This window comes from Osmia lignaria, chromosome 1 (genome assembly GCF_051020975.1).
Source record: "Osmia lignaria lignaria isolate PbOS001 chromosome 1, iyOsmLign1, whole genome shotgun sequence".
NCBI classification, from domain to species: Eukaryota; Metazoa; Arthropoda; class Insecta; order Hymenoptera; family Megachilidae; genus Osmia; species Osmia lignaria.
This window is the reverse complement of record NC_135032.1, coordinates 1,156,607-1,300,785: the sequence shown is the minus strand read 5'-3', so window position 1 is coordinate 1,300,785 and position 144,179 is coordinate 1,156,607.

Here is a 144,179-nt window from a genome sequence, read left to right as displayed (position 1 = left end):
AAACGAAGCGAGCTATGGCAAAATGTTAAGAGACCTTTTTTGTAGAGAATTAAGTTTCCTACTTTTTATGTTCGATGATATTTTTTGATCAGATGCGTAGTTCTCGAGATATATCAAGATATTTAAAAGTTCCGAAGCCGCACCAACATAATAGAGATACAGAAACACCGTGGCCCCTTTCTTTGAGATAACTCTGCACTAGTGCGAGCCGCAAATGCCACTTCCAGCTTAGCTGTGCAGAAGAAGAACAACAAGAAGAAGAAATATCTCGAAATATGTCCGTCAGGCCCCTTCCCTTGAGATAAATCTGCACATATCTCGGAAACGAAGCGAGCTATGGCAAAATGTTAAGAGACGTTTTTTGTAGAGAATTATGTTTCCTACAATCTATGTTCTATGATATTTTTTGATCAGAAGCGTAGTTTTCGAGATATATCGAGATATTTAAAAGTTCCGAAGCCGCACCAACATAATAGAGATACAGAAACACCGTGGCCCCTTTCTTTGAGATAACTCTGCACTATTGCGAGCTGCAAATGCCACTTCCAGCTTAGCTGTGCAGAGGAAGAACAACAAGAAGAAGAAATATCTCGAAATATGTCCGTCAGGCCAGTTCCTTTGAGTTGAATCTGCAAATATCTCGGAAACGAAGCGAGCTATGGCAAAATGTTAAGAGACGTTTTTTGTAGAGAATTATGTTTCCTACAATTTATGTTCTATGATATTTTTTGATCAGAAGCGTAGTTTTCGAGATATATCGAGATATTTAAAAGTTCCGAAGCCGCACCAACATAATAGGGATACAGAAACACCGTGGCCCCTTTCTTTGAGATAACTCTGCACTATTGCGAGCTGCAAATGCCTTTCCAGCTTAGCTGTGCAGAAGAAGGACAACAAGAAGAAGAAATATCTCGAAATATGTCCGTCAGGCCCCTTCCCTTGAGATAAATCTGCAAATATCTCGGAAACGAAGAGAGCTATGGCAAAATGTTAAGCGACCTTTTTTGTAGAGAATTAAGTTTCCTACTTTTTATGTTCGATGATATTTTTTGATCAGATGCGTGGTTCTCGAGATATATCAAGATATTTAAAAGTTCCGAAGCTGCACCAACTTAATAGAGATACAGAAACACCGTGGCCCCTTTCTTTGAGATAACTCTGCACTAGTGCGAGCCGCAAATGCCACTTCCAGCTTAGCTGTGCAGAAGAAGAACAACAAGAAGAAGAAATATCTGGAAATATGTCCGTTAGGCCCCTTCCCTTGAGATAAATCTGCAAATATCTCGGAAACGAAGCGAGCTATGGCAAAATGTTAAGAGACCTTTTTTGTAGAGAATTATGTTTCCTACTTTTTATGTTCTATGATATTTTTTGATCAGACGCGTAGTTCTCGAGATATATCAAGATATTTAAAAGTTCCGAAGCCGCACCAACATAATAGAGATACAGAAACACCGTGGCCCCTTTCTTTGAGATATCTCTGCACTATTGCGAGCTGCAAATGCCACTTCCAGCTTAGCTGCGCAGAAGAAGAACAACAAGAAGAAGAAATATCTCGAAATATGTCCGTCAGGCCCCTTCCCTTGAGATAAATCTGCAAATATCTCGGAAACGAAGCGAGCTATGGCAAAATGTTAAGAGAACTTTTTTGTAGAGAATTATGTTTCCTACTTTTTATGTTCTATGATATTTTTTGATCCGACGCGTAGTTCTCGAGATATATCAAGATATTTAAAAGTTCCGAAGCCGCACCAACATAATAGAGATACAGAAACACCGTGGCCCCTTTCTTTGAGATAACTCTGCACTATTGCGAGCTGCAAATGCCACTTCCAGCTTAGCTGTGCAGAAGAAGGACAAGAAGAAGAAGAAATATCTCGAAATATGTCCGTCAGGCCCCTTCCCTTGAGATAAATCTGCAAATATCTCGGAAACGAAGAGGGCTATGGCAAAATGTTAAGCGACCTTTTTTGTAGAGAATTAAGTTTCCTACTTTTTATGTTCTATGATATTTTTTGATCAGATGCGTAGTTCTCGAGATATATCAAGATATTTAAAAGTTCCGAAGCCGCACCAACATAATAGAGATACAGAAACACCGTGGCCCCTTTCTTTGAGATAACTCTGCACTATTGCGAGCTGGAAATGCCACTTCCAGTTTAGCTGTGCACAAGAAGAACAACAAGAAGAAGAAATATCTCGAAATATGTCCGTTAGGCCCCTTCCCTTGAGATAAATCTGCAAATATCTCGGAAACGAAGCGAGCTATGGCAAAATGTTAAGAGACCTTTTTTGTAGAGAATTAAGTTTCCTACTTTTTATGTTCTATGATATTTTTTGATCAGATGCGTAGTTCTCGAGATATATCAAGATATTTAAAAGTTCCGAAGCCGCACCAACATAATAGAGATACAGAAACACCGTGGCCCCTTTCTTTGAGATAACTCTGCACTATTGCGAGCTGCAAATGCCACTTCCAGCTTAGCTGTGCAGAGGAAGAACAACAAGAAGAAGAAATATCTCGAAATATGTCCGTCAGGCCAGTTCCTTTGAGCTGAATCTGCAAATATCTCGGAAACGAAGCGAGCTATGGCAAAATGTTAAGAGACGTTTTTTGTAGAGAGTTATGTTTCCTACAATTTATGTTCTACGATATTTTTTGATCAGAAGCGTAGTTTTCGAGATATATCGAGATATTTAAAAGTTCCGAAGCCGCAGCAACATAATAGAGATACAGAAACACCGTGGCCCCTTTCTTTGAGATAACTCTGCACTAGTGCGAGCCGCAAATGCCACTTCCAGCTTAGCTGTGCAGAAGAAGAACAACAAGAAGAAGAAATATCTCGAAATATGTCCGTCAGGCCCCTTCCCTTGAGATAAATCTGCACATATCTCGGAAACGAAGCGAGCTATGGCAAAATGTTAAGAGACGTTTTTTGTAGAGAATTATGTTTCCTACAATCTATGTTCTATGATATTTTTTGATCAGAAGCGTAGTTTTCGAGATATATCGAGATATTTAAAAGTTCCGAAGCCGCACCAACATAATAGAGATACAGAAACACCGTGGCCCCTTTCTTTGAGATAACTCTGCACTAGTGCGAGCCGCAAATGCCACTTCCAGCTTAGCTGTGCAGAAGAAGAACAACAAGAAGAAGAAATATCTCGAAATATGTCCGTCAGGCCCCTTCCCTTGAAATATATCTGCAAATATCTCGGAAACGAAGCGAGCTATGGCAAAATGTTAAGAAACCGTTTTTGTAGAGAATTAAGTTTCCTACTTTTTATGTTCTATGATATTTTTTGATCGGACGCGTAGTTCTCGAGATATATCAAGATATTTAAAAGTTCCGAAGCCGCACCAACATAATAGAGATACAGAAACACCGTGGCCCCTCTCTTTGAGATAACTCTGCACTATTGCGAGCTGCAAATGCCACTTCCAGCTTAGCTGTGCAGAAGAAGAACAACAAGAAGAAGAAACATCTCGAAATATGTCCGTCAGGCCCCTTCCCTTGAGATAAATCTGCAAATATCTCGGAAACGAAGCGAGCTATGGCAAAATGTTTAGAGACCTTTCGTGTAGAGAATTAAGTTTCCTACTTTTTATGTAGTATGATATTTTTTGATCAGATGCGTAGTTCTCGAGATATATCAAGATATTTAAAAGTTCCGAAGCCGCACCAACATAATAGAGATACAGAAACACCGTGGCCCCTTTCTTTGAGATAATTCTGCACTAGTGCGAGCCGCAAATGCCACTTCCAGCTTAGCTGTGCAGAAGAAGAACAACAAGAAGAAGAAATATCTCGAAATATGCCCGTCAGGCCCCTTCCCTTGAAATATATCTGCAAATATCTCGGAAACGAAGCGAGCTATGGCAAAATGTTAAGAGACCGTTTTTGTAGAGAATTAAGTTTCCTACTTTTTATGTTCTATGATATTTTTTGATCAGACGCGTAGTTCTCGAGATATATCAAGATATTTAAAAGTTCCGAAGCCGCACCAACATAATAGAGATACAGAAACACCGTGGCCCCTTTCGTTGAGATAACTCTGCACTAGTGCGAGCCGCAAATGCCACTTCCAGCTTAGCTGTGCAGAAGAAGAACAACAAGAAGAAGAAATATCTCGAAATATGTCCGTCAGGCCCCTTCCCTTGAGATAAATCTGCAAATATCTCGGAAACGAAGCGAGCTATGGCAAAATGTTAAGAGACCTTTTTTGTAGAGAATTATGTTTTCTACAATTTATGTTCTATGATATTTTTTGATCAGAAGCGTAGTTTTCGAGATATGTCGAGATATTTAAAAGTTCCGAAGCCGCACCAACATAATAGAGATACAGAAACACCGTGGCCCCTTTCTTTGGGATAACTCTGCACTATTGCGAGCTGCAAATGCCACTTCCAGCTTAGCTGTGCAGAAGAAGAACAACAAGAAGAAGAAATATCTCGAAATATGTCCGTCAGACCCCTTCCCTTGAGATGAATCTGCAAATATCTCGGAAACGAAGCGAGCTATGGCAAAATGTTAAGAGACCTTTTTTGTAGAGAATTAAGTTTCCTACTTTTTATGTTCGAAGATATTTTTTGATCAGATGCGTAGTTCTCGAGATATATCAAGATATTTAAAAGTTCCGAAGCTGCACCAACATAATAGAGGTACAGAAACACCGTGGCCTCTTTCTTTGAGATAACTCTGCACTATTGCGAGCTGCAAATGCCACTTCGAGCTTAGCTGTGCAGAAGAAGAACAACAAGAAGAAGAAATATCTCGAAATATGTCCGTCAGACCCCTTCCCTTGAGATGAATCTGCAAATATCTCGGAAACGAAGCGAGCTATGGCAAAATGTTAAGAGACCTTTTTTGTAGAGAATAATGTTTCCTATAATTTACGTTCTATGATATTTTTTGATCAGAAGCGTAGTTTTCGAGATATATCGAGATATTTAAAAGTTCCGAAGACGCACCAACATAATAGAGATACAGAAACACCGTGGCCCCTTTCTTTGAGATAACTGTGCGCTAGTGCGAGCCGCAAATGCCACTTCCAGCTTAGCTGTGCAGAAGAAGAACAACAAGAAGAAGAAATATCTCGAAATATGTCCGTCAGGCCCCTTCCCTTGAGATATATCTGCAAATATCTCGGAAACGAAGTGAGCTATGGCAAAATGTTAAGAGACCGTTTTTGTAGAGAATTAAGTTTCCTACTTTTTATGTTCTATGACATTTTTTGATCAGACGCGTAGTTCTCGAGATATATCAAGATATTTAAAAGTTCCGAAGCCGCACCAACATAATAGAGATACAGAAACACCGTGGCCCCTTTCTTTGAGATAACTCTGCACTATTGCGAGCTGCAAATGCCACTTCCAGCTTAGCTGTGCAGAAGAAGAACAACAAGAAGAAGAAATATCTCGAAATATGTCCGTCAGACCCCTTCCCTTGAGATGAATCTGCAAATATCTCGGAAACGAAGCGAGCTATGGCAAAATGTTAAGAGACCTTTTTTGTAGAGAATTAAGTTTCCTACTTTTTATGTTCGATGATATTTTTTGATCAGATGCGTAGTTCTCGAGATATATCAAGATATTTAAAAGTTCCGAAGCTGCACCAACATAATAGAGGTACAGAAACACCGTGGCCTCTTTCTTTGAGATAACTCTGCACTATTGCGAGCTGCAAATGCCACTTCGAGCTTAGCTGTGCAGAAGAAGAACAACAAGAAGAAGAAATATCTCGAAATATGTCCGTCAGACCCCTTCCCTTGAGATGAATCTGCAAATATCTCGGAAACGAAGCGAGCTATGGCAAAATGTTAAGAGACCTTTTTTGTAGAGAATTAAGTTTCCTACTTTTTATGTAGTATGATATTTTTTGATCAGATGCGTAGTTCTCGAAATATATCAAGATATTTAAAAGTTCCGAAGCCGCACCAACATAATAGAGATACAGAAACACCGTGGCCCCTTTCTTTGAGATAACTCTGAACTATTGCGAGCTGCAAATGCCACTTCCAGCTTAGCTGTGCAGAAGAAGAACAACAAGAAGAAGAAATATCTCGAAATATGTCCGTCAGGCCCCTTCCCTTGAGATATATCTGCAAATATCTCGGAAACGAAGTGAGCTATGGCAAAATGTTAAGAGACCGTTTTTGTAGAGAATTAAGTTTCCTACTTTTTATGTTCTATGACATTTTTTGATCAGACGCGTAGTTCTCGAGATATATCAAGATATTTAAAAGTTCCGAAGCCGCACCAACATAATAGAGATACAGAAACACCGTGGCCCCTTTCGTTGAGATAACTCTGCACTAGTGCGAGCCGCAAATGCCACTTCCAGCTTAGCTGTGCAGAAGAAGAACAACAAGAAGAAGAAATATCTCGAAATATGTCCGTCAGGCCCCTTCCCTTGAGATAAATCTGCAAATATCTCGGAAACGAAGAGAGCTATGGCAAAAGGTTAAGAGACCTGTTTTGTAGAGAATTAAGTTTCCTACTTTTCATGTTCTATGATATTTTTTGATCAGATGCGTAGTTCTCGAGATATATCAAGATATTTAAAAGTTCCGAAGCCGCACCAACATAATAGAGATACAGAAACACCGTGGCCCCTTTCTTTGAGATAACTCTGCACTGTTGCGAGCTGTAAATGCCACTTCCAGCTTAGCTGTGCAGAAGAAGAACAACAAGAAGAAGAAATATCTCGAAATATGTCCGTCAGGCCCCTTCCCTTGAGATATATCTGCAAATATCTCGGAAACGAAGCGAGCTATGGGAAAATGTTAAGAGACCTTTTTTGTAGAGAATTATGCTTCCTACAATTTACGTTCTATGATATTTTTTGATCAGAAGCGTAGTTTTCGAGATACATCGAGATATTTAAAAGTTCCGAAGCCGCACCAACATAATAGAGATACAGAAACACCGTGGCCCCTTTCTTTGAGATAACTGTGCACTAGTGCGAGCCGCAAATGCCACTTCCAGCTTAGCTGTGCAGAAGAAGAACAACAAGAAGAAGAAATATCTCGAAATATGTCCGTCAGGCCCCTTCCCTTGAGATAAATCTGCACATATCTCGGAAACGAAGCGAGCTATGGCAAAATGTTAAGAGACGTTTTTTGTAGAGAATTATGTTTCCTACAATCTATGTTCTATGATATTTTTTGATCAGAAGCGTAGTTTTCGAGATATATCGAGATATTTAAAAGTTCCGAAGCCGCACCAACATAATAGAGATACAGAAACACCGTGGCCCCTTTCTTTGAGATAACTCTGCACTAGTGCGAGCCGCAAATGCCACTTCCAGCTTAGCTGTGCAGAAGAAGAACAACAAGAAGAAGAAATATCTCGAAATATGTCCGTCAGGCCCCTTCCCTTGAAATATATCTGCAAATATCTCGGAAACGAAGCGAGCTATGGCAAAATGTTAAGAAACCGTTTTTGTAGAGAATTAAGTTTCCTACTTTTTATGTTCTATGATATTTTTTGATCGGACGCGTAGTTCTCGAGATATATCAAGATATTTAAAAGTTCCGAAGCCGCACCAACATAATAGAGATACAGAAACACCGTGGCCCCTCTCTTTGAGATAACTCTGCACTATTGCGAGCTGCAAATGCCACTTCCAGCTTAGCTGTGCAGAAGAAGAACAACAAGAAGAAGAAACATCTCGAAATATGTCCGTCAGGCCCCTTCCCTTGAGATAAATCTGCAAATATCTCGGAAACGGAGCGAGCTATGGCAAAATGTTTAGAGACCTTTCGTGTAGAGAATTAAGTTTCCTACTTTTTATGTAGTATGATATTTTTTGATCAGATGCGTAGTTCTCGAGATATATCAAGATATTTAAAAGTTCCGAAGCCGCACCAACATAATAGAGATACAGAAACACCGTGGCCCCTTTCTTTGAGATAATTCTGCACTAGTGCGAGCCGCAAATGCCACTTCCAGCTTAGCTGTGCAGAAGAAGAACAACAAGAAGAAGAAATATCTCGAAATATGCCCGTCAGGCCCCTTCCCTTGAAATATATCTGCAAATATCTCGGAAACGAAGCGAGCTATGGCAAAATGTTAAGAGACCGTTTTTGTAGAGAATTAAGTTTCCTACTTTTTATGTTCTATGATATTTTTTGATCAGACGCGTAGTTCTCGAGATATATCAAGATATTTAAAAGTTCCGAAGCCGCACCAACATAATAGAGATACAGAAACACCGTGGCCCCTTTCGTTGAGATAACTCTGCACTAGTGCGAGCCGCAAATGCCACTTCCAGCTTAGCTGTGCAGAAGAAGAACAACAAGAAGAAGAAATATCTCGAAATATGTCCGTTAGGCCCCTTCCCTTGAGATAAATCTGCAAATATCTCGGAAACGAAGAGAGCTATGGCAAAATGTTAAGAGACCTTTTTTGTAGAGAATTAAGTTTCCTACTTTTCATGTTCTATGATCTTTTTTGATCAGATGCGTAGTTCTCGAGATATATCAAGATATTTAAAAGTTCCGAAGCCGCACCAACATAATAGAGATACAGAAACACCGTGGCCCCTTTCTTTGAGATAACTCTGCACTATGGCGAGCTGCAAATGCCACTTCCAGCTTAGCTGTGCAGAGGAAGAACAACAAGAAGAAGAAATATCTCGAAATATGTCCGTCAGGCCAGTTCCTTTGAGCTGAATCTGCAAATATCTCGGAAACGAAGCGAGCTATGGCAAAATGTTAAGAGACCTTTTTTGTAGAGAATTAAGTTTCCTACTTTTTATCTTCTATGATATTTTTTGATCAGAAGCGTAGTTTTCGAGATATATCGAGATATTTAAAAGTTCCGAAGCCGCACCAACATGATAGAGATACAGAAACACCGTGGCCCCTTTCTTTGAGATAACTCTGCACTAGTGCGAGCCGCAAATGCCACTTCCAGCTTAGCTGTGCAGAAGAAGAACAACAAGAAGAAGAAATATCTCGAAATATGTCCGTCAGGCCCCTTCCCTTGAGATAAATCTGCAAATATCTCGGAAACGAAGCGAGCTATGGCAAAATGTTAAGAGACCTTTTTTGTAGAGAATTATGTTTTCTACAATTTATGTTCTATGATATTTTTTGATCAGAAGCGTAGTTTTCGAGATATGTCGAGATATTTAAAAGTTCCGAAGCCGCACCAACATAATAGAGATACAGAAACACCGTGGCCCCTTTCTTTGGGATAACTCTGCACTATTGCGAGCTGCAAATGCCACTTCCAGCTTAGCTGTGCAGAAGAAGAACAACAAGAAGAAGAAATATCTCGAAATATGTCCGTCAGACCCCTTCCCTTGAGATGAATCTGCAAATATCTCGGAAACGAAGCGAGCTATGGCAAAATGTTAAGAGACCTTTTTTGTAGAGAATTAAGTTTCCTACTTTTTATGTTCGATGATATTTTTTGATCAGATGCGTAGTTCTCGAGATATATCAAGATATTTAAAAGTTCCGAAGCTGCACCAACATAATAGAGGTACAGAAACACCGTGGCCTCTTTCTTTGAGATAACTCTGCACTATTGCGAGCTGCAAATGCCACTTCGAGCTTAGCTGTGCAGAAGAAGAACAACAAGAAGAAGAAATATCTCGAAATATGTCCGTCAGACCCCTTCCCTTGAGATGAATCTGCAAATATCTCGGAAACGAAGTGAGCTATGGCAAAATGTTAAGAGACCGTTTTTGTAGAGAATTAAGTTTCCTACTTTTTATGTTCTATGACATTTTTTGATCAGACGCGTAGTTCTCGAGATATATCAAGATATTTAAAAGTTCCGAAGCCGCACCAACATAATAGAGATACAGAAACACCGTGGCCCCTTTCGTTGAGATAACTCTGCACTAGTGCGAGCCGCAAATGCCACTTCCAGCTTAGCTGTGCAGAAGAAGAACAACAAGAAGAAGAAATATCTCGAAATATGTCCGTCAGGCCCCTTCCCTTGAGATAAATCTGCAAATATCTCGGAAACGAAGAGAGCTATGGCAAAAGGTTAAGAGACCTGTTTTGTAGAGAATTAAGTTTCCTACTTTTCATGTTCTATGATATTTTTTGATCAGATGCGTAGTTCTCGAGATATATCAAGATATTTAAAAGTTCCGAAGCCGCACCAACATAATAGAGATACAGAAACACCGTGGCCCCTTTCTTTGAGATAACTCTGCACTGTTGCGAGCTGTAAATGCCACTTCCAGCTTAGCTGTGCAGAAGAAGAACAACAAGAAGAATAAATATCTCGAAATATGTCCGTCAGGCCCCTTCCCTTGAGATATATCTGCAAATATCTCGGAAACGAAGCGAGCTATGGGAAAATGTTAAGAGACCTTTTTTGTAGAGAATTATGCTTCCTACAATTTATGTTCTATGATATTTTTTGATCAGAAGCGTAGTTTTCGAGATACATCGAGATATTTAAAAGTTCCGAAGCCGCACCAACATAATAGAGATACAGAAACACCGTGGCCCCTTTCTTTGAGATAACTGTGCACTAGTGCGAGCCGCAAATGCCACTTCCAGCTTAGCTGTGCAGAAGAAGAACAACAAGAAGAAGAAATATCTCGAAATATGCCCGTCAGGCCCCTTCCCTTGAAATATATCTGCAAATATCTCGGAAACGAAGCGAGCTATGGCAAAATGTTAAGAGACCGTTTTTGTAGAGAATTAAGTTTCCTACTTTTTATGTTCTATGATATTTTTTGATCAGACGCGTAGTTCTCGAGATATATCAAGATATTTAAAAGTTCCGAAGCCGCACCAACATAATAGAGATACAGAAACACCGTGGCCCCTTTCGTTGAGATAACTCTGCACTAGTGCGAGCCGCAAATGCCACTTCCAGCTTAGCTGTGCAGAAGAAGAACAACAAGAAGAAGAAATATCTCGCAATATGTCCGTCAGGCCCCTTCCCTTGAGATAAATCTGCAAATATCTCGGAAACGAAGAGAGCTATGGCAAAAGGTTAAGAGACCTGTTTTGTAGAGAATTAAGTTTCCTACTTTTCATGTTCTATGATATTTTTTGATCAGATGCGTAGTTCTCGAGATATATCAAGATATTTAAAAGTTCCGAAGCCGCACCAACATAATAGAGATACAGAAACACCGTGGCCCCTTTCTTTGAGATAACTGTGCACTAGTGCGAGCCGCAAATGCCACTTCCAGCTTAGCTGTGCAGAAGAAGAACAACAAGAAGAAGAAATATCTCGAAATATGCCCGTCAGGCCCCTTCCCTTGAAATATATCTGCAAATATCTCGGAAACGAAGCGAGCTATGGCAAAATGTTAAGAGACCGTTTTTGTAGAGAATTAAGTTTCCTACTTTTTATGTTCTATGATATTTTTTGATCAGACGCGTAGTTCTCGAGATATATCAAGATATTTAAAAGTTCCGAAGCCGCACCAACATAATAGAGATACAGAAACACCGTGGCCCCTTTCGTTGAGATAACTCTGCACTAGTGCGAGGGGCAAATGCCACTTGCAGCTTAGCTGTGCAGAAGAAGAACAACAAGAAGAAGAAATATCTCGAAATATGTCCGTCAGGCCCCTTCCCTTGAGATAAATCTGCAAATATCTCGGAAACGAAGCGAGCTATGGCAAAATGTTAAGAGACCTTTTTTGTAGAGAATTAAGTTTCCTACTTTTTATGTTCTATGATATTTTTTGATCAGATGCGTAGTTCTCGAGATATATCAAGATATTTAAAAGTTCCGAAGCCGCACCAACATAATAGAGATACAGAAACACCGTGGCCCCTTTCTTTGAGATAACTCTGCACTATGGCGAGCTGCAAATGCCACTTCCAGCTTAGCTGTGCAGAAGAAGAACAACAAGAAGAAGAAATATCTCGAAATATGTCCATCAGGACCCTTCCCTTGAGATAAATCTGCAAATATCTCGGAAACGAAGCGAGCTATGGCAAAATGTTAAGAGAGCTTTTTTGTAAAGAATTATGTTTCCTACAATTTATGTTCTATGACATTTTTTGATCAGAAGCGTAGTTTTCGAGATATATCGAGATATTTAAAAGTTCCGAAGCCGCACCAACATAATAGAGATACAGAAACACCGTGGCCCCTTTCTTTGGGATAACTCTGCACTATTGCGAGCTGCAAATGCCACTTCCAGCTTAGCTGTGCAGAAGAAGAACAACAAGAAGAAGAAATATCTCGAAATATGTCCGTCAGGCCCCTTCCCTTGAGATATATCTGCACATATCTCGGAAACGAAGTGAGCTATGGCAAAATGTTAAGAGACCGTTTTTGTAGAGAATTAAGTTTCCTACTTTTTATGTTCTATGACATTTTTTGATCAGACGCGTAGTTCTCGAGATATATCAAGATATTTAAAAGTTCCGAAGCCGCACCAACATAATAGAGATACAGAAACACCGTGGCCCCTTTCGTTGAGATAACTCTGCACTAGTGCGAGCCGCAAATGCCACTTCCAGCTTAGCTGTGCAGAAGAAGAACAACAAGAAGAAGAAATATCTCGAAATATGTCCGTCAGGCCCCTTCCCTTGAGATAAATCTGCACATATCTCGGAAACGAAGAGAGCTATGGCAAAAGGTTAAGAGACCTGTTTTGTAGAGAATTAAGTTTCCTACTTTTCATGTTCTATGATATTTTTTGATCAGATGCGTAGTTCTCGAGATATATCAAGATATTTAAAAGTTCCGAAGCCGCACCAACATAATAGAGATACAGAAACACCGTGGCCCCTTTCTTTGAGATAACTGTGCACTAGTGCGAGCCGCAAATGCCACTTCCAGCTTAGCTGTGCAGAAGAAGAACAACAAGAAGAAGAAATATCTCGAAATATGCCCGTCAGGCCCCTTCCCTTGAAATATATCTGCAAATATCTCGGAAACGAAGCGAGCTATGGCAAAATGTTAAGAGACCGTTTTTGTAGAGAATTAAGTTTCCTACTTTTTATGTTCTATGATATTTTTTGATCAGACGCGTAGTTCTCGAGATATATCAAGATATTTAAAAGTTCCGAAGCCGCACCAACATAATAGAGATACAGAAACACCGTGGCCCCTTTCGTTGAGATAACTCTGCACTAGTGCGAGCCGCAAATGCCACTTCCAGCTTAGCTGTGCAGAAGAAGAACAACAAGAAGAAGAAATATCTCGAAATATGTCCGTCAGGCCCCTTCCCTTGAGATAAATCTGCAAATATCTCGGAAACGAAGAGAGCTATGGCAAAAGGTTAAGAGACCTGTTTTGTAGAGAATTAAGTTTCCTACTTTTCATGTTCTATGATATTTTTTGATCAGATGCGTAGTTCTCGAGATATATCAAGATATTTAAAAGTTCCGAAGCCGCACCAACATAATAGAGATACAGAAACACCGTGGCCCCTTTCTTTGAGATAACTCTGCACTGTTGCGAGCTGTAAATGCCACTTCCAGCTTAGCTGTGCAGAAGAAGAACAACAAGAAGAAGAAATATCTCGAAATATGTCCGTCAGGCCCCTTCCCTTGAGATATATCTGCAAATATCTCGGAAACGAAGCGAGCTATGGCAAAATGTTAAGAGACCTTTTTTGTAGAGAATTATGCTTCCTACAATTTATGTTCTATGATATTTTTTGATCAGAAGCGTAGTTTTCGAGATACATCGAGATATTTGAAAGTTCCGAAGCCGCACCAACATAATAGAGATACAGAAACACCGTGGCCCCTTTCGTTGAGATAACTCTGCACTAGTGCGAGGGGCAAATGCCACTTGCAGCTTAGCTGTGCAGAAGAAGAACAACAAGAAGAAGAAATATCTCGAAATATGTCCGTCAGGCCCCTTCCCTTGAGATAAATCTGCAAATATCTCGGAAACGAAGCGAGCTATGGCAAAATGTTAAGAGACCTTTTTTGTAGAGAATTAAGTTTCCTACTTTTTATGTTCTATGACATTTTTTGATCAGACGCGTAGTTCTCGAGATATATCAAGATATTTAAAAGTTCCGAAGCCGCACCAACATAATAGAGATACAGAAACACCGTGGCCCCTTTCTTTGAGATAACTCTGCACTATTGCGAGCTGCAAATGCCACTTCCAGCTTAGCTGTGCAGAAGAAGAACAACAAGAAGAAGAAATATCTCGAAATATGTCCGTCAGGCCAGTTCCTTTGAGCTGAATCTGCAAATATCTCGGAAACGAAGCGAGCTATGGCAAAATGTTAAGAGACGTTTTTTGTAGAGAATTATGTTTCCTACAATTTATGTTCTATGATATTTTTTGATCAGAAGCGTAGTTTTCGAGATATATCGAGATATTTAAAAGTTCCGAAGACGCACCAACATAATAGAGATACAGAAACACCGTGGCCCCTTTCTTTGAGATAACTGTGCACTAGTGCGAGCCGCAAATGCCACTTCCAGCTTAGCTGTGCAGAAGAAGAACAACAAGAAGAAGAAATATCTCGAAATATGTCCGCCAGGCCCCTTCCCTTGAGATAAATCTGCAAATATCTCGGAAACGAAGAGAGCTATGGCAAAATGTTAAGAGACCTGATTTGTAGAGAATTAAGTTTCCTACTTTTCATGTTCTATGATATTTTTTGATCAGATGCGTAGTTCTCGAGATATATCAAGATATTTAAAAGTTCCGAAGCCGCACCAACATAATAGAGATACAGAAACACCGTGGCCCCTTTCTTTGAGATAACTCTGCACTGTTGCGAGCTGTAAATGCCACTTCCAGCTTAGCTGTGCAGAAGAAGAACAACAAGAAGAAGAAATATCTCGAAATATGTCCGTCAGGCCCCTTCCCTTGAGATATATCTGCAAATATCTCGGAAACGAAGCGAGCTATGGCAAAATGTTAAGAGACCTTTTTTGTAGAGAATTATGCTTCCTACAATTTATGTTCTATGATATTTTTTGATCAGAAGCGTAGTTTTCGAGATATATCGAGATATTTAAAAGTTCCGAAGCCGCACCAACATAATAGAGATACAGAAACACCGTGGCCCCTTTCGTTGAGATAACTCTGCACTATTGTGTCACGTAGACAGACCGTTTTATCAAACGTGTCTCCTTTCAAATAAGCTTAAACATCTGGAAAGGAAAACTCTCGGGCAAACCGACCATTTACTCTCGTAATAAACAGAAGGCCCACCGATAGCAGAACCAAACACTTGGGAAAGCAATGGGTCCGCCGTAATCAAATAGCAGATGCAACCACTCTAAACTGTCGCAGAGGCAGGTGGACCCAGCCTGATCACTCGAATAGTAACCAGACCACCCTTCTTAATTAGTATATAAACCCGTTCGTACCAACGATCGGGGGCAGTACCAGAGTTCATCTCGTGTCGAGCACGTCGTGTACGGTAGTGAGTTGGTTACTATTAGTGAGATCGGGTTGAAGTCCCCTTCGAGCAACATTCACCTTATAGAATCCGCGAGTCGTGTTTCTATTTGGCATTACAATTAACCACACACAACACCCCCGCATTGCCAGTGCGTGAACACCGAGCATAGTGGAAATAGGTAATATATCACATTATACACCTATATTCGCGACAACAACATCTGTAATAGACCAAGATTGTAGAATATATACATTGCTGTGTCAAACCCACATTAGCATTCTCCTTTAAACCCAGTGAAACCTTGTGACAGTTCCTACCACAATACAATCTTACCGCTCGGGTTGTATTGATAATAAAATAAGTTACGCGGCCGCCAATCAGAAAGCCTCTGATAGCCACGCGCGCTGCCAAGCCGTCGGCCACGTAACAATTGCGAGCTGCAAATGCCACTTCCAGCTTAGCTGTGCAGAAGAACAACAAGAAGAAGAAATATCTCGAAATATGTCCGTCAGGCCAGTTCCTTTGAGCTGAATCTGCAAATATCTCGGAAACGAAGCGAGCTATGGCAAAATGTTAAGAGACGTTTTTTGTAGAGAATTATGTTTCCTACAATTTATGTTCTATGATATTTTTTGATCAGAAGCGTAGTTTTCGAGATATATCGAGATATTTAAAAGTTCCGAAGACGCACCAACATAATAGAGATACAGAAACACCGTGGCCCCTTTCTTTGAGATAACTGTGCACTAGTGCGAGCCGCAAATGCCACTTCCAGCTTAGCTGTGCAGAAGAAGAACAACAAGAAGAAGAAATATCTCGAAATATGCCCGTCAGGCCCCTTCCCTTGAAATATATCTGCAAATATCTCGGAAACGAAGCGAGCTATGGCAAAATGTTAAGAGACCGTTTTTGTAGAGAATTAAGTTTCCTACTTTTTATGTTCTATGATATTTTTTGATCAGACGCGTAGTTCTCGAGATATATCAAGATATTTAAAAGTTCCGAAGCCGCACCAACATAATAGAGATACAGAAACACCGTGGCCCCTTTCGTTGAGATAACTCTGCACTAGTGCGAGCCGCAAATGCCACTTCCAGCTTAGCTGTGCAGAAGAAGAACAACAAGAAGAAGAAATATCTCGAAATATGTCCGTCAGGCCCCTTCCCTTGAGATAAATCTGCAAATATCTCGGAAACGAAGAGAGCTATGGCAAAAGGTTAAGAGACCTGTTTTGTAGAGAATTAAGTTTCCTACTTTTCATGTTCTATGATATTTTTTGATCAGATGCGTAGTTCTCGAGATATATCAAGATATTTAAAAGTTCCGAAGCCGCACCAACATAATAGAGATACAGAAACACCGTGGCCCCTTTCTTTGAGATAACTCTGCACTGTTGCGAGCTGTAAATGCCACCTCCAGCTTAGCTGTGCAGAAGAAGAACAACAAGAAGAAGAAATATCTCGAAATATGTCCGTCAGGCCCCTTCCCTTGAGATATATCTGCAAATATCTCGGAAACGAAGCGAGCTATGGGAAAATGTTAAGAGACCTTTTTTGTAGAGAATTATGCTTCCTACAATTTATGTTCTATGATATTTTTTGATCAGAAGCGTAGTTTTCGAGATACATCGAGATATTTAAAAGTTCCGAAGCCGCACCAACATAATAGAGATACAGAAACACCGTGGCCCCTTTCTTTGAGATAACTGTGCACTAGTGCGAGCCGCAAATGCCACTTCCAGCTTAGCTGTGCAGAAGAAGAACAACAAGAAGAAGAAATATCTCGAAATATGCCCGTCAGGCCCCTTCCCTTGAAATATATCTGCAAATATCTCGGAAACGAAGCGAGCTATGGCAAAATGTTAAGAGACCGTTTTTGTAGAGAATTAAGTTTCCTACTTTTTATGTTCTATGATATTTTTTGATCAGACGCGTAGTTCTCGAGATATATCAAGATATTTAAAAGTTCCGAAGCCGCACCAACATAATAGAGATACAGAAACACCGTGGCCCCTTTCGTTGAGATAACTCTGCACTAGTGCGAGCCGCAAATGCCACTTCCAGCTTAGCTGTGCAGAAGAAGAACAACAAGAAGAAGAAATATCTCGAAATATGTCCGTCAGGCCCCTTCCCTTGAGATAAATCTGCAAATATCTCGGAAACGAAGAGAGCTATGGCAAAAGGTTAAGAGACCTGTTTTGTAGAGAATTAAGTTTCCTACCTTTCATGTTCTATGATATTTTTTGATCAGATGCGTAGTTCTCGAGATATATCAAGATATTTAAAAGTTCCGAAGCCGCACCAACATAATAGAGATACAGAAACACCGTGGCCCCTTTCTTTGAGATAACTCTGCACTGTTGCGAGCTGTAAATGCCACTTCCAGCTTAGCTGTGCAGAAGAAGAACAACAAGAAGAAGAAATATCTCGAAATATGTCCGCCAGGCCCCTTCCCTTGAGATATATCTGCAAATATCTCGGAAACGAAGCGAGCTATGGGAAAATGTTAAGAGACCTTTTTTGTAGAGAATTCTGCTTCCTACAATTTATGTTCTATGATATTTTTTGATCAGAAGCGTAGTTTTCGAGATACATCGAGATATTTAAAAGTTCCGAAGCCGCACCAAGATAATAGAGATACAGAAACACCGTGGCCCCTTTCTTTGAGATAACTGTGCACTAGGGTTGTATTGATAATAAAATAAGTTACGCGGCCGCCAATCAGAAAGCCTCTGATAGCCACGCGCGCTGCCAAGCCGTCGGCCACGTAACAGAACTGGTGACAGCGGTGGGATACAGTCACATAGATCATTTTCACTGGCATAATTACTTTCGTGGAATTTGACACACGGCTATTACTTTGTTGAACAACGATTGTATACTAGTTTTCCTAGTCAATCGGGTAACAAGAGGTATATACTAGTTTTCCTAGTTACATTCTTTAACCAACAAATTCATTCAACATGGCGAATGAACAAGCCAATATTTCTTCAGCCGATCTTATGAACTTAACAGTTTCGATCGCAAATTCTATGACACTTTTGACACAAAGATCCTGCATACAAAATGTTGCGTTAACAATACCAACATTTGATGGTGAGAATCCACCTTTATCACGTTTTGCACAACTGGTAGAAGATGGATTGACCTTGATTCCTGAGGGAACAGAAAGGGAATACCTTACAATTATTTTAACTAAACTCACCGGTCCGGCGCGAAGAAGTACTTTAGAACATCAATTCACTTCGGTATCCGCGTTGATCAAGCATTTGAAGAGAAGATTTGGACCAGGAAAGAGCTTATCGCAATTTCAAACAGAAATTGCCAGGCTTCAAATTAGGGAATACGAAAGTTTGAGAAACTACATCGATAGAACAAGCCATCTTGTTTATTGTACAAGAGGAGCGATTAAAGAGAAATATCCTAGACATTCAGAGGAAAATATTAAACAAATGGAAATGGATATTTTAGAAAATTTCCTAGATGGATTACCAGACCGCATCTCTTTTAAGGTATCAGCACAAAATAGAGACATTAAAAACTTAGAGGAAGCTTTTGACGCTGTGCTAGAGGTAGACAGGAAATTAAGAAGTCGTCGTGATTTGGCACGAAACACATCACCAGGAGGCTGGAACAACAGGGATCACCACAGCAACGAACGTCGAAATGAAATTTCATACCCTCAATCTCCAACACGACACGATGGATATAGAGATCGACAGAGGAGACCATCTAACTCTGAAGACGAGAGAGAAGGACGACCACGTACATCAGCATGGACTGTGCGATCCAGGAATCAATCGAATTCACCTTCTTATCGTTCAAATTCACCACGCACAGATCAAGATGAAAAACGGTTTACAGTTTTAAAACGCAGTGAAAAGGATGATACTTCGCAGCTATATTGTTGGCGATGTGATACCCAAGGACACGATGAAAAACGTTGTAGGAGGAATTCGCAAAATTTCAGACAGCGATCATACTCTCGAAATTCTTCAGTCGAATCAAACAAGTCTTTAAACTCAGAAAACGCTCAACGGAAAGGCGAGGCGGTGAGCGATCTGCAAAGACCTCGCCAAAAGATAGTCAGATTCACGGGAGAATCCTCATCAAGGAAACCCCAGCACCAAGAATAAAAATCAAAGTTCCGGAATTAGAATTAGAAACAGCTGAATTTTTAATTGACGGTGGCGCGGCAGTTAACTTAATAGTGCGCGATGTTCTCGGAGATCAAGCCAAACGTATCACTAAAGAAGTTATTGAAATCACAGGACTTACAAAATCACCTATTTATAGCATAGGAACCACAATTCTTCACATTCACGGTAAGCCTGCATTATTTTACGTAGTAGAGAACCTTGCGATAGAAGCCGATGGAATTATAGGCAGCCCATTTTTATTACAAGAAGAAGCAGAAATTTCATATTATCATGGAACACTAGTATTGAAAGATAAACCTATTCGACCACTTCGTTTTTCAAATTACCGAGATTTAGCTCAACAGAAAAATCCGAAATCGACTAAACACCGTATCGAAGCTCGAACAACAAAACAAATTGCAATTCACATAGCTAATCCAAATATTAAAGAGGGATACTTACCGCGACTCGAAACATCAGAAAATATATACATTGGCGAAGCAGCAGTATATAATCGTGACGGCATTTGTTACGCGTTAGCAACGAATACCGGAGAAGACGATGTAGACATCGAAATTGAACCTCAATACATTCATCCTTACGATATTTACGACTCGTCGGACGACGACCCAATTTCTTCATATATGACCGAAAACACACCAGAAAATAGAGCAACACGAATTAGAAATCTTTTAAGAACCGATCATCTCAATGCAGAAGAACGTAAACATGTATTCAACATCGTCGACGAATTTTCAGACAGATTTTACTTGCCTGGAGACAAACTAGGAGAAGTACCGAATTTTTACCATTCAATTCATACAACAGATGACGTACCGATTAATACAAGACAATACCGATATCCACCAGTACACCAAGACGAAATACAACGTCAAGTAAAGGCTCTGTTATTACAAGGAGTCATACAGCCATCTAGTTCACCATATAATTCTCCGTTATGGATTGTACCAAAGAAACCAGACGCTAAGGGCAATAAGCGTTGGCGTATGGTAATCGATTTCCGAGCCTTAAACGAAAAGACTTTGAGTGATAAATTTCCTTTGCCGAATATCACCGAAATTCTAGATAAATTGGGAGGAGCAAAATATTTCACAATTTTTGATATAGCAAATGGATTTCATCAAGTTCAAATGGATCCTAAGGATTGTCCGAAAACAGCATTCACAACACCGGATGGGCATTTTGAATTTGTACGCATGCCATTTGGTTTAAAAAATGCACCACCGACATTTCAACGCTTAATGAATCAAGTTATATCTGGTCTAGAGAACGCTCATGTATTCATAGACGATATGGTTGTTTTCTCTTCATCACTACGAGAACATGAAATAAAAGTAAAAAAATTACTCAATCGGCTCAGAGAATTTGGACTTACACTGCAGATTGATAAATGCGAATTCTTACGTAAGGAGGTTACTTATTTAGGACACATTTTAACAGAAAATGGTGTTAAGCCAGATCCTCGTAAATTACAAGCTGTAAAAGAATTTCCCATTCCTAAAACACAGAAAAATGTCCAGCAGTTCTTGGGACTGACAGGATATTATCGCCGTTTCATAAAAGATTATTCTATTAAATCAAAACCATTAGTTCAATTATTAGGTAAAGGAATTCGTTTTAAGTGGACCGAAGACCAGCAAAAAAGTTTTGAAAATTTACGCGACGAACTCTGTACACAACCAATTTTACAATATCCGGATTTTAATCGACCGTTCATTGTTACCACTGACGCATCAGATTACGCAATTGGAGCTGTACTTAGTCAAGGAGAAATAGGAAACGATCTACCAATTGCCTACGCATCTCGTACCTTAAATAAAGCCGAAAGGAATTATTCTGCTACAGAAAAGGAATGTCTTGCAATGGTTTACGCAGTACAATATTTCAGACCGTATCTTTATGGAACAAAATTCACACTCGTCACAGATCACCGACCGTTAGTCTGGTTACACTCTGTCAAGGATCCGACATCACGACTTATGAAGTGGAGACTCAGACTCTTAGAGTACGAATATCAGGTTATCCATAAAGCAGGAAAGACGAACAAGAACGCAGACGCATTATCACGTAACCCAGTACCATCTTGCTTACCACTTATACCCCGAGATCCTCAAGACCCCGATTACAAGCACATAGGACAGAAACCAGAAATCGACACGGATTCCATAGGATTTCGTGTGCGGCAACTACAAAGGGACAGGGAAAGGAGACCGAAATATCAAGAGGAAAACACTAGCTCTGATGAAGAACCAGCCCGTGGGAAGGTTCAACATTCTCCAATAGCAGATAGACCGAGAGTCTTACCTAACTTATCGCACGAGATAAGCATGCCAGATGAACACATGGAAACAATAAACTTTCATCCGCAAGCAAATTCTACTAAAATCACATCGACAGAAGAAGACGTAAACTTGATTTCATTCGAAGAACCATCAGAAAATACCATTACGGAAAACACGATAATCGCAAACCCGCAACAGGATTTACTTAACCATACACCATTATCACTTGTAACAAATGAGGGAATTTTACAACCACAACCTGTTAACGAAACAATAGGAACGGCAATCCAGCAACCACAGGAAAACTTTGACCGTACCGTTGACCCTTATCCGTTCACACTTCTTGACACAGACACTCTTTCCACGGAGGGAGATGACCTGCGAAGAAAAGTGCAACCTTCACAGACACTTGAGGTTATTATCTCTCCAAACACCCTGACCACCGAGGAAGGTCATTACGCACATTTCATACCTGCGGACTGTAAATTGGTAACCCCCATTGGAAAACTGTTACTGGACACAGAAGCAATAGATTTACAACAGCTCATGTCAAAGAAACCGCAGAAAGGAGACGTAATAGAATCAGCAAATGGCTCATACAAAGTTTACAGTATAATAATATCAGATAATTTTTACGACACCATTAAAAGTGAAGATATACTAAACGGACTACAAACACTGAAACAGCATTTAGATCAAAATCCAATTAAATCATTTAGAATATCAGCAGTCGGAGATTTTCATAAATTACCAACCAATGAATTAACTAAATTAATAAAGGACGTTTTCAACGGTACAACACAGAAAATCATCATATGCAATTGTTCAACGATTACACCATCAGAAGAAGATCGATTACAAATAATTCGCGAAGCTCACGACAGTTTGATAGGAGGACATAAAGGAGTCACAAAAACATATAAACGCATCAGAGCGAAATATCAATGGCCAGAAATGCACAACGAAATACGAAATTATATCAGGAAATGTCCAAGCTGTCAAGAAGAGAAATTAGTTAGAGCAAAAACTCGTCAACCAATGTTAATTACCGATACCCCGATAGAACCATTTGATAAAGTTGCTTTAGACACCGTAGGACCTTTACCTTTAACGCCTAGCGGAAATAAATACATTCTCACAATGCAAGATTGTTTAACGAAATATTGTATAGCAGTAGCAATACCAAACATTAGAGCAGCTACAATAGCAGACGCTTTCGCGAGACATTTTATTGCCATATATGGAACACCACGAGCAATATTAACAGACAAGGGAACTAGTTTTATCGGAAGCTTAATGAAAAATCTTTCAGAAATATTCAAAATCAAACAAATCACAACTTCTGGATACAGACCACAAACTAATGGATCACTAGAACGAAGTCATATAGTACTAACAGAATATCTTAAACATTACATGGATAATTATGAAGATTGGGACCTATTAATACCATTTGCCATGTTTTCTTATAATACTTCCGTACATGAAGCAACAAATTTCTCTCCATATGAATTAATATTTGGAAAACCAGCCCGTGAACCAAGTTCGTTCCCAACTGGCGAAAGGTTAAAATCATATGGCGACTATTTAACAGAATTAATAACTCATACTATAAAAATCCGCAACATAGCAGCCGATAATTTGATTGCTTCCAAGCACCGTTCGAAGAAGTACTATGATAAACATTCCCGACCGGTAGAATTCAATGTAGGCGATTATGCTTATGTATTGCTAGAACCACGAATTAGTAAATTTGATCCACATTATGTAGGGCCATATGAGATCATTAATGTAACAGATATGAACAACATTGTATTGCGAACACCTGACAAAACGATAACAAAACACCAAGATAAATTAAAACACGCTTATTTTCCATCCACAACGGAAAAAACGGAAATAACGGGAAATCATGATTCCGGCACAACTACTTCTGATACCTCTGGCTCTGGTTATGAGTCAGACAGCGATTAAAGGCGGTTCAAAGGTGTTACCACTGGCGCAATCAACGGGTTTGTTTTACGATAAATTGTCAGACATACGGACATAGCAATCGCAATGGCGATTGGTCACGTCATTGGATGTTGATAAATACCTTGCACATGCACCACCAGTAGAACAGATAATTCTGGCCATGAACCAACTATAGCAAACATTTACAATACTGGAATTTTCAACCTCGAACCGGGATGTAGAGCCACAGTAAATGCGATGCAATTAAAAGCAATGGACACAATAGTAACCATGGAAAATATTATACATTACCCATCCGCGTCATACAATTTATCAATAATCATTCCGAAAATAACAGAACATCACCTATCAGTTTTAGAAACCAATTACACTAATACAGATCAAGTAATCACAAATTGGAAGAACCTTCCGACAGCACCAAACCTAGAGGAATTGGAGCATCGGGCGAAAGAATTGGAACTTCAAGAAATTTCCACAAATCGTATAAAAATATCAACATTTTCCTCGTTTGGAGTAGTATCTTTGATCCTACTATTAATAATTGGGACAATAATAAAAAGTAATATACACAAAATCATTAATAAACTAAAACCTTTGGACAAACCGAACGAAATTGAATTGCAACTGGAAGAAATACCTAAAAACTCAGAAGAATCAAATTCAAATAATATAAATCTACCAAGGGAAAAATCTTCAGCACCTAGACCAAGTGCCACAATATTCTAAGGGGCCGTAGCCACTCCTACACATCCCTCCTCTAAGAGTCGAAATAAGAGTGGGGTAAGATAAGGGTTTTCAGACTATATAAGCAGTTCTCGGCACCATAGTCTCATCAGTAGACATCCTCAAGAAAATGAACACCATCAAAAATATAGTTTTGAGCAGTTCTGTTCGGATCGGAATTGTCCACGTGGACAATCCGGTAGAATTCTGGGCGCAGGTGGACGACGGTCGGGAAGAAGCTAGGCGACTGTACCGGGACCTGTATCGGTACATGAGCGACCGCGGCCACCTCCACTTTCCAAACCAGGGAAGACTGACCACTGGACGTCTGGTGGCGTACAGAAGTAAAGAAGGTACTTGGGTCCGAGGAGAAGTTCAACACCTGGTGGACGGCCAGTTCGAGGTGGCTCTTCGTGACCACGGCAAGGTGGTAAGGGCACCGGTCGACCAACTTCGGACCTTGCCGCCACGCTTTCAAAATCTACCGTGGCAGGCCTTCAAGGTACGAGTACGGGGTATCCGCCCTGTATGCAGGACCTGGAAGTTAGAGCAGGCCAAGAGGGTGTTGGAAGGAAGGAGGGGTCTGCTAACCAACATCAGAGGCGAGGGTGAGGTCGTGGCAGATGTAGCCCTCGATCGTCTACCAGGACAACCACCATTCAACGTGGCGGAGGCGTGGTTGGGCATGAGATACGCGGTTCCAGGCCGGGTATAAAAGCAGACCACAACACCATTCTTCCAAAACACTTATCTGAGCGGACCGAAATGTGCTACATCAGGGAACAACCAACTGAGAGGGACACCAGTCGCATCGAGCTGCTGATGAACTTGACGGCCCGCCTGTGCATGCGCAGCACTTGCTACAGATTAGACGTTGGCATTGTCTGTATGCAGTGTGCTCTCGAAGCAGCCCTTGGAGCAGCAAGGATCTATGACATGGTGGAGGTACACTATCCACTACCAACGGCATATCCGCCTGGGGCCTGCGATATTTGCAGCGCGCCCCTGATGGAGTTGCAGGCCGCCTACCACTGCGAGGAGTGTATTGCCGCCATCATCATGGAAATGGAATACCAAAGAGCAAACCAACCCATACCACCGCCTGCAATAGTACCAACCTGGTACACCGAGAGACAAATCCGATCGAGGCAGCCTGGACCCAGACGTACGCTTCGACTTCATACCGCGTTTAGCAGCATCACCAACCATCACACGTAGCGATAAGTACACACACATCACACATAACACCCGACATATTGCATTACAACACCAAAACTTCAACACATTCTAGTGAGTGTTTTCCTTTCCAATTGAAAGCATCACGATTACCGCGATGTTTCATCTAAGGGGGGAGGTGTCACGTAGACAGACCGTTTTACCAAACGTGTCTCCTTTCAAATAAGCTTAAACATCTGGAAAGGAAAACTCTCGGGCAAACCGACCATTTACTCTCGTAATAAACAGAAGGCCCACCGATAGCAGAACCAAACACTTGGGAAAGCAATGGGTCCGCCGTAATCAAATAGCAGATGCAACCACTCTAAACTGTCGCAGAGGCAGGTGGACCCAGCCTGATCACTCGAATAGTAACCAGACCACCCTTCTTAATTAGTATATAAACCCGTTCGTACCAACGATCGGGGGCAGTACCAGAGTTCATCTCGTGTCGAGCACGTCGTGTACGGTAGTGAGTTGGTTACTATTAGTGAGATCGGGTTGAAGTCCCCTTCGAGCAACATTCACCTTATAGAATCCGCGAGTCGTGTTTCTATTTGGCATTACAATTAACCACACACAACACCCCCGCATTGCCAGTGCGTGAACACCGAGCATAGTGGAAATAGGTAATATATCACATTATACACCTATATTCGCGACAACAACATCTGTAATAGACCAAGATTGTAGAATATATACATTGCTGTGTCAAACCCACATTAGCATTCTCCTTTAAACCCAGTGAAACCTTGTGACAGTTCCTACCACAATACAATCTTACCGCTCGGGTTGTATTGATAATAAAATAAGTTACGCGGCCGCCAATCAGAAAGCCTCTGATAGCCACGCGCGCTGCCAAGCCGTCGGCCACGTAACAGAACTGGTGACAGCGGTGGGATACAGTCACATAGATCATTTTCACTGGCATAATTACTTTCGTGGAATTTGACACACGGCTATTACTTTGTTGAACAACGATTGTATACTAGTTTTCCTAGTCAATCGGGTAACAAGAGGTATATACTAGTTTTCCTAGTTACATTCTTTAACCAACAAATTCATTCAACATGGCGAATGAACAAGCCAATATTTCTTCAGCCGATCTTATGAACTTAACAGTTTCGATCGCAAATTCTATGACACTTTTGACACAAAGATCCTGCATACAAAATGTTGCGTTAACAATACCAACATTTGATGGTGAGAATCCACCTTTATCACGTTTTGCACAACTGGTAGAAGATGGATTGACCTTGATTCCTGAGGGAACAGAAAGGGAATACCTTACAATTATTTTAACTAAACTCACCGGTCCGGCGCGAAGAAGTACTTTAGAACATCAATTCACTTCGGTATCCGCGTTGATCAAGCATTTGAAGAGAAGATTTGGACCAGGAAAGAGCTTATCGCAATTTCAAACAGAAATTGCCAGGCTTCAAATTAGGGAATACGAAAGTTTGAGAAACTACATCGATAGAACAAGCCATCTTGTTTATTGTACAAGAGGAGCGATTAAAGAGAAATATCCTAGACATTCAGAGGAAAATATTAAACAAATGGAAATGGATATTTTAGAAAATTTCCTAGATGGATTACCAGACCGCATCTCTTTTAAGGTATCAGCACAAAATAGAGACATTAAAAACTTAGAGGAAGCTTTTGACGCTGTGCTAGAGGTAGACAGGAAATTAAGAAGTCGTCGTGATTTGGCACGAAACACATCACCAGGAGGCTGGAACAACAGGGATCACCACAGCAACGAACGTCGAAATGAAATTTCATACCCTCAATCTCCAACACGACACGATGGATATAGAGATCGACAGAGGAGACCATCTAACTCTGAAGACGAGAGAGAAGGACGACCACGTACATCAGCATGGACTGTGCGATCCAGGAATCAATCGAATTCACCTTCTTATCGTTCAAATTCACCACGCACAGATCAAGATGAAAAACGGTTTACAGTTTTAAAACGCAGTGAAAAGGATGATACTTCGCAGCTATATTGTTGGCGATGTGATACCCAAGGACACGATGAAAAACGTTGTAGGAGGAATTCGCAAAATTTCAGACAGCGATCATACTCTCGAAATTCTTCAGTCGAATCAAACAAGTCTTTAAACTCAGAAAACGCTCAACGGAAAGGCGAGGCGGTGAGCGATCTGCAAAGACCTCGCCAAAAGATAGTCAGATTCACGGGAGAATCCTCATCAAGGAAACCCCAGCACCAAGAATAAAAATCAAAGTTCCGGAATTAGAATTAGAAACAGCTGAATTTTTAATTGACGGTGGCGCGGCAGTTAACTTAATAGTGCGCGATGTTCTCGGAGATCAAGCCAAACGTATCACTAAAGAAGTTATTGAAATCACAGGACTTACAAAATCACCTATTTATAGCATAGGAACCACAATTCTTCACATTCACGGTAAGCCTGCATTATTTTACGTAGTAGAGAACCTTGCGATAGAAGCCGATGGAATTATAGGCAGCCCATTTTTATTACAAGAAGAAGCAGAAATTTCATATTATCATGGAACACTAGTATTGAAAGATAAACCTATTCGACCACTTCGTTTTTCAAATTACCGAGATTTAGCTCAACAGAAAAATCCGAAATCGACTAAACACCGTATCGAAGCTCGAACAACAAAACAAATTGCAATTCACATAGCTAATCCAAATATTAAAGAGGGATACTTACCGCGACTCGAAACATCAGAAAATATATACATTGGCGAAGCAGCAGTATATAATCGTGACGGCATTTGTTACGCGTTAGCAACGAATACCGGAGAAGACGATGTAGACATCGAAATTGAACCTCAATACATTCATCCTTACGATATTTACGACTCGTCGGACGACGACCCAATTTCTTCATATATGACCGAAAACACACCAGAAAATAGAGCAACACGAATTAGAAATCTTTTAAGAACCGATCATCTCAATGCAGAAGAACGTAAACATGTATTCAACATCGTCGACGAATTTTCAGACAGATTTTACTTGCCTGGAGACAAACTAGGAGAAGTACCGAATTTTTACCATTCAATTCATACAACAGATGACGTACCGATTAATACAAGACAATACCGATATCCACCAGTACACCAAGACGAAATACAACGTCAAGTAAAGGCTCTGTTATTACAAGGAGTCATACAGCCATCTAGTTCACCATATAATTCTCCGTTATGGATTGTACCAAAGAAACCAGACGCTAAGGGCAATAAGCGTTGGCGTATGGTAATCGATTTCCGAGCCTTAAACGAAAAGACTTTGAGTGATAAATTTCCTTTGCCGAATATCACCGAAATTCTAGATAAATTGGGAGGAGCAAAATATTTCACAATTTTTGATATAGCAAATGGATTTCATCAAGTTCAAATGGATCCTAAGGATTGTCCGAAAACAGCATTCACAACACCGGATGGGCATTTTGAATTTGTACGCATGCCATTTGGTTTAAAAAATGCACCACCGACATTTCAACGCTTAATGAATCAAGTTATATCTGGTCTAGAGAACGCTCATGTATTCATAGACGATATGGTTGTTTTCTCTTCATCACTACGAGAACATGAAATAAAAGTAAAAAAATTACTCAATCGGCTCAGAGAATTTGGACTTACACTGCAGATTGATAAATGCGAATTCTTACGTAAGGAGGTTACTTATTTAGGACACATTTTAACAGAAAATGGTGTTAAGCCAGATCCTCGTAAATTACAAGCTGTAAAAGAATTTCCCATTCCTAAAACACAGAAAAATGTCCAGCAGTTCTTGGGACTGACAGGATATTATCGCCGTTTCATAAAAGATTATTCTATTAAATCAAAACCATTAGTTCAATTATTAGGTAAAGGAATTCGTTTTAAGTGGACCGAAGACCAGCAAAAAAGTTTTGAAAATTTACGCGACGAACTCTGTACACAACCAATTTTACAATATCCGGATTTTAATCGACCGTTCATTGTTACCACTGACGCATCAGATTACGCAATTGGAGCTGTACTTAGTCAAGGAGAAATAGGAAACGATCTACCAATTGCCTACGCATCTCGTACCTTAAATAAAGCCGAAAGGAATTATTCTGCTACAGAAAAGGAATGTCTTGCAATGGTTTACGCAGTACAATATTTCAGACCGTATCTTTATGGAACAAAATTCACACTCGTCACAGATCACCGACCGTTAGTCTGGTTACACTCTGTCAAGGATCCGACATCACGACTTATGAAGTGGAGACTCAGACTCTTAGAGTACGAATATCAGGTTATCCATAAAGCAGGAAAGACGAACAAGAACGCAGACGCATTATCACGTAACCCAGTACCATCTTGCTTACCACTTATACCCCGAGATCCTCAAGACCCCGATTACAAGCACATAGGACAGAAACCAGAAATCGACACGGATTCCATAGGATTTCGTGTGCGGCAACTACAAAGGGACAGGGAAAGGAGACCGAAATATCAAGAGGAAAACACTAGCTCTGATGAAGAACCAGCCCGTGGGAAGGTTCAACATTCTCCAATAGCAGATAGACCGAGAGTCTTACCTAACTTATCGCACGAGATAAGCATGCCAGATGAACACATGGAAACAATAAACTTTCATCCGCAAGCAAATTCTACTAAAATCACATCGACAGAAGAAGACGTAAACTTGATTTCATTCGAAGAACCATCAGAAAATACCATTACGGAAAACACGATAATCGCAAACCCGCAACAGGATTTACTTAACCATACACCATTATCACTTGTAACAAATGAGGGAATTTTACAACCACAACCTGTTAACGAAACAATAGGAACGGCAATCCAGCAACCACAGGAAAACTTTGACCGTACCGTTGACCCTTATCCGTTCACACTTCTTGACACAGACACTCTTTCCACGGAGGGAGATGACCTGCGAAGAAAAGTGCAACCTTCACAGACACTTGAGGTTATTATCTCTCCAAACACCCTGACCACCGAGGAAGGTCATTACGCACATTTCATACCTGCGGACTGTAAATTGGTAACCCCCATTGGAAAACTGTTACTGGACACAGAAGCAATAGATTTACAACAGCTCATGTCAAAGAAACCGCAGAAAGGAGACGTAATAGAATCAGCAAATGGCTCATACAAAGTTTACAGTATAATAATATCAGATAATTTTTACGACACCATTAAAAGTGAAGATATACTAAACGGACTACAAACACTGAAACAGCATTTAGATCAAAATCCAATTAAATCATTTAGAATATCAGCAGTCGGAGATTTTCATAAATTACCAACCAATGAATTAACTAAATTAATAAAGGACGTTTTCAACGGTACAACACAGAAAATCATCATATGCAATTGTTCAACGATTACACCATCAGAAGAAGATCGATTACAAATAATTCGCGAAGCTCACGACAGTTTGATAGGAGGACATAAAGGAGTCACAAAAACATATAAACGCATCAGAGCGAAATATCAATGGCCAGAAATGCACAACGAAATACGAAATTATATCAGGAAATGTCCAAGCTGTCAAGAAGAGAAATTAGTTAGAGCAAAAACTCGTCAACCAATGTTAATTACCGATACCCCGATAGAACCATTTGATAAAGTTGCTTTAGACACCGTAGGACCTTTACCTTTAACGCCTAGCGGAAATAAATACATTCTCACAATGCAAGATTGTTTAACGAAATATTGTATAGCAGTAGCAATACCAAACATTAGAGCAGCTACAATAGCAGACGCTTTCGCGAGACATTTTATTGCCATATATGGAACACCACGAGCAATATTAACAGACAAGGGAACTAGTTTTATCGGAAGCTTAATGAAAAATCTTTCAGAAATATTCAAAATCAAACAAATCACAACTTCTGGATACAGACCACAAACTAATGGATCACTAGAACGAAGTCATATAGTACTAACAGAATATCTTAAACATTACATGGATAATTATGAAGATTGGGACCTATTAATACCATTTGCCATGTTTTCTTATAATACTTCCGTACATGAAGCAACAAATTTCTCTCCATATGAATTAATATTTGGAAAACCAGCCCGTGAACCAAGTTCGTTCCCAACTGGCGAAAGGTTAAAATCATATGGCGACTATTTAACAGAATTAATAACTCATACTATAAAAATCCGCAACATAGCAGCCGATAATTTGATTGCTTCCAAGCACCGTTCGAAGAAGTACTATGATAAACATTCCCGACCGGTAGAATTCAATGTAGGCGATTATGCTTATGTATTGCTAGAACCACGAATTAGTAAATTTGATCCACATTATGTAGGGCCATATGAGATCATTAATGTAACAGATATGAACAACATTGTATTGCGAACACCTGACAAAACGATAACAAAACACCAAGATAAATTAAAACACGCTTATTTTCCATCCACAACGGAAAAAACGGAAATAACGGGAAATCATGATTCCGGCACAACTACTTCTGATACCTCTGGCTCTGGTTATGAGTCAGACAGCGATTAAAGGCGGTTCAAAGGTGTTACCACTGGCGCAATCAACGGGTTTGTTTTACGATAAATTGTCAGACATACGGACATAGCAATCGCAATGGCGATTGGTCACGTCATTGGATGTTGATAAATACCTTGCACATGCACCACCAGTAGAACAGATAATTCTGGCCATGAACCAACTATAGCAAACATTTACAATACTGGAATTTTCAACCTCGAACCGGGATGTAGAGCCACAGTAAATGCGATGCAATTAAAAGCAATGGACACAATAGTAACCATGGAAAATATTATACATTACCCATCCGCGTCATACAATTTATCAATAATCATTCCGAAAATAACAGAACATCACCTATCAGTTTTAGAAACCAATTACACTAATACAGATCAAGTAATCACAAATTGGAAGAACCTTCCGACAGCACCAAACCTAGAGGAATTGGAGCATCGGGCGAAAGAATTGGAACTTCAAGAAATTTCCACAAATCGTATAAAAATATCAACATTTTCCTCGTTTGGAGTAGTATCTTTGATCCTACTATTAATAATTGGGACAATAATAAAAAGTAATATACACAAAATCATTAATAAACTAAAACCTTTGGACAAACCGAACGAAATTGAATTGCAACTGGAAGAAATACCTAAAAACTCAGAAGAATCAAATTCAAATAATATAAATCTACCAAGGGAAAAATCTTCAGCACCTAGACCAAGTGCCACAATATTCTAAGGGGCCGTAGCCACTCCTACACATCCCTCCTCTAAGAGTCGAAATAAGAGTGGGGTAAGATAAGGGTTTTCAGACTATATAAGCAGTTCTCGGCACCATAGTCTCATCAGTAGACATCCTCAAGAAAATGAACACCATCAAAAATATAGTTTTGAGCAGTTCTGTTCGGATCGGAATTGTCCACGTGGACAATCCGGTAGAATTCTGGGCGCAGGTGGACGACGGTCGGGAAGAAGCTAGGCGACTGTACCGGGACCTGTATCGGTACATGAGCGACCGCGGCCACCTCCACTTTCCAAACCAGGGAAGACTGACCACTGGACGTCTGGTGGCGTACAGAAGTAAAGAAGGTACTTGGGTCCGAGGAGAAGTTCAACACCTGGTGGACGGCCAGTTCGAGGTGGCTCTTCGTGACCACGGCAAGGTGGTAAGGGCACCGGTCGACCAACTTCGGACCTTGCCGCCACGCTTTCAAAATCTACCGTGGCAGGCCTTCAAGGTACGAGTACGGGGTATCCGCCCTGTATGCAGGACCTGGAAGTTAGAGCAGGCCAAGAGGGTGTTGGAAGGAAGGAGGGGTCTGCTAACCAACATCAGAGGCGAGGGTGAGGTCGTGGCAGATGTAGCCCTCGATCGTCTACCAGGACAACCACCATTCAACGTGGCGGAGGCGTGGTTGGGCATGAGATACGCGGTTCCAGGCCGGGTATAAAAGCAGACCACAACACCATTCTTCCAAAACACTTATCTGAGCGGACCGAAATGTGCTACATCAGGGAACAACCAACTGAGAGGGACACCAGTCGCATCGAGCTGCTGATGAACTTGACGGCCCGCCTGTGCATGCGCAGCACTTGCTACAGATTAGACGTTGGCATTGTCTGTATGCAGTGTGCTCTCGAAGCAGCCCTTGGAGCAGCAAGGATCTATGACATGGTGGAGGTACACTATCCACTACCAACGGCATATCCGCCTGGGGCCTGCGATATTTGCAGCGCGCCCCTGATGGAGTTGCAGGCCGCCTACCACTGCGAGGAGTGTATTGCCGCCATCATCATGGAAATGGAATACCAAAGAGCAAACCAACCCATACCACCGCCTGCAATAGTACCAACCTGGTACACCGAGAGACAAATCCGATCGAGGCAGCCTGGACCCAGACGTACGCTTCGACTTCATACCGCGTTTAGCAGCATCACCAACCATCACACGTAGCGATAAGTACACACACATCACACATAACACCCGACATATTGCATTACAACACCAAAACTTCAACACATTCTAGTGAGTGTTTTCCTTTCCAATTGAAAGCATCACGATTACCGCGATGTTTCATCTAAGGGGGGAGGTGTCACGTAGACAGACCGTTTTATCAAACGTGTCTCCTTTCAAATAAGCTTAAACATCTGGAAAGGAAAACTCTCGGGCAAACCGACCATTTACTCTCGTAATAAACAGAAGGCCCACCGATAGCAGAACCAAACACTTGGGAAAGCAATGGGTCCGCCGTAATCAAATAGCAGATGCAACCACTCTAAACTGTCGCAGAGGCAGGTGGACCCAGCCTGATCACTCGAATAGTAACCAGACCACCCTTCTTAATTAGTATATAAACCCGTTCGTACCAACGATCGGGGGCAGTACCAGAGTTCATCTCGTGTCGAGCACGTCGTGTACGGTAGTGAGTTGGTTACTATTAGTGAGATCGGGTTGAAGTCCCCTTCGAGCAACATTCACCTTATAGAATCCGCGAGTCGTGTTTCTATTTGGCATTACAATTAACCACACACAACACCCCCGCATTGCCAGTGCGTGAACACCGAGCATAGTGGAAATAGGTAATATATCACATTATACACCTATATTCGCGACAACAACATCTGTAATAGACCAAGATTGTAGAATATATACATTGCTGTGTCAAACCCACATTAGCATTCTCCTTTAAACCCAGTGAAACCTTGTGACAGTTCCTACCACAATACAATCTTACCGCTCGGGTTGTATTGATAATAAAATAAGTTACGCGGCCGCCAATCAGAAAGCCTCTGATAGCCACGCGCGCTGCCAAGCCGTCGGCCACGTAACAATTGCGAGCTGCAAATGCCACTTCCAGCTTAGCTGTGCAGAGGAAGAACAACAAGAAGAAGAAATATCTCGAAATATGTCCGTCAGGCCAGTTCCTTTGAGCTGAATCTGCAAATATCTCGGAAACGAAGCGAGCTATGGCAAAATGTTAAGAGACGTTTTTTGTAGAGAATTATGTTTCCTACAATTTATGTTCTATGATATTTTTTGATCAGAAGCGTAGTTTTCGAGATATATCGAGATATTTAAAAGTTCCGAAGCCGCACCAACATAATAGGGATACAGAAACACCGTGGCCCCTTTCTTTGAGATAACTCTGCACTAGTGCGAGCCGCAAATGCCACTTCCAGCTTAGCTGTGCAGAAGAAGAACAACAAGAAGAAGAACAACAAGAAGAAGAAATATCTCGAAATATGTCCGTCAGGCCCCTTCCCTTGAGATAAATCTGCAAATATCTCGGAAACGAAGCGAGCTATGGCAAAATGTTAAGAGACCTTTTTTGTAGAGAATTATGTTTTCTACAATTTATGTTCTATGATATTTTTTGATCAGAAGCGTAGTTTTCGAGATATATCGAGATATTTAAAAGTTCCGAAGCCGCACCAACATAATAGAGATACAGAAACACCGTGGCCCCTTTCTTTGAGATAACTCTGCACTAGTGCGAGCTGCAAATGCCACTTCCAGCTTAGCTGTGCAGAAGAAGAACAACAAGAAGAAGAAATATCTCGAAATATGTCCGTCAGGCCCCTTCCCTTGAGATAAATCTGCAAATATCTCGGAAACGAAGCGAGCTATGGCAAAATGTTAAGAGACCTTTTTTGTAGAGAATTAAGTTTCCTACCTTTTATGTTCTATGATATTTTTTGATCAGATGCGTAGTTCTCGAGATATATCAAGATATTTAAAAGTTCCGAAGCCGCACCAACATAATAGAGATACAGAAACACCGTGGCCCCTTTCTTTGAGATAACTCTGCACTATTGCGAGCTGCAAATGCCACTTCCAGCTTAGCTGTGCAGAGGAAGAACAACAAGAAGAAGAAATATCTCGAAATATGTCCGTCAGGCCCCTTCCCTTGAGATATATCTGCAAATATCTCGGAAACGAAGCGAGCTATGGCAAAATGTTAAGAGACCTTTTTTGTAGAGAATTATGTTTCCTACAATTTATGTTCTATGATATTTTTTGATCAGAAGCGTAGTTTTCGAGGTATATCGAGATATTTAAAAGTTCCGAAGCCGCACCAACATAATAGAGATACAGAAACACCGTGGCCCCTTTCTTTGAGATAACTCTGCACTAGTGCGAGCTGCAAATGCCACTTCCAGCTTAGCTGTGCAGAAGAAGAACAACAAGAAGAAGAAATATCTCGAAATATGTCCGTCAGGCCCCTTCCCTTGAGATAAATCTGCAAATATCTCGGAAACGAAGCGAGCTATGGCAAAATGTTAAGAGACCTTTTTTGTAGAGAATTAAGTTTCCTACCTTTTATGTTCTATGATATTTTTTGATCAGATGCGTAGTTCTCGAGATATATCAAGATATTTAAAAGTTCCGAAGCCGCACCAACATAATAGAGATACAGAAACACCGTGGCCCCTTTCTTTGAGATAACTCTGCACTATTGCGAGCTGCAAATGCCACTTCCAGCTTAGCTGTGCAGAGGAAGAACAACAAGAAGAAGAAATATCTCGAAATATGTCCGTCAGGCCCCTTCCCTTGAGATATATCTGCAAATATCTCGGAAACGAAGCGAGCTATGGCAAAATGTTAAGAGACCTTTTTTGTAGAGAATTATGTTTCCTACAATTTATGTTCTATGATATTTTTTGATCAGAAGCGTAGTTTTCGAGGTATATCGAGATATTTAAAAGTTCCGAAGCCGCACCAACATAATAGAGATACAGAAACACCGTGGCCCCTTTCTTTGAGATAACTCTGCACTAGTGCGAGCCGCAAATGCCACTTCCAGCTTAGCTGTGCAGAAGAAGAACAACAAGAAGAAGAAATATCTCGAAATATGTCCGTCAGGCCCCTTCCCTTGAGATAAATATGCAAATATCTCGGAAACGAAGCGAGCTATGGCAAAATGTTAAGAGACCTTTTTTGTAGAGAATTAAGTTTCCTACTTTTTATGTTCTATGATATTTTTTGATCAGATGCGTAGTTCTCGAGATATATCAAGATATTTAAAAGTTCCGAAGCCGCACCAACATAATAGAGATACAGAAACACCGTGGCCCCTTTCTTTGAGATAACTCTGCACTATTGCGAGCTGCAAATGCCACTTCCAGCTTAGCTGTGCAGAGGTAGAACAACAAGAAGAAGAAATATCTCGAAATATGTCCTTCAGGCCAGTTCCTTTGAGCTGAATCTGCAAATATCTCGGAAACGAAGCGAGCTATGGTAAAATGTTAAGAGACGTTTTTTGTAGAGAATTATGTTTCCTACAATTTATGTTCTATGATATTTTTTGATCAGAAGCGTAGTTTTCGAGATATATCGAGATATTTAAAAGTTCCGAAGCCGCACCAACATAATAGGGATACAGAAACACCGTGGCCCCTTTCTTTGAGATAACTCTGCACTATTGCGAGCTGGAAATGCCACTTCCAGTTTAGCTGTGCAGAAGAAGAACAACAAGAAGAAGAAATATCTCGAAATATGTCCGTTAGGCCCCTTCCCTTGAGATAAATCTGCAAATATCTCGGAAACGAAGCGAGCTATGGCAAAATGTTAAGAGACCTTTTTTGTAGAGAATTAAGTTTCCTACTTTTTATGTTCTATGATATTTTTTGATCAGAAGCGTAGTTTTCGAGATATATCGAGATATTTAAAAGTTCCGAAGCCGCACCAACATAATAGAGATACAGAAACACCGTGGCCCCTTTCTTTGAGATAACTCTGCACTAGTGCGAGCCGCAAATGCCACTTCCAGCTTAGCTGTGCAGAAGAAGAACAACAAGAAGAAGAAATATCTCGAAATATGTCCGTCAGGCCCCTTCCCTTGAGATATATCTGCAAATATCTCGGAAACGAAGCTAGCTATGGCAAAATGTTAAGAGACCTTTTTTGTAGAGAATTATGTTTCCTACAATTTATGTTCTATGATATTTTTTGATCAGAAGCGTAGTTTTCGAGGTATATCGAGATATTTAAAAGTTCCGAAGCCGCACCAACATAATAGAGATACAGAAACACCGTGGCCCCTTTCTTTGAGATAACTGTGCACTAGTGCGAGCCGCAAATGCCACTTCCAGCTTAGCTGTGCAGAAGAAGAACAACAAGAAGAAGAAATATCTCGAAATATGCCCGTCAGGCCCCTTCCCTTGAAATATATCTGCAAATATCTCGGAAACGAAGCGAGCTATGGCAAAATGTTAAGAGACCGTTTTTGTAGAGAATTAAGTTTCCTACTTTTTATGTTCTATGATATTTTTTGATCAGACGCGTAGTTCTCGAGATATATCAAGATATTTAAAAGTTCCGAAGCCGCACCAACATAATAGAGATACAGAAACACCGTGGCCCCTTTCGTTGAGATAACTCTGCACTAGTGCGAGCCGCAAATGCCACTTCCAGCTTAGCTGTGCAGAAGAAGAACAACAAGAAGAAGAAATATCTCGAAATATGTCCGTCCGGCCCCTTCCCTTGAGATAAATCTGCAAATATCTCGGAAACGAAGAGAGCTATGGCAAAATGTTAAGAGACCTTTTTTGTAGAGAATTATGCTTCCTACAATTTATGTTCTATGATATTTTTTGATCAGAAGCGTAGTTTTCGAGATACATCGAGATATTTAAAAGTTCCGAAGCCGCACCAACATAATAGAGATACAGAAACACCGTGGCCCCTTTCGTTGAGATAACTCTGCACTAGTGCGAGGGGCAAACGCCACTTCCAGCTTAGCTGTGCAGAAGAAGAACAACAAGAAGAAGAAATATCTCGAAATATGTCCGTCAGGCCCCTTCCCTTGAGATAAATCTGCAAATATCTCGGAAACGAAGCGAGCTATGGCAAAATGTTAAGAGACCTTTTTTGTAGAGAATTAAGTTTCCTACTTTTTATGTGCTATGATATTTTTTGATCAGATGCGTAGTTCTCGAGATATATCAAGATATTTAAAAGTTCCGAAGCCGCACCAACATAATAGAGATACAGAAACACCGTGGCCCCTTTCTTTGAGATAACTCTGCACTAGTGCGAGCCGCAAATGCCACTTCCAGCTTAGCTGTGCAGAAGAAGAACAACAAGAAGAAGAAATATCTCGAAATATGTCCGTCAGGCCCCTTCCCTTGAGATAAATATGCAAATATCTCGGAAACGAAGCGAGCTATGGCAAAATGTTAAGAGACCTTTTTTGTAGAGAATTAAGTTTCCTACTTTTTATGTTCTATGATATTTTTTGATCAGATGCGTAGTTCTCGAGATATATCAAGATATTTAAAAGTTCCGAAGCCGCACCAACATAATAGAGATACAGAAACACCGTGGCCCCTTTCTTTGAGATAACTCTGCACTATTGCGAGCTGCAAATGCCACTTCCAGCTTAGCTGTGCAGAGGTAGAACAACAAGAAGAAGAAATATCTCGAAATATGTCCTTCAGGCCAGTTCCTTTGAGCTGAATCTGCAAATATCTCGGAAACGAAGCGAGCTATGGTAAAATGTTAAGAGACGTTTTTTGTAGAGAATTATGTTTCCTACAATTTATGTTCTATGATATTTTTTGATCAGAAGCGTAGTTTTCGAGATATATCGAGATATTTAAAAGTTCCGAAGCCGCACCAACATAATAGGGATACAGAAACACCGTGGCCCCTTTCTTTGAGATAACTCTGCACTATTGCGAGCTGGAAATGCCACTTCCAGTTTAGCTGTGCAGAAGAAGAACAACAAGAAGAAGAAATATCTCGAAATATGTCCGTTAGGCCCCTTCCCTTGAGATAAATCTGCAAATATCTCGGAAACGAAGCGAGCTATGGCAAAATGTTAAGAGACCTTTTTTGTAGAGAATTAAGTTTCCTACTTTTTATGTTCTATGATATTTTTTGATCAGAAGCGTAGTTTTCGAGATATATCGAGATATTTAAAAGTTCCGAAGCCGCACCAACATAATAGAGATACAGAAACACCGTGGCCCCTTTCTTTGAGATAACTCTGCACTAGTGCGAGCCGCAAATGCCACTTCCAGCTTAGCTGTGCAGAAGAAGAACAACAAGAAGAAGAAATATCTCGAAATATGTCCGTCAGGCCCCTTCCCTTGAGATATATCTGCAAATATCTCGGAAACGAAGCTAGCTATGGCAAAATGTTAAGAGACCTTTTTTGTAGAGAATTATGTTTCCTACAATTTATGTTCTATGATATTTTTTGATCAGAAGCGTAGTTTTCGAGGTATATCGAGATATTTAAAAGTTCCGAAGCCGCACCAACATAATAGAGATACAGAAACACCGTGGCCCCTTTCTTTGAGATAACTCTGCACTAGTGCGAGCTGCAAATGCCACTTCCAGCTTAGCTGTGCAGAAGAAGAACAACAAGAAGAAGAAATATCTCGAAATATGTCCGTCAGGCCCCTTCCCTTGAGATAAATCTGCAAATATCTCGGAAACGAAGCGAGCTATGGCAAAATGTTAAGAGACCTTTTTTGTAGAGAATTAAGTTTCCTACTTTTTATGTTCTATGATATTTTTTGATCAGATGCGTAGTTCTCGAGATATATCAAGATATTTAAAAGTTCCGAAGCCGCACCAACATAATAGAGATACAGAAACACCGTGGCCCCTTTCTTTGAGATAACTCTGCACTATTGCGAGCTGCAAATGCCACTTCCAGCTTAGCTGTGCAGAGGTAGAACAACAAGAAGAAGAAATATCTCGAAATATGTCCTTCAGGCCAGTTCCTTTGAGCTGAATCTGCAAATATCTCGGAAACGAAGCGAGCTATGGTAAAATGTTAAGAGACGTTTTTTGTAGAGAATTATGTTTCCTACAATTTATGTTCTATGATATTTTTTGATCAGAAGCGTAGTTTTCGAGATATATCGAGATATTTAAAAGTTCCGAAGCCGCACCAACATAATAGGGATACAGAAACACCGTGGCCCCTTTCTTTGAGATAACTCTGCACTATTGCGAGCTGGAAATGCCACTTCCAGTTTAGCTGTGCAGAAGAAGAACAACAAGAAGAAGAAATATCTCGAAATATGTCCGTTAGGCCCCTTCCCTTGAGATAAATCTGCAAATATCTCGGAAACGAAGCGAGCTATGGCAAAATGTTAAGAGACCTTTTTTGTAGAGAATTAAGTTTCCTACTTTTTATGTTCTATGATATTTTTTGATCAGAAGCGTAGTTTTCGAGATATATCGAGATATTTAAAAGTTCCGAAGCCGCACCAACATAATAGAGATACAGAAACACCGTGGCCCCTTTCTTTGAGATAACTCTGCACTAGTGCGAGCCGCAAATGCCACTTCCAGCTTAGCTGTGCAGAAGAAGAACAACAAGAAGAAGAAATATCTCGAAATATGTCCGTCAGGCCCCTTCCCTTGAGATATATCTGCAAATATCTCGGAAACGAAGCTAGCTATGGCAAAATGTTAAGAGACCTTTTTTGTAGAGAATTATGTTTCCTACAATTTATGTTCTATGATATTTTTTGATCAGAAGCGTAGTTTTCGAGGTATATCGAGATATTTAAAAGTTCCGAAGCCGCACCAACATAATAGAGATACAGAAACACCGTGGCCCCTTTCTTTGAGATAACTCTGCACTAGTGCGAGCTGCAAATGCCACTTCCAGCTTAGCTGTGCAGAAGAAGAACAACAAGAAGAAGAAATATCTCGAAATATGTCCGTCAGGCCCCTTCCCTTGAGATAAATCTGCAAATATCTCGGAAACGAAGCGAGCTATGGCAAAATGTTAAGAGACCTTTTTTGTAGAGAATTAAGTTTCCTACCTTTTATGTTCTATGATATTTTTTGATCAGATGCGTAGTTCTCGAGATATATCAAGATATTTAAAAGTTCCGAAGCCGCACCAACATAATAGAGATACAGAAACACCGTGGCCCCTTTCTTTGAGATAACTCTGCACTATTGCGAGCTGCAAATGCCACTTCCAGCTTAGCTGTGCAGAGGAAGAACAACAAGAAGAAGAAATATCTCGAAATATGTCCGTCAGGCCCCTTCCCTTGAGATATATCTGCAAATATCTCGGAAACGAAGCGAGCTATGGCAAAATGTTAAGAGACCTTTTTTGTAGAGAATTATGTTTCCTACAATTTATGTTCTATGATATTTTTTGATCAGAAGCGTAGTTTTCGAGGTATATCGAGATATTTAAAAGTTCCGAAGCCGCACCAACATAATAGAGATACAGAAACACCGTGGCCCCTTTCTTTGAGATAACTCTGCACTAGTGCGAGCTGCAAATGCCACTTCCAGCTTAGCTGTGCAGAAGAAGAACAACAAGAAGAAGAAATATCTCGAAATATGTCCGTCAGGCCCCTTCCCTTGAGATAAATCTGCAAATATCTCGGAAACGAAGCGAGCTATGGCAAAATGTTAAGAGACCTTTTTTGTAGAGAATTAAGTTTCCTACCTTTTATGTTCTATGATATTTTTTGATCAGATGCGTAGTTCTCGAGATATATCAAGATATTTAAAAGTTCCGAAGCCGCACCAACATAATAGAGATACAGAAACACCGTGGCCCCTTTCTTTGAGATAACTCTGCACTATTGCGAGCTGCAAATGCCACTTCCAGCTTAGCTGTGCAGAGGAAGAACAACAAGAAGAAGAAATATCTCGAAATATGTCCGTCAGGCCCCTTCCCTTGAGATATATCTGCAAATATCTCGGAAACGAAGCGAGCTATGGCAAAATGTTAAGAGACCTTTTTTGTAGAGAATTATGTTTCCTACAATTTATGTTCTATGATATTTTTTGATCAGAAGCGTAGTTTTCGAGGTATATCGAGATATTTAAAAGTTCCGAAGCCGCACCAACATAATAGAGATACAGAAACACCGTGGCCCCTTTCTTTGAGATAACTCTGCACTAGTGCGAGCCGCAAATGCCACTTCCAGCTTAGCTGTGCAGAAGAAGAACAACAAGAAGAAGAAATATCTCGAAATATGTCCGTCAGGCCCCTTCCCTTGAGATAAATATGCAAATATCTCGGAAACGAAGCGAGCTATGGCAAAATGTTAAGAGACCTTTTTTGTAGAGAATTAAGTTTCCTACTTTTTATGTTCTATGATATTTTTTGATCAGATGCGTAGTTCTCGAGATATATCAAGATATTTAAAAGTTCCGAAGCCGCACCAACATAATAGAGATACAGAAACACCGTGGCCCCTTTCTTTGAGATAACTCTGCACTATTGCGAGCTGCAAATGCCACTTCCAGCTTAGCTGTGCAGAGGAAGAACAACAAGAAGAAGAAATATCTCGAAATATGTCCTTCAGGCCAGTTCCTTTGAGCTGAATCTGCAAATATCTCGGAAACGAAGCGAGCTATGGCAAAATGTTAAGAGACGTTTTTTGTAGAGAATTATGTTTCCTACAATTTATGTTCTATGATATTTTTTGATCAGAAGCGTAGTTTTCGAGATATATCGAGATATTTAAAAGTTCCGAAGCCGCACCAACATAATAGGGATACAGAAACACCGTGGCCCCTTTCTTTGAGATAACTCTGCACTATTGCGAGCTGGAAATGCCACTTCCAGTTTAGCTGTGCAGAAGAAGAACAACAAGAAGAAGAAATATCTCGAAATATGTCCGTTAGGCCCCTTCCCTTGAGATAAATCTGCAAATATCTCGGAAACGAAGCGAGCTATGGCAAAATGTTAAGAGACCTTTTTTGTAGAGAATTAAGTTTCCTACTTTTTATGTTCTATGATATTTTTTGATCAGAAGCGTAGTTTTCGAGATATATCGAGATATTTAAAAGTTCCGAAGCCGCACCAACATAATAGAGATACAGAAACACCGTGGCCCCTTTCTTTGAGATAACTCTGCACTAGTGCGAGCCGCAAATGCCACTTCCAGCTTAGCTGTGCAGAAGAAGAACAACAAGAAGAAGAAATATCTCGAAATATGTCCGTTAGGCCCCTTCCCTTGAGATAAATCTGCAAATATCTCGGAAACGAAGCGAGCTATGGCAAAATGTTTAGAGACCTTTTTTGTAGAGAATTAAGTTTCCTACTTTTTATGTTCTATGATATTTTTTGATCAGAAGCGTACTTTTCGAGATATATCGAGATATTTAAAAGTTCCGAAGCCGCACCAACATAATAGAGATACAGAAACACCGTGGCCCCTTTCTTTGAGATAACTCTGCACTAGTGCGAGCCGCAAATGCCACTTCCAGCTTAGCTGTGCAGAAGAAGAACAACAAGAAGAAGAAATATCTCGAAATATGTCCGTCAGGCCCCTTCCCTTGAGATATATCTGCAAATATCTCGGAAACGAAGCGAGCTATGGCAAAATGTTAAGAGACCTTTTTTGTAGAGAATTATGTTTCCTACAATTTATGTTGTATGATATTTTTTGATCAGAAGCGTAGTTTTCGAGATATATCGAGATATTTAAAAGTTCCGAAGCCGCACCAACATAATAGAGATACAGAAACACCGTGGCCCCTTTCTTTGAGATAACTCTGCACTAGTGCGAGCCGCAAATGCCACTTCCAGCTTAGCTGTGCAGAAGAAGAACAACAAGAAGAAGAAATATCTCGAAATATGTCCGTCAGGCCCCTTCCCTTGAGATAAATATGCAAATATCTCGGAAACGAAGCGAGCTATGGCAAAATGTTAAGAGACCTTTTTTGTAGAGAATTAAGTTTCCTACTTTTTATGTTCTATGATATTTTTTGATCAGGTGCGTAGTTCTCGAGATATATCAAGATATTTAAAAGTTCCGAAGCCGCACCAACATAATAGAGATACAGAAACACCGTGGCCCCTTTCTTTGAGATAACTCTGCACTAGTGCGAGCCGCAAATGCCACTTCCAGCTTAGCTGTGCAGAAGAAGAACAACAAGAAGAAGAAATATCTCGAAATATGTCCGTCAGGCCCCTTCCCTTGAGATATATCTGCAAATATCTCGGAAACGAAGCGAGCTATGGCAAAATGTTAAGAGACCTTTTTTGTAGAGAATTATGTTTCCTACAATTTATGTTCTATGATATTTTTTGATCAGAAGCGTAGTTTTCGAGATATATCGAGATATTTAAAAGTTCCGAAGCCGCACCAACATAATAGAGATACAGAAACACCGTGGCCCCTTTCTTTGAGATAACTCTGCACTAGTGCGAGCCGCAAATGCCACTTCCAGCTTAGCTGTGCAGAAGAAGAACAACAAGAAGAAGAAATATCTCGAAATATGTCCGTCAGGCCCCTTCCCTTGAGATAAATATGCAAATATCTCGGAAACGAAGCGAGCTATGGCAAAATGTTAAGAGACCTTTTTTGTAGAGAATTAAGTTTCCTACTTTTTATGTTCTATGATATTTTTTGATCAGATGCGTAGTTCTCGAGATATATCAAGATATTTAAAAGTTCCGAAGCCGCACCAACATAATAGAGATACAGAAACACCGTGGCCCCTTTCTTTGAGATAACTCTGCACTATTGCGAGCCGCAAATGCCACTTCCAGTTTAGCTGTGCAGAAGAAGAACAACAAGAAGAAGAAATATCTCGAAATATGTCCGTTAGGCCCCTTCCCTTGAGATAAATCTGCAAATATCTCGGAAACGAAGCGAGCTATGGCAAAATGTTTAGAGACCTTTTTTGTAGAGAATTAAGTTTCCTACTTTTTATGTTCTATGATATTTTTTGATCAGAAGCGTAGTTTTCGAGATATATCGAGATATTTAAAAGTTCCGAAGCCGCACCAACATAATAGAGATACAGAAACACCGTGGCCCCTTTCTTTGAGATAACTCTGCACTAGTGCGAGCCGCAAATGCCACTTCCAGCTTAGCTGTGCAGAAGAAGAACAACAAGAAGAAGAAATATCTCGAAATATGTCCGTCAGGCCCCTTCCCTTGAGACAAATATGCAAATATCTCGGAAACAAAGCGAGCTATGGCAAAATGTTAAGAGACCTTTTTTGTAGAGAATTAAGTTTCCTACTTTTTATGTTCTATGATATTTTTTTATCAGATGCGTAGTTCTCGAGATATATCAAGATATTTAAAAGTTCCGAAGCCGCACCAACATAATAGAGATACAGAAACACCGTGGCCCCTTTCTTTGAGATAACTCTGCACTGTTGCGAGCTGCAAATGCCACTTCCAGCTTAGCTGTGCAGAGGAAGAACAACAAGAAGAAGAAATATCTCGAAATATGTCCGTCAGGCCCCTTCCCTTGAGATATATCTGCAAATATCTCGGAAACGAAGCGAGCTATGGCAAAATGTTAAGAGACCTTTTTTGTAGAGAATTATGTTTCCTACAATTTATGTTCTATGATATTTTTTGATCAGAAGCGTAGCTTTCGAGATATATCGAGATATTTAAAAGTTCCGAAGCCGCACCAACATAATAGAGATACAGAAACACCGTGGCCCCTTTCTTTGAGATAACTCTGCACTAGTGCGAGCCGCAAATGCCACTTCCAGCTTAGCTGTGCAGAAGAAGAACAACAAGAAGAAGAAATATCTCGAAATATGTCCGTCAGGCCCCTTCCCTTGAGATAAATATGCAAATATCTCGGAAACGAAGCGAGCTATGGCAAAATGTTAAGAGACCTTTTTTGTAGAGAATTAAGTTTCCTACTTTTTATGTTCTATGATATTTTTTGATCAGGTGCGTAGTTCTCGAGATATATCAAGATATTTAAAAGTTCCGAAGCCGCACCAACATAATAGAGATACAGAAACACCGTGGCCCCTTTCTTTGAGATAACTCTGCACTAGTGCGAGCCGCAAATGCCACTTCCAGCTTAGCTGTGCAGAAGAAGAACAACAAGAAGAAGAAATATCTCGAAATATGTCCGTCAGGCCACTTCCCTTGAGATATATCTGCAAATATCTCGGAAACGAAGCGAGCTTTCGCAAAATGTTAAGAGACCTTTTTTGTAGAGAATTATGTTTCCTACAATTTATGTTCTATGATATTTTTTGATCAGAAGCGTAGTTTTCGAGATATATCGAGATATTTAAAAGTTCCGAAGCCGCACCAACATAATAGAGATACAGAAACACCGTGGCCCCTTTCTTTGAGATAACTCTGCACTAGTGCGAGCCGCAAATGCCACTTCCAGCTTAGCTGTGCAGAAGAAGAACAACAAGAAGAAGAAATATCTCGAAATATGTCCGTCAGGCCCCTTCCCTTGAGATAAATATGCAAATATCTCGGAAACGAAGCGAGCTATGGCAAAATCTTAAGAGACCTTTTTTGTAGAGAATTAAGTTTCCTACTTTTTATGTTCTATGATATTTTTTGATCAGGTGCGTAGTTCTCGAGATATATCAAGATATTTAAAAGTTCCGAAGCCGCACCAACATAATAGAGATACAGAAACACCGTGGCCCCTTTCTTTGAGATAACTCTGCACTAGTGCGAGCCGCAAATGCCACTTCCAGCTTAGCTGTGCAGAAGAAGAACAACAAGAAGAAGAAATATCTCGAAATATGTCCGTCAGGCCCCTTCCCTTGAGATATATCTGCAAATATCTCGGAAACGAAGCGAGCTATGGCAAAATGTTAAGAGACCTTTTTTGTAGAGAATTATGTTTCCTACAATTTATGTTCTATGATATTTTTTGATCAGAAGCGTAGTTTTCGAGATATATCGAGATATTTAAAAGTTCCGAAGCCGCACCAACATAATAGAGATACAGAAACACCGTGGCCCCTTTCTTTGAGATAACTCTGCACTAGTGCGAGCCGCAAATGCCACTTCCAGCTTAGCTGTGCAGAAGAAGAACAACAAGAAGAAGAAATATCTCGAAATATGTCCGTCAGGCCCCTTCCCTTGAGATAAATATGCAAATATCTCGGAAACGAAGCGAGCTATGGCAAAATGTTAAGAGACCTTTTTTGTAGAGAATTAAGTTTCCTACTTTTTATGTTCTATGATATTTTTTGATCAGGTGCGTAGTTCTCGAGATATATCAAGATATTTAAAAGTTCCGAAGCCGCACCAACATAATAGAGATACAGAAACACCGTGGCCCCTTTCTTTGAGATAACTCTGCACTAGTGCGAGCCGCAAATGCCACTTCCAGCTTAGCTGTGCAGAAGAAGAACAACAAGAAGAAGAAATATCTCGAAATATGTCCGTCAGGCCCCTTCCCTTGAGATATATCTGCAAATATCTCGGAAACGAAGCGAGCTATGGCAAAATGTTAAGAGACCTTTTTTGTAGAGAATTATGTTTCCTACAATTTATGTTCTATGATATTTTTTGATCAGAAGCGTAGTTTTCGAGATATATCGAGATATTTAAAAGTTCCGAAGCCGCACCAACATAATAGAGATACAGAAACACCGTGGCCCCTTTCTTTGAGATAACTCTGCACTAGTGCGAGCCGCAAATGCCACTTCCAGCTTAGCTGTGCAGAAGAAGAACAACAAGAAGAAGAAATATCTCGAAATATGTCCGTCAGGCCCCTTCCCTTGAGATATATCTGCAAATATCTCGGAAACGAAGCGAGCTATGGCAAAATGTTAAGAGACCTTTTTTGTAGAGAATTATGTTTCCTACAATTTATGTTGTATGATATTTTTTGATCAGAAGCGTAGTTTTCGAGATATATCGAGATATTTAAAAGTTCCGAAGCCGCACCAACATAATAGAGATACAGAAACACCGTGGCCCCTTTCTTTGAGATAACTCTGCACTAGTGCGAGCCGCAAATGCCACTTCCAGCTTAGCTGTGCAGAAGAAGAACAACAAGAAGAAGAAATATCTCGAAATATGTCCGTCAGGCCCCTTCCCTTGAGATAAATATGCAAATATCTCGGAAACGAAGCGAGCTATGGCAAAATGTTAAGAGACCTTTTTTGTAGAGAATTAAGTTTCCTACTTTTTATGTTCTATGATATTTTTTGATCAGGTGCGTAGTTCTCGAGATATATCAAGATATTTAAAAGTTCCGAAGCCGCACCAACATAATAGAGATACAGAAACACCGTGGCCCCTTTCTTTGAGATAACTCTGCACTAGTGCGAGCCGCAAATGCCACTTCCAGCTTAGCTGTGCAGAAGAAGAACAACAAGAAGAAGAAATATCTCGAAATATGTCCGTCAGGCCCCTTCCCTTGAGACAAATATGCAAATATCTCGGAAACGAAGCGAGCTATGGCAAAATGTTAAGAGACCTTTTTTGTAGAGAATTAAGTTTCCTACTTTTTATGTTCTATGATATTTTTTGATCAGATGCGTAGTTCTCGAGATATATCAAGATATTTAAAAGTTCCGAAGCCGCACCAACATAATAGAGATACAGAAACACCGTGGCCGCTTTCTTTGAGATAACTCTGCACTATTGCGAGCTGCAAATGCCACTTCCAGCTTAGCTGTGCAGAGGAAGAACAACAAGAAGAAGAAATATCTCGAAATATGTCCGTCAGGCCCCTTCCCTTGAGATATATCTGCAAATATCTCGGAAACGAAGCGAGCTATGGCAAAATGTTAAGAGACCTTTTTTGTAGAGAATTATGTTTCCTACAATTTATGTTCTATGATATTTTTTGATCAGAAGCGTAGTTTTCGAGATATATCGAGATATTTAAAAGTTCCGAAGCCGCACCAACATAATAGAGATACAGAAACACCGTGGCCCCTTTCTTTGAGATAACTCTGCACTAGTGCGAGCCGCAAATGCCACTTCCAGCTTAGCTGTGCAGAAGAAGAACAACAAGAAGAAGAAATATCTCGAAATATGTCCGTCAGGCCCCTTCCCTTGAGATAAATATGCAAATATCTCGGAAACGAAGCGAGCTATGGCAAAATGTTAAGAGACCTTTTTTGTAGAGAATTAAGTTTCCTACTTTTTATGTTCTATGATATTTTTTGATCAGATGCGTAGTTCTCGAGATATATCAAGATATTTAAAAGTTCCGAAGCCGCACCAACATAATAGAGATACAGAAACACCGTGGCCCCTTTCTTTGAGATAACTCTGCACTAGTGCGAGCCGCAAATGCCACTTCCAGCTTAGCTGTGCAGAAGAAGAACAACAAGAAGAAGAAATATCTCGAAATATGTCCGTCAGGCCCCTTCCCTTGAGATAAATATGCAAATATCTCGGAAACGAAGCGAGCTATGGCAAAATGTTAAGAGACCTTTTTTGTAGAGAATTAAGTTTCCTACTTTTTATGTTCTATGATATTTTTTGATCAGAAGCGTAGTTTTCGAGATATATCGAGATATTTAAAAGTTCCGAAGCCGCACCAACATAATAGAGATACAGAAACACCGTGGCCCCTTTCTTTGAGATAACTCTGCACTAGTGCGAGCCGCAAATGCCACTTCCAGCTTAGCTGTGCAGAAGAAGAACAACAAGAAGAAGAAATATCTCGAAATATGTCCGTCAGGCCCCTTCCCTTGAGATATATCTGCAAATATCTCGGAAACGAAGCGAGCTATGGCAAAATGTTAAGAGACCTTTTTTCTAGAGAATTAAGTTTCCTACTTTTTATGTTCTATGATATTTTTTGATCAGAAGCGTAGTTTTCGAGATATATCGAGATATTTAAAAGTTCCGAAGCCGCACCAACATAATAGAGATACAGAAACACCGTGGCCCCTTTCTTTGAGATAACTCTGCACTAGTGCGAGCCGCAAATGCCACTTCCAGCTTAGCTGTGCAGAAGAAGAACAACAAGAAGAAGAAATATCTCGAAATATGTCCGTCAGGCCCCTTCCCTTGAGATATATCTGCAAATATCTCGGAAACGAAGCGAGCTATGGCAAAATGTTAAGAGACCTTTTTTGTAGAGAATTATGTTTCCTACAATTTATGTTCTATGATATTTTTTGATCAGAAGCGTAGTTTTCGAGATATATCGAGATATTTAAAAGTTCCGAAGCCGCACCAACATAATAGAGATACAGAAAAACCGTGGCCCCTTTCTTTCAGATAACTCTGCACTATTGCGAGCTGGAAATGCCACTTCCTGTTTAGCTGTGCAGAAGAAGAACAACAAGAAGAAGAAATATCCCGAAATATGTCCGTCAGGCCCCTTCCCTTGAGATAAATCTGCATATATCTCGGAAACGAAGCGAGCTATGGCAAAATGTTAAGAGACCTTTTTGGTAGAGAATGAAGTTTCCTACTTTTTATGTTCTATGATATTTTTTGATCAGATGCGTAGTTCTCGAGATATATCAAGATATTTAAAAGTTCCGAAGCCGCACCAACATAATAGAGATACAGAAACACCGTGGCCCCTTTCTTTGAGATAACTCTGCACTATTGCGAGCTGTAAATGCCACGTCCAGCTTAGCTGTGTAGGAGAAGAACAACAAGAAGGAGAAATATCTCGAAATATGTCCGTCAGGCCCCTTCCCTCGAGATAAATCTGCAAATATCTCGGAAACGAAGCGAGCTATGGCAAAATGTTAAGAGACCTTTTTTGTAGAGAATTAAGTTTCCTACTTTTTATGTTCTATGATATTTTTTGATCGGATGCGTAGTTCTCGAGATATATCAAGATATTTAAAAGTTCCGAAGCCGCACCAACATAATAGAGATACAGAAACATCGTGGCCCCTTTCTTTGAGATAACTCTGCACTATTGCGAGCTGCAAATGCCACTTCCAGCTTAGCTGTGCAGAAGAAGAACAACAAGAAGAAGAAATATCTCGAAATATGTCCGTCAGACCCCTTCCCTTGAGATAAATCTGCAAATATCTCGGAAACGAAGCGAGCTATGGCAAAATGTTAAGAGACCTTTTTTGTATAGAATTAAGTTTCCCACAATTTAGGCTCCATGATATTTTTTGATCAGAAGCGTAGTTTTCGAGATATATCGAGATATTTAAAAGATCCGAAGCCGCACCAACATAATAGAGATACAGAAACACCGTGGCCCCTTTCTTTGAGATAACTCTGCACCATTGCGAGCTGCACATGCCACTTCCAGCTTAGCTGTGCAGAAGAAGAACAACAAGAAGAAGAAATATCTCGAAATATGTCCGTCAGACCCCTTCCCTTGAGATAAATCTGCAAATATCTCGGAAACGAAGCGAGCTATGGCAAAATGTTAAGAGACCTTTTTTGTAGAGAATTAAGTTTCCCACAATTTAGGCTCTATGATATTTTTTGATCAGAAGCGTAGTTTTCGAGATATATCGAGATATTTAAAAGATCCGAAGCCGCACCAACATAATAGAGATACAGAAACACCGTGGCCCCTTTCTTTGAGATAACTCTGCACCATTGCGAGCTGCACATGCCACTTCCAGCTTAGCTGTGCAGAAGAAGACCAACAAGAAGAAGAAATATCTCGAAATATGTCCGTCAGGCCCCTTCCCTTGAGATAAATCTGCAAATATCTCGGAAACGAAGCGAGCTATGGCAAAATGTTAAGAGACCTTATTTGTAGAGAATTAAGTTTCCTACTTTTTATGTTCTATGATATTATTTGATCAGATGCGTAGTTCTCGAGATATATCAAGATATTTAAAAGTTCCGAAGCCGCACCAACATAATAGAGATACAGAAACACCGTGGCCCCTTTCTTTGAGATAACTCTGCACCATTGCGAGCTGCACATGCCACTTCCAGCTTAGCTGTGCAGAAGAAGACCAACAAGAAGAAGAAATATCTCGAAATATGTCCGTCAGGCCCCTTCCCTTGAGATAAATCTGCAAATATCTCGGAAACGAAGCGAGCTATGGCAAAATGTTAAGAGACCTTATTTGTAGAGAATTAAGTTTCCTACTTTTTATGTTCTATGATATTATTTGATCAGATGCGTAGTTCTCGAGATATATCAAGATATTTAAAAGTTCCGAAGCCGCACCAACATAATAGAGATACAGAAACACCGTGGCCCCTTTCTTTCAGATAACTCTGCACTATTGCGAGCTGGAAATGCCACTTCCTGTTTAGCTGTGCAGAAGAAGAACAACAAGAAGAAGAAATATCCCGAAATATGTCCGTCAGGCCCCTTCCCTTGAGATAAATCTGCATATATCTCGGAAACGAAGCGAGCTATGGCAAAATGTTAAGAGACCTTTTTGGTAGAGAATGAAGTTTCCTACTTTTTATGTTCCACGATATTTTTTGATCAGATGCGTAGTTCTCGAGATATATCAAGATATTTAAAAGTTCCGAAGCCGCACCAACATAATAGAGATACAGAAACACCGTGGCCCCTTTCTTTGAGATAACTCTGCACTATTGCGAGCTGCAAATGCCACTTCCAGCTTAGCTGTGCAGAAGAAGACCAACAAGAAGAAGAAATATCTCGAAATATGTCCGTCAGGCCCCTTCCCTTGAGATAAATCTGCAAATATCTCGGAAACGAAGCGAGCTGTGGCAAAATGTTAAGAGACCTTATTTGTAGAGAATTAAGTTTCCTACTTTTTATGTTCTATGATATTATTTGATCAGATGCGTAGTTCTCGAGATATATCAAGATATTTAAAAGTTCCGAAGCCGCACCAACATAATAGAGATACAGAAACACCGTGGCCCCTTTCTTTCAGATAACTCTGCACTATTGCGAGCTGGAAATGCCACTTCCTGTTTAGCTGTGCAGAAGAAGAACAACAAGAAGAAGAAATATCCCGAAATATGTCCGTCAGGCCCCTTCCCTTGAGATAAATCTGCAAATATCTCGGAAACGAAGCGAGCTATGGCAAAATGTTAAGAGACCTTTTTGGTAGAGAATGAAGTTTCCTACTTTTTATGTTCTATAATATTTTTTGATCAGATGCGTAGTTCTCGAGATATATCAAGATATTTAAAAGTTCCGAAGCCGCACCAACATAATAGAGATACAGAAACACCGTGGCCCCTTTCTTTGAGATAACTCTGCACTATTGCGAGCTGCAAATGCCACTTCCAGCTTAGCTGTGCAGAAGAAGAACAACAAGAAGAAGAAATATCTCGAAATATGTCCGTCAGGCCCCTTCCCTTGAGATAAATCTGCAAATATCTCGGAAACGAAGCGAGCTATGGCAAAATGTTAAGCGACTTTATTTGTAGAGAATTAAGTTTCCTACTTTTTACGTTCTATGATATTTTTTGATCAGATGCGTAGTTCTCGAGATATATCAAGATATTTTAAAGTTCCGAAGCCGCACCAACATAATAGAGATACAGAAACACCGTGGCCCCTTTCCTTGAGATAACTCTGCACTACTGCGAGCTGGAAATGCCACTTCCAGTTTAGCTGTGCAGAAGAAGAACAACAAGAAGAAGAAATATCTCGAAATATGTCCGTCAGGCCCCTTCCCTTGAGATAAATCTGCAAATATCTCGGAAACGAAGCGAGCTATGGCAAAATGTTAAGAGACCTTTTTTGTTGAGAATTAAGTTTCCTACTTTTTATGTTCCATGATATTTTTTGATCAGATGCGTAGTTCTCGAGATATATCAAGATATTTAAAAGTTCCGAAGCCGCACCAACATAATAGAGATACAGAAACACCGTGGCCCCTTTCTTTGAGATAACTCTGCACTATTGCGAGCTGCAAATGCCACTTCCAGCTTAGCTGTGCAGAAGAAGAACAACAAGAAGAAGAAATATCTCGAAATATGTCCGTCAGACCCCTTCCCTTGAGATAAATCTGCAAATATCTCGGAAACGAAGCGAGCTATGGCAAAATGTTAAGAGACCTTTTTTGTATAGAATTAAGTTTCCCACAATTTAGGCTCTATGATATTTTTTGATCAGAAGCGTAGTTTTCGAGATATATCGAGATATTTAAAAGATCCGAAGCCGCACCAACATAATAGAGATACAGAAACACCGTGGCCCCTTTCTTTGAGATAACTCTGCACCATTGCGAGCTGCACATGCCACTTCCAGCTTAGCTGTGCAGAAGAAGACCAACAAGAAGAAGAAATATCTCGAAACATGTCCGTCAGGCCCCTTCCCTTGAGATAAATCTGCAAATATCTCGGAAACGAAGCGAGCTATGGCAAAATGTTAAGAGACCTTATTTGTAGAGAATTAAGTTTCCTACTTTTTATGTTCTATGATATTATTTGATCAGATGCGTAGTTCTCGAGATATATCAAGATATTTAAAAGTTCCGAAGCCGCACCAACATAATAGAGATACAGAAACACCGTGGCCCCTTTCTTTCAGATAACTCTGCACTATTGCGAGCTGTAAATGCCACGTCCAGCTTAGCTGTGCAGAAGAAGAACAACAAGAAGAAGAAATATCTCGAAATATGTCCGTCAGGCCCCTTCCCTCGAGATAAATCTGCAAATATCTCGGAAACGAAGCGAGCTATGGCAAAATGTTAAGAGACCTTTTTTGTAGAGAATTAAGTTTCCTACTTTTGATGTTCTATGATATTTTTTGATCGGATGCGTAGCTCTCGAGATATATCAAGATATTTAAAAGTTCCGAAGCCGCACCAACATAATAGAGATACAGAAACACCGTGGCCCCTTTCTTTGAGATAACTCTGCACAATTGCGAGCTGCAAATGCCACTTCCAGCTTAGCTGTGCAGAAGAAGACCAACAAGAAGAAGAAATATCTCGAAATATGTCCGTCAGGCCCCTTCCCTTGAGATAAATCTGCAAATATCTCGGAAACGAAGCGAGCTATGGCAAAATGTTAAGAGACCTTATTTGTGGAGAATTAAGTTTCCTACTTTTTATGTTCTATGATATTATTTGATCAGATGCGTAGTTCTCGAGATATATCAAGATATTTAAAAGTTCCGAAGCCGCACCAACATAATAGAGATACAGAAACACCGTGGCCCCTTTCTTTGAGATAACTCTGCACTATTGCGAGCTGCAAATGCCACTTCCAGCTTAGCTGTGCAGAAGAAGAACAACAAGAAGAAGAAATATCTCGAAATATGTCCGTCAGACCCCTTCCCTTGAGATAAATCTGCAAATATCTCGGAAACGAAGCGAGCTATGGCAAAATGTTAAGAGACCTTTTTTGTAGAGAATTATGTTTCCCACAATTTACGTTCTATGATATTTTTTGATCAGAAGCGTAGTTTTCGAGATATATCGAGATATTTAAAAGATCCGAAGCCGCACCAACATAATAGAGATACAGAAACACCGTGGCCCCTTTCTTCGAGATAACTCTGCACTATTGCGAGCTGCAAATGCCACTTCCAGCTTAGCTGTGCAGAAGAAGACCAACAAGAAGAAGAAATATCTCGAAATATGTCCGTCAGGCCCCTTCCCTTGAGATAAATCTGCAAATATCTCGGAAACGAAGCGAGCTATGGCAAAATGTTAAGAGACCTTTTTTGTAGAGAATTATGTTTCCCACAATTTACGTTCTATGATATTTTTTGATCAGAAGCGTAGTTTTCGAGATATATCGAGATATTTAAAAGATCCGAAGCCGCACCAACATAATAGAGATACAGAAACACCGTGGCCCCTTTCTTCGAGATAACTCTGCACTATTGCGAGCTGCAAATGCCACTTCCAGCTTAGCTGTGCAGAAGAAGACCAACAAGAAGAAGAAATATCTCGAAATATGTCCGTCAGGCCCCTTCCCTTGAGATAAATCTGCAAATATCTCGGAAACGAAGCGAGCTATGGCAAAATGTTAAGAGACCTTATTTGTGGAGAATTAAGTTTCCTACTTTTTATGTTCTATGATATTATTTGATCAGATGCGTAGTTCTCGAGATATATCAAGATATTTAAAAGTTCCGAAGCCGCACCAACATAATAGAGATACAGAAACACCGTGGCCCCTTTCTTCGAGATAACTCTGCACTATTGCGAGCTGCAAATGCCACTTCCAGCTTAGCTGTGCAGAAGAAGACCAACAAGAAGAAGAAATATCTCGAAATATGTCCGTCAGGCCCCTTCCCTTGAGATAAATCTGCAAATATCTCGGAAACGAAGCGAGCTATGGCAAAATGTTAAGAGACCTTATTTGTGGAGAATTAAGTTTCCTACTTTTTATGTTCTATGATATTATTTGATCAGATGCGTAGTTCTCGAGATATATCAAGATATTTAAAAGTTCCGAAGCCGCACCAACATAATAGAGATACAGAAACACCGTGGCCCCTTTCTTTGAGATAACTCTGCACTATTGCGAGCTGTAAATGCCACGTCCAGCTTAGCTGTGCAGAAGAAGAACAACAAGAAGAAGAAATATCTCGAAATATGTCCGTCAGGCCCCTTCCCTCGAGATAAATCTGCAAATATCTCGGAAACGAAGCGAGCTATGGCAAAATGTTAAGAGACCTTTTTTGTAGAGAATTAAGTTTCCTACTTTTTATGTTCTATGATATTTTTTGATCGGATGCGTAGCTCTCGAGATATATCAAGATATTTAAAAGTTCCGAAGCCGCACCAACATAATAGAGATACAGAAACACCGTGGCCCCTTTCTTTGAGATAACTCTGCACTATTGCGAGCTGCAAATGCCACTTCCAGCTTAGCTGTGCAGAAGAAGAACAACAAGAAGAAGAAATATCTCGAAAAAAGTCCGTCAGGCCCCTTCCCTTGAGATAAATCTGCAAATATCTCGGAAACGAAGCGAGCTATGGCAAAATGTTAAGAGACCTTATTTGTAGAGAATTAAGTTTCCTACTTTTTATGTTCTATGATATTTTTTGATCAGATGCGTAGTTCTCGAGATATATCAAGATATTTAAAAGTTCCGAAGCCGCACCAACATAATAGAGATACAGAAACACCGTGGCCCCTTTCTTTGAGATAACTCTGCACTATTGCGAGCTGTAAATGCCACGTCCAGCTTAGCTGTGCAGAAGAAGAACAACAAGAAGAAGAAATATCTCGAAATATGTCCGTCAGGCCCCTTCCCTCGAGATAAATCTGCAAATATCTCGGAAACGAAGCGAGCTATGGCAAAATGTTAAGAGACCTTTTTTGTAGAGAATTAAGTTTCCTACTTTTTATGTTCTATGATATTTTTTGATCGGATGCGTAGCTCTCGAGATATATCAAGATATTTAAAAGTTCCGAAGCCGCACCAACATAATAGAGATACAGAAACACCGTGGCCCCTTTCTTTGAGATAACTCTGCACTATTGCGAGCTGCAAATGCCACTTCCAGCTTAGCTGTGCAGAAGAAGAACAACAAGAAGAAGAAATATCTCGAAAAAAGTCCGTCAGGCCCCTTCCCTTGAGATAAATCTGCAAATATCTCGGAAACGAAGCGAGCTATGGCAAAATGTTAAGAGACCTTATTTGTAGAGAATTAAGTTTCCTACTTTTTATGTTCTATGATATTTTTTGATCAGATGCGTAGTTCTCGAGATATATCAAGATATTTAAAAGTTCCGAAGCCGCACCAACATAATAGAGATACAGAAACACCGTGGCCCCTTTCTTTGAGATAACTCTGCACTATTGCGAGCTGTAAATGCCACGTCCAGCTTAGCTGTGCAGAAGAAGAACAACAAGAAGAAGAAATATCTCGAAATATGTCCGTCAGGCCCCTTCCCTCGAGATAAATCTGCAAATATCTCGGAAACGAAGCGAGCTATGGCAAAATGTTAAGAGACCTTTTTTGTAGAGAATTAAGTTTCCTACTTTTGATGTTCTATGATATTTTTTGATCGGATGCGTAGCTCTCGAGATATATCAAGATATTTAAAAGTTCCGAAGCCGCACCAACATAATAGAGATACAGAAACACCGTGGCCCCTTTCTTTGAGATAACTCTGCACAATTGCGAGCTGCAAATGCCACTTCCAGCTTAGCTGTGCAGAAGAAGACCAACAAGAAGAAGAAATATCTCGAAATATGTCCGTCAGGCCCCTTCCCTTGAGATAAATCTGCAAATATCTCGGAAACGAAGCGAGCTATGGCAAAATGTTAAGAGACCTTATTTGTGGAGAATTAAGTTTCCTACTTTTTATGTTCTATGATATTATTTGATCAGATGCGTAGTTCTCGAGATATATCAAGATATTTAAAAGTTCCGAAGCCGCACCAACATAATAGAGATACAGAAACACCGTGGCCCCTTTCTTTGAGATAACTCTGCACTATTGCGAGCTGCAAATGCCACTTCCAGCTTAGCTGTGCAGAAGAAGAACAACAAAAAGAAGAAATATCTCGAAATATGTCCGTCAGGCCCCTTCCCTTGAGATAAATCTGCAAATATCTCGGAAACGAAGCAAGCTATGGCAAAATGTTAAGAGACCTCTTTTGTAGAGAATTAAGTTTCCTACTTTTTATGTTCTATGATATTTTTTGATCAGATGCGTAGTTCTCGAGATATATCAAGATATTTAAAAGTTCCGAAGCCGCACCAACATAATAGAGATACAGAAACACCGTGGCCCCTTTCTTTGAGATAACTCTGCACTATTGCGAGCTGTAAATGCCACGTCCAGCTTAGCTGTGCAGAAGAAGAACAACAAGAAGAAGAAATATCTCGAAATATGTCCGTCAGGCCCCTTCCCTTGAGATAAATCTGCAAGTATCTTGGAAACGAAGCGAGCTATGGCAAAATGTTAAGAGACCTTTTTTGTAGAGAATTAAGTTTCCTACTTTTTACGTTCTATGATATTTTTTAATCAGATGCGTAGTTCTCGAGATATATAAAGATATTTTGAAGATCCGAAGCCGCACCACCATAATAGAGATACAGAAACACCGTGGCCCCTTTCTTCGCGATAACTCTGCACTATTGCGAGCTGCAAATGCCACTTCCAGCTTAGCTGTGCAGAAGAAGAACAACAAGAAGAAGAAATATCTCGAAAAATGTCCGTCAGGCCCCTTCCCTTGAGATAAATCTGCAAATATCTCGGAAACGAAGCGAGCTATGGCAAAATGTTAAGAGACCTTATTTGTAGAGAATTAAGTTTCCTACTTTTTATGTTCTATGATATTTTTTGATCAGATGCGTAGTTCTCGAGATATATCAAGATATTTAAAAGTTCCGAAGCCGCACCAACATAATAGAGATACAGAAACACCGTGGCCCCTTTCTTTGAGATAACTCTGCACTATTGCGAGCTGTAAATGCCACGTCCAGCTTAGCTGTGCAGAAGAAGAACAACAAGAAGAAGAAATATCTCGAAATATGTCCGTCAGGCCCCTTCCCTCGAGATAAATCTGCAAATATCTCGGAAACGAAGCGAGCTATGGCAAAATGTTAAGAGACCTTTTTTGTAGAGAATTAAGTTTCCTACTTTTTATGTTCTATGATATTTTTTGATCGGATGCGTAGCTCTCGAGATATATCAAGATATTTAAAAGTTCCGAAGCCGCACCAACATAATAGAGATACAGAAACACCGTGGCCCCTTTCTTTGAGATAACTCTGCACTATTGCGAGCTGCAAATGCCACTTCCAGCTTAGCTGTGCAGAAGAAGAACAACAAGAAGAAGAAATATCTCGAAATATGTCCGTCAGGCCCCTTCCCTTGAGATAGATCTGCATATATCTCGGAAACGAAGCGAGCTATGGCAAAATGTTGAGAGACCTTTTTTGTAGAGAATTAAGTTTTCTACTTTTTATGTTCTATGATATTTTTTGATCATATGCGTAGTTCTCGAGATATATCAAGATATTTAAAAGTTCCGAAGCCGCATCAACATAATAGAGATACAGAAACACCGTGGCCCCTTTCTTTGAGATAACTCGGCACTACTGCGAGCTGGAAATGCCACTTCCAGTTTAGCTGTGCAGAAGAAGAACAACAAGAAGAAGAAATATCTCGAAATATGTCCGTCAGGCCCCTTCCCTTGAGATAAATCTGCAAGTATCTTGGAAACGAAGCGAGCTATGGCAAAATGTTAAGAGACCTTTTTTGTAGAGAATTAAGTTTCCTACTTTTTATGTTCTATGATATTTTTTGATCAGATGCGTAGTTCTCGAGATATATCAAGATATTTAAAAGTTCCGAAGCCGCACCAACATAATAGAGATACAGAAACACCGTGGCCCCTTTCTTTGAGATAACTCTGCACTATTGCGAGCTGTAAATGCCACGTCCAGCTTAGCTGTGCAGAAGAAGAACAACAAGAAGAAGAAATATCTCGAAATATGTCCGTCAGGCCCCTTCCCTCGAGATAAATCTGCAAATATCTCGGAAACGAAGCGAGCTATGGCAAAATGTTAAGAGACCTTTTTTGTAGAGAATTAAGTTTCCTACTTTTTATGTTCTATGATATTTTTTGATCGGATGCGTAGCTCTCGAGATATATCAAGATATTTAAAAGTTCCGAAGCCGCACCAACATAATAGAGATACAGAAACACCGTGGCCCCTTTCTTTGAGATAACTCGGCACTACTGCGAGCTGGAAATGCCACTTCCAGTTTAGCTGTGCAGAAGAAGAACAACAAGAAGAAGAAATATCTCGAAATATGTCCGTCAGGCCCCTTCCCTTGAGATAAATCTGCATATATCTCGGAAACGAAGCGAGCTATGGCAAAATGTTGAGAGACCTTTTTTGTAGAGAATTAAGTTTTCTACTTTTTATGTTCTATGATATTTTTTGATCATATGCGTAGTTCTCGAGATATATCAAGATATTTAAAAGTTCCGAAGCCGCATCAACATAATAGAGATACAGAAACACCGTGGCCCCTTTCTTTGAGATAACTCGGCACTACTGCGAGCTGGAAATGCCACATCCAGTTTAGCTGTGCAGAAGAAGAACAACAAGAATAAGAAATATCTCGAAATATGTCCGTCAGGCCCCTTCCCTTGAGATAAATCTGCATATATCTCGGAAACGAAGCGAGCTATGGCAAAATGTTGAGAGACCTTTTTTGTAGAGAATTAAGTTTTCTACTTTTTATGTTCTATGATATTTTTTGATCATATGCGTAGTTCTCGAGATATATCAAGATATTTAAAAGTTCCGAAGCCGCATCAACATAATAGAGATACAGAAACACCGTGGCCCCTTTCTTTGAGATAACTCTGCACTATTGCGAGCTGCAAATGCCACTTCCAGCTTAGCTGTGCAGAAGAAGAACAACAAGAAGAAGAAATATCTCGAAATATGTCCGTCAGACCCCTTCCCTTGAGATAAATCTGCAAATATCTCGGAAACGAAGCGAGCTATGGCAAAATGTTAAGAGACGTTTTTTGTAGAGAATTATGTTTCCTACAATTTATGTTCTATGATATTTTTCGATCAGATGCGTAGTTCTCGAGATATATCAAGATATTTAAAAGTTCCGAAGCCGCACCAACATAATAGAGATACAGACACACCGTGGCCCCTTTCTTTGAGATAACTCTGCACTATTGCGAGCTGCAAATGCCACTTCCAGCTTAGCTGTGCAGAAGAAGAACAACAAGAAGAAGAAATATCTCGAAATATGTCCGTCAGGCCCCTTCCCTTGAGATAAATCTGCAAATATCTCGGAAACGAAGCGAGCTATGGCAAAATGTTAAGAGACCTGTTTTGTAGAGAATTAAGTTTCCTACTTTTTATGTTCTATGATATTTTTCGATCAGATGCGTAGTTCTCGAGATATATCAAGATATTTAAAAGTTCCGAAGCCGCACCAACATAATAGAGATACAGAAACACCGTGGCCCCTTTCTTTGAGATAACTCTGCACTATTGCGTGCTGCAAATGCCACTTCCAGCTTAGCTGTGCAGAACAAGAACAACAAGAAGAAGAAATATCTCGAAATATGTCCGTCAGACCCCTTCCCTTGAGATAAATCTGCAAATATCTCGGAAACGAAGCGAGCTACGGCAAAATGTTAAGAGACCTTTTTTGTAGAAAATTAGGTTTCCTACTTTTTATGTTCTATGATATTTTTTGATCAGATGCGTAGTTCTCGAGATATATCAAGATATTTAAAAGTTCCGAAGCCGTACCAACATAATAGAGATACAGAAACACCGTGGCCCCTTTCTTTGCGATAACTCTGCACTATTGCGAGCTGCAAATGCCACTTCCAGCTTAGCTGTGCAGAAGAAGAACAACAAGAAGAAGAAATATCTCGAAATATGTCCGTCAGGCCCCTTCCCTTGAGATAAATCTGCAAATATCTCGGAAACGAAGCGAGCTATGGCAAAATGTTAAGAGACCTTTTTTGTAGAGAATTAGGTTTCCTACTTTTTATGGTGTATGATATTTTTTGATCAGATGCGTAGTTCTCGAGATATATCAAGATATTTAAAAGTTCCGAAGCCGCACCAACATAATAGAGATACAGAAACACCGTGGCCCCTTTCTTTGAGATAACTCGGCACTACTGCGAGCTGGAAATGCCACTTCCAGTTTAGCTGTGCAGAAGAAGAACAACAAGAAGAAGAAATATCTCGAAATATGTCCGTCAGGCCCCTTCCCTTGAGATAAATCTGCATATATCTCGGAAACGAAGCGAGCTATGGCAAAATGTTGAGAGACCTTTTTTGTAGAGAATTAAGTTTTCTACTTTTTATGTTCTATGATATTTTTTGATCAGATGCGTAGTTCTCGAGATATATCAAGATATTTAAAAGTTCCGAAGCCGCATCAACATAATAGAGATACAGAAACACCGTGGCCCGTCTCTCTGAGATAACTCTGCACTATTGCGAGCTGGAAATGCCACTTCCAGTTTAGCTGTGCAGAAGAAGAACAACAAGAAGAAGAAATATCTCGAAATATGTCCGTTAGGCCCCTTCCCTTGAGATAAATCTGCAAATATCTCGGAAACGAAGCGAGCTATGGCAAAATGTTAAGAGACCTTTTTTGTAGAGAATTATGTTTCCTACAATTTATGTTCTATGATAGTTTTTGATCAGAAGCGTAGTTTTCGAGATATATCGAGATATTTAAAAGTTCCGAAGCCGCACCAACATAATAGAGATACAGAAACACCGTGGCCCCTTTCTTTCAGATAACTCTGTACTATTGCGAGCTGGAAATGCCACTTCCAGTTTAGCTGTGCAGAAGAAGAACAACAAGAAGAAGAAATATCTCGAAATATGTCCGTTAGGCCCCTTCCCTTGAGATAAATCTGCAAATATCTCGGAAACGAAGCGAGCTATTGCAAAATGTTAAGAGACCTTTTTTGTAGAGAATTGAGTTTCCTACTTTTTATGTTCTATGATATTTTTTGATCAGATGCGTAGTTCTCGAGATATATCAACATATTTAAAAGTTCCGAAGCCGCATCAACATAATAGAGATACAGAAACACCGTGGCCCGTCTCTCTGAGATAACTCTGCACTATTGCGAGCTGGAAATGCCACTTCCAGTTTAGCTGTGCAGAAGAAGAACAACAAGAAGAAGAAATATCTCGAAATATGTCCGTTAGGCCCCTTCCCTTGAGATAAATCTGCAAATATCTCGGAAACGAAGCGAGCTATGGCAAAATGTTAAGAGACCTTTTTTGTAGAGAATTATGTTTCCTACAATTTATGTTCTATGATAGTTTTTGATCAGAAGCGTAGTTTTCGAGATATATCGAGATATTTAAAAGTTCCGAAGCCGCACCAACATAATAGAGATACAGAAACACCGTGGCCCCTTTCTTTCAGATAACTCTGTACTATTGCGAGCTGGAAATGCCACTTCCAGTTTAGCTGTGCAGAAGAAGAACAACAAGAAGAAGAAATATCTCGAAATATGTCCGTTAGGCCCCTTCCCTTGAGATAAATCTGCAAATATCTCGGAAACGAAGCGAGCTATTGCAAAATGTTAAGAGACCTTTTTTGTAGAGAATTGAGTTTCCTACTTTTTATGTTCTATGATATTTTTTGATCAGATGCGTAGTTCTCGAGATATATCAAGATATTTAAAAGTTCCGAAGCCGCACCAACATAATAGAGATACAGAAACACCGTGGCCCCTTTCTTTCAGATAACTATGCACTATTGCGAGGTGTAAATGCCACTTCCAGCTTAGCTGTGCAGAAGAAGAACAACAAGAAGAAGAAATATCTCGAAATATGTCCGTCAGGCCCCTTACCTTGAGATACATCTGCAAATATCTCGGAAACGAAGCGAGCTATGGCAAAATCTTACGAGACTTTTTTGTAGAGAATTAAGTTTCCTACTTTTTATGTTCTATGATATTTTTTGATCAGATGCGTAGTTCTCGAGATATATCAAGATATTTAAAAGTTCCGAAGCCGCACCAACATAATAGAGATACAGAAACACCGTGGCCCCTTTCTTTGAGATAACTCTGTACTATTGCGAGCTGGAAATGCCACTTCCAGTTTAGCTGTGCAGAAGAAGAACAACAAGAAGAAGAAATATCTCGAAATATGTCCGTTAGGCCCCTTCCCTTGAGATGAATCTGCAAATATCTCGGAAACGAAGCGAGCTATGGCAAAATGTTAAGAGACGTTTTTTGTAGAGAATTATGTTTCCTACAATTTATGTTCTATGATATTTTTTGATCAGAAGCGTAGTTTTCGAGATATATCGAGATATTTAAAAGTTCCGAAGCAGCACCAACATAATAGAGATACAGAAACACCGTGGCCCCTTTCTTTGAGATAACTCTGCACTATTGCGAGCTGCAAATGCCACTTCCAGCTTAGCTGTGCAGAAGAAGAACAACAAGAAGAAGAAATATCTCGAAATGTGTCCGTCAGGCCCCTTCCCTTGAGATAAATCTGCAAATATCTCGGAAACGAAGAGAGCTATGGCAAAATCTTAAGAGACCTTTTTTGTAGAGAATTAAGTTTCCTACTTTTTATGTTCTATGATATTTTTTGATCAGACGCGTAGTTCTCGAGATATATCAAGATATTTAAAAGTTCCGAAGCCGCACCAACATAATAGAGATACAGAAACACCGTGGCCCCTTTCTTTGAGATAACTCTGTACTATTGCGAGCTGGAAATGCCACTTCCAGTTTAGCTGTGCAGAAGAAGAACAACAAGAAGAAGAAATATCTCGAAATATGTCCGTTAGGCCCCTTCCCTTGAGATAAATCTGCAAATATCTCGGAAACGAAGCGAGCTATGGCAAAATGTTAAGAGACGTTTTTTGTAGAGAATTACGTTTCCTACAATTTATGTTCTATGATATTTTTTGATCAGAAGCGTAGTTTTCGAGATATATCGAGATATTTAAAAGTTCCGAAGCAGCACCAACATAATAGAGATACAGAAACACCGTGGCCCCTTTCTTTGAGATAACTCTGCACTAGTGCGAGCCGCAAATGCCACTTCCAGCTTAGCTGTGCAGAAGAAGAACAACAAGAAGAAGAAATATCTCGAAATATGTCCGTCAGGCCCCTTCCCTTGAGATAAATCTGCAAATATCTCGGAAACGAAGCGAGCTATTGCAAAATGTTAAGAGACCTTTTTTGTAGAGAATTGAGTTTCCTACTTTTTATGTTCTATGATATTTTTTGATCAGATGCGTAGTTCTCGAGATATATCAAGATATTTAAAAGTTCCGAAGCCGCACCAACATAATAGAGATACAGAAACACCGTGGCCCCTTTCTTTCAGATAACTATGCACTATTGCGAGCTGTAAATGCCACTTCCAGCTTAGCTGTGCAGAAGAAGAACAACAAGAAGAAGAAATATCTCGAAATATGTCCGTCAGGCCCCTTACCTTGAGATAAATCTGCAAATATCTCGGAAACGAAGCGAGCTATGGCAAAATGTTAAGAGACGTTTTTTGTAGAGAATTAAGTTTCCTACTTTTTATCTTCTATGATATTTTCTGATCAGATGCGTAGTTCTCGAGATATATCAAGATATTTAAAAGTTCCGAAGCCGCACCAACATAATAGAGATACAGAAACACCGTGGCCCCTTTCTTTGAGATAACTCTGCACTAGTGCGAGCCGCAAATGCCACTTCCAGCTTAGCTGTGCAGAAGAAGAACAACAAGAAGAAGAAATATCTCGAAATATGTCCGTCAGGCCACTTCCCTTGAGATAAATCTGCAAATATCTCGGAAACGAAGCGAGCTATGGCAAAATGTTAAGAGACCTTTTTTGTAGAGAATTATGTTTCCTACTTTTTATGTTCTATGATATTTTTTGATCAGACGCGTAGCTCTCGAGATATATCAAGATATTTAAAAGTTCCGAAGCCGCACCAACATAATAGAGATACAGAAACACCGTGGCCCCTCTCTTTGAGATAACTCTGCACTATTGCGAGCTGGAAATGCCACTTCCAGTTTAGCTGTGCAGAAGAAGAACAACAAGAAGAAGAAATATCTCGAAACATGTCCGTTAGGCCCCTTCCCTTGAGATAAATCTGCAAATATCTCGGAAACGAAGCGAGCTATGGCAAAATGTTAAGAGACCTTTTTTGTAGAGAATTATGTTTCCTACAATTTATGCTCTATGATATTTTTTGATCAGAAGCGTAGTTTTCGAGATATATCGAGATATTTAAAAGTTCCGAAGCCGCACCAACATAATAGAGATACAGAAACACCGTGGCCCCTTTCTTTGAGATAACTCTGCACTATTGCGAGCTGCAAATGCCACTTCCAGCTTAGCTGTGCAGAGGAAGAACAACAAGAAGAAGAAATATCTCGAAATATGTCCGTCAGGCCAGTTCCTTTGAGCTGAATCTGCAAATATCTCGGAAACGAAGCGAGCTATGGTAAAATGTTAAGAGACCTTTTTTGTAGAGAATTAAGTTTCCTACTTTTTATCTTCTATGATATTTTCTGATCAGATGCGTAGTTCTCGAGATATATCAAGATATTTAAAAGTTCCGAAGCCGCACCAACATAATAGAGATACAGAAACACCGTGGCCCCTTTCTTTGAGATGACTCTGCACTAGTGCGAGCCGCAAATGCCACTTCCAGCTTAGCTGTGCAGCAGAAGAACAACAAGAAGAAGAAATATCTCGAAATATGTCCGTCAGGCCACTTCCCTTGAGATAAATCTGCAAATATCTCGGAAACGAAGCGAGCTATGGCAAAATGTTAAGATACCTTTTTTGTAGAGAACTATGTTTCCTACTTTTTGTGTTCTATGATATTTTTTGATCAGACGCGTAGCTCTCGAGATATATCAAGATATTTAAAAGTTCCGAAGCCGCACCAACATAATAGGGATACAGAAACACCGTGGCCCCTTTCTTTGAGATAACTCTGCACTAGTGCGAGCCGCAAATGCCACTTCCAGCTTAGCTGTGCAGAAGAAGTACAACAAGAAGAAGAAATATCTCGAAATATGTCCGTCAGGCCCCTTCCCTTGAGATAAATCTGCAAATATCTCGGAAACGAAGCGAGCTATGGCAAAATGTTAAGAGACCTTTTTTGTACAGAATTATGTTTCCTACTTTTTATGTTCTATGATATTTTTTGATCAGACGCGTAGCTCTCGAGATATATCAAGATATTTAAAAGTTCCGAAGCCGCACCAACATAATAGAGATACAGAAACACCGTGGCCCCTTTCTTTCAGATAACTATGCACTATTGCGAGCTGCAAATGCCACTTCCAGCTTAGCTGTGCAGAAGAAGAACAACAAGAAGAAGAAATATCTCGAAATATGTCCGTCAGACCCCTTCCCTTGAGATAAATCTGCAAATATCTCGGAAACAAAGCGAGCTATGGCAAAATGTTAAGAGACGTTTTTTGTAGAGAATTATGTTTCCTACAATTTATGTTCTATGATATTTTTTGATCAGAAGCGTAGTTTTCGAGGTATATCGAGATATTTAAAAGTTCCGAAGCAGCACCAACATAATAGAGATACAGAAACACCGTGGCCCCTTTCTTTGAGATAACTCTGCACTATTGTGAGCTGCAAATGCCACTTCCAGCTTAGCTGTGCAGAAGAAGAACAACAAAAAGAAGAAATATCTCGAAATATGTCCGTCAGGCCCCTTCCCTTGAGATAAATCTGCAAATATCTCGGAAACGAAGCGAGCTATGGCAAAATGTTAAGAGACCTCTTTTGTAGAGAATTAAGTTTCCTACTTTTTATGTTCTATGATATTTTTCGATCAGATGCGTAGTTCTCGAGATATATCAAGATATTTAAAAGTTCCGAAGCCGTACCAACATAATAGAGATACAGAAACACCGTGGCCCCTTTCTTTGCGATAACTCTGCACTATTGCGAGCTGCAAATGCCACTTCCAGCTTAGGTGTGCAGAAGAAGAACAACAAGAAGAAGAAATATCTCGAAATATGTCCGTCAGGCCCCTTCCCTTGAGATAAATCTGCAAATATCTCGGAAACGAAGCGAGCTATGGCAAAATGTTAAGAGACCTTTTTTGTAGAGAATGAAGTTTCCTACTTTTTATGTTCTATGATATTTTTTGATCAGATGCGTAGTTCTCGAGATATATCAAGATATTTAAAAGTTCCGAAGCCGCACCAACATAATAGAGATACAGAAACACCGTGGCCCCTTTCTTTGAGATAACTCGGCACTACTGCGAGCTGGAAATGCCACTTCCAGTTTAGCTGTGCAGAAGAAGAACAACAAGAAGAAGAAATATCTCGAAATATGTCCGTCAGGCCCCTTCCCTTGAGATAAATCTGCAAATATCTTGGAAACGAAGCGAGCTATGGCAAAATGTTAAGAGACCTTTTTTGTAGAGAATTAAGTTTCCTACTTTTTATGTTCTATGATATTTTTTGATCGGATGCGTAGCTCTCGAGATATATCAAGATATTTAAAAGTTCCGAAGCCGCACCAACATAATAGAGATACAGAAACACCGTGGCCCCTTTCTTTGAGATAACTCTGCACTATTGCGAGCTGCAAATGCCACTTCCAGCTTAGCTGTGCAGAAGAAGAACAACAAGAAGAAGAAATATCTCGAAATATGTCCGTCAGACCCCTTCCCTTGAGATAAATCTGCAAATATCTCGGAAACGAAGCGAGCTATGGCAAAATGTTAAGAGACGTTTTTTGTAGAGAATTTTGTTTCCTACAATTTATGTTCTATGATATTTTTTGATCAGAAGCGTAGTTTTCGAGATATATCGAGATATTTAAAAGTTCCGAAGCAGCACCAACATAATAGAGATACAGAAACACCGTGGCCCCTTTCTTTGAGATAACTCGGCACTACTGCGAGCTGGAAATGCCACTTCCAGTTTAGCTGTGCAGAAGAAGAACAACAAGAAGAAGAAATATCTCGAAATATGTCCGTCAGGCCCCTTCCCTTGAGATAAATCTGCAAATATCTCGGAAACGAAGCGAGCTATGGCAAAATGTTAAGAGACCTTTTTTGTAGAGAATTAAGTTTCCTACTTTTTATGTTCTATGATATTTTTTGATCGGATGCGTAGCTCTCGAGATATATCAAGATATTTAAAAGTTCCGAAGCCGCACCAACATAATAGAGATACAGAAACACCGTGGCCCCTTTCTTTGAGATAACTCTGCACTATTGCGAGCTGCAAATGCCACTTCCAGCTTAGCTGTGCAGAAGAAGAACAACAAGAAGAAGAAATATCTCGAAATATGTCCGTCAGACCCCTTCCCTTGAGATAAATCTGCAAATATCTCGGAAACGAAGCGAGCTATGGCAAAATGTTAAGAGACGTTTTTTGTAGAGAATTTTGTTTCCTACAATTTATGTTCTATGATATTTTTTGATCAGAAGCGTAGTTTTCGAGATATATCGAGATATTTAAAAGTTCCGAAGCAGCACCAACATAATAGAGATACAGAAACACCGTGGCCCCTTTCTTTGAGATAACTCTGCACTAGTGCGAGCCGCAAATGCCACTTCCAGCTTAGCTGTGCAGAAGAAGAACAACAAGAAGAAGAAATATCTCGAAATATGTCCGTCAGGCCCCTTCCCTTGAGATAAATCTGCAAATATCTCGGAAACGAAGCGAGCCATTGCAAAATGTTAAGAGACCTTTTTTGTAGAGAATTGAGTTTCCTACTTTTTATGTTCTATGATATTTTTTGATCAGATGCGTAGTTCTCGAGATATATCAAGATATTTAAAAGTTCCGAAGCCGCACCAACATAATAGAGATACAGAAACACCGTGGCCCCTTTCTTTCAGATAACTATGCACTATTGCGAGGTGTAAATGCCACTTCCAGCTTAGCTGTGCAGAAGAAGAACAACAAGAAGAAGAAATATCTCGAAATATGTCCGTCAGGCCCCTTACCTTGAGATACATCTGCAAATATCTCGGAAACGAAGCGAGCTATGGCAAAATCTTACGAGACTTTTTTGTAGAGAATTAAGTTTCCTACTTTTTATGTTCTATGATATTTTTTGATCAGATGCGTAGTTCTCGAGATATATCAAGATATTTAAAAGTTCCGAAGCCGCACCAACATAATAGAGATACAGAAACACCGTGGCCCCTTTCTTTGAGATAACTCTGTACTATTGCGAGCTGGAAATGCCACTTCCAGTTTAGCTGTGCAGAAGAAGAACAACAAGAAGAAGAAATATCTCGAAATATGTCCGTTAGGCCCCTTCCCTTGAGATGAATCTGCAAATATCTCGGAAACGAAGCGAGCTATGGCAAAATGTTAAGAGATGTTTTTTGTAGAGAATTATGTTTCCTACAATTTAGGTTCTATGATATTTTTTGATCAGAAGCGTAGTTTTCGAGATATATCAAGATATTTAAAAGTTCCGAAGCCGCACCAACATAATAGAGATACAGAAACACCGTGGCCCGTCTCTTTGAGATAACTCTGCACTATTGCGAGCTGGAAATGCCACTTCCAGTTTAGCTGTGCAGAAGAAGAACAACAAGAAGAAGAAATATCTCGAAATATGTCCGTTAGGCCCCTTCCCTTGAGATAAATCTGCAAATATCTCGGAAACGAAGCGAGCTATGGCAAAATGTTAAGAGACCTTTTTTGTAGAGAATTATGTTTCCTACAATTTATGTTCTATGATAGTTTTTGATCAGAAGCGTAGTTTTCGAGATATATCGAGATATTTAAAAGTTCCGAAGCCGCACCAACATAATAGAGATACAGAAACACCGTGGCCCGTCTCTTTGAGATAACTCTGCACTATTGCGAGCTGGAAATGCCACTTCCAGTTTAGCTGTGCAGAAGAAGAACAACAAGAAGAAGAAATATCTCGAAATATGTCCGTTAGGCCCCTTCCCTTGAGATAAATCTGCAAATATCTCGGAAACGAAGCGAGCTATGGCAAAATGTTAAGAGACCTTTTTTGTAGAGAATTATGTTTCCTACAATTTATGTTCTATGATAGTTTTTGATCAGAAGCGTAGTTTTCGAGATATATCGAGATATTTAAAAGTTCCGAAGCCGCACCAACATAATAGAGATACAGAAACACCGTGGCCCCTTTCTTTCAGATAACTCTGTACTATTGCGAGCTGGAAATGCCACTTCCAGTTTAGCTGTGCAGAAGAAGAACAACAAGAAGAAGAAATATCTCGAAATATGTCCGTTAGGCCCCTTCCCTTGAGATAAATCTGCAAATATCTCGGAAACGAAGCGAGCTATTGCAAAATGTTAAGAGACCTTTTTTGTAGAGAATTGAGTTTCCTACTTTTTATGTTCTATGATATTTTTTGATCAGATGCGTAGTTCTCGAGATATATCAAGATATTTAAAAGTTCCGAAGCCGCACCAACATAATAGAGATACAGAAACACCGTGGCCCCTTTCTTTCAGATAACTATGCACTATTGCGAGCTGTAAATGCCACTTCCAGCTTAGCTGTGCAGAAGAAGAACAACAAGAAGAAGAAATATCTCGAAATATGTCCGTCAGGCCCCTTACCTTCAGATAAATCTGCAAATATCTCGGAAACGAAGCGAGCTATGGCAAAATCTTACGAGACTTTTTTGTAGAGAATTAAGTTTCCTACTTTTTATGTTCTATGATATTTTTTGATCAGATGCGTAGTTCTCGAGGTATATCAAGATATTTAAAAGTTCCGAAGCCGCACCAACATAATAGAGATACAGAAACACCGTGGCCCCTTTCTTTGAGATAACTCTGTACTATTGCGAGCTGGAAATGCCACTTCCAGTTTAGCTGTGCAGAAGAAGAACAACAAGAAGAAGAAATATCTCGAAATATGTCCGTTAGGCCCCTTCCCTTGAGATGAATCTGCAAATATCTCGGAAACGAAGCGAGCTATGGCAAAATGTTAAGAGACGTTTTTTGTAGAGAATTATGTTTCCTACAATTTATGTTCTATGATATTTTTTGATCAGATGCGTAGTTTTCGAGATATATCGAGATATTTAAAAGTTCCGAAGCAGCACCAACATAATAGAGATACAGAAACACCGTGGCCCCTTTCTTTGAGATAACTCTGCACTATTGCGAGCTGCAAATGCCACTTCCAGCTTAGCTGTGCAGAAGAAGAACAACAAGAAGAAGAAATATCTCGAAATGTGTCCGTCAGGCCCCTTCCCTTGAGATAAATCTGCAAATATCTCGGAAACGAAGAGAGCTATGGCAAAATGTTAAGAGACCTTTTTTGTAGGGAATTAAGTTTCCTACTTTCTATGTTCTATGATATTTTTTGATCAGACGCGTAGTTCTCGAGATATATCAAGATATTTAAAAGTTCCGAAGCCGCACCAACATAATAGAGATACAGAAACACCGTGGCCCCTTTCTTTGAGATAACTCTGTACTATTGCGAGCTGGAAATGCCACTTCCAGTTTAGCTGTGCAGAAGAAGAACAACAAGAAGAAGAAATATCTCGAAATATGTCCGTTAGGCCCCTTCCCTTGAGATAAATCTGCAAATATCTCGGAAACGAAGCGAGCTATGGCAAAATGTTAAGAGACGTTTTTTGTAGAGAATTACGTTTCCTACAATTTATGTTCTATGATATTTTTTGATCAGAAGCGTAGTTTTCGAGATATATCGAGATATTTAAAAGTTCCGAAGCAGCACCAACATAATAGAGATACAGAAACACCGTGGCCCCTTTCTTTGAGATAACTCTGCACTAGTGCGAGCCGCAAATGCCACTTCCAGCTTAGCTGTGCAGAAGAAGAACAACAAGAAGAAGAAATATCTCGAAATATGTCCGTCAGGCCCCTTCCCTTGAGATAAATCTGCAAATATCTCGGAAACGAAGCGAGCTATGGCAAAATGTTAAGAGACGTTTTTTGTAGAGAATTAAGTTTCCTACTTTTTATCTTCTATGATATTTTCTGATCAGATGCGTAGTTCTCGAGATATATCAAGATATTTAAAAGTTCCGAAGCCGCACCAACATAATAGAGATACAGAAACACCGTGGCCCCTTTCTTTGAGATAACTCTGCACTAGTGCCAGCCGCAAATGCCACTTCCAGCTTAGCTGTGCAGAAGAAGAACAACAAGAAGAAGAAATATCTCGAAATATGTCCGTCAGGCCCCTTCCCTTGAGATAAATCTGCAAATATCTCGGAAACGAAGCGAGCTATGGCAAAATGTTAAGAGACCTTTTTTGTAGAGAATTAAGTTTCCTACTTTTTATGTTCTATGATATTTTTTGATCAGATGCGTAGTTCTCGAAATATATCAAGATATTTAAAAGTTCCGAACCCGCACCAACATAATAGAGATACAGAAACACCGTGGCCCCTTTCTTTGAGATAACTCTGCACTATTGCGAGCTGCAAATGCCACTTCCAGCTTAGCTGTGCAGAGGAAGAACAACAAGAAGAAGGAATATCTCGAAATATGTCCGTCAGGCCAGTTCCTTTGAGCTGAATCTGCAAATATCTCGGAAACGAAGCGAGCTATGGCAAAATGTTAAGAGACGTTTTTTATAGAGAATTATGTTTCCTACAATTTATGTTCTATGATATTTTTTGATCAGAAGCGTAGTTTTCGAGATATATCGAGATATTTAAAAGTTCCGAAGCCGCACCAACATAATAGAGATACAGAAACACCGTGGCCCCTTTCTTTGAGATAACTCTGCACTAGTGCGAGCCGCAAATGCCACTTCCAGCTTAGCTGTGCAGAAGAAGAACAACAAGAAGAAGAAATATCTCGAAATATGTCCGTCAGGCCCCTTCCCTTGAGATATATCTGCAAATATCTCGGAAACGAAGCGAGCTATGGCAAAATGTTAAGAGACGTTTTTTATAGAGAATTATGTTTCCTACAATTTATGTTCTATGATATTTTTTGATCAGAAGCGTAGTTTTCGAGATATATCGAGATATTTAAAAGTTCCGAAGCCGCACCAACATAATAGGGATACAGAAACACCGTGGCCCCTTTCTTTGAGATAACTCTGCACTAGTGCGAGCCGCAAATGCCACTTCCAGCTTAGCTGTGCAGAAGAAGAACAACAAGAAGAAGAAATATCTCGAAATATGTCCGTCAGGCCCCTTCCCTTGAGATAAATCTGCAAATATCTCGGAAACGAAGCGAGCTATGGCAAAATGTTAAGAGACCTTTTTTGTAGATAATTAAGTTTCCTACTTTTTATGTTCTATGATATTTTTTGATCAGAAGCGTAGTTTTCGAGATATATCGAGATATTTAAAAGTTCCGAAGCCGCACCAAAATAATAGAGATACAGAAACACCGTGGCCCCTTTCTTTGAGATAACTCTGCACTAGTGCGAGCCGCAAATGCCACTTCCAGCTTAGCTGTGCAGAAGAAGAACAACAAGAAGAAGAAATATCTCGAAATATGTCCGTCAGGCCCCTTCCCTTGAGATAAATCTGCAAATACCTCGGAAACGAAGCGAGCTATGGCAAAATGTTAAGAGACCTTTTTTGTAGATAATTAAGTTTCCTACTTTTTATGTTCTATGATATTTTTTGATCAGAAGCGTAGTTTTCGAGATATATCGAGATATTTAAAAGTTCCGAAGCCGCACCAACATAATAGAGATACAGAAACACCGTGGCCCCTTTCTTTGAGATAACTCTGCACTAGTGCCAGCCGCAAATGCCACTTCCAGCTTAGCTGTGCAGAAGAAGAACAACAAGAAGAAGAAATATCTCGAAATATGTCCGTCAGGCCCCTTCCCTTGAGCTAAATCTGCAAATATCTCGGAAACGAAGCGAGCTATGGCAAAATGTTAAGAGACGTTTTTTATAGAGAATTATGTTTCCTACAATTTATGTTCTATGATATTTTTTGATCAGAAGCGTAGTTTTCGAGATATATCGAGATATTTAAAAGTTCCGAAGCCGCACCAACATAATAGAGATACAGAAACACCGTGGCCCCTTTCTTTGAGATAACTCTGCACTAGTGCGAGCCGCAAATGCCACTTCCAGCTTAGCTGTGCAGAAGAAGAACAACAAGAAGAAGAAATATCTCGAAATATGTCCGTCAGGCCCCTTCCCTTGAGATAAATCTGCAAATATCTCGGAAACGAAGCGAGTTATGGCAAAATGTTAAGAGACCTTTTTTGTAGAGAATTAAGTTTCCTACTTTTTATGTTCTATCATATTTTTTGATCAGATGCGTAGTTCTCGAGATATATCAAGATATTTAAAAGTTCCGAACCCGCACCAACATAATAGAGATACAGAAACACCGTGGCCCCTTTCTTTGAGATAACTCTGCACTATTGCGAGCTGCAAATGCCACTTCCAGCTTAGCTGTGCAGAGGAAGAACAACAAGAAGAAGAAATATCTCGAAATATGTCCGTCAGGCCAGTTCCTTTGAGCTGAATCTGCAAATATCTCGGAAACGAAGCGAGCTATGGCAAAATGTTAAGAGACGTTTTTTGTAGAGAATTATGTTTCCTACAATTTATGTTCTATGATATTTTTTGATCAGAAGCGTAGTTTTCGAGATATATCGAGATATTTAAAAGTTCCGAAGCCGCACCAACATAATAGAGATACAGAAACACCGTGGCCCCTTTCTTTGAGATAACTCTGCACTAGTGCGAGCCGCAAATGCCACTTCCAGCTTAGCTGTGCAGAAGAAGAACAACAAGAAGAAGAAATATCTCGAAATATGTCCGTCAGGCCCCTTCCCTTGAGATAAATCTGCAAATATCTCGGAAACGAAGCGAGCTATGGCAAAATGTTAAGAGACCTTTTTTGTAGAGAATTAAGTTTCCTACTTTTTATGTTCTATGATATTTTTTGTTCAGATGCGTAGTTCTCGAGATATATCAAGATATTTAAAAGTTCCGAAGCCGCACCAACATAATAGAGATACAAAAACACCGTGGCCCCTTTCTTTGAGATAACTCTGCACTATTGCGAGCTGCAAATGCCACTTCCAGCTTAGCTGTGCAGAAGAAGAACAACAAGAAGAAGAAATATCTCGAAATATGTCCGTCAGGCCCCTTCCCTTGAGATAAATCTGCAAATATCTCGGAAACGAAGAGAGCTATGGCAAAATGTTAAGAGACCTTTTTTGTAGAGAATTAAGTTTCCTACAATTTATGTTCTACGATATTTTTTGATCAGAAGCGTAGTTTTCGAGATATATCGAGATATTTAAAAGTTCCGAAGCCGCACCAACATAATAGGGATACAGAAACACCGTGGCCCCTTTCTTTGAGATAACTCTGCACTAGTGCGAGCCGCAAATGCCACTTCCAGCTTAGCTGTGCAGAAGAAGAACAACAAGAAGAAGAAATATCTCGAAATATGTCCGTCAGGCCCCTTCCCTTGAGATAAATCTGCAAATATCTCGGAAACGAAGCGAGCTATGGCAAAATGTTAAGAGACCTTTTTTGTAGAGAATTAAGTTTCCTACTTTTTATGTTCTATGATATTTTTTGATCAGAAGCGTAGTTTTCGAGATATATCGAGATATTTAAAAGTTCCGAAGCCGCACCAACATAATAGGGATACAGAAACACCGTGGCCCCTTTCTTTGAGATAACTCTGCACTAGTGCGAGCCGCAAATGCCACTTCCAGCTTAGCTGTGCAGAAGAAGAACAACAAGAAGAAGAAATATCTCGAAATATGTCCGTCAGGCCCCTTCCCTTGAGATATATCTGCAAATATCTCGGAAACGAAGCGAGCTATGGCAAAATGTTAAGAGACCTTTTTTGTAGAGAATTCTGTTTACTACAATTTATGTTCTATGATATTTTTTGATCAGAAGCGTAGTTTTCGAGATATATCGAGATATTTAAAAGTTCCGAAGCCGCACCAACATAATAGAGATACAGAAACACCGTGGCCCCTTTCTTTGAGATAACTCTGCACTAGTGCGAGCCGCAAATGCCACTTCCAGCTTAGCTGTGCAGAAGAAGAACAACAAGAAGAAGAAATATCTCGAAATATGTCCGTCAGGCCCCTTCCCTTGAGATAAATCTGCAAATATCTCGGAAACGAAGCGAGTTATGGCAAAATGTTAAGAGACCTTTTTTGTAGAGAATTAAGTTTCCTACTTTTTATGTTCTATGATATTTTTTGATCAGATGCGTAGTTCTCGAGATATATCAAGATATTTAAAAGTTCCGAACCCGCACCAACATAATAGAGATACAGAAACACCGTGGCCCCTTTCTTTGAGATAACTCTGCACTATTGCGAGCTGCAAATGCCACTTCCAGCTTAGCTGTGCAGAGGAAGAACAACAAGAAGAAGAAATATCTCGAAATATGTCCGTCAGGCCAGTTCCTTTGAGCTGAATCTGCAAATATCTCGGAAACGAAGCGAGCTATGGCAAAATGTTAAGAGACGTTTTTTGTAGAGAATTATGTTTCCTACAATTTATGTTCTATGATATTTTTTGATCAGAAGCGTAGTTTTCGAGATATATCGAGATATTTAAAAGTTCCGAAGCCGCACCAACATAATAGAGATACAGAAACACCGTGGCCCCTTTCTTTGAGATAACTCTGCACTATTGCGAGCTGCAAATGCCACTTCCAGCTTAGCTGTGCAGAAGAAGAACAACAAGAAGAAGAAATATCTCGAAATATGTCCGTCAGGCCAGTTCCTTTGAGCTGAATCTGCAAATATCTCGGAAACGAAGCGAGCTATGGCAAAATGTTAAGAGACCTTTTTTGTAGAGAATTATGTTTCCTACAATTTATGTTCTATGATATTTTTTGATCAGAAGCCTAGTTTTCGAGATATATCGAGATATTTAAAAGTTCCGAAGCCGCACCAACATAATAGAGATACAGAAACACCGTGGCCCCTTTCTTTGAGATAACTCTGCACTAGTGCGAGCCGCAAATGCCACTTCCAGCTTAGCTGTGCAGAAGAAGAACAACAAGAAGAAGAAATATCTCGAAATATGTCCGTCAGGCCCCTTCCCTTGAGATAAATCTGCAAATATCTCGGAAACGAAGCGAGCTATAGCAAAATGTTAAGAGAACTTTTTTGTAGAGAATTAAGTTTCCTACTTTTTATGTTCTATGATATTTTTTGTTCAGATGCGTAGTTCTCGAGATATATCAAGATATTTAAAAGTTCCGAGGCCGCACCAACATAATAGAGATACAGAAACACCGTGGCCCCTTTCTTTGAGATAACTCTGCACTATTGCGAGCTGCAAATGCCACTTCCAGCTTAGCTGTGCAGAAGAAGAACAACAAGAAGAAGAAATATCTCGAAATATGTCCGTCAGGCCCCTTCCCTTGAGATAAATCTGCAAATATCTCGGAAACGAAGAGAGCTATGGCAAAATGTTAAGAGACCTTTTTTGTAGAGAATTAAGTTTCCTACAATTTATGTTCTACGATATTTTTTGATCAGAAGCGTAGTTTTCGAGATATATCGAGATATTTAAAAGTTCCGAAGCCGCACCAACATAATAGGGATACAGAAACACCGTGGCCCCTTTCTTTGAGATAACTCTGCACTAGTGCGAGCCGCAAATGCCACTTCCAGCTTAGCTGTGCAGAAGAAGAACAACAAGAAGAAGAAATATCTCGAAATATGTCCGCCAGGCCCCTTCCCTTGAGATAAATCTGCAAATATCTCGGAAACGAAGCGAGCTATGGCAAAATGTTAAGAGACCTTTTTTGTAGAGAATTAAGTTTCCTACTTTTTATGTTCTATGATATTTTTTGATCAGATGCGTAGTTCTCGAGATATATCAAGATATTTAAAAGTTCCGAAGCCGCACCAACATAATAGAGATACAGAAACACCGTGGCCCCTTTCTTTGAGATAACTCTGCACTATTGCGAGCTGCAAATGCCACTTCCAGCTTAGCTGTGCAGAAGAAGAACAACAAGAAGAAGAAATATCTCGAAATATGTCCGTCAGGCCCCTTCCCTTGAGATAAATCTGCAAATATCTCGGAAACGAAGAGAGCTATGGCAAAATGTTAAGAGACCTTTTTTGTAGAGAATTAAGTTTCCTACAATTTATGTTCTATGATATTTTTTGATCAGAAGCGTAGTTTTCGAGATATATCGAGATATTTAAAAGTTCCGAAGCCGCACCAACATAATAGGGATACAGAAACACCGTGGCCCCTTTCTTTGAGATAACTCTGCACTAGTGCGAGCCGCAAATGCCACTTCCAGCTTAGCTGTGCAGAAGAAGAACAACAAGAAGAAGAAATATCTCGAAATATGTCCGTCAGGCCCCTTCCCTTGAGATATATCTGCAAATATCTCGGAAACGAAGCGAGCTATGGCAAAATGTTAAGAGACCTTTTTTGTAGAGAATTATGTTTCCTACAATTTATGTTCTATGAAATTTTTTGATCAGAAGCGTAGTTTTCGAGATATATCGAGATATTTAAAAGTTCCCAAGCCGCACCAACATAATAGAGATACAGAAACACCGTGGCCCCTTTCTTTGAGATAACTCTGCACTATTGCGAGCTGCAAATGCCACTTCCAGCTTAGCTGTGCAGAAGAAGAACAACAAGAAGAAGAAATATCTCGAAATATGTCCGTCAGGCCCCTTCCCTTGAGATAAATCTGCAAATATCTCGGAAACGAAGAGAGCTATGGCAAAATGTTAAGAGACCTTTTTTGTAGAGAATTAAGTTTCCTACAATTTATGTTCTATGATATTTTTTGATCAGAAGCGTAGTTTTCGAGATATATCGAGATATTTAAAAGTTCCGAAGCCGCACCAACATAATAGGGATACAGAAACACCGTGGCCCCTTTCTTTGAGATAACTCTGCACTAGTGCGAGCCGCAAATGCCACTTCCAGCTTAGCTGTGCAGAAGAAGAACAACAAGAAGAAGAAATATCTCGAAATATGTCCGTCAGGCCCCTTCCCTTGAGATATATCTGCAAATATCTCGGAAACGAAGCGAGCTATGGCAAAATGTTAAGAGACCTTTTTTGTAGAGAATTAAGTTTCCTACTTTTTATGTTCTATGATATTTTTTGATCAGAAGCGTAGTTTTCGAGATATATCGAGATATTTAAAAGTTCCGAAGCCGCACCAACATAATAGGGATACAGAAACACCGTGGCCCCTTTCTTTGAGATAACTCTGCACTAGTGCGAGCCGCAAATGCCACTTCCAGCTTAGCTGTGCAGAAGAAGAACAACAAGAAGAAGAAATATCTCGAAATATGTCCGTCAGGCCCCTTCCCTTGAGATATATCTGCAAATATCTCGGAAACGAAGCGAGCTATGGCAAAATGTTAAGAGACCTTTTTTGTAGAGAATTATGTTTCCTACAATTTATGTTCTACGATATTTTTTGATCAGAAGCGTAGTTTTCGAGATATATCGAGATATTTAAAAGTTCCGAAGCCGCACCAACATAATAGAGATACAGAAACACCGTGGCCCCTTTCTTTGAGATAACTCTGCACTAGTGCGAGCCGCAAATGCCACTTCCAGCTTAGCTGTGCAGAAGAAGAACAACAAGAAGAAGAAATATCTCGAAATATGTCCGTCAGGCCCCTTCCCTTGAGATAAATCTGCAAATATCTCGGAAACGAAGAGAGCTATGGCAAAATGTTAGGAGACCTTTTTTGTAGAGAATTAAGTTTCCTACTTTTTATGTTCTATTATATTTTTTGATCAGATGCGTAGTTCTCGAGATATATCAAGATATTTAAAAGTTCCGAAGCCGCACCAACATAATAGAGATACAGAAACACCGTGGCCCCTTTCTTTGAGATAACGCTGCACTATTGCGAGCTGCAAATGCCACTTCCAGCTTAGCTGTGCAGAAGAAGAACAACAAGAAGAAGAAATATCTCGAAATATGTCCGTCAGGCCCCTTCCCTTGAGATATATCTGCAAATATCTCGGAAACGAAGCGAGCTATGGCAAAATGCTAAGAGACCTTTTTTGTAGAGAATTATGTTTCCTACAATTTAGGTTGTATGATATTTTTTGATCAGAAGCGTAGTTTTCGAGATGTATCGAGATATTTAAAAGTTCCGAAGCCGCACCAACATAATAGAGATACAGAAACACCGTGGCCCCTTTCTTTGAGATAACTCTGCACTAGTGCGAGCCGCAAATGCCACTTCCAGCTTAGCTGTGCAGAAGAAGAACAACAAGAAGAAGAAATATCTCGAAATATGTCCGTCAGGCCCCTTCCCTTGAGATATAGCTGCAAATATCTCGGAAACGAAGCGAGCTATGGCAAAATGTTAAGAGACCTTTTTTGTAGAGAATTCTGTTTCCTACAATTTATGTTCTATGATATTTTTTGATCAGAAGCGTAGTTTTCGAGATATATCGAGATATTTAAAAGTTCCGAAGCCGCACCAACATAATAGAGATACAGAAACACCGTGGCCCCTTTCTTTGAGATAACTCTGCACTAGTGCGAGCCGCAAATGCCACTTCCAGCTTAGCTGTGCAGAGGAAGAACAACAAGAAGAAGAAATATCTCGAAATATGTCCGTCAGGCCAGTTCCCTTGAGATAAATCTGCAAATATCTCGGAAACGAAGCGAGCTATGGCAAAATCTTTAGAGACCTTTCTTGTAGAGAATTAAGTTTCCTACTTTTTATGTAGTATGATATTTTTTGATCAGATGCGTAGTTCTCGAGATATATCAAGATATTTAAAAGTTCCGAAGCCGCACCAACATAATAGAGATACAGAAACACCGTGGCCCCTTTCTTTGAGATAACTCTGCACTATTGCGCGCTGCAAATGCCACTTCCAGCTTAGCTGTGCAGAAGAAGAACAACAAGAAGAAGAAATATCTCGAAATATGTCCGTCAGGCCCCTTCCCTTGAGATAAATCTGCAAATATCTCGGAAACGAAGCGAGCTATGGCAAAATGTTAAGAGACCTTTTTTGTAGAGAATAATGTTTCCTACAATTTACGTTCTATGATATTTTTTGATCAGAAGCGTAGTTTTCGAGATATATCGAGATTTTTAAAAGTTCCGAAGCCGCACAAACATAATAGAGATACAGAAACACCGTGGCCCCTTTCTTTGAGATAACTCTGCACTATTGCGACCTGCAAATGCCACTTCCAGCTCAGCTGTGCAGAAGAAGAACAACAAGAAGAAGAAATATCTCGAAATATGTCCGTCAGGCCCCTTCCCTTGAGATAAATCTGCAAATATCTCGGAAACGAAGCGAGCTATGGCAAAATGTTAAGAGACCTTTTTTGTAGAGAATTAAGTTTCCTACTTTTCATGTTCTATGATATTTTTTGATCAGATGCGTAGTTCTCGAGATATATCAAGATATTTAAAAGTTCCGAAGCCGCACCAACATAATAGAGATACAGAAACACCGTGGCCCCTTTCTTTGAGATAACTCTGCACTATTGCGAGCTGCAAATGCCACCTCCAGCTTAGCTGTGCAGAAGAAGAACAACAAGAAGAAGAAATATCTCGAAATATGTCCGTCAGGCCCCTTCCCTTGAGATATATCTGCAAATATCTCGGAAACGAAGCGAGCTATGGCAAAATGTTTAGAGACCTTTCTTGTAGAGAATTAAGTTTCCTACTTTTTATGTAGTATGATATTTTTTGATCAGATGCGTAGTTCTCGAGATATATCAAGATATTTAAAAGTTCCGAAGCCGCACCAATATAATAGAGATACAGAAACACCGTGGCCCCTTTCTTTGAGATAACTCTGCACTATTGCGCGCTGCAAATGCCACTTCCAGCTTAGCTGTGCAGAAGAAGAACAACAAGAAGAAGAAATATCTCGAAATATGTCCGTCAGGCCCCTTCCCTTGAGATAAATCTGCAAATATCTCGGAAACGAAGCGAGCTATGGGAAAATGTAAAGAGACCTTTTTTGTAGAGAATTAAGTTTCCTACTTTTTATGTAGTATGATATTTTTTGATCAGATGCGTAGTTTTCGAGATATATCGAGATATTTAAAAGTTCCGAAGCCGCACCAACATAATAGAGATACAGAAACACCGTGGCCCCTTTCTTTGAGATAACTCTGCACTAGTGCGGGCCGCAAATGCCACTTCCAGCTTAGCTGTGCAGAAGAAGAACAACAAGAAGAAGAAATATCTCGAAATATGTCCGTCAGGCCAGTTCCTTTGAGCTGAATCTGCAAATATCTCGGAAACGAAGCGAGCTATGGCAAAATGTTAAGAGACGTTTTTTGTAGAGAATTATGTTTCCTACAATTTATGTTCTATGATATTTTTTGATCCGAAGCGTAGTTTTCGAGATATATCGAGATATTTAAAAGTTCCGAAGCCGCACCAACATAATAGGGATACAGAAACACCGTGGCCCCTTTCTTTGAGATAACTCGGCACTACTGCGAGCTGGAAATGCCACTTCCAGTTTAGCTGTGCAGAAGAAGAACAACAAGAAGAAGAAATATCTCGAAATATGTCCGTTAGGCCCCTTCCCTTGAGATAAATCTGCAAATATCTCGGAAACGAAGCAAGCTATGGCAAAATGTTAGGAGACCTTTTTTGTAGAGAATTAAGTTTCCTACTTTTTATGTTCTATGATATTTTTTGATGAGATGCGTAGTTCTCGAGATATATCAAGATATTTAAAAGTTCCGAAGCCGCACCAACATAATAGAGATACAGAAACACCGTGGCCCCTTTCTTTGAGATAACTGTGCACCAGTGCGAGCCGCAAATGCCACTTCCAGCTTAGCTGTGCAGAAGAAGAACAACAAGAAGAAGAAATATCTCGAAATATGTCCGTCAGGCCCCTTCCCTTGAGATATATCTGCAAATATCTCGGAAACGAAGCGAGCTATGGCAAAATGCTAAGAGACCTTTTTTGTAGAGAATTATGTTTCCTACAATTTAGGTTGTATGATATTTTTTGATCAGAAGCGTAGTTTTCGAGATGTATCGAGATATTTAAAAGTTCCGAAGCCGCACCAACATAATAGAGATACAGAAACACCGTGGCCCCTTTCTTTGAGATAACTCTGCACTAGTGCGAGCCGCAAATGCCACTTCCAGCTTAGCTGTGCAGAAGAAGAACAACAAAAAGAAGAAATATCTCGAAATATGTCCGTCAGGCCCCTTCCCTTGAGATATATCTGCAAATATCTCGGAAACGAAGCGAGCTATGGCAAAATGTTAAGAGACCTTTTTTGTAGAGAATTCTGTTTCCTACAATTTATGTTCTATGATATTTTTTGATCAGAAGCGTAGTTTTCGAGATATATCGAGATATTTAAAAGTTCCGAAGCCGCACCAACATAATAGAGATACAGAAACACCGTGGCCCCTTTCTTTGAGATAACTCTGCACTATTGCGAGCCGCAAATGCCACTTCCAGCTTAGCTGTGCAGAGGAAGAACAACAAGAAGAAGAAATATCTCGAAATATGTCCGTCAGGCCAGTTCCTTTGAGCTGAATCTGCAAATATCTCGGAAACGAAGCGAGCTATGGCAAAATGTTAAGAGACGTTTTTTATAGAGAATTATGTTTCCTACAATTTATGTTGTATGATATTTTTTGATCAGAAGCGTAGTTTTTGAGATATATCGAGATATTTAAAAGTTCCGAAGCCGCACCAACATAATAGAGATACAGAAACACCGTGGCCCCTTTCTTTGAGATAACTCTGCACTAGTGCGAGCCGCAAATGCCACGTCCAGCTTAGCTGTGCAGAAGAAGAACAACAAGAAGAAGAAATATCTCGAAATATGTCCGTCAGGCCCCTTCCCTTGAGATATATCTGCAAATATCTCGGAAACGAAGCGAGCTATGGCAAAATGCTAAGAGACCTTTTTTGTAGAGAATTATGTTTCCTACAATTTAGGTTGTATGATATTTTTTGATCAGAAGCGTAGTTTTCGAGATGTATCGAGATATTTAAAAGTTCCGAAGCCGCACCAACATAATAGAGATACAGAAACACCGTGGCCCCTTTCTTTGAGATAACTCTGCACTAGTGCGAGCCGCAAATGCCACTTCCAGCTTAGCTGTGCAGAAGAAGAACAACAAAAAGAAGAAATATCTCGAAATATGTCCGTCAGGCCCCTTCCCTTGAGATATATCTGCAAATATCTCGGAAACGAAGCGAGCTATGGCAAAATGTTAAGAGACCTTTTTTGTAGAGAATTCTGTTTCCTACAATTTATGTTCTATGATATTTTTTGATCAGAAGCGTAGTTTTCGAGATATATCGAGATATTTAAAAGTTCCGAAGCCGCACCAACATAATAGAGATACAGAAACACCGTGGCCCCTTTCTTTGAGATAACTCTGCACTATTGCGAGCCGCAAATGCCACTTCCAGCTTAGCTGTGCAGAGGAAGAACAACAAGAAGAAGAAATATCTCGAAATATGTCCGTCAGGCCAGTTCCTTTGAGCTGAATCTGCAAATATCTCGGAAACGAAGCGAGCTATGGCAAAATGTTAAGAGACGTTTTTTATAGAGAATTATGTTTCCTACAATTTATGTTGTATGATATTTTTTGATCAGAAGCGTAGTTTTCGAGATATATCGAGATATTTAAAAGTTCCGAAGCCGCACCAACATAATAGAGATACAGAAACACCGTGGCCCCTTTCTTTGAGATAACTCTGCACTAGTGCGAGCCGCAAATGCCACGTCCAGCTTAGCTGTGCAGAAGAAGAACAACAAGAAGAAGAAATATCTCGAAATATGTCCGTCAGGCCCCTTCCCTTGAGATAAATCTGCAAATATCTCGGAAACGAAGCGAGCTATGGCAAAATGTTAAGAGACCTTTTTTGTAGAGAATTAAGTTTCCTACTTTTTATGTTCTATGATATTTTTTGATCAGATGCGTAGTTCTCGAGATATATCAAGATATTTAAAAGTTCCGAAGCCGCACCAACATAATAGAGATACAGAAACACAGTGGCCCCTTTCTTTGAGATAACTCTGCACTATTGCGAGCTGCAAATGCCACTTCCAGCTTAGCTGTGCAGAAGAAGAACAACAAGAAGAAGAAATATCTCGAAATATGTCCTTCAGGCCCCTTCCCTTGAGATAAATCTGCAAATATCTCGGAAACGAAGAGAGCTATGGTAAAATGTTAAGAGACGTTTTTTGTAGAGAATTATGTTTCCTACAATTTATGTTCTATGATATTTTTTGATCCGAAGCGTAGTTTTCGAGATATATCGAGATATTTAAAAGTTCCGAAGCCGCACCAACATAATAGGGATACAGAAACACCGTGGCCCCTTTCTTTGAGATAACTCTGCACTAGTGCGAGCCGCAAATGCCACTTCCAGCTTAGCTGTGCAGAAGAAGAACAACAAGAAGAAGAAATATCTCGAAATATGTCCGTCAGGCCCCTTCCCTTGAGATAAATCTGCAAATATCTCGGAAACGAAGCGAGCTATGGCAAAATGTTAAGAGACCATTTTTGTAGAGCATTAAGTATCCTACTTTTTATCTTCTATCATATTTTTTGATCAGAAGCGTAGTTTTCGAGATATATCGAGATATTTAAAAGTTCCGAAGCCGCACCAACATAATAGAGATACAGAAACACCGTGGCCCCTTTCTTTGAGATAACTCTGCACTATTGCGAGCTGCAAATGCCACTTCCAGCTTAGCTGTGCAGAGGAAGAACAACAAGAAGAAGAAATATCTCGAAATATGTCCGTCAGGCCAGTTCCTTTGAGCTGAATCTGCAAATATCTCGGAAACGAAGCGAGCTATGGCAAAATGTTAAGAGACGTTTTTTGTAGAGAATTATGTTTCCTACAATTTATGTTCTATGATATTTTTTGATCAGAAGCTTAGTTTTCGAGATATATCGAGATATTTAAAAGTTCCGAAGCCGCACCAACATAATAGAGATACAGAAACACCGTGGCCCCTTTCTTTGAGATAACTCTGCACTATTGCGCGCTGCAAATGCTACTTCCAGCTTAGCTGTGCAGAAGAAGAACAACAAGAAGAAGAAATATCTCGAAATATGTCCGTCAGGCCCCTTCCCTTGAGATAAATCTGCAAATATCTCGGAAACGAAGCGAGCTATGGCAAAATGTTAAGAGACCTTTTTTGTAGAGAATAATGTTTCCTACAATTTACGTTCTATGATATTTTTTGATCAGAAGCGTAGTTTTCGAGATATATCGAGATATTTAAAAGTTCCGAAGCCGCACCAACATAATAGAGATACAGAAACACCGTGGCCCCTTTCTTTGAGATAACTCTGCACTATTGCGACCTGCAAATGCCACTTCCAGCTCAGCTGTGCAGAAGAAGAACAACAAGAAAAAGAAATATCTCGAAATATGTCCGTCAGGCCCCTTCCCTTGAGATAAATCTGCAAATATCTCGGAAACGAAGCGAGCTATGGCAAAATGTTAAGAGACCTTTTTTGTAGAGAATTAAGTTTCCTACTTTTTATGTTCTATCATATTTTTTGATCAGATGCGTAGTTCTCGAGATATATCAAGATATTTAAAAGTTCCGAAGCCGCACCAACATAATAGAGATACAGAAACACCGTGGCCCCTTTCTTTGAGATAACTCTGCACTATTGCGAGCTGCAAATGCCACTTCCAGCTTAGCTGTGCAGAGGAAGAACAACAAGAAGAAGAAATATCTCGAAATATGTCCGTCAGGCCAGTTCCTTTGAGCTGAATCTGCAAATATCTCGGAAACGAAGCGAGCTATGGCAAAATGTTAAGAGACGTTTTTTGTAGAGAATTATGTTTCCTACAATTTATGTTCTATGATATTTTTTGATCAGAAGCGTAGTTTTCGAGATATATCGAGATATTTAAAAGTTCCGAAGCCGCACCAACATAATAGAGATACAGAAACACCGTGGCCCCTTTCTTTGAGATAACTCTGCACTAGTGCGAGCCGCAAATGCCACTTCCAGCTTAGCTGTGCAGAAGAAGAACAACAAGAAGAAGAAATATCTCGAAATATGTCCGTCAGGCCCCTTCCCTTGAGATAAATCTGCAAATATCTCGGAAACGAAGCGAGCTATGGCAAAATGTTAAGAGACCTTTTTTGTAGAGAATTAAGTTTCCTACTTTTTATGTTCTATGATATTTTTCGATCAGAAGCGTAGTTTTCGAGATATATCGAGATATTTAAAAGTTCCGAAGCCGCACCAACATAATAGAGATACAGAAACATCGTGGCCCCTTTCTTTGGGATAACTCTGCACTATTGCGAGCTGGAAATGCCACTTCCAGTTTAGCTGTGCAGAAGAAGAACAACAAGAAGAAGAAATATCTCGAAATATGTCCGTCAGGACCCTTCCCTTGAGATAAATCTGCAAATATCTCGGAAACGAAGCGAGCTATTGCAAAACGTTAAGAGACCTTTTTTGTAGAGAATTAAGTTTCCTCCTTTTTATGTTCGATGATATTTTTTGATCAGATGCGTAGTTCTCGAGATATATCAAGATATTTAAAAGTTCCGAAGCTGCACCAACATAATAGAGGTACAGAAACACCGTGGCCTCTTTCTTTGAGATAACTCTGCACTATTGCGAGCTGCAAATGCCACTTCGAGCTTAGCTGTGCAGAAGAAGAACAACAAGAAGAAGAAATATCTCGAAATACGTCCGTCAGACCCCTTCCCTTGAGATGAATCTGCAAATATCTCGGAAACGAAGCGAGCTATGGCAAAATGTTAAGAGACCTTTTTTGTAGAGAATTAAGTTTCCTACTTTTTATGTTCGATGATATTTTTTGATCAGATGCGTAGTTCTCGAGATATATCAAGATATTTAAAAGTTCCGAAGCTGCACCAACATAATAGAGGTACAGAAACACCGTGGCCCCTTTCTTTGAGATAACTGTGCACCAGTGCGAGCCGCAAATGCCACTTCCAGCTTAGCTGTGCAGAAGAAGAACAACAAGAAGAAGAAACATCTCGAAATATGTCCGTCAGGCCCCTTCCCTTGAGATATAACTGCAAATATCTCGGAAACGAAGCGAGCTATGGCAAAATGTTAAGAGACCGTTTTTGTAGAGAATTATGTTTCCTACTTTTTATGTTCTATGATATTTTATGATCAGACGCGTAGTTCTCGAGATATATCAAGATATTTAAAAGTTCCGAAGCCGCACCAACATAATAGAGATACAGAAACACCGTGGCCCCTTTCTTTGAGATAACTCTGCACTATTGCGAGCTGCAAATGCCACTTCCAGCTTAGCTGTGCAGAAGAAGAACAACAAGAAGAAGAAATATCTCGAAATATGTCCGTTAGGCCCCTTCCCTTGAGATAAATCTGCAAATATCTCGGAAACGAAGAGAGCTATGGCAAAATGTTAAGAGACCTTTTTTGTAGAGAATTAAGTTTCCTACTTTTCATGTTCTATGGTATTTTTTGATCAGAAGCGTAGTTTTCGAGATATATCGAGATATTTAAAAGTTCCGAAGACGCACCAACATAATAGAGATACAGAAACACCGTGGCCCCTTTCTTTGAGATAACTCTGCACTATTGCGCGCTGCAAATGCCACTTCCAGCTTAGCTGTGCAGAAGAAGAACAACAAGAAGAAGAAATATCTCGAAATATGTCCGTCAGGCCCCTTCCCTTGAGATAAATATGCAAATATCTCGGAAACGAAGCGAGCTATGGCAAAATGTTAAGAGACCTTTTTTGTAGAGAACTAAGTTTCCTACTTTTTATGTTCTATGATATTTTTTGATCAGATGCGTAGTTCTCGAGATATATCAAGATATTTAAAAGTTCCGAAGCCGCACCAACATAATAGAGATACAGAAACACCGTGGCCCCTTTCTTTGAGATAACTCTGCACTATTGCGAGCTGCAAATGCCACTTCCAGCTTAGCTGTGCAGAGGAAGAACAACAAGAAGAAGAAATATCTCGAAATATGTCCGTCAGGCCAGTTCCTTTGAGCTGAATCTGCAAATATCTCGGAAACGAAGCGAGCTATGGCAAAATGTTAAGAGACCGTTTTTGTAGAGAATTATGTTTCCTACTTTTTATGTTCCATGATATTTTTTGATCAGACGCGTAGTTCTCGAGATATATCAAGATATTTAAAAGTTCCGAAGCCGCACCAACATAATAGAGATACAGAAACACCGTGGCCCCTTTCTTTGAGATAACTCTGCACTAGTGCGAGCCGCAAATGCCACTTCCAGCTTAGCTGTGCAGAAGAAGAACAACAAGAAGAAGAAATATCTCGAAATATGTCCGTCAGGCCCCTTCCCTTGAGATAAATCTGCAAATATCTCGGAAACGAAGCGAGCTATGGCAAAATGTTTAGAGACCTTTCTTGTAGAGAATTAAGTTTCCTACTTTTTATGTTCTATGATATTTTTCGATCAGAAGCGTAGTTTTCGAGATATATCGAGATATTTAAAAGTTCCGAAGCCGCACCAACATAATAGAGATACAGAAACATCGTGGCCCCTTTCTTTGGGATAACTCTGCACTATTGCGAGCTGGAAATGCCACTTCCAGTTTAGCTGTGCAGAAGAAGAACAACAAGAAGAAGAAATATCTCGAAATATGTCCGTCAGGACCCTTCCCTTGAGATAAATCTGCAAATATCTCGGAAACGAAGCGAGCTATGGCAAAATGTTAAGAGACCTTTTTTGTAGCGAATTAAGTTTCCTACTTTTTATGTTCTATGATATTTTTTGATCAGATGCGTAGTTCTCGAGATATATCAAGATATTTAAAAGTTCCGAAGCCGCACCAACATAATAGAGGTACAGAAACACCGTGGCCTCTTTCTTTGAGATAACTCTGCACTATTGCTAGCTGCAAATGCCACTTCGAGCTTAGCTGTGCAGAAGAAGAACAACAAGAAGAAGAAATATCTCGAAATATGTCCGTCAGACCCCTTCCCTTGAGATGAATCTGCAAATATCTCGGAAACGAAGCGAGCTATGGCAAAATGTTAAGAGACCTTTTTTGTTGAGAATTAAGTTTCCTACTTTTTATGTTCGATGATATTTTTTGATCAGATGCGTAGTTCTCGAGATATATCAAGATATTTAAAAGTTCCGAAGCTGCACCAACATAATAGAGGTACAGAAACACCGTGGCCTCTTTCTTTGCGATAACTCTGCACTATTGCGAGCTGCAAATGCCACTTCGAGCTTAGCTGTGCAGAAGAAGAACAACAAGAAGAAGAAATATCTCGAAATATGTCCGTCAGACCCCTTCCCTTGAGATGAATCTGCAAATATCTCGGAAACGAAGCGAGCTATGGCAAAATGTTAAGAGACCTTTTTTGTAGAGAATTAAGTTTCCTACTTTTTATGTTCTATGATGTTTTTTGATCAGATGCGTAGTTCTCGAGATATATCAAGATATTTAAAAGTTCCGAAGCCGCACCAACATAATAGAGATACAGAAACACCGTGGCCCCTTTCTTTGAGATAACTCTGCACTATTGCGAGCTGCAAATGCCACTTCCAGCTTAGCTGTGCAGAAGAAGAACAACAAGATGAAGAAATATCTCGAAATATGTCCGTCAGGCCCCTTCCCTTGAGATAAATCTGCAAATATCTCGGAAACGAAGCGAGCTATGGCAAAATGTCAAGAGACCTTTTTTGTAGAGAATTATGTTTCCTACAATTTACGTTCTATGATATTTTTTGATCAGATGCGTAGTTCTCGAGATATATCAAGATATTTAAAAGTTCCGAAGCCGCACCAACATAATAGGGATACAGAAACACCGTGGCCCCTTTCTTTGAGATAACTGTGCACTAGTGCGAGCCGCAAATGCCACTTCCAGCTTAGCTGTGCAGAAGAAGAACAACAAGAAGAAGAAATATCTCGAAATATGTCCGTCAGGCCCCTTCCCTTGAGATAAATCTGCAAATATCTCGGAAACAAAGCGAGCTATCGCAAAATGTTAAGAGACCTTTTTTGTAGAGAATTATGTTTCCTACAATTCATGTTCTATGATATTTTTTGATCAGAAGCGTAGTTTTCGAGATATATCGAGATATTTAAAAGTTCCGAAGCCGCACCAACATAATAGGGATACAGAAACACCGTGGCCCCTTTCTTTGAGATAACTGTGCACTAGTGCGAGCCGCAAATGCCACTTCCAGCTTAGCTGTGCAGAAGAAGAACAACAAGAAGAAGAAATATCTCGAAATATGTCCGTCAGGCCCCTTCCCTTGAAATAAATCTGCAAATATCTCGGAAACGAAGCGAGCTATCGCAAAATGTTAAGAGACCTTTTTTGTAGAGAATTATGTTTCCTACAATTTATGTTCTATGATATTTTTTGATCAGAAGCGTAGTTTTCGAGATATATCGAGATATTTAAAAGTTCCGAAGCCGCACCAACATAATAGAGATACAGAAACACCGTGGCCCCTTTCTTTGAGATAACTCTGCACTATTGCGAGCTGCAAATGCCACTTCCAGCTTAGCTGTGCAGAGGAAGAACAACAAGAAGAAGAAATATCTCGAAATATGTCCGTCAGGCCAGTTCCTTTGAGCTGAATCTGCAAATATCTCGGAAACGAAGCGAGCTATGGCAAAATGTTAAGAGACGTTTTTTGTAGAGAATTATGTTTCCTACAATTTATGTTCTATGATATTTTTTGATCAGAAGCGTAGTTTTCGAGATACATCGAGATATTTAATAGTTCCGAAGACGCACCAACATAATAGAGATACAGAAACACCGTGGCCCCTTTCTTTGAGATAACTGTGCACTAGTGCGAGCCGCAAATGCCACTTCCAGCTTAGCTGTGCAGAAGAAGAACAACAAGAAGAAGAAATATCTCGAAATATGTCCGTCAGGCCCCTTCCCTTGAGATATATCTGCAAATATCTCGGAAACGAAGCGAGCTATGGCGAAATGTTAAGAGACCTTTTTTGTAGAGAATTAAGTTTCCTACTTTTTGTCTTCTATGATATTTTTTTATCAGATGCGTAGTTCTCGAGATATATCAAGATAATTAAAAGTTCCGAAGCCGCACCAACATAATAGAGGTACAGAAACACCGTGGCCCCTCTCTTTGAGATAACTCTGCACTATTGCGAGCTGCAAATGCCACTTCCAGCTTAGCTGTGCAGAAGAAGAACAACAAGAAGAAGAAATATCTCGAAATATGTCCGTCAGGCCCCTTCCCTGGAGATAAATCTGCAAATTTCTCGGAAACGAAGCGAGCTATGGCAAAATGTTAAGAGACCTTTTTTGTAGAGAATAATGTTTCCTACAATTTACGTTCTATGATATTTTTTGATCAGAAGCGTAGTTTTCGAGATATATCGAGATATTTAAAAGTTCCGAAGCCGCACCAACATAATAGAGATACAGAAACACCGTGGCCCCTTTCTTTGAGATAACTCTGCACTATTACGACCTGCAAATGCCACTTCCAGCTCAGCTGTGCAGAAGAAGAACAACAAGAAGAAGAAATATCTCGAAATACGTCCGTCAGGCCCCTTCCCTTGAGATGAATCTGCAAATATCTCGGAAACGAAGCGAGCTATGGCAAAATGTTAAGAGACCTTTTTTGTAGAGAATTAAGTTTCCTACTTTTTATGCTCTATGATATTTTTTGATCAGATGCGTAGTTCTCGAGATATATCAAGATATTTAAAAGTTCCGAAACCGCACCAACATAATAGAGATACAGAAACACCGTGGCCCCTTTCTTTGAGATAACTCTGCACTATTGCGAGCTGGAAATGCCACTTCCAGTTTAGCTGTGCAGAAGAAGAACAACAAGAAGAAGAAATATCTCGAAATATGTCCGTTAGGCCCCTTCCCTTGAGATAAATCTGCAAATATCTCGGAAACGAAGCGAGCTATGGCAAAATGTTAAGAGACCTTTTTTGTAGAGAATTAAGTTTCCTACTTTTTATGTTCTATGATATTTTTTGATCAGAAGCGTAGTTTTCGAGATATATCGAGATATTTAAAAGTTCCGAAGCCGCACCAACATAATAGAGATACAGAAACACCGTGGCCCCTTTCTTTGAGATAACTCTGCACTAGTGCGAGCCGCAAATGCCACTTCCAGCTTAGCTGTGCAGAAGAAGAACAACAAGAAGAAGAAATATCTCGAAATATGTCCGTCAGGCCCCTTCCCTTGAGATAAATATGCAAATTTCTCGGAAACGAAGCGAGCTATGGCAAAATGTTAAGAGACCTTTTTTGTAGAGAATAATGTTTCCTACAATTTACGTTCTATGATATTTTTTGATCAGAAGCGTAGTTTTCGAGATATATCGAGATATTTAAAAGTTCCGAAGCCGCACCAACATAATAGAGATACAGAAACACCGTGGCCCCTTTCTTTGAGATAACTCTGCACTATTACGACCTGCAAATGCCACTTCCAGCTCAGCTGTGCAGAAGAAGAACAACAAGAAGAAGAAATATCTCGAAATACGTCCGTCAGGCCCCTTCCCTTGAGATGAATCTGCAAATATCTCGGAAACGAAGCGAGCTATGGCAAAATGTTAAGAGACCTTTTTTGTAGAGAATTAAGTTTCCTACTTTTTATGCTCTATGATATTTTTTGATCAGATGCGTAGTTCTCGAGATATATCAAGATATTTAAAAGTTCCGAAACCGCACCAACATAATAGAGATACAGAAACACCGTGGCCCCTTTCTTTGAGATAACTCTGCACTATTGCGAGCTGGAAATGCCACTTCCAGTTTAGCTGTGCAGAAGAAGAACAACAAGAAGAAGAAATATCTCGAAATATGTCCGTTAGGCCCCTTCCCTTGAGATAAATCTGCAAATATCTCGGAAACGAAGCGAGCTATGGCAAAATGTTAAGAGACCTTTTTTGTAGAGAATTAAGTTTCCTACTTTTTATGTTCTATGATATTTTTTGATCAGAAGCGTAGTTTTCGAGATATATCGAGATATTTAAAAGTTCCGAAGCCGCACCAACATAATAGAGATACAGAAACACCGTGGCCCCTTTCTTTGAGATAACTCTGCACTAGTGCGAGCCGCAAATGCCACTTCCAGCTTAGCTGTGCAGAAGAAGAACAACAAGAAGAAGAAATATCTCGAAATATGTCCGTCAGGCCCCTTCCCTTGAGATAAATATGCAAATATCTCGGAAACGAAGCGAGCTATGGCAAAATGTTAAGAGACCTTTTTTGTAGAGAATTAAGTTTCCTACTTTTTATGTTCTATGACATTTTTTGATCAGATGCGTAGTTCTCGAGATATATCCAGATATTTAAAAGTTCCGAAGCCGCACCAACATAATAGAGATACAGAAACACCGTGGCCCCTTTCTTTGAGATAACTCTGCACTATTGCGAGCTGCAAATGCCTCTTCGAGCTTAGCTGTGCAGAAGAAGAACAACAAGAAGAAGAAATATCTCGAAATATGTCCGTCAGACCCCTTCCCTTGAGATGAATCTGCAAATATCTCGGAAACGAAGCGAGCTATGGCAAAATGTTAACAGACCTTTTTTGTAGAGAATTAAGTTTCCTACTTTTTATGTTCTATGATATTTTGTGATCAGATGCGTAGTTCTCGAGATATATCAAGATATTTAAAAGTTCCGAAGCCGCACCAACATAATAGAGATACAGAAACACCGTGGCCCCTTTCTTTGAGATAACTCTGCACTAGTGCGAGCCGCAAATGCCACTTCCAGCTTAGCTGTGCAGAAGAAGAACAACAAGAAGAAGAAATATCTCGAAATATGTCCGTCAGGCCCCTTCCCTTGAGATAAATATGCAAATATCTCGGAAACGAAGCGAGCTATGGCAAAATGTTAAGAGATGTTTTTTGTAGAGAATTATGTTTGCTACAATTTATGTTCTATGATATTTTTTGATCAGAAGCGTAGTTTTCGAGATATATCGAGATATTTAAATGTTCCGAAGACGCACCAACATAATAGAGATACAGAAACACCGTGGCCCCTTTCTTTGAGATAACTGTGCACCAGTGCGAGCCGCAAATGCCACTTCCAGCTTAGCTGTGCAGAAGAAGAACAACAAGAAGAAGAAATATCTCGAAATATGTCCGTCAGGCCCCTTCCCTTGAGATAAATCTGCAAATATCTCGGAAACGAAGCGAGCTATGGCAAAATGTTAAGAGACCTTTTTTGTAGAGAATTATGTTTCCTACAATTTATGTTCTATGATATTTTTTGATCAGAAGCGTAGTTTTCGAGATATATCGAGATATTTAAAAGTTCCGAAGCCGCACCAACATAATAGAGATACAGAAACACCGTGGCCCCTTTCTTTGAGATAACTCTGCACTAATGCGAGCTGCAAATGCCACTTCCAGCTTAGCTGTGCAGAGGAAGAACAACAAGAAGAAGAAATATCTCGAAATATGTCCGTCAGGCCAGTTCCTTTGAGCTGAATCTGCAAATATCTCGGAAACGAAGCGATCTATGGCAAAATGTTAAGAGACGTTTTTTGTAGAGAATTATGTTTCCTACAATTTATGTTCTATGATATTTTTTGATCAGAAGCGTAGTTTTCGAGATATATCGAGATATTTAAAAGTTCCGAAGCCGCACCAACATAATAGAGATACAGAAACACCGTGGCCCCTTTCTTTGAGATAACTCTGCACTAGTGCGAGCTGCAAATGCCACTTCCAGCTTAGCTGTGCAGAAGAAGAACAACAAGAAGAAGAAATATCTCGAAATATGTCCGTCAGGCCCCTTCCCTTGAGATAAATCTGCAAATATCTCGGAAACGAAGCGAGCTATGGCAAAATGTTAAGAGACCTTTTTTGTAGAGAATTAAGTTTCCTACTTTTTATGTTCTATGATATTTTGTGATCAGATGCGTAGTTCTCGAGATATATCAAGATATTTAAAAGTTCCGAAGCCGCACCAACATAATAGAGATACAGAAACACCGTGGCCCCTTTCTTTGAGATAACTCTGCACTAGTGCGAGCCGCAAATGCCACTTCCAGCTTAGCTGTGCAGAAGAAGAACAACAAGAAGAAGAAATATCTCGAAATATGTCCGTCAGGCCCCTTCCCTTGAGATACATATGCAAATATCTCGGAAACGAAGCGAGCTATGGCAAAATGTTAAGAGACCTTTTTTGTAGAGAATTAAGTTTCCTACTTTTTATGTTCTATGACATTTTTTGATCAGATGCGTAGTTCTCGAGATATATCAAGATATTTAAAAGTTCCGAAGCCGCACCAGCATAATAGAGATACAGAAACACCGTGGCCCCTTTCTTTAAGATAACTCTGCACTATTGCGAGCTGCAAATGCCACTTCCAGCTTAGCTGTGCAGAGGAAGAACAACAAGAAGAAGAAATATCTCGAAATATGTCCGTCAGGCCAGTTCCTTTGAGCTGAATCTGCAAATATCTCGGAAACGAAGCGAGCTATGGCAAAATGTTAAGAGACGTTTTTTGTAGAGAATTATGTTTCCTACAATTTATGTTCTATGATATTTTTTGATCAGAAGCGTAGTTTTCGAGATACATCGAGATATTTAATAGTTCCGAAGACGCACCAACATAATAGAGATACAGAAACACCGTGGCCCCTTTCTTTGAGATAACTGTGCACTAGTGCGAGCCGCAAATGCCACTTCCAGCTTAGCTGTGCAGAAGAAGAACAACAAGAAGAAGAAATATCTCGAAATATGTCCGTCAGGCCCCTTCCCTTGAGATATATCTGCAAATATCTCGGAAACGAAGCGAGCTATGGCGAAATGTTAAGAGACCTTTTTTGTAGAGAATTAAGTTTCCTACTTTTTGTCTTCTATGATATTTTTTTATCAGATGCGTAGTTCTCGAGATATATCAAGATAATTAAAAGTTCCGAAGCCGCACCAACATAATAGAGGTACAGAAACACCGTGGCCCCTCTCTTTGAGATAACTCTGCACTATTGCGAGCTGCAAATGCCACTTCCAGCTTAGCTGTGCAGAAGAAGAACAACAAGAAGAAGAAATATCTCGAAATATGTCCGTCAGGCCCCTTCCCTGGAGATAAATCTGCAAATTTCTCGGAAACGAAGCGAGCTATGGCAAAATGTTAAGAGACCTTTTTTGTAGAGAATAATGTTTCCTACAATTTACGTTCTATGATATTTTTTGATCAGAAGCGTAGTTTTCGAGATATATCGAGATATTTAAAAGTTCCGAAGCCGCACCAACATAATAGAGATACAGAAACACCGTGGCCCCTTTCTTTGAGATAACTCTGCACTATTACGACCTGCAAATGCCACTTCCAGCTCAGCTGTGCAGAAGAAGAACAACAAGAAGAAGAAATATCTCGAAATACGTCCGTCAGGCCCCTTCCCTTGAGATGAATCTGCAAATATCTCGGAAACGAAGCGAGCTATGGCAAAATGTTAAGAGACCTTTTTTGTAGAGAATTAAGTTTCCTACTTTTTATGTTCTATGATATTTTTTGATCAGATGCGTAGTTCTCGAGATATATCAAGATATTTAAAAGTTCCGAAGCCGCACCAGCATAATAGAGATACAGAAACACCGTGGCCCCTTTCTTTAAGATAACTCTGCACTATTGCGAGCTGCAAATGCCACTTCCAGCTTAGCTGTGCAGAGGAAGAACAACAAGAAGAAGAAATATCTCGAAATATGTCCGTCAGGCCAGTTCCTTTGAGCTGAATCTGCAAATATCTCGGAAACGAAGCGAGCTATGGCAAAATGTTAAGAGACCTTTTTTGTAGAGAATTAAGTTTCCTACTTTTTATGTTCTATGATATTTTTTGATCAGATGCGTAGTTCTCGAGATATATCCAGATATTTAAAAGTTCCGAAGCCGCACCAACATAATAGAGATACAGAAACACCGTGGCCCCTTTCTTTGAGATAACTCTGCACTATTGCGAGCTGCAAATGCCTCTTCGAGCTTGGCTGTGCAGAAGAAGAACAACAAGAAGAAGAAATATCTCGAAATATGTCCGTCAGACCCCTTCCCTTGAGATGAATCTGCAAATATCTCGGAAACGAAGCGAGCTATGGCAAAATGTTAAGAGACCTTTTTTGTAGAGAATTAAGTTTCCTACTTTTTATGTTCTATGATATTTTTTGATCAGATGCGTAGTTCTCGAGATATATCAAGATATTTAAAAGTTCCGAAGCCGCACCAACATAATAGAGATACAGAAACACCGTGGCCCCTTTCTTTGAGATAACTGTGCACCAGTGCGAGCCGCAAATGCCACTTCCAGCTTAGCTGTGCAGAAGAAGAACAACAAGAAGAAGAAATATCTCGAAATATGTCCGTCAGGCCCCTTCCCTTGAGATAAATCTGCAAATATCTCGGAAACGAAGAGAGCTATGGCAAAATGTTAAGAGACCTTTTTTGTAGAGAATTAAGTTTCCTACTTTTCATATTCTATGGTATTTTTTGATCAGATGCGTAGTTCTCGAGATATATCAAGATATTTAAAAGTTCCGAAGCCGCACCAACATAATAGAGATACAGAAACACCGTGGCCCCTTTCTTTGAGATAACTGTGCACTAGTGCGAGCCGCAAATGCCACTTCCAGCTTAGCTGTGCAGAAGAAGAACAACAAGAAGAAGAAATATCTCGAAATATGTCCGTCAGGCCCCTTCCCTTGAGATATATCTGCAAATATCTCGGAAACGAAGCGAGCTATGGCGAAATGTTAAGAGACCTTTTTTGTAGAGAATTAAGTTTCCTACTTTTTATCTACTATGATATTTTTTTATCAGATGCGTAGTTCTCGAGATATATCAAGATATTTAAAAGTTCCGAAGCCGCACCAACATAATAGAGATACAGAAACACCGTGGCCCCTCTCTTTGAGATAACTCTGCACTATTGCGAGCTGCAAATGCCACTTCCAGCTTAGCTGTGCAGAAGAAGAACAACAAGAAGAAGAAATATCTCGAAATATGTCCGTCAGGCCCCTTCCCTTGAGATAAATCTGCAAATATCTCGGAAACGAAGCGAGCTATGGCAAAATGTTTAGAGACCTTTCTTGTAGAGAATTAAGTTTCCTACTTTTTATGTAGTATGATATTTTTTGATCAGATGCGTAGTTCTCGAGATATATCAAGATATTTAAAAGTTCCGAAGCTGCACCAACATAATAGAGGTACAGAAACACCGTGGCCTCTTTCTTTGAGATAACTCTGCACTATTGCGAGCTGCAAATGCCGCTTCGAGCTTAGCTGTGCAGAAGAAGAACAACAAGAAGAAGAAATATCTCGAAATATGTCCGTCAGACCCCTTCCCTTGAGATGAATCTGCAAATATCTCGGAAACGAAGCGAGCTATGGCAAAATGTTAAGAGACCTTTTTTGTAGAGAATAATGTTTCCTACAATTTACGTTCTATGATATTTTTTGATCAGAAGCGTAGTTTTCGAGACATATCGAGATATTTAAAAGTTCCGAAGCCGCACCAACATAATAGAGATACAGAAACACCGTGGCCCCTTTCTTTGAGATAACTCTGCACTAATGCGAGCTGCAAATGCCACTTCCAGCTTAGCTGTGCAGAGGAAGAACAACAAGAAGAAGAAATATCTCGAAATATGTCCGTCAGGCCAGTTCCTTTGAGCTGAATCTGCAAATATCTCGGAAACGAAGCGAGCTATGGCAAAATGTTAAGAGATGTTTTTTGTAGAGAATTATGTTTCCTACAATTTATGTTCTATGATATTTTTTGATCAGAAGCGTAGTTTTCGAGATATATCGAGATATTTAATAGTTCCGAAGACGCACCAACATAATAGAGATACAGAAACACCGTGGCCCCTTTCTTTGAGATAACTGTGCACCAGTGCGAGCCGCAAATGCCACTTCCAGCTTAGCTGTGCAGGAGAAGAACAACAAGAAGAAGAAATATCTCGAAATATGTCCGTCAGGCCCCTTCCCTTGAGATAAATCTGCAAATATCTCGGAAACGAAGAGAGCTATGGCAAAATGTTAAGAGAGCTTTTTTGTAGAGAATTAAGTTTCCTACTTTTCATGTTCTATGGTATTTTTTGATCAGATGCGTAGTTCTCGAGATATATCAAGATATTTAAAAGTTCCGAAGCCGCACCAACATAATAGAGATACAGAAACACCGTGGCCCCTTTCTTTGAGATAACTCTGCACTATTGCGAGCTGCAAATGCCACTTCCAGCTTTGCTGTGCAGAGGAAGAACAACAAGAAGAAGAAATATCTCGAAATATGTCCGTCAGGCCAGTTCCTTTGAGCTGAATCTGCAAATATCTCGGAAACGAAGCGAGCTATGGCAAAATGTTAAGAGACGTTTTTTGTAGAGAATTATGTTTCCTACAATTTATGTTCTATGATATTTTTTGATCAGAAGCGTAGTTCTCGAGATATATCGAGATATTTAATAGTTCCGAAGACGCACCAACATAATAGAGATACAGAAACACCGTGGCCCCTTTCTTTGAGATAACTGTGCACTAGTGCGAGCCGCAAATGCCACTTCCAGCTTAGCTGTGCAGAAGAAGAACAACAAGAAGAAGAAATATCTCGAAATATGTCCGTCAGGCCCCTTCCCTTGAGATATATCTGCAAATATCTCGGAAACGAAGCGAGCTATGGCGAAATGTTAAGAGACCTTTTTTGTAGAGAATTAAGTTTCCTACTTTTTATCTTCTATGATATTTTTTGATCAGATGCGTAGTTCTCGAGATATGTCAAGATATTTAAAAGTTCCGAAGCCGCACCAACATAATAGAGATACAGAAACACCGTGGCCCCTTTCTTTGAGATAACTCTGCACTAGTGCGAGCCGGAAATGCCACTTCCAGCTTAGCTGTGCAGAAGAAGAACAACAAGAAGAAGAAATATCTCGAAATATGTCCGTCAGGCCCCTTCCCTTGAGATATATCTGCAAATATCTCGGAAACGAAGCGAGCTATGGCAAAATGTTAAGAGACCTTTTTTGTAGAGAATTACGTTTCCTACTTTTTATGTTCTATGATATTTTTTGATCAGAAGCGTAGTTTTCGAGATATATCGAGATATTTAAAAGTTCCGAAGCCGCACCAACATAATAGAGATACAGAAACACCGTGGCCCCTTTCTTTGAGATAATTCTGCACTATTGCGAGCTGCAAATGCCACTTCCAGCTTAGCTGTGCAGAGGAAGAACAACAAGAAGAAGAAATATCTCGAAATATGTCCGTCAGGCCAGTTCCTTTGAGCTGAATCTGCAAATATCTCGGAAACGAAGCGAGCTATGGCAAAATGTTAAGAGACGTTTTTTGTAGAGAATTATGTTTCCTACAATTTATGTTCTATGATATTTTTTGATCAGAAGCGTAGTTTTCGAGATATATCGAGATATTTAATAGTTCCGAAGACGCACCAACATAATAGAGATACAGAAACACCGTGGCCCCTTTCTTTGAGATAACTCTGCACTATTGCGAGCTGGAAATGCCACTTCCAGTTTAGCTGTGCAGAAGAAGAACAACAAGAAGAAGAAATATCTCGAAATATGTCCGTTAGGCCCCTTCCCTTGAGATAAATCTGCAAATATCTCGGAAACGAAGCGAGCTATGGCAAAATGTTAAGAGACCTTTTTTGTAGAGAATTAAGTTTCCTACTTTTTATGTTCTATGATATTTTTTGATCAGAAGCGTAGTTTTCGAGATATATCGAGATATTTAAAAGTTCCGAAGCCGCACCAACATAATAGAGATACAGAAACACCGTGGCCCCTTTCTTTGAGATAACTCTGCACTAGTGCGAGCCGCAAATGCCACTTCCAGCTTAGCTGTGCAGAAGAAGAACAACAAGAAGAAGAAATATCTCGAAATATGTCCGTCAGGCCCCTCCCTTGAGATAAATATGCAAATATCTCGGAAACGAAGCGAGCTATGGCAAAATGTTAAGAGACCTTTTTTGTAGAGAATTAAGTTTCCTACTTTTTATGTTCTATGACATTTTTTGATCAGATGCGTAGTTCTCGAGATATATCAAGATATTTAAAAGTTCCGAAGCCGCACCAACATAATAGAGATACAGAAACACCGTGGCCCCTTTCTTTAAGATAACTCTGCACTATTGCGAGCTGCAAATGCCACTTCCAGCTTAGCTGTGCAGAGGAAGAACAACAAGAAGAAGAAATATCTCGAAATATGTCCGTCAGGCCAGTTCCTTTGAGCTGAATCTGCAAATATCTCGGAAACGAAGCGAGCTATGGCAAAATGTTAAGAGACCTTTTTTGTAGAGAATTATGTCTCCTACAATTTATGTTGTATGATATTTTTTGATCAGAAGCGTAGTTTTCGAGATATATCGAGATATTTAAAAGTTCCGAAGCCGCACCAACATAATAGAGATACAGAAACACCGTGGCCCCTTTCTTTGAGATAACTCTGCACTATTGCGAGCTGCAAATGCCACTTCCAGCTTAGCTGTGCAGAGGAAGAACAACAAGAAGAAGAAATATCTCGAAATATGTCCGTCAGGCCCCTTCCCTTGAGATATATCTGCAAATATCTCGGAAACGAAGCGAGCTATGGCGAAATGTTAAGAGACCTTTTTTGTAGAGAATTAAGTTTCCTACTTTTTATCTTCTATGATATTTTTTGATCAGATGCGTAGTTCTCGAGATATGTCAAGATATTTAAAAGTTCCGAAGCCGCACCAACATAACAGAGATACAGAAACACCGTGGCCCCTTTCTTTGAGATAACTCTGCACTAGTGCGAGCCGGAAATGCCACTTCCAGCTTAGCTGTGCAGAAGAAGAACAACAAGAAGAAGAAATATCTCGAAATATGTCCGTCAGGCCCCTTCCCTTGAGATATATCTGCAAATATCTCGGAAACGAAGCGAGCTATGGCAAAATGTTAAGAGACCTTTTTTGTAGAGAATTACGTTTCCTACTTTTTATGTTCTATGATATTTTTTGATCAGAAGCGTAGTTTTCGAGATATATCGAGATATTTAAAAGTTCCGAAGCCGCACCAACATAATAGAGATACAGAAACACCGTGGCCCCTTTCTTTGAGATAATTCTGCACTATTGCGAGCTGCAAATGCCACTTCCAGCTTAGCTGTGCAGAGGAAGAACAACAAGAAGAAGAAATATCTCGAAATATGTCCGTCAGGCCAGTTCCTTTGAGCTGAATCTGCAAATATCTCGGAAACGAAGCGAGCTATGGCAAAATGTTAAGAGACGTTTTTTGTAGAGAATTATGTTTCCTACAATTTATGTTCTATGATATTTTTTGATCAGAAGCGTAGTTTTCGAGATATATCGAGATATTTAATAGTTCCGAAGACGCACCAACATAATAGAGATACAGAAACACCGTGGCCCCTTTCTTTGAGATAACTCTGCACTATTGCGAGCTGGAAATGCCACTTCCAGTTTAGCTGTGCAGAAGAAGAACAACAAGAAGAAGAAATATCTCGAAATATGTCCGTTAGGCCCCTTCCCTTGAGATAAATCTGCAAATATCTCGGAAACGAAGCGAGCTATGGCAAAATGTTAAGAGACCTTTTTTGTAGAGAATTAAGTTTCCTACTTTTTATGTTCTATGATATTTTTTGATCAGAAGCGTAGTTTTCGAGATATATCGAGATATTTAAAAGTTCCGAAGCCGCACCAACATAATAGAGATACAGAAACACCGTGGCCCCTTTCTTTGAGATAACTCTGCACTAGTGCGAGCCGCAAATGCCACTTCCAGCTTAGCTGTGCAGAAGAAGAACAACAAGAAGAAGAAATATCTCGAAATATGTCCGTCAGGCCCCTCCCTTGAGATAAATATGCAAATATCTCGGAAACGAAGCGAGCTATGGCAAAATGTTAAGAGACCTTTTTTGTAGAGAATTAAGTTTCCTACTTTTTATGTTCTATGACATTTTTTGATCAGATGCGTAGTTCTCGAGATATATCAAGATATTTAAAAGTTCCGAAGCCGCACCAACATAATAGAGATACAGAAACACCGTGGCCCCTTTCTTTAAGATAACTCTGCACTATTGCGAGCTGCAAATGCCACTTCCAGCTTAGCTGTGCAGAGGAAGAACAACAAGAAGAAGAAATATCTCGAAATATGTCCGTCAGGCCAGTTCCTTTGAGCTGAATCTGCAAATATCTCGGAAACGAAGCGAGCTATGGCAAAATGTTAAGAGACCTTTTTTGTAGAGAATTATGTCTCCTACAATTTATGTTGTATGATATTTTTTGATCAGAAGCGTAGTTTTCGAGATATATCGAGATATTTAAAAGTTCCGAAGCCGCACCAACATAATAGAGATACAGAAACACCGTGGCCCCTTTCTTTGAGATAACTCTGCACTATTGCGAGCTGCAAATGCCACTTCCAGCTTAGCTGTGCAGAGGAAGAACAACAAGAAGAAGAAATATCTCGAAATATGTCCGTCAGGCCCCTTCCCTTGAGATAAATCTGCAAATGTCTCGGAAACGAAGCGAGCTATGGCAAAATGTTAAGAGACCTTTTTTGTAGAGAATTAAGTTTCCTACTTTTTATGTTCTATGATATTTTTTGATCAGATGCGTAGTTCTCGAGATATATCAAGATATTTAAAAGTTCCGAAGCCGCACCAACATAATACAGATACAGAAACACCGTGGCCCCTTTCTTTGAGATAACTCTGCACTATTGCGAGCTGGAAATGCCACTTCCAGCTTAGCTGTGCAGAAGAAGTACAACAAGAAGAAGAAATATCTCGAAATATGTCCGTCAGGCCACTTCCCTTGAGATAAATCTGCAAATATCTCGGAAACGAAGCGAGCTATGGCAAAATGTTAAGAGACCTTTTTTGTAGAGAATAATGTTTCCTACAATTTACGTTTAATGATATTTTTTGATCAGATGCGTAGTTCTCGAGATATATCAAGATATTTAAAAGTTCCGAAGCCGCACCAACATAATAGAGATACAGAAACACCGTGGCCCCTTTCTTTGAGATAACTCTGCACTATTGCGAGCTGCAAATACCACTTCCAGCTTAGCTGTGCAGAGGAAGAACAACAAGAAGAAGAAATATCTCGAAATATGTCCGTCAGGCCCCTTCCCTTGAGATAAATCTGCAAATGTCTCGGAAACGAAGCGAGCTATGGCAAAATGTTAAGAGACCTTTTTTGTAGAGAATTAAGTTTCCTACTTTTTATGTTCTATGATATTTTTTGATCGGATGCGTAGTTCTCGAGATATATCAAGATATTTAAAAGTTCCGAAGCCGCACCAACATAATAGAGATACAGAAACACCGTGGCCCCTTTCTTTGAGATAACTCTGCACTATTGCGAGCTGCAAATGCCACTTCCAGCTTAGCTGTGCAGAGGAAGAACAACAAGAAGAAGAAATATCTCGAAATATGTCCGTCAGGCCAGTTCCTTTGAGCTGAATCTGCAAATATCTCGGAAACGAAGCGATCTATGGCAAAATGTTAAGAGACGTTTTTTGTAGAGAATTATGTTTCCTACAATTTATGTTCTATGATATTTTTTGATCAGAAGCGTAGTTTTCGAGATATATCGAGATATTTAAAAGTTCCGAAGCCGCACCAACATAATAGAGATACAGAAACACCGTGGCCCCTTTCTTTGAGATAACTCTGCACTAGTGCGAGCTGCAAATGCCACTTCCAGCTTAGCTGTGCAGAAGAAGAACAACAAGAAGAAGAAATATCTCGAAATATGTCCGTCAGGCCCCTTCCCTTGAGATAAATCTGCAAATATCTCGGAAACGAAGCGAGCTATGGCAAAATGTTAAGAGACCTTTTTTGTAGAGAATTAAGTTTCCTACTTTTTATGTTCTATGATATTTTTTGATCAGATGCGTAGTTCTCGAGATATATCAAGATATTTAAAAGTTCCGAAGCCGCACCAACATAATAGAGATACAGAAACACCGTGGCCCCTTTCTTTGAGATAACTCTGCACTATTGCGAGCTGGAAATGCCACTTCCAGCTTAGCTGTGCAGAAGAAGAACAACAAGAAGAAGAAATATCTCGAAATATGTCCGTCAGGCCACTTCCCTTGAGATAAATCTGCAAATATCTCGGAAACGAAGCGAGCTATGGCAAAATGTTAAGAGACCTTTTTTGTAGAGAATTAAGTTTCCTACTTTTTATGTTCGATGATATTTTTTGATCAGATGCGTAGTTCTCGAGATATATCAAGATATTTAAAAGTTCCGAAGCTGCACCAACATAATAGAGGTACAGAAACACCGTGGCCTCTTTCTTTGAGATAACTCTGCACTATTGCGAGCTGCAAATGCCGCTTCGAGCTTAGCTGTGCAGAAGAAGAACAACAAGAAGAAGAAATATCTCGAAATATGTCCGTCAGACCCCTTCCCTTGAGATGTATCTGCAAATATCTCGGAAACGAACCGAGCTATGGCAAAATGTTAAGAGACCTTTTTTGTAGAGAATAATGTTTCCTACAATTTACGTTCTATGATATTTTTTGATCAGAAGCGTAGTTTTCGAGATATATCGAGATATTTAAAAGTTCCGAAGCCGCACCAACATAATAGAGATACAGAAACACCGTGGCCCCTTTCTTTGAGATAACTCTGCACTATTGCGACCTGCAAATGCCGCTTTGAGCTTAGCTGTGCAGAAGAAGAACAACAAGAAGAAGAAATATCTCGAAATATGTCCGTCAGACCCCTTCCCTTGAGATGAATCTGCAAATATCTCGGAAACGAAGCGAGCTATGGCAAAATGTTAAGAGACCTTTTTTGTAGAGAATAATGTTTCCTACAATTTACTTTCTATGATATTTTTTGATCAGATGCGTAGTTCTCGAGATATATCAAGATATTTAAAAGTTCCGAAGCCGCACCAACATAATAGAGATACAGAAACACCGTGGCCCCTTTCTTTGAGATAACTCTGCACTAGTGCGAGCCGCAAATGCCACTTCCAGCTTAGCTGTGCAGAAGAAGAACAACAAGAAGAAGAAATATCTCGAAATATGTCCGTCAGGCCCCTTCCCTTGAGATACATATGCAAATATCTCGGAAACGAAGCGAGCTATGGCAAAATGTTAAGAGACCTTTTTTGTAGAGAATTAAGTTTCCTACTTTTTATGTTCTATGACATTTTTTGATCAGATGCGTAGTTCTCGAGATATATCAAGATATTTAAAAGTTCCGAAGCCGCACCAGCATAATAGAGATACAGAAACACCGTGGCCCCTTTCTTTAAGATAACTCTGCACTATTGCGAGCTGCAAATGCCACTTCCAGCTTAGCTGTGCAGAGGAAGAACAACAAGAAGAAGAAATATCTCGAAATATGTCCGTCAGGCCAGTTCCTTTGAGCTGAATCTGCAAATATCTCGGAAACGAAGCGAGCTATGGCAAAATGTTAAGAGACCTTTTTTGTAGAGAATTAAGTTTCCTACTTTTTATGTTCTATGATATTTTTTGATCAGATGCGTAGTTCTCGAGATATATCCAGATATTTAAAAGTTCCGAAGCCGCACCAACATAATAGAGATACAGAAACACCGTGGCCCCTTTCTTTGAGATAACTCTGCACTATTGCGAGCTGCAAATGCCTCTTCGAGCTTGGCTGTGCAGAAGAAGAACAACAAGAAGAAGAAATATCTCGAAATATGTCCGTCAGACCCCTTCCCTTGAGATGAATCTGCAAATATCTCGGAAACGAAGCGAGCTATGGCAAAATGTTAAGAGACCTTTTTTGTAGAGAATTAAGTTTCCTACTTTTTATGTAGTATGATATTTTTTGATCAGATGCGTAGTTCTCGAGATATATCAAGATATTTAAAAGTTCCGAAGCCGCACCAACATAATAGAGATACAGAAACACCGTGGCCCCTTTCTTTGAGATAACTGTGCACCAGTGCGAGCCGCAAATGCCACTTCCAGCTTAGCTGTGCAGAAGAAGAACAACAAGAAGAAGAAATATCTCGAAATATGTCCGTCAGGCCCCTTCCCTTGAGATAAATCTGCAAATATCTCGGAAACGAAGAGAGCTATGGCAAAATGTTAAGAGACCTTTTTTGTAGAGAATTAAGTTTCCTACTTTTCATATTCTATGGTATTTTTTGATCAGATGCGTAGTTCTCGAGATATATCAAGATATTTAAAAGTTCCGAAGCCGCACCAACATAATAGAGATACAGAAACACCGTGGCCCCTTTCTTTGAGATAACTGTGCACTAGTGCGAGCCGCAAATGCCACTTCCAGCTTAGCTGTGCAGAAGAAGAACAACAAGAAGAAGAAATATCTCGAAATATGTCCGTCAGGCCCCTTCCCTTGAGATATATCTGCAAATATCTCGGAAACGAAGCGAGCTATGGCGAAATGTTAAGAGACCTTTTTTGTAGAGAATTAAGTTTCCTACTTTTTATCTACTATGAAATTTTTTTATCAGATGCGTAGTTCTCGAGATATATCAAGATATTTAAAAGTTCCGAAGCCGCACCAACATAATAGAGATACAGAAACACCGTGGCCCCTCTCTTTGAGATAACTCTGCACTATTGCGAGCTGCAAATGCCACTTCCAGCTTAGCTGTGCAGAAGAAGAACAACAAGAAGAAGAAATATCTCGAAATATGTCCGTCAGGCCCCTTCCCTTGAGATAAATCTGCAAATATCTCGGAAACGAAGCGAGCTATGGCAAAATGTTTAGAGACCTTTCTTGTAGAGAATTAAGTTTCCTACTTTTTATGTAGTATGATATTTTTTGATCAGATGCGTAGTTCTCGAGATATATCAAGATATTTAAAAGTTCCGAAGCTGCACCAACATAATAGAGGTACAGAAACACCGTGGCCTCTTTCTTTGAGATAACTCTGCACTATTGCGAGCTGCAAATGCCGCTTCGAGCTTAGCTGTGCAGAAGAAGAACAACAAGAAGAAGAAATATCTCGAAATATGTCCGTCAGACCCCTTCCCTTGAGATGAATCTGCAAATATCTCGGAAACGAAGCGAGCTATGGCAAAATGTTAAGAGACCTTTTTTGTAGAGAATAATGTTTCCTACAATTTACGTTCTATGATATTTTTTGATCAGAAGCGTAGTTTTCGAGACATATCGAGATATTTAAAAGTTCCGAAGCCGCACCAACATAATAGAGATACAGAAACACCGTGGCCCCTTTCTTTGAGATAACTCTGCACTAATGCGAGCTGCAAATGCCACTTCCAGCTTAGCTGTGCAGAGGAAGAACAACAAGAAGAAGAAATATCTCGAAATATGTCCGTCAGGCCAGTTCCTTTGAGCTGAATCTGCAAATATCTCGGAAACGAAGCGAGCTATGGCAAAATGTTAAGAGATGTTTTTTGTAGAGAATTATGTTTCCTACAATTTATGTTCTATGATATTTTTTGATCAGAAGCGTAGTTTTCGAGATATATCGAGATATTTAATAGTTCCGAAGACGCACCAACATAATAGAGATACAGAAACACCGTGGCCCCTTTCTTTGAGATAACTGTGCACCAGTGCGAGCCGCAAATGCCACTTCCAGCTTAGCTGTGCAGGAGAAGAACAACAAGAAGAAGAAATATCTCGAAATATGTCCGTCAGGCCCCTTCCCTTGAGATAAATCTGCAAATATCTCGGAAACGAAGAGAGCTATGGCAAAATGTTAAGAGAGCTTTTTTGTAGAGAATTAAGTTTCCTACTTTTCATGTTCTATGGTATTTTTTGATCAGATGCGTAGTTCTCGAGATATATCAAGATATTTAAAAGTTCCGAAGCCGCACCAACATAATAGAGATACAGAAACACCGTGGCCCCTTTCTTTGAGATAACTCTGCACTATTGCGAGCTGCAAATGCCACTTCCAGCTTAGCTGTGCAGAGGAAGAACAACAAGAAGAAGAAATATCTCGAAATATGTCCGTCAGGCCAGTTCCTTTGAGCTGAATCTGCAAATATCTCGGAAACGAAGCGAGCTATGGCAAAATGTTAAGAGACGTTTTTTGTAGAGAATTATGTTTCCTACAATTTATGTTCTATGATATTTTTTGATCAGAAGCGTAGTTCTCGAGATATATCGAGATATTTAATAGTTCCGAAGACGCACCAACATAATAGAGATACAGAAACACCGTGGCCCCTTTCTTTGAGATAACTGTGCACTAGTGCGAGCCGCAAATGCCACTTCCAGCTTAGCTGTGCAGAAGAAGAACAACAAGAAGAAGAAATATCTCGAAATATGTCCGTCAGGCCCCTTCCCTTGAGATATATCTGCAAATATCTCGGAAACGAAGCGAGCTATGGCGAAATGTTAAGAGACCTTTTTTGTAGAGAATTAAGTTTCCTACTTTTTATCTTCTATGATATTTTTTGATCAGATGCGTAGTTCTCGAGATATGTCAAGATATTTAAAAGTTCCGAAGCCGCACCAACATAATAGAGATACAGAAACACCGTGGCCCCTTTCTTTGAGATAACTCTGCACTAGTGCGAGCCGGAAATGCCACTTCCAGCTTAGCTGTGCAGAAGAAGAACAACAAGAAGAAGAAATATCTCGAAATATGTCCGTCAGGCCCCTTCCCTTGAGATATATCTGCAAATATCTCGGAAACGAAGCGAGCTATGGCAAAATGTTAAGAGACCTTTTTTGTAGAGAATTACGTTTCCTACTTTTTATGTTCTATGATATTTTTTGATCAGAAGCGTAGTTTTCGAGATATATCGAGATATTTAAAAGTTCCGAAGCCGCACCAACATAATAGAGATACAGAAACACCGTGGCCCCTTTCTTTGAGATAATTCTGCACTATTGCGAGCTGCAAATGCCACTTCCAGCTTAGCTGTGCAGAGGAAGAACAACAAGAAGAAGAAATATCTCGAAATATGTCCGTCAGGCCAGTTCCTTTGAGCTGAATCTGCAAATATCTCGGAAACGAAGCGAGCTATGGCAAAATGTTAAGAGACGTTTTTTGTAGAGAATTATGTTTCCTACAATTTATGTTCTATGATATTTTTTGATCAGAAGCGTAGTTTTCGAGATATATCGAGATATTTAATAGTTCCGAAGACGCACCAACATAATAGAGATACAGAAACACCGTGGCCCCTTTCTTTGAGATAACTCTGCACTATTGCGAGCTGGAAATGCCACTTCCAGTTTAGCTGTGCAGAAGAAGAACAACAAGAAGAAGAAATATCTCGAAATATGTCCGTTAGGCCCCTTCCCTTGAGATAAATCTGCAAATATCTCGGAAACGAAGCGAGCTATGGCAAAATGTTAAGAGACCTTTTTTGTAGAGAATTAAGTTTCCTACTTTTTATGTTCTATGATATTTTTTGATCAGAAGCGTAGTTTTCGAGATATATCGAGATATTTAAAAGTTCCGAAGCCGCACCAACATAATAGAGATACAGAAACACCGTGGCCCCTTTCTTTGAGATAACTCTGCACTAGTGCGAGCCGCAAATGCCACTTCCAGCTTAGCTGTGCAGAAGAAGAACAACAAGAAGAAGAAATATCTCGAAATATGTCCGTCAGGCCCCTCCCTTGAGATAAATATGCAAATATCTCGGAAACGAAGCGAGCTATGGCAAAATGTTAAGAGACCTTTTTTGTAGAGAATTAAGTTTCCTACTTTTTATGTTCTATGACATTTTTTGATCAGATGCGTAGTTCTCGAGATATATCAAGATATTTAAAAGTTCCGAAGCCGCACCAACATAATAGAGATACAGAAACACCGTGGCCCCTTTCTTTAAGATAACTCTGCACTATTGCGAGCTGCAAATGCCACTTCCAGCTTAGCTGTGCAGAGGAAGAACAACAAGAAGAAGAAATATCTCGAAATATGTCCGTCAGGCCAGTTCCTTTGAGCTGAATCTGCAAATATCTCGGAAACGAAGCGAGCTATGGCAAAATGTTAAGAGACCTTTTTTGTAGAGAATTATGTCTCCTACAATTTATGTTGTATGATATTTTTTGATCAGAAGCGTAGTTTTCGAGATATATCGAGATATTTAAAAGTTCCGAAGCCGCACCAACATAATAGAGATACAGAAACACCGTGGCCCCTTTCTTTGAGATAACTCTGCACTATTGCGAGCTGCAAATGCCACTTCCAGCTTAGCTGTGCAGAGGAAGAACAACAAGAAGAAGAAATATCTCGAAATATGTCCGTCAGGCCCCTTCCCTTGAGATATATCTGCAAATATCTCGGAAACGAAGCGAGCTATGGCGAAATGTTAAGAGACCTTTTTTGTAGAGAATTAAGTTTCCTACTTTTTATCTTCTATGATATTTTTTGATCAGATGCGTAGTTCTCGAGATATGTCAAGATATTTAAAAGTTCCGAAGCCGCACCAACATAATAGAGATACAGAAACACCGTGGCCCCTTTCTTTGAGATAACTCTGCACTAGTGCGAGCCGGAAATGCCACTTCCAGCTTAGCTGTGCAGAAGAAGAACAACAAGAAGAAGAAATATCTCGAAATATGTCCGTCAGGCCCCTTCCCTTGAGATATATCTGCAAATATCTCGGAAACGAAGCGAGCTATGGCAAAATGTTAAGAGACCTTTTTTGTAGAGAATTACGTTTCCTACTTTTTATGTTCTATGATATTTTTTGATCAGAAGCGTAGTTTTCGAGATATATCGAGATATTTAAAAGTTCCGAAGCCGCACCAACATAATAGAGATACAGAAACACCGTGGCCCCTTTCTTTGAGATAATTCTGCACTATTGCGAGCTGCAAATGCCACTTCCAGCTTAGCTGTGCAGAGGAAGAACAACAAGAAGAAGAAATATCTCGAAATATGTCCGTCAGGCCAGTTCCTTTGAGCTGAATCTGCAAATATCTCGGAAACGAAGCGAGCTATGGCAAAATGTTAAGAGACGTTTTTTGTAGAGAATTATGTTTCCTACAATTTATGTTCTATGATATTTTTTGATCAGAAGCGTAGTTTTCGAGATATATCGAGATATTTAATAGTTCCGAAGACGCACCAACATAATAGAGATACAGAAACACCGTGGCCCCTTTCTTTGAGATAACTCTGCACTATTGCGAGCTGGAAATGCCACTTCCAGTTTAGCTGTGCAGAAGAAGAACAACAAGAAGAAGAAATATCTCGAAATATGTCCGTTAGGCCCCTTCCCTTGAGATAAATCTGCAAATATCTCGGAAACGAAGCGAGCTATGGCAAAATGTTAAGAGACCTTTTTTGTAGAGAATTAAGTTTCCTACTTTTTATGTTCTATGATATTTTTTGATCAGAAGCGTAGTTTTCGTGATATATCGAGATATTTAAAAGTTCCGAAGCCGCACCAACATAATAGAGATACAGAAACACCGTGGCCCCTTTCTTTGAGATAACTCTGCACTAGTGCGAGCCGCAAATGCCACTTCCAGCTTAGCTGTGCAGAAGAAGAACAACAAGAAGAAGAAATATCTCGAAATATGTCCGTCAGGCCCCTCCCTTGAGATAAATATGCAAATATCTCGGAAACGAAGCGAGCTATGGCAAAATGTTAAGAGACCTTTTTTGTAGAGAATTAAGTTTCCTACTTTTTATGTTCTATGACATTTTTTGATCAGATGCGTAGTTCTCGAGATATATCAAGATATTTAAAAGTTCCGAAGCCGCACCAACATAATAGAGATACAGAAACACCGTGGCCCCTTTCTTTAAGATAACTCTGCACTATTGCGAGCTGCAAATGCCACTTCCAGCTTAGCTGTGCAGAGGAAGAACAACAAGAAGAAGAAATATCTCGAAATATGTCCGTCAGGCCAGTTCCTTTGAGCTGAATCTGCAAATATCTCGGAAACGAAGCGAGCTATGGCAAAATGTTAAGAGACCTTTTTTGTAGAGAATTATGTCTCCTACAATTTATGTTGTATGATATTTTTTGATCAGAAGCGTAGTTTTCGAGATATATCGAGATATTTAAAAGTTCCGAAGCCGCACCAACATAATAGAGATACAGAAACACCGTGGCCCCTTTCTTTGAGATAACTCTGCACTATTGCGAGCTGCAAATGCCACTTCCAGCTTAGCTGTGCAGAGGAAGAACAACAAGAAGAAGAAATATCTCGAAATATGTCCGTCAGGCCCCTTCCCTTGAGATAAATCTGCAAATGTCTCGGAAACGAAGCGAGCTATGGCAAAATGTTAAGAGACCTTTTTTATAGAGAATTAAGTTTCCTACTTTTTATGTTCTATGATATTTTTTGATCAGATGCGTAGTTCTCGAGATATATCAAGATATTTAAAAGTTCCGAAGCCGCACCAACATAATACAGATACAGAAACACCGTGGCCCCTTTCTTTGAGATAACTCTGCACTATTGCGAGCTGGAAATGCCACTTCCAGCTTAGCTGTGCAGAAGAAGTACAACAAGAAGAAGAAATATCTCGAAATATGTCCGTCAGGCCCCTCCCTTGAGATAAATATGCAAATATCTCGGAAACGAAGCGAGCTATGGCAAAATGTTAAGAGACCTTTTTTGTAGAGAATTAAGTTTCCTACTTTTTATGTTCTATGACATTTTTTGATCAGATGCGTAGTTCTCGAGATATATCAAGATATTTAAAAGTTCCGAAGCCGCACCAACATAATAGAGATACAGAAACACCGTGGCCCCTTTCTTTAAGATAACTCTGCACTATTGCGAGCTGCAAATGCCACTTCCAGCTTAGCTGTGCAGAGGAAGAACAACAAGAAGAAGAAATATCTCGAAATATGTCCGTCAGGCCAGTTCCTTTGAGCTGAATCTGCAAATATCTCGGAAACGAAGCGAGCTATGGCAAAATGTTAAGAGACCTTTTTTGTAGAGAATTATGTCTCCTACAATTTATGTTGTATGATATTTTTTGATCAGAAGCGTAGTTTTCGAGATATATCGAGATATTTAAAAGTTCCGAAGCCGCACCAACATAATAGAGATACAGAAACACCGTGGCCCCTTTCTTTGAGATAACTCTGCACTATTGCGAGCTGCAAATGCCACTTCCAGCTTAGCTGTGCAGAGGAAGAACAACAAGAAGAAGAAATATCTCGAAATATGTCCGTCAGGCCCCTTCCCTTGAGATATATCTGCAAATATCTCGGAAACGAAGCGAGCTATGGCGAAATGTTAAGAGACCTTTTTTGTAGAGAATTAAGTTTCCTACTTTTTATCTTCTATGATATTTTTTGATCAGATGCGTAGTTCTCGAGATATGTCAAGATATTTAAAAGTTCCGAAGCCGCACCAACATAATAGAGATACAGAAACACCGTGGCCCCTTTCTTTGAGATAACTCTGCACTAGTGCGAGCCGGAAATGCCACTTCCAGCTTAGCTGTGCAGAAGAAGAACAACAAGAAGAAGAAATATCTCGAAATATGTCCGTCAGGCCCCTTCCCTTGAGATATATCTGCAAATATCTCGGAAACGAAGCGAGCTATGGCAAAATGTTAAGAGACCTTTTTTGTAGAGAATTACGTTTCCTACTTTTTATGTTCTATGATATTTTTTGATCAGAAGCGTAGTTTTCGAGATATATCGAGATATTTAAAAGTTCCGAAGCCGCACCAACATAATAGAGATACAGAAACACCGTGGCCCCTTTCTTTGAGATAATTCTGCACTATTGCGAGCTGCAAATGCCACTTCCAGCTTAGCTGTGCAGAGGAAGAACAACAAGAAGAAGAAATATCTCGAAATATGTCCGTCAGGCCAGTTCCTTTGAGCTGAATCTGCAAATATCTCGGAAACGAAGCGAGCTATGGCAAAATGTTAAGAGACGTTTTTTGTAGAGAATTATGTTTCCTACAATTTATGTTCTATGATATTTTTTGATCAGAAGCGTAGTTTTCGAGATATATCGAGATATTTAATAGTTCCGAAGACGCACCAACATAATAGAGATACAGAAACACCGTGGCCCCTTTCTTTGAGATAACTCTGCACTATTGCGAGCTGGAAATGCCACTTCCAGTTTAGCTGTGCAGAAGAAGAACAACAAGAAGAAGAAATATCTCGAAATATGTCCGTTAGGCCCCTTCCCTTGAGATAAATCTGCAAATATCTCGGAAACGAAGCGAGCTATGGCAAAATGTTAAGAGACCTTTTTTGTAGAGAATTAAGTTTCCTACTTTTTATGTTCTATGATATTTTTTGATCAGAAGCGTAGTTTTCGTGATATATCGAGATATTTAAAAGTTCCGAAGCCGCACCAACATAATAGAGATACAGAAACACCGTGGCCCCTTTCTTTGAGATAACTCTGCACTAGTGCGAGCCGCAAATGCCACTTCCAGCTTAGCTGTGCAGAAGAAGAACAACAAGAAGAAGAAATATCTCGAAATATGTCCGTCAGGCCCCTCCCTTGAGATAAATATGCAAATATCTCGGAAACGAAGCGAGCTATGGCAAAATGTTAAGAGACCTTTTTTGTAGAGAATTAAGTTTCCTACTTTTTATGTTCTATGACATTTTTTGATCAGATGCGTAGTTCTCGAGATATATCAAGATATTTAAAAGTTCCGAAGCCGCACCAACATAATAGAGATACAGAAACACCGTGGCCCCTTTCTTTAAGATAACTCTGCACTATTGCGAGCTGCAAATGCCACTTCCAGCTTAGCTGTGCAGAGGAAGAACAACAAGAAGAAGAAATATCTCGAAATATGTCCGTCAGGCCAGTTCCTTTGAGCTGAATCTGCAAATATCTCGGAAACGAAGCGAGCTATGGCAAAATGTTAAGAGACCTTTTTTGTAGAGAATTATGTCTCCTACAATTTATGTTGTATGATATTTTTTGATCAGAAGCGTAGTTTTCGAGATATATCGAGATATTTAAAAGTTCCGAAGCCGCACCAACATAATAGAGATACAGAAACACCGTGGCCCCTTTCTTTGAGATAACTCTGCACTATTGCGAGCTGCAAATGCCACTTCCAGCTTAGCTGTGCAGAGGAAGAACAACAAGAAGAAGAAATATCTCGAAATATGTCCGTCAGGCCCCTTCCCTTGAGATAAATCTGCAAATGTCTCGGAAACGAAGCGAGCTATGGCAAAATGTTAAGAGACCTTTTTTATAGAGAATTAAGTTTCCTACTTTTTATGTTCTATGATATTTTTTGATCAGATGCGTAGTTCTCGAGATATATCAAGATATTTAAAAGTTCCGAAGCCGCACCAACATAATACAGATACAGAAACACCGTGGCCCCTTTCTTTGAGATAACTCTGCACTATTGCGAGCTGGAAATGCCACTTCCAGCTTAGCTGTGCAGAAGAAGTACAACAAGAAGAAGAAATATCTCGAAATATGTCCGTCAGGCCACTTCCCTTGAGATAAATCTGCAAATATCTCGGAAACGAAGCGAGCTATGGCAAAATGTTAAGAGACCTTTTTTGTAGAGAATAATGTTTCCTACAATTTACGTTTAATGATATTTTTTGATCAGATGCGTAGTTCTCGAGATATATCAAGATATTTAAAAGTTCCGAAGCCGCACCAACATAATAGAGATACAGAAACACCGTGGCCCCTTTCTTTGAGATAACTCTGCACTATTGCGAGCTGCAAATGCCACTTCCAGCTTAGCTGTGCAGAGGAAGAACAACAAGAAGAAGAAATATCTCGAAATATGTCCGTCAGGCCCCTTCCCTTGAGATAAATCTGCAAATGTCTCGGAAACGAAGCGAGCTATGGCAAAATGTTAAGAGACCTTTTTTGTAGAGAATTAAGTTTCCTACTTTTTATGTTCTATGATATTTTTTGATCGGATGCGTAGTTCTCGAGATATATCAAGATATTTAAAAGTTCCGAAGCCGCACCAACATAATAGAGATACAGAAACACCGTGGCCCCTTTCTTTGAGATAACTCTGCACTAATGCGAGCTGCAAATGCCACTTCCAGCTTAGCTGTGCAGAGGAAGAACAACAAGAAGAAGAAATATCTCGAAATATGTCCGTCAGGCCAGTTCCTTTGAGCTGAATCTGCAAATATCTCGGAAACGAAGCGAGCTATGGCAAAATGTTAAGAGATGTTTTTTGTAGAGAATTATGTTTCCTACAATTTATGTTCTATGATATTTTTTGATCAGAAGCGTAGTTTTCGAGATATATCGAGATATTTAATAGTTCCGAAGACGCACCAACATAATAGAGATACAGAAACACCGTGGCCCCTTTCTTTGAGATAACTGTGCACCAGTGCGAGCCGCAAATGCCACTTCCAGCTTAGCTGTGCAGGAGAAGAACAACAAGAAGAAGAAATATCTCGAAATATGTCCGTCAGGCCCCTTCCCTTGAGATAAATCTGCAAATATCTCGGAAACGAAGAGAGCTATGGCAAAATGTTAAGAGAGCTTTTTTGTAGAGAATTAAGTTTCCTACTTTTCATGTTCTATGGTATTTTTTGATCAGATGCGTAGTTCTCGAGATATATCAAGATATTTAAAAGTTCCGAAGCCGCACCAACATAATAGAGATACAGAAACACCGTGGCCCCTTTCTTTGAGATAACTCTGCACTATTGCGAGCTGCAAATGCCACTTCCAGCTTAGCTGTGCAGAGGAAGAACAACAAGAAGAAGAAATATCTCGAAATATGTCCGTCAGGCCAGTTCCTTTGAGCTGAATCTGCAAATATCTCGGAAACGAAGCGAGCTATGGCAAAATGTTAAGAGACGTTTTTTGTAGAGAATTATGTTTCCTACAATTTATGTTCTATGATATTTTTTGATCAGAAGCGTAGTTCTCGAGATATATCGAGATATTTAATAGTTCCGAAGACGCACCAACATAATAGAGATACAGAAACACCGTGGCCCCTTTCTTTGAGATAACTGTGCACTAGTGCGAGCCGCAAATGCCACTTCCAGCTTAGCTGTGCAGAAGAAGAACAACAAGAAGAAGAAATATCTCGAAATATGTCCGTCAGGCCCCTTCCCTTGAGATATATCTGCAAATATCTCGGAAACGAAGCGAGCTATGGCGAAATGTTAAGAGACCTTTTTTGTAGAGAATTAAGTTTCCTACTTTTTATCTTCTATGATATTTTTTGATCAGATGCGTAGTTCTCGAGATATGTCAAGATATTTAAAAGTTCCGAAGCCGCACCAACATAATAGAGATACAGAAACACCGTGGCCCCTTTCTTTGAGATAACTCTGCACTAGTGCGAGCCGGAAATGCCACTTCCAGCTTAGCTGTGCAGAAGAAGAACAACAAGAAGAAGAAATATCTCGAAATATGTCCGTCAGGCCCCTTCCCTTGAGATATATCTGCAAATATCTCGGAAACGAAGCGAGCTATGGCAAAATGTTAAGAGACCTTTTTTGTAGAGAATTACGTTTCCTACTTTTTATGTTCTATGATATTTTTTGATCAGAAGCGTAGTTTTCGAGATATATCGAGATATTTAAAAGTTCCGAAGCCGCACCAACATAATAGAGATACAGAAACACCGTGGCCCCTTTCTTTGAGATAATTCTGCACTATTGCGAGCTGCAAATGCCACTTCCAGCTTAGCTGTGCAGAGGAAGAACAACAAGAAGAAGAAATATCTCGAAATATGTCCGTCAGGCCAGTTCCTTTGAGCTGAATCTGCAAATATCTCGGAAACGAAGCGAGCTATGGCAAAATGTTAAGAGACGTTTTTTGTAGAGAATTATGTTTCCTACAATTTATGTTCTATGATATTTTTTGATCAGAAGCGTAGTTTTCGAGATATATCGAGATATTTAATAGTTCCGAAGACGCACCAACATAATAGAGATACAGAAACACCGTGGCCCCTTTCTTTGAGATAACTCTGCACTATTGCGAGCTGGAAATGCCACTTCCAGTTTAGCTGTGCAGAAGAAGAACAACAAGAAGAAGAAATATCTCGAAATATGTCCGTTAGGCCCCTTCCCTTGAGATAAATCTGCAAATATCTCGGAAACGAAGCGAGCTATGGCAAAATGTTAAGAGACCTTTTTTGTAGAGAATTAAGTTTCCTACTTTTTATGTTCTATGATATTTTTTGATCAGAAGCGTAGTTTTCGAGATATATCGAGATATTTAAAAGTTCCGAAGCCGCACCAACATAATAGAGATACAGAAACACCGTGGCCCCTTTCTTTGAGATAACTCTGCACTAGTGCGAGCCGCAAATGCCACTTCCAGCTTAGCTGTGCAGAAGAAGAACAACAAGAAGAAGAAATATCTCGAAATATGTCCGTCAGGCCCCTCCCTTGAGATAAATATGCAAATATCTCGGAAACGAAGCGAGCTATGGCAAAATGTTAAGAGACCTTTTTTGTAGAGAATTAAGTTTCCTACTTTTTATGTTCTATGACATTTTTTGATCAGATGCGTAGTTCTCGAGATATATCAAGATATTTAAAAGTTCCGAAGCCGCACCAACATAATAGAGATACAGAAACACCGTGGCCCCTTTCTTTAAGATAACTCTGCACTATTGCGAGCTGCAAATGCCACTTCCAGCTTAGCTGTGCAGAGGAAGAACAACAAGAAGAAGAAATATCTCGAAATATGTCCGTCAGGCCAGTTCCTTTGAGCTGAATCTGCAAATATCTCGGAAACGAAGCGAGCTATGGCAAAATGTTAAGAGACCTTTTTTGTAGAGAATTATGTCTCCTACAATTTATGTTGTATGATATTTTTTGATCAGAAGCGTAGTTTTCGAGATATATCGAGATATTTAAAAGTTCCGAAGCCGCACCAACATAATAGAGATACAGAAACACCGTGGCCCCTTTCTTTGAGATAACTCTGCACTATTGCGAGCTGCAAATGCCACTTCCAGCTTAGCTGTGCAGAGGAAGAACAACAAGAAGAAGAAATATCTCGAAATATGTCCGTCAGGCCCCTTCCCTTGAGATATATCTGCAAATATCTCGGAAACGAAGCGAGCTATGGCGAAATGTTAAGAGACCTTTTTTGTAGAGAATTAAGTTTCCTACTTTTTATCTTCTATGATATTTTTTGATCAGATGCGTAGTTCTCGAGATATGTCAAGATATTTAAAAGTTCCGAAGCCGCACCAACATAATAGAGATACAGAAACACCGTGGCCCCTTTCTTTGAGATAACTCTGCACTAGTGCGAGCCGGAAATGCCACTTCCAGCTTAGCTGTGCAGAAGAAGAACAACAAGAAGAAGAAATATCTCGAAATATGTCCGTCAGGCCCCTTCCCTTGAGATATATCTGCAAATATCTCGGAAACGAAGCGAGCTATGGCAAAATGTTAAGAGACCTTTTTTGTAGAGAATTACGTTTCCTACTTTTTATGTTCTATGATATTTTTTGATCAGAAGCGTAGTTTTCGAGATATATCGAGATATTTAAAAGTTCCGAAGCCGCACCAACATAATAGAGATACAGAAACACCGTGGCCCCTTTCTTTGAGATAATTCTGCACTATTGCGAGCTGCAAATGCCACTTCCAGCTTAGCTGTGCAGAGGAAGAACAACAAGAAGAAGAAATATCTCGAAATATGTCCGTCAGGCCAGTTCCTTTGAGCTGAATCTGCAAATATCTCGGAAACGAAGCGAGCTATGGCAAAATGTTAAGAGACGTTTTTTGTAGAGAATTATGTTTCCTACAATTTATGTTCTATGATATTTTTTGATCAGAAGCGTAGTTTTCGAGATATATCGAGATATTTAATAGTTCCGAAGACGCACCAACATAATAGAGATACAGAAACACCGTGGCCCCTTTCTTTGAGATAACTCTGCACTATTGCGAGCTGGAAATGCCACTTCCAGTTTAGCTGTGCAGAAGAAGAACAACAAGAAGAAGAAATATCTCGAAATATGTCCGTTAGGCCCCTTCCCTTGAGATAAATCTGCAAATATCTCGGAAACGAAGCGAGCTATGGCAAAATGTTAAGAGACCTTTTTTGTAGAGAATTAAGTTTCCTACTTTTTATGTTCTATGATATTTTTTGATCAGAAGCGTAGTTTTCGTGATATATCGAGATATTTAAAAGTTCCGAAGCCGCACCAACATAATAGAGATACAGAAACACCGTGGCCCCTTTCTTTGAGATAACTCTGCACTAGTGCGAGCCGCAAATGCCACTTCCAGCTTAGCTGTGCAGAAGAAGAACAACAAGAAGAAGAAATATCTCGAAATATGTCCGTCAGGCCCCTCCCTTGAGATAAATATGCAAATATCTCGGAAACGAAGCGAGCTATGGCAAAATGTTAAGAGACCTTTTTTGTAGAGAATTAAGTTTCCTACTTTTTATGTTCTATGACATTTTTTGATCAGATGCGTAGTTCTCGAGATATATCAAGATATTTAAAAGTTCCGAAGCCGCACCAACATAATAGAGATACAGAAACACCGTGGCCCCTTTCTTTAAGATAACTCTGCACTATTGCGAGCTGCAAATGCCACTTCCAGCTTAGCTGTGCAGAGGAAGAACAACAAGAAGAAGAAATATCTCGAAATATGTCCGTCAGGCCAGTTCCTTTGAGCTGAATCTGCAAATATCTCGGAAACGAAGCGAGCTATGGCAAAATGTTAAGAGACCTTTTTTGTAGAGAATTATGTCTCCTACAATTTATGTTGTATGATATTTTTTGATCAGAAGCGTAGTTTTCGAGATATATCGAGATATTTAAAAGTTCCGAAGCCGCACCAACATAATAGAGATACAGAAACACCGTGGCCCCTTTCTTTGAGATAACTCTGCACTATTGCGAGCTGCAAATGCCACTTCCAGCTTAGCTGTGCAGAGGAAGAACAACAAGAAGAAGAAATATCTCGAAATATGTCCGTCAGGCCCCTTCCCTTGAGATAAATCTGCAAATGTCTCGGAAACGAAGCGAGCTATGGCAAAATGTTAAGAGACCTTTTTTGTAGAGAATTAAGTTTCCTACTTTTTATGTTCTATGATATTTTTTGATCAGATGCGTAGTTCTCGAGATATATCAAGATATTTAAAAGTTCCGAAGCCGCACCAACATAATACAGATACAGAAACACCGTGGCCCCTTTCTTTGAGATAACTCTGCACTATTGCGAGCTGGAAATGCCACTTCCAGCTTAGCTGTGCAGAAGAAGTACAACAAGAAGAAGAAATATCTCGAAATATGTCCGTCAGGCCACTTCCCTTGAGATAAATCTGCAAATATCTCGGAAACGAAGCGAGCTATGGCAAAATGTTAAGAGACCTTTTTTGTAGAGAATAATGTTTCCTACAATTTACGTTTAATGATATTTTTTGATCAGATGCGTAGTTCTCGAGATATATCAAGATATTTAAAAGTTCCGAAGCCGCACCAACATAATAGAGATACAGAAACACCGTGGCCCCTTTCTTTGAGATAACTCTGCACTATTGCGAGCTGCAAATGCCACTTCCAGCTTAGCTGTGCAGAGGAAGAACAACAAGAAGAAGAAATATCTCGAAATATGTCCGTCAGGCCCCTTCCCTTGAGATAAATCTGCAAATGTCTCGGAAACGAAGCGAGCTATGGCAAAATGTTAAGAGACCTTTTTTGTAGAGAATTAAGTTTCCTACTTTTTATGTTCTATGATATTTTTTGATCGGATGCGTAGTTCTCGAGATATATCAAGATATTTAAAAGTTCCGAAGCCGCACCAACATAATAGAGATACAGAAACACCGTGGCCCCTTTCTTTGAGATAACTCTGCACTATTGCGAGCTGCAAATGCCACTTCCAGCTTAGCTGTGCAGAGGAAGAACAACAAGAAGAAGAAATATCTCGAAATATGTCCGTCAGGCCAGTTCCTTTGAGCTGAATCTGCAAATATCTCGGAAACGAAGCGATCTATGGCAAAATGTTAAGAGACGTTTTTTGTAGAGAATTATGTTTCCTACAATTTATGTTCTATGATATTTTTTGATCAGAAGCGTAGTTTTCGAGATATATCGAGATATTTAAAAGTTCCGAAGCCGCACCAACATAATAGAGATACAGAAACACCGTGGCCCCTTTCTTTGAGATAACTCTGCACTAGTGCGAGCTGCAAATGCCACTTCCAGCTTAGCTGTGCAGAAGAAGAACAACAAGAAGAAGAAATATCTCGAAATATGTCCGTCAGGCCCCTTCCCTTGAGATAAATCTGCAAATATCTCGGAAACGAAGCGAGCTATGGCAAAATGTTAAGAGACCTTTTTTGTAGAGAATTAAGTTTCCTACTTTTTATGTTCTATGATATTTTTTGATCAGATGCGTAGTTCTCGAGATATATCAAGATATTTAAAAGTTCCGAAGCCGCACCAACATAATAGAGATACAGAAACACCGTGGCCCCTTTCTTTGAGATAACTCTGCACTATTGCGAGCTGGAAATGCCACTTCCAGCTTAGCTGTGCAGAAGAAGAACAACAAGAAGAAGAAATATCTCGAAATATGTCCGTCAGGCCACTTCCCTTGAGATAAATCTGCAAATATCTCGGAAACGAAGCGAGCTATGGCAAAATGTTAAGAGACCTTTTTTGTAGAGAATTAAGTTTCCTACTTTTTATGTTCGATGATATTTTTTGATCAGATGCGTAGTTCTCGAGATATATCAAGATATTTAAAAGTTCCGAAGCTGCACCAACATAATAGAGGTACAGAAACACCGTGGCCTCTTTCTTTGAGATAACTCTGCACTATTGCGAGCTGCAAATGCCGCTTCGAGCTTAGCTGTGCAGAAGAAGAACAACAAGAAGAAGAAATATCTCGAAATATGTCCGTCAGACCCCTTCCCTTGAGATGTATCTGCAAATATCTCGGAAACGAACCGAGCTATGGCAAAATGTTAAGAGACCTTTTTTGTAGAGAATAATGTTTCCTACAATTTACGTTCTATGATATTTTTTGATCAGAAGCGTAGTTTTCGAGATATATCGAGATATTTAAAAGTTCCGAAGCCGCACCAACATAATAGAGATACAGAAACACCGTGGCCCCTTTCTTTGAGATAACTCTGCACTATTGCGACCTGCAAATGCCGCTTTGAGCTTAGCTGTGCAGAAGAAGAACAACAAGAAGAAGAAATATCTCGAAATATGTCCGTCAGGCCCCTTCCCTTGAGATAAATCTGCAAATATCTCGGAAACGAAGCGAGCTATGGCAAAATGTTAAGAGACCTTTTTTGTAGAGAATTACGTTTCCTACTTTTTATGTTCTATGATATTTTTTGATCAGAAGCGTAGTTTTCGAGATATATCGAGATATTTAAAAGTTCCGAAGCCGCACCAACATAATAGAGATACAGAAACACCGTGGCCCCTTTCTTTGAGATAACTCTGCACTATTGCGAGCTGCAAATGCCACTTCCAGCTTAGCTGTGCAGAGGAAGAACAACAAGAAGAAGAAATATCTCGAAATATGTCCGTCAGGCCAGTTCCTTTGAGCTGAATCTGCAAATATCTCGGAAACGAAGCGATCTATGGCAAAATGTTAAGAGACGTTTTTTGTAGAGAATTATGTTTCCTACAATTTATGTTCTATGATATTTTTTGATCAGAAGCGTAGTTTTCGAGATATATCGAGATATTTAAAAGTTCCGAAGCCGCACCAACATAATAGAGATACAGAAACACCGTGGCCCCTTTCTTTGAGATAACTCTGCACTAGTGCGAGCTGCAAATGCCACTTCCAGCTTAGCTGTGCAGAAGAAGAACAACAAGAAGAAGAAATATCTCGAAATATGTCCGTCAGGCCCCTTCCCTTGAGATAAATCTGCAAATATCTCGGAAACGAAGCGAGCTATGGCAAAGTGTTAAGAGACCTTTTTTGTAGAGAATTAAGTTTCCTACTTTTTATGTTCTATGATATTTTTTGATCAGATGCGTAGTTCTCGAGATATATCAAGATATTTAAAAGTTCCGAAGCCGCACCAACATAATAGAGATACAGAAACACCGTGGCCCCTTTCTTTGAGATAACTCTGCACTATTGCGAGCTGGAAATGCCACTTCCAGCTTAGCTGTGCAGAAGAAGAACAACAAGAAGAAGAAATATCTCGAAATATGTCCGTCAGGCCACTTCCCTTGAGATAAATCTGCAAATATCTCGGAAACGAAGCGAGCTATGGCAAAATGTTAAGAGACCTTTTTTGTAGAGAATTAAGTTTCCTACTTTTTATGTTCGATGATATTTTTTGATCAGATGCGTAGTTCTCGAGATATATCAAGATATTTAAAAGTTCCGAAGCTGCACCAACATAATAGAGGTACAGAAACACCGTGGCCTCTTTCTTTGAGATAACTCTGCACTATTGCGAGCTGCAAATGCCGCTTCGAGCTTAGCTGTGCAGAAGAAGAACAACAAGAAGAAGAAATATCTCGAAATATGTCCGTCAGACCCCTTCCCTTGAGATGTATCTGCAAATATCTCGGAAACGAACCGAGCTATGGCAAAATGTTAAGAGACCTTTTTTGTAGAGAATAATGTTTCCTACAATTTACGTTCTATGATATTTTTTGATCAGAAGCGTAGTTTTCGAGATATATCGAGATATTTAAAAGTTCCGAAGCCGCACCAACATAATAGAGATACAGAAACACCGTGGCCCCTTTCTTTGAGATAACTCTGCACTATTGCGACCTGCAAATGCCGCTTTGAGCTTAGCTGTGCAGAAGAAGAACAACAAGAAGAAGAAATATCTCGAAATATGTCCGTCAGGCCCCTTCCCTTGAGATAAATCTGCAAATATCTCGGAAACGAAGCGAGCTATGGCAAAATGTTAAGAGACCTTTTTTGTAGAGAATTACGTTTCCTACTTTTTATGTTCTATGATATTTTTTGATCAGAAGCGTAGTTTTCGAGATATATCGAGATATTTAAAAGTTCCGAAGCCGCACCAACATAATAGAGATACAGAAACACCGTGGCCCCTTTCTTTGAGATAATTCTGCACTATTGCGAGCTGCAAATGCCACTTCCAGCTTAGCTGTGCAGAGGAAGAACAACAAGAAGAAGAAATATCTCGAAATATGTCCGTCAGGCCAGTTCCTTTGAGCTGAATCTGCAAATATCTCGGAAACGAAGCGAGCTATGGCAAAATGTTAAGAGACCTTTTTTGTAGAGAATTATGTCTCCTACAATTTATGTTCTATGATATTTTTTGATCAGAAGCGTAGTTTTCGAGATATATCGAGATATTTAATAGTTCCGAAGACGCACCAACATAATAGAGATACAGAAACACCGTGGCCCCTTTCTTTGAGATAACTCTGCACTATTGCGAGCTGGAAATGCCACTTCCAGTTTAGCTGTGCAGAAGAAGAACAACAAGAAGAAGAAATATCTCGAAATATGTCCGTCAGGCCCCTTCCCTTGAGATAAATATGCAAATATCTCGGAAACGAAGCGAGCTATGGCAAAATGTTAAGAGAACTTTTTTGTAGAGAATTAAGTTTCCTACTTTTTATGTTCTATGATATTTTTTGATCAGATGCGTAGTTCTCGAGATATATCAAGATATTTAAAAGTTCCGAAGCCGCACCAACATAATAGAGATACAGAAACACCGTGGCCCCTTTCTTTGAGATAACTCTGCACTATTGCGAGCTGCAAATGCCACTTCCAGCTTAGCTGTGCAGAGGAAGAACAACAAGAAGAAGAAATATCTCGAAATATGTCCGTCAGGCCACTTCCTTTGAGCTGAATCTGCAAATATCTCGGAAACGAAGCGATCTATGGCAAAATGTTAAGAGAGGTTTTTTGTAGAGAATTATGTTTCCTACAATTTATGTTCTATGATATTTTTTGATCAGAAGCGTAGTTTTCGAGATATATCGAGATATTTCAAAGTTCCGAAGCCGCACCAACATAATAGAGATACAGAAACACCGTGGCCCCTTTCTTTGAGATAACTCTGCACTAGTGCGAGCTGCAAATGCCACTTCCAGCTTAGCTGTGCAGAAGAAGAACAACAAGAAGAAGAAATATCTCGAAATATGTCCGTCAGGCCCCTTCCCTTGAGATAAATCTGCAAATATCTCGGAAACGAAGCGAGCTATGGCAAAATGTTAAGAGACCTTTTTTGTAGAGAATTAAGTTTCCTACTTTTTATGTTCTATGATATTTTTTGATCAGATGCGTAGTTCTCGAGATATATCAAGATATTTAAAAGTTCCGAAGCCGCACCAACATAATAGAGATACAGAAACACCGTGGCCCCTTTCTTTGAGATAACTCTGCACTATTGCGAGCTGGAAATGCCACTTCCAGCTTAGCTGTGCAGAAGAAGAACAACAAGAAGAAGAAATATCTCGAAATATGTCCGTCAGGCCACTTCCCTTGAGATAAATCTGCAAATATCTCGGAAACGAAGCGAGCTATGGCAAAATGTTAAGAGACCTTTTTTGTAGAGAATTAAGTTTCCTACTTTTTATGTTCGATGATATTTTTTGATCAGATGCGTAGTTCTCGAGATATATCAAGATATTTAAAAGTTCCGAAGCTGCACCAACATAATAGAGGTACAGAAACACCGTGGCCTCTTTCTTTGAGATAACTCTGCACTATTGCGAGCTGCAAATGCCGCTTCGAGCTTAGCTGTGCAGAAGAAGAACAACAAGAAGAAGAAATATCTCGAAATATGTCCGTCAGACCCCTTCCCTTGAGATGAATCTGCAAATATCTCGGAAACGAAGCGAGCTATGGCAAAATGTTAAGAGACCTTTTTTGTAGAGAATAATGTTTCCTACAATTTACGTTCTATGATATTTTTTGATCAGATGCGTAGTTCTCGAGATATATCAAGATATTTAAAAGTTCCGAAGCCGCACCAACATAATAGAGATACAGAAACACCGTGGCCCCTTTCTTTGAGATAACTCTGCACTATTGCGAGCTGCAAATGCCACTTCCAGCTTAGCTGTGCAGAGGAAGAACAACAAGAAGAAGAAATATCTCGAAATATGTCCGTCAGGCCCCTTCCCTTGAGATAAATCTGCAAATGTCTCGGAAACGAAGCGAGCTATGGCAAAATGTTAAGAGACCGTTTTTGTAGAGAATTAAGTTTCCTACTTTTTATGTTCTATGATATTTTTTGATCAGATGCGTAGTTCTCGAGATATATCAAGATATTTAAAAGTTCCGAAGCCGCACCAACATAATAGAGATACAGAAACACCGTGGCCCCTTTCTTTGAGATAACTCTGCACTATTGCGAGCTGCAAATGCCACTTCCAGCTTAGCTGTGCAGAGGAAGAACAACAAGAAGAAGAAATATCTCGAAATATGTCCGTCAGGCCAGTTCCTTTGAGCTGAATCTGCAAATATCTCGGAAACGACGCGATCTATGGCAAAATGTTATGAGACGGTTTTTGTAGAGAATTATGTTTCCTACAATTTATGTTCTATGATATTTTTTGATCAGAAGCGTAGTTTTCGAGATATATCGAGATATTTAAAAGTTCCGAAGCCGCACCAACATAATAGAGATACAGAAACACCGTGGCCCCTTTCTTTGAGATAACTCTGCACTATTGCGAGCTGGAAATGCCACTTCCAGCTTAGCTGTGCACAAGAAGAACAACAAGAAGAAGAAATATCTCGAAATATGTCCGTCAGGCCACTTCCCTTGAGATAAATCTGCAAATATCTCGGAAACGAAGCGAGCTATGGCAAAATGTTAAGAGACCTTTTTTGTAGAGAATTAAGTTTCCTACTTTTTATGTTCGATGATATTTTTTGATCAGATGCGTAGTTCTCGAGATATATCAAGATATTTAAAAGTTCCGAAGCCGCACCAACATAATAGAGATACAGAAACACCGTGGCCCCTTTCTTTGAGATAACTCTGCACTAGTGCGAGCTGCAAATGCCACTTCCAGCTTAGCTGTGCAGAAGAAGAACAACAAGAAGAAGAAATATCTCGAAATATGTCCGTCAGGCCCCTTCCCTTGAGATAAATCTGCAAATATCTCGGAAACGAAGCGAGCTATGGCAAAATGTTAAGAGACCTTTTTTGTAGAGAATTAAGTTTCCTACTTTTTATGTTCTATGATATTTTTTGATCAGATGCGTAGTTCTCGAGATATATCAAGATATTTAAAAGTTCCGAAGCCGCACCAACATAATAGAGATACAGAAACACCGTGGCCCCTTTCTTTGAGATAACTCTGCACTATTGCGAGCTGGAAATGCCACTTCCAGCTTAGCTGTGCAGAAGAAGAACAACAAGAAGAAGAACAACAAGAAGAAGAAATATCTCGAAATATGTCCGTCAGGCCACTTCCCTTGAGATAAATCTGCAAATATCTCGGAAACGAAGCGAGCTATGGCAAAATGTTAAGAGACCTTTTTTGTAGAGAATAATGTTTCCTACAATTTACGTTCTATGATATTTTTTGATCAGATGCGTAGTTCTCGAGATATATCAAGATATTTAAAAGTTCCGAAGCCGCACCAACATAATAGAGATACAGAAACACCGTGGCCCCTTTCTTTGAGATAACTCTGCACTATTGCGAGCTGCAAATGCCACTTCCAGCTTAGCTGTGCAGAGGAAGAACAACAAGAAGAAGAAATATCTCGAAATATGTCCGTCAGGCCCCTTCCCTTGAGATAAATCTGCAAATGTCTCGGAAACGAAGCGAGCTATGGCAAAATGTTAAGAGACCTTTTTTGTAGAGAATTAAGTTTCCTACTTTTTATGTTCTATGATATTTTTTGATCAGATGCGTAGTTCTCGAGATATATCAAGATATTTAAAAGTTCCGAAGCCGCACCAACATAATAGAGATACAGAAACACCGTGGCCCCTTTCTTTGAGATAACTCTGCACTATTGCGAGCTGCAAATGCCACTTCCAGCTTAGCTGTGCAGAGGAAGAACAACAAGAAGAAGAAATATCTCGAAATATGTCCGTCAGGCCAGTTCCTTTGAGCTGAATCTGCAAATATCTCGGAAACGAAGCGATCTATGGCAAAATGTTAAGAGACGTTTTTTGTAGAGAATTATGTTTCCTACAATTTATGTTCTATGATATTTTTTGATCAGAAGCGTAGTTTTCGAGATATATCGAGATATTTAAAAGTTCCGAAGCCGCACCAACATAATAGAGATACAGAAACACCGTGGCCCCTTTCTTTGAGATAACTCTGCACTATTGCGAGCTGGAAATGCCACTTCCAGCTTAGCTGTGCAGAAGAAGAACAACAAGAAGAAGAAATATCTCGAAATATGTCCGTCAGGCCACTTCCCTTGAGATAAATCTGCAAATATCTCGGAAACGAAGCGAGCTATGGCAAAATGTTAAGAGACCTTTTTTGTAGAGAATTAAGTTTCCTACTTTTTATGTTCGATGATATTTTTTGATCAGATGCGTAGTTCTCGAGATATATCAAGATATTTAAAAGTTCCGAAGCTGCACCAACATAATAGAGGTACAGAAACACCGTGGCCTCTTTCTTTGAGATAACTCTGCACTATTGCGAGCTGCAAATGCCGCTTCGAGCTTAGCTGTGCAGAAGAAGAACAACAAGAAGAAGAAATATCTCGAAATATGTCCGTCAGACCCCTTCCCTTGAGATGAATCTGCAAATATCTCGGAAACGAAGCGAGCTATGGCAAAATGTTAAGAGACCTTTTTTGTAGAGAATAATGTTTCCTACAATTTACGTTCTATGATATTTTTTGATCAGAAGCGTAGTTTTCGAGATATATCGAGATATTTAAAAGTTCCGAAGGCGCACCAACATAATAGAGATACAGAAACACCGTGGCCCCTTTCTTTGAGATAAGTCTGCACTATTGCGACCTGCAAATGCCGCTTTGAGCTTAGCTGTGCAGAAGAAGAACAACAAGAAGAAGAAATATCTCGAAATATGTCCGTCAGACCCCTTCCCTTGAGATGAATCTGCAAATATCTCGGAAACGAAGCGAGCTATGGCAAAATGTTAAGAGACCTTTTTTGTAGAGAATAATGTTTCCTACAATTTACGTTCTATGATATTTTTTGATCAGATGCGTAGTTCTCGAGATATATCAAGATATTTAAAAGTTCCGAAGCCGCACCAACATAATAGAGATACAGAAACACCGTGGCCCCTTTCTTTGAGATAACTCTGCACTATTGCGAGCTGGAAATGCCACTTCCAGCTTAGCTGTGCAGAAGAAGAACAACAAGAAGAAGAAATATCTCGAAATATGTCCGTCAGGCCACTTCCCTTGAGATAAATCTGCAAATATCTCGGAAACGAAGCGAGCTATGGCAAAATGTTAAGAGACCTTTTTTGTAGAGAATTAAGTTTCCTACTTTTTATGTTCGATGATATTTTTTGATCAGATGCGTAGTTCTCGAGATATATCAAGATATTTAAAAGTTCCGAAGCCGCACCAACATAATAGAGATACAGAAACACCGTGGCCCCTTTCTTTGAGATAACTCTGCACTAGTGCGAGCTGCAAATGCCACTTCCAGCTTAGCTGTGCAGAAGAAGAACAACAAGAAGAAGAAATATCTCGAAATATGTCCGTCAGGCCCCTTCCCTTGAGATAAATCTGCAAATATCTCGGAAACGAAGCGAGCTATGGCAAAATGTTAAGAGACCTTTTTTGTAGAGAATTAAGTTTCCTACTTTTTATGTTCTATGATATTTTTTGATCAGATGCGTAGTTCTCGAGATATATCAAGATATTTAAAAGTTCCGAAGCCGCACCAACATAATAGAGATACAGAAACACCGTGGCCCCTTTCTTTGAGATAACTCTGCACTATTGCGAGCTGCAAATGCCACTTCCAGCTTAGCTGTGCAGAGGAAGAACAACAAGAAGAAGAAATATCTCGAAATATGTCCGTCAGGCCAGTTCCTTTGAGCTGAATCTGCAAATATCTCGGAAACGAAGCAAGCTATGGCAAAATGTTAAGAGACCTTTTTTGTAGAGAATTAAGTTTCCTACTTTTTATGTTCTATGATATTTTTTGATCAGATGCGTAGTTCTCGAGATATATCAAGATATTTAAAAGTTCCGAAGTCGCACCAACATAATAGAGATACAGAAACACCGTGGCCCCTTTCTTTGAGATAACTCTGCACTAGTGCGAGCCGCAAATGCCACTTCCAGCTTAGCTGTGCAGAAGAAGAACAACAAGAAGAAGAAATATCTCGAAATATGTCCGTCAGGCCCCTTCCCTTGAGATAAATCTGCAAATATCTCGGAAACGAAGCGAGCTATGGCAAAATGTTAAGATACGTTTTTTGTAGAGAATTATGTTTCCTACAATTTATGTTCTATGATATTTTTTGATCAGAAGCGTAGTTTTCGAGATATATCGAGATATTTAAAAGTTCCGAAGCCGCACCAACATAATAGAGATACAGAAACACCGTGGCCCCTTTCTTTGAGATAACTCTGCACTATTGCGACCTGCAAATGCCACTTCCAGCTCAGCTGTGCAGAAGAAGAACAACAAGAAGAAGAAGTATCTCGAAATATGTCCGTCAGGCCCCTTCCCTTGAGATAAATCTGCAAATATCTCGGAAACGAAGCGAGCTATGGCAAAATGTTAAGAGACCTTTTTTGTAGAGAATTAAGTTTCCTACTTTTTATGTTCTATGATATTTTTTGATCAGATGCGTAGTTCTCGAGATATATCAAGATATTTAAAAGTTCCGAAGCCGCACCAACATAATAGAGATACAGAAACACCGTGGCCCCTTTCTTTGGGATAACTCTGCACTATTGCGAGCTGCAAATGCCACTTCCAGCTTAGCTGTGCAGAAGAAGAACAACAAGAAGAAGAAATATCTCGAAATATGTCCGTCAGGCCACTTCCCTTGAGATAAATCTGCAAATATCTCGGAAACGAAGCGAGCTATGGCAAAATGTTAAGAGACCTTTTTTGTAGAGAATTAAGTTTCCTACTTTTTATGTTCTATGATATTTTTTGATCAGATGCGTAGTTCTCGAGATATATCAAGATATTTAAAATTTCCGAAGCCGCACCAACATAATAGAGATACAGAAACACCGTGGCCCCTTTCTTTGAGATAACTCTGCACTATTGCGAGCTGGAAATGCCACTTCCAGTTTAGCTGTGCAGAAGAAGAACAACAAGAAGAAGAAATATCTCGAAATATGTCCGTCAGGCCCCTTCCCTTGAGATATATCTGCAAATATCTCGGAAACGAAGCGAGCTATGGCAAAATGTTAAGAGACCTTTTTTGTAGAGAATTATGTTTCCTACAATTTATGTTCTATGATATTTTTTGATCAGAAGCGTAGTTTTCGAGATATATCGAGATATTTAAAAGTTCCGAAGCCGCACCAACATAATAGAGATACAGAAACACCGTGGCCCCTTTCTTTGAGATAACTCTGCACTATTGCGACCTGCAAATGCCACTTCCAGCTCAGCTGTGCAGAAGAAGAACAACAAGAAGAAGAAATATCTCGAAATATGTCCGTCAGGCTCCTTCCCTTGAGATAAATCTGCAAATATCTCGGAAACGAAGCGAGCTATGGCAAAATGTTAAGAGACCTTTTTTGTAGAGAATTATGTTTCCTACAATTTATGCTCTATGATATTTTTTGATCAGAAGCGTAGTTTTCGAGATATATCGAGATATTTAAAAGTTCCGAAGCCGCACCAACATAATAGAGATACAGAAACACCGTGGCCCCTTTCTTTGAGATAACTCTGCACTATTGCGACCTGCAAATGCCACTTCCAGCTCAGCTGTGCAGAAGAAGAACAACAAGAAGAAGAAATATCTCGAAATATGTCCGTCAGGCCCCTTCCCTTGAGATAAATCTGCAAATATCTCGGAAACGAAGCGAGCTATGGCAAAATGTTAAGAGACCTTTTTTGTAGAGAATTAAGTTTCCTACTTTTTATGTTCTATGATATTTTTTGATCAGATGCGTAGTTCTCGAGATATATCAAGATATTTAAAAGTTCCGAAGCCGCACCAACATAATAGAGATACAGAAACACCGTGGCCCCTTTCTTTGAGATAACTCTGCACTATTGCGAGCTGGAAATGCCACTTCCAGTTTAGTTGTGCAGAAGAAGAACAACATGAAGAAGAAATATCTCGAAATATGTCCGTTAGGCCCCTTCCCTTCAGATAAATCTGCAAATATCTCGGAAACGAAGCGAGCTATGGCAAAATGTTAAGAGACCTTTTTTGTAGAGAATTAAGTTTCCTACTTTTCATGTTCTATGATATTTTTTGATCAGATGCGTAGTTCTCGAGATATATCAAGATATTTAAAAGTTCCGAAGCCGCACCAACATAATAGAGATACAGAAACCCCGTGACCCCTTTCTTTGAGATAACTCTGCACTATTGCGAGCTGTAAATGCCACTTCCAGCTTAGCTGTGCAGAAGAAGAACAACAAGAAGAAGAAATATCTCGAAATATGTCCGTCAGGCCCCTTCCCTTGAGATATATCTGCAAATATCCCGGAAACGAAGCGAGCTATGGCAAAATGTTAAGAGACCTTTTTTGTAGAGAATTATGTTTCCTACAATTTACGTTCTATGATATTTTTTGATCAGAAGCGTAGTTTTCGAGATATATCGAGATATTTAAAAGTTCCGAAGCCGCACCAACATAATAGAGATACAGAAACACCGTGGCCCCTTTCTTTGAGATAACTCTGCACTATTGCGACCTGCAAATGCCACTTCCAGCTCAGCTGTGCAGAAGAAGAACAACAAGAAGAAGAAATATCTCGAAATATGTCCGTCAGGCCCCTTCCCTTGAGATAAATCTGCAAATATCTCGGAAACGAAGCGAGCTATGGCAAAATGTTAAGAGACCTTTTTTGTAGAGAATTCAGTTTCCTACTTTTTATGTTCTATGATATTTTTTGATCAGAAGCGTAGTTTTCGAGATATATCGAGATATTTAAAAGTTCCGAAGCCGCACCAACATAATAGAGATACAGAAACACCGTGGCCCCTTTCTTTGAGATAACTCTGCACTATTGCGAGCTGCAAATGCCACTTCCAGCTTAGCTGTGCAGAAGAAGAACAACAAGAAGAAGAAATATCTCGAAATATGTCCGTCAGGCCCCTTCCCTTGAGATAAATCTGCAAATATCTCGGAAACGAAAGCGAGCTATGGCAAAATGTTTAGAGACCTTTCTTGTAGAGAATTAAGTTTCCTACTTTTTATGTAGTATGATATTTTTTGATCAGATGCGTAGTTCTCGAGATATATCAAGATATTTAAAAGTTCCGAAGCCGCACCAACATAATAGAGATACAGAAACACCGTGGCCCCTTTCTTTGGGATAACTCTGCACTATTGCGAGCTGCAAATGCCACTTCCAGCTTAGCTGTGCAGAAGAAGAACAACAAGAAGAAGAAATATCTCGAAATATGTCCGTCATGCCACTTCCCTTGAGATAAATCTGCAAATATCTCGGAAACGAAGCGAGCTATGGCAAAATGTTAAGAGACCTTTTTTGTAGAGAATTAAGTTTCCTACAATTTATGTTCTATGATATTTTTTGATCAGAAGCGTAGTTTTCGAGATATATCGAGATATTTAAAAGTTCCGAAGCCGCACCAACATAATAGAGATACAGAAACACCGTGGCCCCTTTCTTTGAGATAACTCTGCACTATTGTGACCTGCAAATGCCACTTCCAGCTCAGCTGTGCAGAAGAAGAACAACAAGAAGAAGAAATATCTCGAAATATGTCCGTCAGGCCCCTTCCCTTGAGATAAATCTGCAAATATCTCGGAAACGAAGCGAGCTATGGCAAAATGTTAAGAGACCTTTTTTGTAGAGAATTAAGTTTCCTACTTTTTATGTTCTATGATATTTTTTGATCAGATGCGTAGTTCTCGAGATATATCAGGATATTTAAAGGTTCCGAAGCCGCACCAACATAATAGAGATACAGAAACACCGTGGCCCCTTTCTTTGAGATAACTCTGCACTATTGCGAGCTGGAAATGCCACTTCCAGTTTAGCTGTGCAGAAGAAGAACAACAAGAAGAAGAAATATCTCGAAATATGTCCGTCAGGCCCCTTCCCTTGAGATATATCTGCAAATATCTCGGAAACGAAGCGACCTATGGCAAAATGTTAAGAGACCTTTTTTGTAGAGAATTATGTTTCCTACAATTTATGTTCTATGATATTTTTTGATCAGAAGCGTAGTTTTCGAGATATATCGAGATATTTAAAAGTTCCGAAGCCGCACCAACATAATAGAGATACAGAAACACCGTGGCCCCTTTCTTTGAGATAACTCTGCACTATTGCGAGCTGTAAATGCCACTTCCAGCTTAGCTGTGCAGAAGAAGAACAACAAGAAGAAGAAATATCTCGAAATATGTCCGTCAGGCCCCTTCCCTTGAGATATATCTGCAAATATCCCGGAAACGAAGCGAGCTATGGCAAAATGTTAAGAGACCTTTTTTGTAGAGAATTATGTTTCCTACAATTTATGTTCTATGATATTTTTTGATCAGAAGAGTAGTTTTCGAGATATATCGAGATATTTAAAAGTCCCGAAGCCGCACCAACATAATAGAGATACAGAAACACCGTGGCCCCTTTCTTTGAGATAACTCTGCACTATTGCGAGCTGCAAATGCCGCTTCGAGCTTAGCTGTGCAGAAGAAGAACAACAAGAAGAAGAAATATCTCGAAATATGTCCGTCAGTCCCCTTCCCTTGAGATGAATCTGCAAGCATCTCGGAAACGAACCGAGCTATGGCAAAATGTTAAGAGACCTTTTTTGCAGAGAATAATGTTTCCTACAATTTACGTTCTATGATATTTTTTGATCAGAAGCGTAGTTTTCGAGATATATCGAGATATTTAAAAGTTCCGAAGCCGCACCAACATAATAGAGATACAGAAACACCGTGGCCCCTTTCTTTGAGATAACTCTGCACTATTGCGACCTGCAAATGCCACTTCCAGCTCAGCTGTGCAGAAGAAGAACAACAAGAAGAAGAAATATCTCGAAATATGTCCGTCAGGCCCCTTCCCTTGAGATAAATCTGCAAATATCTCGGAAACGAAGCGAGCTATGGCAAAATGTTAAGAGACCTTTTCTGTAGAGAATTCAGTTTCCTACTTTTTATGTTCTATGATATTTTTTGATCAGAAGCGTAGTTTTCGAGATATATCGAGATATTTAAAAGTTCCGAAGCCGCACCAACATAATAGAGATACAGAAACACCGTGGCCCCTTTCTTTGAGATAACTCTGCACTATTGCGAGTTGCAAATGCCACTTCCAGCTTAGCTGTGCAGAAGAAGAACAACAAGAAGAAGAAATATCTCGAAATATGTCCGTCAGGCCCCTTCCCTTGAGATAAATCTGCAAATATCTCGGAAACGAAGCGAGCTATGGCAAAATGTTTAGAGACCTTTCTTGTAGAGAATTAAGTTTCCTACTTTTTATGTAGTATGATATTTTTTGATCAGATGCGTAGTTCTCGAGATATATCAAGATATTTAAAAGTTCCGAAGCCGCACCAACATAATAGAGATACAGAAACACCGTGGCCCCTTTCTTTGGGATAACTCTGCACTATTGCGAGCTGCAAATGCCACTTCCAGCTTAGCTGTGCAGAAGAAGAACAACAAGAAGAAGGAATATCTCGAAATATGTCCGTCAGGCCACTTCCCTTGAGATAAATCTGCAAATATCTCGGAAACGAAGCGAGCTATGGCAAAATGTTAAGAGACCTTTTTTGTAGAGAATTAAGTTTCCTACTTTTTATGTTCTATGATATTTTTTGATCAGATGCGTAGTTCTCGAGATATATCAAGATATTTAAAAGTTCCGAAGCCGCACCAACATAATAGAGATACAGAAACACCGTGGCCCCTTTCTTTGAGATAACTCTGCACTATTGCGAGCTGGAAATGCCACTTCCAGTTTAGCTGTGCAGAAGAAGAACAACAAGAAGAAGAAATATCTCGAAATATGTCCGTCAGGCCCCTTCCCTTGAGATATATCTGCAAATATCTCGGAAACGAAGCGAGCTATGGCAAAATGTTAAGAGACCTTTTTTGTAGAGAATTATGTTTCCTACAATTTATGTTCTATGATATTTTTTGATCAGAAGCGTAGTTTTCGAGATATATCGAGATATTTAAAAGTTCCGAAGCCGCACCAACATAATAGAGATACAGAAACACCGTGGCCCCTTTCTTTGAGATAACTCTGCACTATTGCGACCTGCAAATGCCACTTCCAGCTCAGCTGTGCAGAAGAAGAACAACAAGAAGAAGAAATATCTCGAAATATGTCCGTCAGGCCCCTTCCCTTGAGATATATCTGCAAATATCCCGGAAACGAAGCGAGCTATGGCAAAATGTTAAGAGACCTTTTTTGTAGAGAATTATGTTTCCTACAATTTATGTTCTATGATATTTTTTGATCAGAAGAGTAGTTTTCGAGATATATCGAGATATTTAAAAGTCCCGAAGCCGCACCAACATAATAGAGATACAGAAACACCGTGGCCCCTTTCTTTGAGATAACTCTGCACTATTGCGAGCTGCAAATGCCGCTTCGAGCTTAGCTGTGCAGAAGAAGAACAACAAGAAGAAGAAATATCTCGAAATATGTCCGTCAGTCCCCTTCCCTTGAGATGAATCTGCAAGTATCTCGGAAACGAACCGAGCTATGGCAAAATGTTAAGAGACCTTTTTTGCAGAGAATAATGTTTCCTACAATTTACGTTCTATGATATTTTTTGATCAGAAGCGTAGTTTTCGAGATATATCGAGATATTTAAAAGTTCCGAAGCCGCACCAACATAATAGAGATACAGAAACACCGTGGCCCCTTTCTTTGAGATAACTCTGCACTATTGCGACCTGCAAATGCCACTTCCACCTCAGCTGTGCAGAAGAAGAACAACAAGAAGAAGAAATATCTCGAAATATGTCCGTCAGGCCCCTTCCCTTGAGATAAATCTGCAAATATCTCGGAAACGAAGCGAGCTATGGCAAAATGTTAAGAGACCTTTTTTGTAGAGAATTCAGTTTCCTACTTTTTATGTTCTATGATATTTTTTGATCAGAAGCGTAGTTTTCGAGATATATCGAGATATTTAAAAGTTCCGAAGCCGCACCAACATAATAGAGATACAGAAACACCGTGGCCCCTTTCTTTGAGATAACTCTGCACTATTGCGAGCTGCAAATGCCACTTCCAGCTTAGCTGTGCAGAAGAAGAACAACAAGAAGAAGAAATATCTCGAAATATGTCCGTCAGGCCCCTTCCCTTGAGATAAATCTGCAAATATCTCGGAAACGAAGCGAGCTATGGCAAAATGTTTAGAGACCTTTCTTGTAGAGAATTAAGTTTCCTACTTTTTATGTAGTATGATATTTTTTGATCAGATGCGTAGTTCTCGAGATATATCAAGATATTTAAAAGTTCCGAAGCCGCACCAACATAATAGAGATACAGAAACACCGTGGCCCCTTTCTTTGGGATAACTCTGCACTATTGCGAGCTGCAAATTCCACTTCCAGCTTAGCTGTGCAGAAGAAGAACAACAAGAAGAAGAAATATCTCGAAATATGTCCGTCAGGCCACTTCCCTTGAGATAAATCTGCAAATATCTCGGAAACGAAGCGAGCTATGGCAAAATGTTAAGAGACCTTTTTTGTAGAGAATTAAGTTTCCTACTTTTTATGTTCTATGATATTTTTTGATCAGATGCGTAGTTCTCGAGATATATCAAGATATTTAAAAGTTCCGAAGCCGCACAAACATAATAGAGATACAGAAACACCGTGGCCCCTTTCTTTGAGATAACTCTGCACTATTGCGAGCTGGAAATGCCACTTCCAGTTTAGCTGTGCAGAAGAAGAACAACAAGAAGAAGAAATATCTCGAAATATGTCCGTCAGGCCCCTTCCCTTGAGATATATCTGCAAATATCTCGGAAACGAAGCGAGCTATGGCAAAATGTTAAGAGACCTTTTTTGTAGAGAATTATGTTTCCTACAATTTATGTTCTATGATATTTTTTGATCAGAAGCGTAGTTTTCGAGATATATCGAGATATTTAAAAGTTCCGAAGCCGCACCAACATAATAGAGATACAGAAACACCGTGGCCCCTTTCTTTGAGATAACTCTGCACTATTGCGACCTGCAAATGCCACTTCCAGCTCAGCTGTGCAGAAGAAGAACAACAAGAAGAAGAAATATCTCGAAATATGTCCGTCAGGCCCCTTCCCTTGAGATAAATCTGCAAATATCTCGGAAACGAAGCGAGCTATGGCAAAATGTTAAGAGACCTTTTTTGTAGAGAATTATGTTTCCTACAATTTATGTTCTATGATATTTTTCGATCAGAAGCGTAGTTTTCGAGATATATCGAGATATTTAAAAGTTCCGAAGCCGCACCAACATAATAGAGATACAGAAACACCGTGGCCCCTTTCTTTGAGATAACTCTGCACTATTGCGACCTGCAAATGCCACTTCCAGCTCAGCTGTGCAGAAGAAGAACAACAAGAAGAAGAAATATCTCGAAATATGTCCGTCAGGCCCCTTCCCTTGAGATAAATCTGCAAATATCTCGGAAACGAAGCGAGCTATGGCAAAATGTTAAGAGACCTTTTTTGTAGAGAATTAAGTTTCCTACTTTTTATGTTCTATGATATTTTTTGATCAGATGCGTAGTTCTCGAGATATATCAAGATATTTAAAAGTTCCGAAGCCGCACCAACATAATAGAGATACAGAAACACCGTGGCCCCTTTCTTTGAGATAACTCTGCACTATTGCGACCTGCAAATGCCACTTCCAGCTCAGCTGTGCAGAAGAAGAACAACAAGAAGAAGAAATATCTCGAAATATGTCCGTCAGGCCCCTTCCCTTGAGATAAATCTGCAAATATCTCGGAAACGAAGCGAGCTATGGCAAAATGTTAAGAGACCTTTTTTGTAGAGAATTAAGTTTCCTACTTTTTATGTTCTATGATATTTTTTGATCAGATGCGTAGTTCTCGAGATATATCAAGATATTTAAAAGTTCCGAAGCCGCACCAACATAATAGAAATACAGAAACACCGTGGCCCCTTTC